Genomic DNA, 144179 nt, shown 5'->3' with positions numbered 1-144179 from the left:
GCCGTCTAGTATTTCTTTCATCTCCAGAAACCAGGACTGATTGGGCCATTGTGGCGCAATTAACAGAACTGATTCCATGTCCTCTTGGACTATGATGATAGCCGAATGAAGGAGGCACACCGGGCGAAATGCCAACACCATTTGTGAGCCAGCGCGTCCACACCCAGCGGGGCTTGAGACATGAATACCAAAGGGGACAGTGGGTGTTCTCCGCATAGGCGAATAGGTCGACTTCCACTTTGCAGAATATTTCCCAAGTCTCCATTCCCCGAAATTCAGATGGCCCGGGACATGTGTTGCACTCAATAAGATGAGATGATGTCTGCTTCATTGGTGGAGGTGTTGTGTCATGCTCATTAATTAGTCTGCCGTGGCGATTTATGTATGCCACTGCTGTTGTATTATCCGAACGAATCAGCACGTGGTGATTCACAATGTTGGAATGAAAAGCTCTCAAAGCAAGAAAGACAGCCAGTAGTTCTAGGCGATTGATGTGCCACACCCGTTTCGCACCTGTCCAGGTGCCAAAAGTCGGCCGTCCATCGCACACCACACCCCAACCTGTGTTGGATGCATCTGTGGTCACCACGTTTATTCTGAAAATTTGACCCAGCATAACACACTGTTGGTAGAAGGCTGCCGCTGTCCATGGTGCTAGAGAAGCCAGACAGCAGCAAGACACCGCAATGCGCATGCGCCCAAGGCACCATGCGCGATGTGGAACATGCCGCTTGAGTGGTGCGGAGCTCTTTGAACAGCTCTGGATCGGAGCCTTGCTCATTCATTTGTTGAAGAAGCTTAGCTTGAAAAACCTGGAGCACTGACATGTTGTGGAGTGCTGAACTAGCTTGGCCCACTGCTGTATTAGCACTTCCAGCCAGTGCAGACAGTCAATCGACATGGCTTGGAAGGGTGGGCAGGGCGGGATTTCCATCCCATGTCTGTATTATGGCAGAAGTGAGCTGCAACTGCCTGTTCTACAGGAGGAAGTTTTAAATAGCCTTCTTTATTGCTGTGGTCCACTTTATTGAGGATGGCAGCACCTCCGACCTGAATGTGCAAAGAGTAAGGTGCACACCAGGGGCGTCATGTATAAAACTTGGTGTAGATTTCATCCTAAAAGTGTGCATAAGCACAAAAGGCAGATTTTGCATATGCACAAATGTTTTCAGATTTATAAAACCATTTGTACGCCATAACCTGTGCAAGGTTCAATTTATAAACCTCAGTGATCTAAATATTGTGCGCAGGTGCACATGCTTTCAGTTCCACCCATCTCCTCCCTGAAATAATAATATATGGCGTTTTAGACACCCTTTTTAAATATTCATGATCTCATTGTATATTTATTGACCAGTCATTTTCAGATTTGTTGGGTTAGATAATGGAGGAACAAAAATGCAAAGCAAAAAAGAGGAACTTCTCCGACTGTGAGATGGAAGTACTGCTGTCCAAGGTGGAGGCATGAAAAAAAATATATCTATTTGGTGGGCTATCTGCGGGAATTTCCAATAAAATTAAAAACATATTGTGGGAGCAGGTAACAGCAGCAGTCAATGCTGCCACCTTGGTGTCCCCCATGGTCCAAGAAATGGAAAAAAAAAGTGGTCGGATTTGAAGGTTGTTGTAAAAAAAAAAAAAAAAAGAATCTCTGTGCATAGACACAGTGTTTGTATGACTGGTGGTGGTCAGGGAACCACTGACCTCTCTCCCTTTGACATGAGGGTGGCCGTGATCATAGTTGTGACTGAAATAAGTGTTCAAGGCTGATACAGACATGACTGGTGTTTTGAAAGATGGTAAGTTCTTGAATTTATTAATTGTGGAATGCTATTTGTCCATTCTAAATTTAGCTTTATTTAAAGCAGACTTTTAAATAAAGCACTGTCATTTTTGGTGACTCCTTTAGTATTGTAGTATTGACTTGGGCTGTAGATTGAGAGACTTAGACCAGTCGATACTTAAAAATAATAATTTTGCAAATTCATTTATTGATCACTGAAAAACGTTAAGCAAATAATTGTAATTTAAAATTACAGTCCACAAAAAAGGGGGTCCTTAAAACAACAAAGTGGTAAATATACGATATGTAGGATAGATAGATAGATAACCACCTCCTTACCAAACTAAACTGGTAAGGACCTTTACCAAACTAAACTGAATTTGGCATTTTTTCTGCCGTCAGGTATATCATTTCACCAATGTCATGTTATCGCAGGTGCAAATTAATCACAAAAAATTATGAAAATACCTAACATATTAATACACAATACAACAATTATTAATTTAAGGTTTATATTGTAAAGGATTTACACAAATGGTTAATTCTGGGATGCCTGGGAGTCCAGTATGTGGTCAAAGCAGGGAAGATGAAGACTGTGCATCCAATGCTCTCCTACTGTCATCCTGTGCTCCACCACTGCCATCCTGTGCACATCCACCGCCATCCTGTGCGCCCCACCGCTGCCATCCAATACACCGCCATCCTCTGTACCACCACCAAGTGCTGGCTCGTCAAGATGCGTACTGACAGAAGAAGTGATGCAGACCCAGAAGCACTTAAAACTTGTAAAAAAATAAAAGACTGAATTAATTCACTTACCGTTTCCTGTTACTTTCCACTTATTACATTAAACGCAGCTGTATTGCCCTAGCATTGTTGATTGCATTTGGAGGGCCAGGATCAGGATCCACATTGTAATCAGTGTCAGTGTTCAGTAATACAAGTAGCTCATGTTTTTGTGCGATGTTGTGCAGCACTGTGCAAGCCACCACAATACATTAAGAAAACCGGCAATTGCTGCAAATTACGATTTGATGTTGGCCTGTTCAGCTTGCGTGTAAGGAAAACAGACGTATTGGGGTGCCATCCTTACTATGGCATCGCATACATGTGACCCTGATTGGTCTGCCAACTCCCGCTGAAAAGTAGCCAAGTGGCCTAATGTTGTCAGTACTAGCAAAGGAACAGGTAGAGCATGATTTCTCTGTGAGGGTCTCTCCAATACTGGCTGTAATTCAGAACACAATTCCAAGAGTGTGGCCCTCGGGAATTCGAAATCAGCTCATGAGCCAGTCATCATCATGAGCCAAGAAATCTTCACGGTCCCTGACAACACGCACTATCCGCACATTGTCTTTGGCAAGGTGCTCTAATAGTGCTAGCGCATCCATTGTCACGATGTCCTAAAACACTACACACACCCCTTTTTATAGCCAATTAATTTAAATATGTAAATTAATACAAAGTGTTTGCACCTGGATGAATATGAAATATAAATTGATTGATTAACTACATGTCTGATTGAGACAATTTCATTACAAAGGTGGATCGAAATGAGTTTTGGATCATTCTGTTCAGTTTATTGCTTGGCCATTTGGTGTCGCTAATTCACACAGCAGTAAAAGAGAGTGTACGCACAGTGAAGAGTATCCGGATGGTGCGCACATACTGCAAGATGTTTTTTTTATTTGTATAAATCTTGATATGTTTGTGGAAAATTGCGTACACACTTTTCTATGCCTATTTTGTGTGTACGCAGTGTATATACATCAGGCCCCAGGTCTTCGTGAGCTCCGCATGGACCTCAGACCATGGTCTATTGATGACGGCCAGGACGCAAAAACCATTCATCCAGGCGAGACTTTTCTGGCTCTTCTGGAGGGGACCACTCAAGACCGAGCTCTTCAAGCACCCTCGCAAGGACGCGAAGAAGCTCCTTGTCTGTGGCATGTACACGCTCTCCGCCCTTGCTGGGGAAAGAGGGGCAACATCCTCTGTGAACCACTCGCCCAAAGCTGCGAGTGACACAGCATCATCCCCATCGTCAGAGCCGCCAAACGTAATGAGGCTGTGCACTCCAATAGAGGGTCGGAGCTCATCACGTTCATATTGCACAGGAAGACTGGAAGTTCGGGAGGCTTGCAGGGTTTGCGCCGGCACGAGATCTTCTCAGACTTCCAGCTCAACCTCACTGCCCCACCGCGCCTCCTCACGTGGTCCCTCGGGACTTAACACAGAAGAGGCGGGTGGGAGGGCATGAGAGGCTGGACCTTCCCTCAGAACGAGGTTGATCCTAGAGCACAATGTCCGTAGATTCATGCCCTCGCAGTGAGGGCAGTCTGTCTCCATGAGAGCTGCTCGTGAATGGGCGTGGCCCAGACAGCGACCACAGCTCTCATGCTCATCAGGTGGTGGGATGTGTCGTTCGCATAGAAAACACTTGCAGAAAGACATCTTTAGAAAGACGCGTATCACGCAAGTGGCTCTTTTAGTCAATATTGTATATATACATTGGTGGCCAAAAGTTTGGAATAATGTACCGATTTTGCATTCAACTGATCACAATGTACAGTCAGAACATTCATAATATGAAAAATTACTATTACAATTTAAAAAAAATGTTAAGAACTTCTTAAACTACTTCAAAGAGTTCTCATTAAAAAATCCTCCACGTGCAGCAATGACAGCTTTGCAGATCCTTGGCATTCTAGCTGTCAGTTTGTCTAGATACTCAGGTGACATTTCACCCCACGCTTCCTGTAGCACTTGCCATAGATGTGGCTGTCTTGTTGGGCACTTCTCACACACCTTACAGTCTACCTGATCCCACAAAAGCTCAATGGGGTTAAGATCCGTAACACTCTTTTCCAATTATCTGTTGTCCAGTGTCTGTGTTTCTTTGCCCACTCTAACCTTTTCTTTTTGTTTTTCTGTTTCAAAAGTGGCTTTTTCTTTGCAATTCTTCCCATAAGGCCTGCACCCCTGAGTCTTCTCTTTACTGTTGTACATGAAATGTGTTGAGCAGGTAAAATTCAATTAAGCTGTCAGCTGAGGACATGTGTGGCATCTATTTCTCAAGCTAAAGACTCTGATGTACTTATCCTCTTGTTTAATTGTACATCTGGCCTTCCACATCTCTTTCTGTCCTTGTTAGAACCAGTTGTCCTTTGTCTTTGAAGACTGTAGTGTACACCTTTGAAGTCTTCAGTTTTTTGGCAATTTCAAGCATTGTATAACATTCATTCATCAAAACAATGATTGACTGATGAGTTTCTAGAGAAAGCTGTTTCTTTTTTGCCATTTTTGAACTAATATTGACCTTAAGACATGCCAGTCTATTGCATACTATGGCAACTCAAAAACGAACACAAAGACAATGTTAAGCTTCATTTAATGAACCAAATAGCTTTCAGCTGTGTTTGATATAATGCCAAGTGATTTTCTAATACCAAATTAGCAAATTAGCATGATTATTCAAGGATAAGGTGTTGGAGTGATGGCTGCTGGAAATGGGGCCTGTCTAGATTTGATCAAAAATTACTTTTTTCAAGTAATGTCCTGACTATACTTTGTGATCAGTTAAATGCCAATTTCCTTCTGAAGCAGAAAAATCTGTACATTATTCCAAACTTTTGGCCGCCAGTGTGTGTACATACTGATATATATATATATATAAGAATACAGTAACTCCAGCTGGAGCGCTGTGGGAAGCAGGTAGAAGTCTCCGCTGAAGCACCGTGTTGATAAACGACAAGTGTCTGAAGCGAATAACCTGTTCACCGAGAGCTTCCTCAATGGCGATGTGGAGAGCTCTTCACCAGAACACAGAGGGGAGCGGAAATTTTCTCTGTGCAGGCGCTGAGCACCAGTAATGAGTCATCCTGTCCGCATCTCGCTAAGGAGTTCCGTCCACTGTAAGTGTATAATGAAGGCGAAGCAGAAAGGGTTTCAAGACAAAGTTTGCAGTATTGAAGATATAAAATTCTTAAGAAATGGTGACTGAGCACCTGCTTATATAGACCTAATGCACACCTAAGGGGCAGGGCTCTGACACCATTGCCAGTCAGAGGACTAGCATGATTATGTAAGGGTTTCAACAAGATCATGTAAGGACACTTCCCCATAGTGCTTACGGCAATTTCGAGTGAACTGAATCGATAGGGAACACAAGTTTCTTTACGATACAATCTTGTATCGATTTTCATAGCCACCAATTCGATGTTTGCTGATACCTCAAAGTCTGCCGCGATGCAATTTTGATTCAATTCGATTCAGAGGCCTGCGACCGATATTACGGTATTATGTGCCTATTTTACACAATCAATTACATTTATTATGTCACAAATGCAACCAAAATATAATTTAAATATTTTATTGAGCTCTATGAAAAGTGAAAATCCAGTATCCACATTGGGACATCCACAAAAAAACAAACAAAAAAAATAATATAAAAAATTTAGTCACAAACATGTGATGGTCGATGTTTGATGACAGCTCATTGACTTGTGGAATGAGGGAAACACTACAGTGACAATTTGTCATCTCTACATCATCAAGCAAGTCTTTCAATCCAAAATACTTACCCACGACAGGAGAATAAGTACTATCCTTGTCCAAAGTTGTATTGAAACATTTTGTTATAGTTTACTGTGTTAGTAAGGGTGTTTTCTCTTACCCTCGTCAGCGCTGTTCGGAATATTGTGGCTGTTTAGCTGTTTAACATGGTTGAATTTATCCTAGTGCTTTAAGCCACACACTGGCATCCTCGCACGCCCAGGACCAGAGCTGGGAGGGTTCAGACGAGTTGATGTTCCATGATGTACAATTATGACTTGGAATGAAATAACGATAGAAAACGTCATGGTTACTGGTGTAACCTCCGTTCCCTGATGGAGGGAACGAGACATTGGTGTCGATGTAGTGACACTAGGGGTCACTCTTGGGAGCCCGAGACACCTCTGGTCTTTGATAAAAGGCCATTGAAAATTGGCGAGTGGTAATAAAAGGAGCTGGTATGCAACCACTCATTCAGGTTTTATGCTGAGGAGCTGATACAAGGTCCGGCCATTTCAGCGGGTAGTTCAGAATTGTGGCAGGAGGGACACAACGTCTCGTTCCCTCCATCAGGAAATGGAGGTTACACCAGTAACCATGATGTTCCCTATCTGTCACTCACTCGATGTTGGTGTCGATGTAGTGACACTAGGGGTCCCTATACGAAATGCCACAAGGCTGAACTGTGTTACGTGGACTGGCGGTGTGTGGAGGGCAGACTTGCTGTGTGCCTTATAGCCAGCACACCAGGTCGACACGTAACCTCCCCCAACATAGTTGCAAGTCGACTACCCAAAGATAGAGACAGGCTTAACCCAGTCGTGGCCTCTTTTCCCCTTCTCTTTTTCCACTCCCTAAAAAAGAAGGGGGATTATCCGACTGGGCCACCAGGTCTAGTCAGGGGGTGTCCCTCCCAAGGGGAAGACACCGCGGAGGCCACACCTCGCCCAAAGAGAGGGGGGATATTTAAGTGGAAAAATATGTCACATGGTCTTTCCAACCATGTGGAGAGCCTTCAAGGTAGATCCTGCCCAATGGGGGAGGAGTTATTACAAACATGGAGACTGGGGCAGAGGGGCTTTGCCCAAGGAAGACGCAGTTTGCCAGCAGGGAAACGAACTAGCGGAAGATATAGATTACATGGGGTTAGCCTTACAGGGAACCACCACATGCGGAGCACCTACCCCAGAACAGGGCTCTTAGCGCGTGTACTGGGCCGGCAGTGAGTCTCTCTGAAAACTCGACTGCCACAGGGCTCGGAGGAAGTCAACCAGGGAACAAAGTTTGTGAACACTACTAGGAATTAATGGCGCATGTCTTCAGCTCCAAGGGAGGTGGAAGGCGCTATGTGCAAGCGATACACCCGGCCAGCTATCCCGGGCTTATCCGCTTGTGTTGCGTGCCACTACCTGGGACGAAACCGGTTCCACCCGGAGGTTGTAGAACCTTGCAAAGGTGTTGGGTGTTGCCCAGCCCACTGCTCTGCAAATGTCTGTTAGAGAGGCACCTCTGGCCAGGGCCCAAGAAGCCGCTACACCTCGGGTAGAATGGGCTGGTAGCCCTACCGGGGGTGGCACGTCCTAGGCGACATATGCCATAGTTATGGCATCAATGAGCCAGTGGGCAATCCTCTGCTTGGAGACAGCGTTCCTTTCCACTGTGCACCAAAGCAGACAAAGAGCTGCTCAGAGATTCTAAAGCTCTGCGTGCGATCCAAATAGATGTGTAAAGTGCGCACCAGACACAGCGATGACAGGGCTGGGTCTGCCTCCTCCTGGGGCAGCGCTTGCAGGTTCACCACCTGGTCCCTAAAGTGGTGGTGGGAACCTTGGGCACATAGCCTGGTCAGGGTCTCAGGATCATGTGAGAGTAACCTGGACCGAACTCCAGGCACGTTTCGCTGACAGAGAACGCTTGCAGGTCACCTACCCTCTTGATGGAAGTGAGCGCAGTCAGGAGGGCAGTCTTCAAGGAGAGTGCCTTAAGCTCGGCTGACTACAAAGGCTCAAAGGGGGCTCTCTATAGACCCTGAAGAACTACAGAGAGAGAATGAGGTGCGGTCTGGAGGGATTCAGCCTCCTGGCGTCTCTTAGGAACCTGATGATAAGGTCGTGCTTCCCTAAGGACTTACCGTTGACTGCGTCATGGTGTGCTGCTATGGCGACAATGTACACCTTCAAGGTGGAAGGGTACAGCCTCCCTTCCAACCTCTCCTGAAGGAAGGAAAGCACTGATCTGACTGCGCATCTCTGGGGGCTTCCCGACGGGAAGAACACCACTTAGCGAACAGACGCCACTTAAAAGGCATACAGGCACCTCATAGAGGGGGCCCTAGCCTGAGTGATTGTGTCTACCACCGCAGGTCTGTGCAAGCAGGCTCACCGGGTGGAAACGCATATTTGTGCATGGCAGGGGGCCAGCTGTGTGCCAGCGTGTCTATGCCGAGGGGGGGGCTCAGTCAGGGCGTACCAGAGCGGGCAGTGGGGAGGATTCTTGGGAGGCGAACAGGTGCACCTGTGCCTGTCGAATCGACTCCAAATCAGCTTGACCACCTGAGAGTAGAGTCTCCACTCTCCCCTGAGGGTAACCTGTCGTGAGTCTGGAGCCAGTGCTGAAGTGGCCTCATATGCATCAACCCGAGCGGGGTGGCCACCGCCGAGGATGCCATATGCCCCAGGAGCCTCTGAAAAAGTTTCAGTGGAACCGCTGTTTTCTGTTTGAACACCTTCAAACAGGCCAGCACCGATTGGGCGCGCTTGTTCGTAAGGTGCGCCGTCAAGGAGACTGAGTCCACCTCCAAACCAAGAAAAGAGATGCTCTGAACTGGGAGGAGCTTGCTCTTTTCCTAGTTGACCTGAAGCCCTAGTCGGCTGAGGTGTGAGAGCAACAGGTCCCTCTGTGCGCACAACATGTCTCGAGAATGAGCTACGATTAGCCAGTCGTCGAGATAGTTGAGAACGTGAATGCCCACCTCCTTTAACGGGGCAAGGGCAGCCTCTGCGACCTTTGTAAAGACGCGAGGAGGCAGGGACAGGCCGAAAGGGAGGACTTTGTACTGATACGCCTGACTCTCAGACACAAACCGCAGGAAGGGTCTGTGTCGAGGAAGGATTGAGACGTGGAAGTACGCATCCTTCGGGTCTACCGCCGCGAACCAATCTTGACGCTGGACGCTCGCCAGAATGCGTTTTTGCATCATCATCTTGAATGGGAGTCTATGTAAAGCCTAGTTCAGAACTCACAGGTCCAAGATTGGCCTCAACCCACACCCTTTTTTCGGCACGATGAAGTAGGTACTGAAAAACCCCTTCTTCATCTCGGCTGGAGGGACAGGTTCTATCGCGCCCTTCCGTAGGCGCGATATGCCCTACCTAGCGATCTCCACGCAAGGTAGCAGAGTTTTCGTCTTTCACCAAGGTGAAGTGGACACCGCTGAACCTGGGCGGATGCCCGGCGAAATGAATCGCGCAGCTGAGTCGGACGGTCCGGACCAGCCCTCGCGATGGATTGGAAAGCGCAAGCCATGCGTCCAAGTTCCGCGCAAGTTGGGGCCTCGCGGCGGGGCAGAGCTCGAGGTGCCACACCACGTCGTGGCTGTGCTGAGTCTAAGGACATCGAAGCACTTACCTGGCTCCTTGTGACCACCCCCGGAACAGCCTGGGACAGGGGAGGAAGAGGCCTGTCCTCGTGACCCGTGGAGACTGTCACATCGGGGGCAGATTTGTACCACAGCTGGGCGCTCAGGGGCGGGAGACCGCCGCTGGAGCACCAAATCTGCCAAATAGAGTGGTGGACTGTGGTCGTGATGATGGCCGTGCACACCGGATACGTGACCCAGGGAACAAGGAAACCTCTCTTGCTGAGCTCTTGAGTACTGCAGCCACTTGGGCATGCAGCGCAATTAAATGCAAAAGGTAACAAAAAGATGGAGATATGCTTACCAGATCCAGAGCAGCGGGTTTCGTTGTCCCTAGGTCACCCGTCTCAAGGGCGCTTTGAAGCCTTTCACGGGTTCTGGGCGGCTGCGAGACGGGTGGCGTCTGCTTCCTGCGGTGGGCTCCACGCCGGGGCCGGGCCGAAGGGGCAGGCTGCGGCGGAGCCGGTGCAGTCATCACAGAGGGACGCCCTTGGCGATGAGTAGATGGGGTGTGGGATCTTGAGCCCCGCCGGGGCAGGATATGCCGGCTAGCATCCATCTACTGCTCTACCATCGAAAACTGCTGGGCAAAGTCCTCGACGGTGTCACCGAATAGGCCCACTTGGGAAATGGGGGCAGCAAGGAATCGTGTCTTGTCGGCCTCACCAATCTCGATCAGGTTGAGCCCGGGTTGACGGAACTACCCGGGGCGGAACTACCCTTGTGAAGTTCCTTTAGCGCCTTGGCGGACTTGCAGGAGAGCCATGGCGTGCAGGGCGGAGATGGCTTGTCCAGCGGTACCGTAGGCCTTGGCCGTCAGAGATGATGTAAACCTACAGGCCTTGGACGGGGGCTTTGGGCACCCACGCCAGGTGGCGGCACTCTGCGGGCATGAGGTGCACCACGAGCCCGCCTTTATCCGAGCCAGGGGATTGCCGAGCAGTAGTTCCACTTGGCCGCCCCACCATCGAGGGTAGTGAGGGCGGGGAAGCTGAAAAGATCGGGACCGGGCAGTAAAAATTGCCTCCCGCGACCTTGTCAGCTCTTCATGCACTTCCAGGAAGAAAGGAACAGGGGCGGGGCTTTGAGCGGCGACTCATCAGGAAGCCCGAGCATGCTGGGAAATGGGAGGTCCGCGGGGGGATACCCGGCGGAGGCGGTCCCATTGGGGTCTCCAAATCGCCCCCAGTGCTAGCCGCGCTGGCCTCATACCCGTGGGTAAAAGGACCGAGGCGGGAGCCTCTGGGGTGGCTCGCTTTCTTACGAAGGCGAGCCGCGACTGCAACGTTGCCATGGGCGTATTCTCGCAATGAGAACATGACCATCCACAAACGCTGTCTCCGCGTGAGCAGTGCCCAGACACGAAAGACAGTGATCGTGACCGTCAGAAGGCGAGAGATAACGAGCGCAACCAGGAATAACACACAATCGGAAAAGCATCTTTAAAAAGACGCGTCTTTAAAAAGACGTTCCGTGTGTGCGCTCTTTTAGAGAAATATATACTCTTTTAGAGGGGAAAAATGCTCTTTCAGAAAATATACTCTCTAGTTTTCTGCCGAAGCGCCCAGGGGCATTCTCTGCAGTGCACCTGTGCAGAGGAGGGAGAAGCTGCTGAAATGCGGCGTCAGATCCAGCAGAGGTGAAGAAACAGTAGTATTCAGCTCAATGAGCATGACCGTTCGGCTCCGAAGAGAAAATCTGAATGAGTGGTTGCATACCAGCTCCTTTTATACCCGTATGTCTGGGGGAGTGGCATGCAAATACCACTCGCCAATTTTCATTGGCCTTTTATCAAAAACCAGAGGTGTCTCGGGCTCCCAAGAGTGACCCCTAGTGTCACTACATCGACACCAACGTCGAGTGAGTGACAGATAGGGAACAAAATCAATGTTTCTCCCCAGTACTTAACAGGCATACAAGATTTTGTGATAAAATAATTTTATATAAAGCTGACAACAGTGAAAATTGTCCAGACTAACATAAGCTGTGGATGTGAATGGTTAATAAATCTGTAACTAGCTGTAGTGTTATAAGAGACAGGTTCCTCTGTCTTACCTCGCTGCTTCAGTACGCAACCTTAGTGAAATGTGCCAAACAAAACATATAATCATTGACTCGTTCAGGAGCTTTGTTTAAGTAAGCCACTCATTCCTAATGGTGGAATTTTTTGGAAGTCTATGCAGAGATGAAGTTTTTCCACAACCACGAACACAACAATGTCTGGGCACGTACCTTAATGAGCCCAATGTAAAAACAGCAGCCAAGCAACAATGACAATAGAGTGCAACAGTATCCACCCAGTTTTTCAGCCTTCTTGGTTCTGGAAGTATTTTTCTATTCATTTAGTAAAAAAGTTCTAAACCATGAACCAAACTTCCATTTTTAGCAAAACTGCATTTTAAAAAATCGAACAAAAAGACAAAGGTACAAGACTGTGTACAATTAATGTTTATAATGAAGGCATGAACTACAATCCCATGAAGCACTGCAAATGAAAAAAAACGAATGAAAAAAAAAACAAAAACAAAAACAGCATATTGTATACTGTACAGTGTATGTTATTATTTGTATATTGTTGAGTGTAATTGTGTATAACAGATGTTTAAATTGTGTTGTGTTAATTTGATGTTTTAAGTTGTGTAATTATGTATAACAGATGTTTAAATTGTGTTGTGTTAATTTGATGTTTTAAGTTGAGTGTAATTATGTATAACAGATGTTTAAATTGTGTTGTGTTAATTTGATGTTTTAAGTCGAGTTTAATTATGTATAACAGATGTTTAAATTGCGTTGTGTTAATTTGATGTTATTGTAAATTGGTATATGTCTCATCACTGTCACGACTGCTATGTTGATCGGAACTGCACCCAAGAATTTCACACACCATTGCACTTGTGTATATGGCTGTGTGACAATAAAGTGATTTGATTTGATTTGATTTGAAATGACAAAATCGAATTAAAATCGAAGGGAAAATCCAAATCTATTAATTTCAAAGTTGTTAATTATCAATGTTGATTACAAATTACAAATTACTTATCTAAAAGTGTAATAAGATTACTTCACTGATTACTTAATGGGAAAATTAATCATAATACTAATTACTTTTACCTTTTAGTTACATTCTAAAACACTTTTCACATAAAAGATTTTGTTTTTCTCACAACAAATGTCAGTATTTCACTCATACACCAAACATACCCAAGGTCATAAAAGTAATGCATTGAAATGAAAATTCAGTAGCTGTAATCTGATTACAAGAATTTAAAATGTAATGTTACACTATTTGTAATTACTTTGTAATCAGATTAAACTCAACACTGTTGATATAAAAACTGTTGAAGAATAGAAAAATACATATTTTTCCCCCTTACATTTTCAGATATATGCAAATATATAAGCAGTTTTGTTTGCATCATGGGAGTGGATGGTCACTGCAGAGCTCTTTTGGCAAGCTTTGCTGCCGCGATTCTCTGATTGGTGGATCATTTCTCTTCAGGATCATGGAGAATGTAGTTCTTCACCAGGAATTCCACTATTAAATGTGATTTTTAACAAATGAAGCTGAAATAACACAGACTGAAGGCTTTAACAGAAGCATATACAATCAGTCGACAACCTCAGAGCTCATGACAGATCTGAATTTTAAAGGGGGCTTTAGGTCAGCATTTCCGTATATGTGTAGAAAAGATTGTAAATGTAAGTCACTGAAAATCTTTTGCAACACAAATCTCATATGCACCTGCGTACTTTCTAATATGGTGTGTCAAAATGGCTCACATCAGGTTACGTATCAATGAAATAAAAATGTATTGGTTTTTGTTTGTCTAATGACTGATCATCAGTTACATCAAACCATGCGTGGAAAGTCTTGATGCAGCATATTTAATTATTTTATTTGTTTTTGTGCTGAACAAAAGTTTTACAAACATCTATGGTATAACTCTATATTTGCCTGTAACATTAAGTGAACCTGATTTAATATGTCCATTGCTACAGTAGAACGTTTTCACCATTTATTTCTTGGTTGTGTGTGTTGTGTGCAGGGAAAAGCTCCAGTCTGACAACTCTTGGCATCTGAGGCGGCTCACAGAGCGGGTACCCAGCATGCTCTGGTGCAAGAGGAAAGACTGCAGAGACTGGAAAAGAGGAGTGCCTCAGTGATGGCATCATCATTACAGCAATAAAGACGCACTCATGTCCTCCATCAGGAATGAGCTAAAAGACTATATCGAGAGAGTGCTCATGTCTCACATTGGAAAAAACGTACCAAGCACCAGCTGGAGTTTTTATACTGCTCTAATTCAATGGGATTTTACACAAGATCTCAATTTATCGGCTCAGGATAACATAGACCAAACCATGTTTCTGTTATTCTAGCAATGTTAGTTTGAGCCCAACAATGTGTAGCTACTCACTTTAGCATGTCTGTGCATTCGATTTATTGTGTGTGAGTTTATTTTCTATAAAGTTGTGTTTACTTTAGAGTATCTTGGTCTTTATGTGCTGTGTTACCCAAAAAAGTAATCCACTAAAAATTACTAATTGTCTGAAATTGTAATCGGATTGCACCATTCATTATGTGATGGGAAAATGAAATACACTATATTGCCAAAAGTATTCGCTCACCCATCCAAATAATTGAATTCAGGTGCTCCAATCACTTCCATGGCCACAGGTGTATAAAATGAAGCACCTAGGCATGCAGACTGCTTCTACAAACATTTGTGAAAGAATGGGCCGCTCTCAGGAGCTCAGTGAATTCCAGCGTGGTACTGTGATAGGATGCCACCTGTGCAACAAGTCCAGTCGTGAAATTTCCTCGCTACTAAATATTCCACAGTCAACTCTCAGTGGTATTATAACAAAGTGGAAGCAATTGGGAATGACAACAACTCAGCCACGAAGTGGTAGGCCACGTAAAATGACAGAGCGGGGTCAGCGGATGCTGAGGCGCAGAGTGCGCAGAGGTCGCCAACTTTCTGCAGAGTCAATCGCTACAGACCTCCAAAGTTCATGTGGCCTTCAGATTAGCTCAAGAACAGTGCGTAGAGAGCTTCATGGAATGGGTTTCCATGGCCGAGCAGCTGCATCCAAGCCATACATCACCAAGTGCAATGCAAAGCGTCGGATGCAGTGGTGTAAAGCACGCCGCCACTGGACTCTAGAGCAGTGGAGACGCGTTCTCTGGAGTGACGAATCACACTTCTCCATCTGGCAATCTGATGGATGATTCTGGGTTTGGCGGTTGCCAGGAGAACGGTACTTGTCTGACTGCATTGTGCCAACTGTGAAGTTTGGTGGAGGGGGGATTATGGTGTGGGGTTGTTTTTCAGGAGCTGGGCTTGGCCCCTTAGTTCCAGTGAAAGGAACTCTGAATGCTTCAACATATCAAGAGATTTTGGACAATTCCATGCTCCCAACTTTGTGGGAACAGTTTGGGGATGGCCCCTTCCTGTTCCAACATGACTGCGCACCAGTGCACAAAGCAAGGTCCATAAAGACATGGATGAGCGAGTTTGGTGTGGAAGAACTTGACTGGCCTGCACAGAGTCCTGACCTCAACCCGATAGAGCACCTTTGGGATGAATTAGAGCGAAGACTGCGAGCCAGGCCTTCTCGTCCAAAATCAGTGTCTGACCTCACAAATGCGCTTCTGGAAGAATGGTCAAAAATTCCCATAAACACACTCCTAAACCTTGTGGAAAGCCTTCCCAGAAGAGTTGAAGCTGTTATAGCTGCAAAGGGTGGGCTGATGTCATATTAAACCCTATGGATTAATAATGGGATGTCACTTAAGTTCATATGTGTCTAAAGGCAGATGAGCGAATACTTTTGGCAATATAGTGTACATTACTAATAACTTAAACTTTTCTGTGAAGTGTTTTAGAAAATAAAATTAAAGGTATTGTTCTTCCACAACAAATTCAAAATGTTTTCCTCTTTGTTCATTGTCGCACACAGGTCAAACACTCAGCACCGCACGTTTCTCCCACGCAGTGACTCGTTAGTGACTCTTCGGCTGTCACAGAAATGAAAACGGACATAATGCATTTTTTAAATGTATTCTACGTAAAGAATATTATTTAAGAAATACATTATGCTGCCTCATGGGGGCTACCATGTTGAAATCACATGACCAGATGAATACTACTTAGTTTATCGCTTTAAGCTCCATATAATCAAACCCTTTTGCTCACAGGGGGAAAAAATCATCATAACTGACTGTGAATAGTACATTTACAAGGGTTATCTCATTTATCATGTCAAATGTTTTTATTTGCCTGACATCATCGTAGTGGATGTGATCAAGCTTCAACATGACTGATCTCAGCAAACACATGAAAAAATCCACAGTTGAAATTAAGTAACATGTAGAATTAAAATATTTAGCATATTTACTTTTTGACCTTTTATGATGTTTTGCGGGCTTTAGCGTAGCCATTTTCAGTTTGGCTGATCTAGATCAGGACTTTTAAAATGTGTTAATGCCAAGAACCCCCAAACATGGTGATCCTCTTGCTAAGAACCACCAAAGAGCAATTCAAGCTTGCAGTACATCTGTTTTGAGAAGCCACGTCAATAGGTGGCAGTGCACCTCAACAAACCTCAGCCATAAAATAAGAACCGCTCACTGAGGAGGAAGCACAACAGAATACAGGAATCTTGAGATGTGATTTTCAAAGTTTCCACTACTTTAAATTGACACAGCATCCTAAAAATGAGGTGTTTATGATGCTTAATACCAGTATGACACAGCAAACGCGTCCGTCTGAGGCACGCACATGTACATAAAGTGACAGTTAAAAATAGTGCAGACGGAACGCATGAATGCGTACTTTGAGAACTGGACACAATGACGAACTCGGTGCAAAACAGATTGCTGTCAACTGTTGGCTTGTTCAATGATATCAGAATAAATCAAACATTATATTGTGTTATTAAGCCACTTTTTTTGTATAGTCTATCAATGCTTTATTCATCTGGTACAATAACTGATTTCAAACTGAGTTTCAATTCATATTATATATTTATAATAGGCCTACATATTAAATAAATAAATATTTTAAATGGACTATTATGCATTATTTATATGAATTATCTTTATTTTGGGGCCTTTCTCTGCAAATAATTACATGCAATTAATTGTGATTCATTTGAGTAATTAATCGACATGTCACGTAATTAGTTCGATTGAAATTTTTAATCGATTGACAGCCCTAAACATAATGCATTACAAAAATTACTTAAAAAGGAATATTCCTACAATCAGAGCGATTCGCTTGAATTTAAAGGGGTCATGAACCGCCTTTTTTTATTTTGTACTGTTCTCTGAGGTCCACTTATAATGTTATCAAGATTTTTAAGTAATAGGCTATTTTCTGTCCTGTTTTGACCCCCCTCATCGTAACACACCATTTGAATTGGTGTGGTGGATTGTAGACTCAGAAGTAAATGCCCACTGGTATGATTGGCTAACAGTTTTGCATATTTAAAAATCCTAAATCCTTCATAGATGGACGCTGCTGCGATTTAGGTTAAAAACGCATAAATACTCAGTACATATCAAACAATCTGTAATAACAGACAAAGCAATAGTGACCACGTAATGAAAACAGTTACACTTGTGTGGTGCAACATTACTGTCGGATCCAATATAGTCGGGACAGCATCATCTTTTAGTTTCAATCTTTCTGAAAATCCTGCGTCGAATTGTGCCTTGTTTGTAAATGAATCCGAGGTAAAATAAAGTGAATAAAGGACCAAGTTCTTACTGACGTGGTCTGGAACTTCATTAAAAATAAAGTTCATCCATTCTTTCCTAATGTTGGGATCAGAAGGAAGGCAATGCAAAGACTGTGTTTTTCCACAACTTGGCAATGTACAGCGTCTTGTTGTCTTTGGAGCCATCTTTATCGTTTGGTTTCTGCGTAGACCTGCATTTGCCTCTCTCGTTATTTACCTACCACATGCATGAATCGATGGGCGGGTCTAAACAGGCAGTGATGTAGAAGCAGGCGTTGATCTTCTACTGCAGAGGCGGTGTTTAGCCACACTATTACGTAATAAAGTGTCACATTCCACATCCTGTCGTTTTGGCAGATTGGCTTCAATATAAGCGGTTTTTAGACTAACGAGAAAGTTTTGAGTTCTGAAACTTACAGGATGTTTTTATAGTACAATGACCTTTTATAAGTCAAAAGATCAAGGGAATTTTATTTCTCAGTTCATGACCCCTTTAAGTATACCACCTTCATGTTTTTGCGAGTTCCACTCAGGAGGGGGCAGTGATACTTTGTTAAAATACTGTATATTGTAGGTGAAAAATAGCTGAAACGAAATCAAATGCAATAAGAGAAAAAACTCACAAACAATGTCCATAGAAAAAGAAATCTTAAGGAACAGGTCTCAAGGAATATTTTTGGCCTCTTAATAAATACTTCTTAATATATTCTTTTCCAATGGACACTGTGTGCAAGTTTTTTTTTTTTTTTTATACCATAATATTTAATTAATCAATGATTTACTCGTCTACCCCAATGTAATGTATTTTAATTATCTGAATTATTATATTGCAATGTATATGGTGTCTTTTGTGTGCTTGTTCATTTTTATATGGACTCTTGTTTTGGTAGTCTTGTGTTTCCCTTGTTCCTGTTTCCTGTAATTACCTTGCCCAGGTGTGTCTAGTTTTTCATTAGCTTCTCGTGTATTTTAGGCTGCATTCCAGACAAAGTCAGGTGGGAATATCGACTATCCAAGTTGAAATTTCCCAGTTCCGACGTCAGTGCATTCCAATTCAGTCACACGTCACGACCACATGAACCCAAACCAAATTCAAAGCCTTCCAGAAGCTAGCTAGCTGGCTGTCCAGTAGCTATTTCACAAGCAAAATATGTGTTCGGTGGTCCCAGAGATTCCTGGTTTAGTGGTCCCATCTTTGGTGGTCCCAATTGTTCCACATTCAGTGGTTCCAGAGGTTCCTGTTCCTAGTGGTTCCAGCTTTGGTGGTCCCAGTGGTTCCAAATTTGGTAGTCCCAGAGGTTCCTGGTCCCAGTGATCCCAGTTTTGGTGGTCTCAAAGGGTTCTGGTCCTGGTGGTCCCAGCTTTAGTGGTTCCAGTGGTTCCTGGTTCAGTGATCCCATCTTCGGTGGTCCCTGTGGTTCCAGATTCAGAGTTTCCTGAACCTAGTTGTCCCAGCGTTGGTGGTCCCATAGCCCTTTTCCACCGACATGGTGCAGTTTCCTGGGCCAGTGCAAATTCTCGAACTGTTCCGCACATTTCCACCGCAGAAAAGGTTGTTCCGGGTTCGAAAACCTGGTTACGCACCGGCCCTAAAAGCTAGCTGGTCTCTACGCAGGAACCAATAATGTTTCGTCACCATGGTAAAGTTTTCCCAAACAACAACAGTAAATTATCAGACATCAGAAGCATTCAGTTAACATGACGAAACGAGTGCTCTATTTGCTATATGGTATTTACAAAGATCTGAGATAAACTAGAGAGAGGAAAAAAATACTCTACGAGAATGAAGATACAGCACGAAATAATGCACGCCACCTTCAATCGGACAATTGACCAAATCATAAACAAATTGAAAAACACTTAAGGGAGTACAGGGACCATAAAAAGGACATAAGCAAAAGCAACAGTGGATGGAGCAACAATGTTTTGGACTTAGACACCAACCAGCCTGCTAAGTAACTGGGGCATTGAATTCAGCCAGTAACACTCATGATAAACAGTAAATCACCAGTGACCTCTGCTGCTGATCTCAGTAAGTTGTTATGTTTGCCAACTGTGTTAGCATTTCTTACACTGTTGTCATCTTATTTTGTGCATTGTTTTGTTATGTAAGGGGATTTTTGACCAGCTACTTACTATGTTTGGAAGATCGCAGCTATCTGTTAAGTAAAACGGTGGGATTCTCAATCAGTAATAATATATGCTATGGCAAAAATCCAAATAAAACCATCTGCTACACCAATGTTAATAATGATTCCACTGTAACAGTTTACAGAACTTAGCAAGTTAAGCCATAGTTCATACAATATAATGTAATTACATTACATGTTGTCTTCAGCGTAGATGTAGTCTCTGACAGTCTTGATGAGCAATATAATAATGATGGATTGCATTAATCCGTATGTTTAAATATGTCCTCAAATACAAGATTAAAAGCTGTATACAAACACACTGTGACACGCCATGTTAGTTTATGTTTGAGGTAGTCATGTGAAACTACCACGTAGACAGTAACCTGTTACGTCACTGTTCGACTCTCAGGTTAGTGGAAAAGCATATATATATATATATATATATATATATATATATATATATATATATATATATATGTACAGTTGTGCTCAAAAGTTTGCATACCCTGGCAGAAGTTGTGAAATTTTGGCATTCATTTTGAAAATATGACTGATCATGCAAAAAAACTTTTATTTAAGGATAGTGATCATATGAAGCCATTTATTATCAAATAGTTGTTTGGCTCCTTTTTAAATCGTAATGGTAACAGAAATCACCCAAATGGCCCTGATCAAAAGTTTACGTACCCTTGAATGTTTGGCCTTGTTACAGACACACAAGGTGACACACACAGGTTTAAATGGAACTTAAAGGTTAATTTACCACACATGTGGCTTTTTAAATTGCAATTAGTGTCTGTGTATAAATAGTCAATGAGTTTGTTAGCTCTCACGTGGATGCACTGAGCAGGCTAGATACTGAGCCATGGGGAGCAGAAAAGAACTGTTAAAAGACCTGTGTAACAAGGTAATGGAACTTTTTAAAGATGGAAAAGGATATAAAAAGATATCCAAAGCCTTGAAAATGCCAGTCAGTACTGTTCAATAACTTATTAAGAAGTGGAAATTCAGGAATCTCTTGATATCAAGCCAAGGTCAGGTAGACCAAGAAAGATTTCAGCCACAACTGCCAGAAGAATTGTTCGGGATACAAAGAAAAACCCACAGGTACCCTCAGGAGAAATACAGGCTGTTCTGGAAAAAGATGGTGTGATTGTTTCAAGGAGCACAATACGACAATACTTGAACAAAAATGAGCTGCATGGTCGAGTTGCCAGAAAGAAGCCTTTACTGCGCCAATGCCACAAAAAAGCCCGATTACAATATGCCCGACAACACCTTGACACACCTCACAGCTTCTGGCACACTGTAATTTGGAGTGACGAGACCAAAATAGAGCTTTATGGTCACAACCATAAGCGCTATGTTAGGAGAAGGATCAACAAGGCCTATAGTAAAAAGAATACCATCCCTACTGTGAAGCATGGTGGTGGCTCACTGATGTTTTGGGGGTGTGTGAACTCTAAAGGCACGGGGAATCTTGTGAAAATTGATGGCAAGATGAATGCAGCATGTTATCAGAAAATACTGGCAGACAATTTGCATTCTTCTGCACAAAAGTTGCGCATGGGACGCTCTTGGACTTTCCAGCACGACAATGACCCTAAGCACAAGGCCAAGTTGACCCTCCAGTGGTTACAGCAGAAAAAGGTGAAGGTTCTGGAGTGGCCATCACAGTCTCCTGACCTTAAAATCATCGAGCCACTCTGGGGAGATCTCAAACTTGCGGTTCATGCAAGACGACCAAAGACTTTGCATGACCTGGAGGCATTTTGCCAAGACGAATGGGCAGCTATCCCACCTGCAAGAATTTGGGGCCTCATAGACAACTATTACAAAAGACTGCACGCTGTCATTGATGCTAAAGGGGGCAATACACAGTATTAAGAACTAAGGGTATGCAGACTTTTGAACAGGGGTCTTTTCATTTTTTTCTTTGTTGCCATGTTTTGTTTTATGATTGTGCCATTCTGTTATAACCTACAGTTGAATATGAATCCCATAAGAAATAAAAGAAATGTGTTTTGCCTGCTCACTCTTGTTTTCTTTAAAAATGGTACATACTGTATATTACCAATTCTCCAAGGGAATGCAAACTTCTGAGCACAACTGTATATACAGGTGCATCTCAATAAATTAGAATGTCATGGAAAAGTTCATTTATTTCAGTAATTCAACTCAAATTGTGAAACTCGTGTATTAAATAAACTCAATGCACACAGACTGAAGTAGTTTAAGTCTTTGGTTCTTTTAATTGTGATGATTTTGGCTCACATTTAACAAAAACCCACCAATTCACTATCTCAAAAAATTAGAATACATGATAAGACCAATAAAAAAAAACATTTTTAGTGAATTGTTGGCCTTCTGGAAAGTATGTTCATTTACTGTATATGTACTCAATACTTGGTAGGGGCTCCTTTTGCTTTAATTACTGCCTCAATTCGGCGTGGCATGGAGGTGATCAGTTTGTGGCACTGCTGAGGTGGTATGGAAGCCCAGGTTTCTTTGACAGTGGCCTTCAGCTCATCTGCATTTTTTGGTCTCTTGTTTCTCATTTTCCTCTTGACAATACCCCATAGATTCTCTATGGGGTTCAGGTCTGGTGAGTTTGCTGGCCAGTCAAGCACACCAACACCATGGTCATTTAACTAACTTTTGGTGCTTTTGGCAGTGTGGGCAGGTGCCAAATCCTGCTGGAAAATGAAATCAGCATCTTTAAAAAGCTGGTCAGCAGAAGGAAGCATGAAGTGCTCCAAAATTTCTTGGTAAACGGGTGCAGTGACTTTGGTTTTCAAAAAACACAATGGACTAACACCAGCAGATGACATTGCACCCCAAATCATCACAGACTATGGAAACTTAACACTGGACTTCAAGCAACTTGGGCTATGAGCTTCTCCACCCTTCCTCCAGACTCTAGGACCTTGGTTTCAAAATGAAATACAAAACTTGCTCTCATCTGAAAAGAGGACTTTGGAACACTGGGCAACAGTCCAGTTCTTCTTATTCTTAGCCCAGGTAAGACACCTCTGACGTTGTCTGTGGTTCAGGAGTGGCTTGACAAGAGGAATACGACAACTGTAGCCAAATTCCTTGACACGTCTGTGAGTGGTGGCTCTTGATGCCTTGACCCCAGCCTCAGTCCATTCCTTGTGAAAATCACCCAAATTCTTGAATCGATTTTGCTTGACAATCATAAGGCTGCGGTTCTCTCGGTTGGTTGTGCATCTTTTTCTTCAACACTTTTTCCTTCCACTCAACTTTCTGTTAACATGCTTGGATACAGCACTCTGTGAACAGCCAGCTTCTTTGGCAATTAATGTTTGTGGCTTACCCTCCTTGTGAAGGGTGTCAATGATTATCTTCTGGACAACTGTCAGATCAGCAGTCTTCCCCGTGATTGTGTAGCCTAGTGAACCAAACTGAGAGACCATTTTGAAGGCTCAGGAAACCTTTGCAGGTGTTTTGAGTTGATTGGCATGTCACCATATTCTAATTTTTTGAGATAGTGAATTGGTGGGTTTTTGTTAAATGTGAGCCAAAATCATCACAATTAAATGAACCAAAGACTTAAACTACTTCAGTCTGTGTGCATTGAATTTATTTAATACACGAGTTTCACAATTTGAGTTGAATTACTGAAATAAATGAACTTTTCCACGACATTCTAATTTATTGAGATGCACCTGTATATATATACATATATATATATATATATATATATATATATATATATATATACACTATATTGCCAAAAGTATTCGCTCATCTGCCTTTAGACGCATATGAACTTAAGTGACATCCCATTCTTAATCCATAGGGTTTAATATGACGTCGGCCCACCCTTTGCAGCTATAACAGCTTCAATTCTTCTGGGAAGGCTTTCCACAAGGTTTAGGAGTGTGTTTATGGGAATTTTTGACCATTCTTCCATAAGCGCATTTGTGAGGTCAGACACTGATGTTGGACGAGAAGGCCTGGCTCGCAGTCTTCGCTCTAATTCATCCCAAAGGTGCTCTATCGGGTTGAGGTCAGGACTCTGTGCAGGCCAGTCAAGTTCTTCCACATCAAACTCGCTCATCCATGTCTTTATGGACCTTGCTTTGTGCACTGGTGCGCAGTCATGTTGGAACAGGATGGGGCCATCCCCAAACTGTTCCCACAAAGTTGGAAGCATGGAATTGTCCAAAATCTCTTGGTATGCTGAAGAATTCAGAGTTCCTTTCACTGGAACTAAGGGGCCAAGCCCAGCTCCTGAAAAACAACCCCACACCATAATCCCCCCTCCACCAAACTTCACAGTTGGCACAATGCAGTCAGACAAGTACCGTTCTCCTGGCAACCGCCAAACCCAGACTCGTTCAACAGATTGCCAGATGGAGAAGCGTGATTCGTCACTCCAGAGAACGCGTCTCCACTGCTCTAGAGTCCAGTGGCGGCGTGCTTTACACCACTGCATCCGACGCTTTGCATTGCACTTGGTGATGTATGGCTTGGATGCAGCTGCTCGGCCATGGAAACCCATTCCATGAAGCTCTCTACACACTGTTCTTGAGCTAATCTGAAGGCCACATGAACTTTGGAGGTCTGTAGCGACTGACTCTGCAGAAAGTTTGCGACCTCTGCGCACTATGCGCCTCAGCATCCGCTGACCCCGCTCTGTCATTTTACGTGGCCTTGGAGTTGCTGTCATTCCCAATCGCTTCCACTTTGTTATAATACCACTGACAGTTGACTGTGTAATATTTAGTAGCGAGGAAATTTCATGACTGGACTTGTTGCACAGGTGGCATCCTATCACAGTACCACACTGGAATTCACTGAGCTCCTGAGAGCGGCCCATTCTTTCACAAATGTTTGTAGAAGCAGTCTGCATGCCTAGGTGCTTCATTTTATACACCTGTGGCCATGGAAGTGATTGGAACACCTGAATTCAATTATTTGGATGGGTGAGCGAATACTTTTGGCAATATAGTGTATGTATGTATGTGTATATATATACACTGAACAAAATTATAAACGCAACACTTTTGTTTTTGCCCCCATTTTTCTTGAGCTGAACTCAAAGATCTAAGACTTTTTCTATGTACACAAAAGGCCTATTTCTCTCAAATATTGTTCACAAATCTGTCTAAATCTGTGTTAGTGAGCACTTCTCCTTTGCCGAGATACTCCATCCACCTCACAGGTGTGGCATATCAAGATGCTGATTAGACAGCATGATTATTGCACAGGTGTGCCTTAGGCTGGCCACAATAAAAGGCCACTCTAAAATGTGCAGTTTTACTGTATTGGGGGGGTCCGGTGGGGGTCCGAAAACCAGTCAGTATCTGGTGTGACCACCATTTGCCTCACGCAGTGCAACACATCTCCTTTGCATAGAGTTGATCAGGTTGTTGATTGTGGCCTGTGGAATGTTGGTCCACTCCTCTTCAATGGCTGTGCGAAGTTGCTGGATATTGGCAGGAACTGGAACACGCTGTCATATACGCCGATCCAGAGCATCCCAAACATACTCAATGGGTGACATGTCCGGTGAGTATGCTGGCCATGCAAGAACTGGGATGTTTTCAGCTTCCAGGAATTGTGTACAGATCCTTGCAACATGGGGCCGTGCATTATCATGCTGCAACATGAGGTGATGGTCGTGGATGAATGGCACAACAATGGGCCTCAGGATCTCGTCACGGTATCTCTGTGCATTCAAAATGCCATCAATAAAATGCACCTGTGTTCGTTGTCCATAACATACGCCTGCCCATACCATAACCCCACCGCCACCATGGGCCACTCGATCCACAAAGTTGACATCAGCAAACCGCTCACCCACACGACGCCATACACGCTGTCTGCCATCTGCCCTGTACAGTGAAAACCGGGATTCATCCGTGAAGAGAACACCTCTCCAAAGTGCCAGACGCCATAGAATGTGAGCATTTGCCCACTCAAGTCGGTTACGACGACGAACTGCAGTCAGGTCACGACCCCGATGAGGATGACGAGCATGCAGAAGTGCTTCCCTGAGACGGTTTCTGACAGTTCGTGCAGAAATTCTTTGGTTATGCAGACCGATTGTTGCAGCAGCTGTCCGGGTGGCTGGTCTCAGACGATCTTGGAGGTGAAGATGCTGGATGTGGAGGTCCTGGGCTGGTGTGGTTACACGTGGTCTGCGGTTGTGAGGCCGGTTGGATGTACTGCCAAATTCTCTGAAACGCCTTTGGAGACGGCTTATGGTAGAGAAATGAACATTCAATTCACGGGCAACAGCTCTGGTGGACATTCCTGCAGTCAGCATGCCAATTGCACGCTCCCTCAAAACTTGCGACATCTGTGGCATTGTGCTGTGTGATAAAACTGCACATTTTAGAGTCGCATTTTATTGTGGCCAGCCTAAGGCACACCTGTGCAATAATCATGCTGTTGATATGCCACACCTGTGAGGTGGATGGAGTATCTCGGCAAAGGAGAAGTGCTCACTAACACAGATTTAGATTTGTGAACAATATTTGAGAGAAATAGGCCTTTTGTGTAGATAGAAAAAGTCTTAGATCTTTGAGTTCAGCTCATGGGGGCAAAAACAAAAGTGTTGCGTTTATAATTTTGTTCAGTGTAGATAGATAGATATATTGTCTATTGTGTATTCTATATATACTTTTTTCTTTTCAATATTTATTTTTTATTCAATTTTTATTATTTTTTAAAAGTCTTGTTGCTGTTTTTGTATTGTTGTGTACTGGAAACTCCTGTCACCAAGACAAATTCCTTGTATGTGTAAGCATACTTGGTAATAAAGCTCATTCTGATTCTGATTCTGATTCTTATGGGTTGGAATTTGTTTTATAGATAATTTTTTGCTGTGTAATTTGTACAGAAGCACTGGACTTGAGCAATCCAATGGCAAAGTTTTGTGCGGGGACACTCGTAGGCGTACATGGACTTTTTGAATTTAGAGGCATGGATGCTGGTTGGCTCTGTAGTGTGCAGGGTTAATGTGCACGTTTTCCTTTTTTCTGTTTGTTTGGTTCTGGGGATGTTCGGGATTTGATTGTTGCACCAATGTGGAATGTGGTCTTTATAATTTAATTTTTGACACACAATCTATTTTTTTTTCTCTTATGTCAAAATGTCAAATGTTAGTATGAGTGGATTGTCTCTCTCCATGTGGAATGTGAATGGGTTGGGGCACCCCATAAAAAGAAGGAAGGGTATTTCGTTTCTTAAATATAAGAAATATGATAAAGTGTTTCTTCAAGAAATGTATCTTTCCCCGCAGGAAGCTGAAAAATTTGTGGAGATATGGGGTGGAAATGTTTTCTTTAGTACTGGCACAAGTAAGAGCAGGGGAGTCATTACATTGATAAGTAAACATCTACAGTTCAAATGTCTCAAACAGATTAAAGATAAATGAGGAAGAGTCATTATTGTTTTAGCAGAAATTCAGGGGCAAAGGTTGATTTTGGCTAATATTTACATACCTAACGCTGATGATCAGGTCTTTTTTATTGATCTTGAAGGGATGCTGCAAGCCGCTGGCACCCCTCATGATATAATATTGGGAGGAGACTTTAATCTTTTGATGGACTCAGTACTTGATCACTGTGTAGCAAAAGTGTGTAAGCCCCCTAGAGCAACACTGACACTTCACAGAATGTGTAAAAATCTTAATCTTACAAATATTTGGAGACTTTTAAACCCATCTGGGAGGGACTATACATTCTTTCATCAGTCCATAAGATTTATTCTAGAATAGATTTTTTCTTTATATCTAAGTCCCTCATTTCATCTGTTGTGGATTGCTCAACTGGAAAAATTTTAGTCTCCGATCACGCCCTGGTGAGTTTAGAGATGTTACCACATACAGAGAAAAATAAATCACATAGTTGGCGCTTTAATGTATCCCTTTTGCAAAATCCTGTTAAAGGTTGAAATCAATGTTTATATGGAGACCAACTGGTCCTCAGTATCCTCTTTGGGTGTGGCTTGGGAGGCACGTATTGCCATTGTATTTTTTAGATCTTATGCTACAGAACTGGCTCCACTTTTGTTAGAAATTTATACAGAATCATTAAGAATGGAAAACTTCCACCAACCATGACAAAAGATCGGGTCGGTCTGATTCTTAAAAAAGACAAAGATCCAAGCAAGTGTAAGAGTTACCGTCCAATTTCCCTGATCCAGCTAGATTTTGGCTAACCGATTAAGTAAAGTTATGACATCTCTTACACATACAGATCAGGTGGGGTTTATTCGGGGCTGCAGTTCTTCTGACAACATTAGGCGTCTCATCAATATCATGTGGTCAGTGGCGAATGATCAGACTCCGGTCGCTGCTATCTCACTTGATGCTGAAAAGGCGTTTGATATGGTAGAATGGGTTTATCTTTTTACGGTTTCAGGAATACTTTTATTGGATGGATTAAGTTACTTTACATACATCCGGTAGCGGCGGTATAGACAAATGGATTAATTTCAGATTTTAATCTGAATAGGGGCACCCGACAGGGTTGCCCTCTTTCCCCATTATTGTTCTGTCTTGCCATGGAACCATTAGCAGCCGCGATAAGAAGGGAAGATGATTTTCCAGGTGTGGTGGCGGGAGGTATGGAACATAAGCTTTTGCTTTATGCAGATGATATTTTATTATTTGTCTCTGACCCAGCTAGATCTATGCCTTGCCTCCACAGAATTATTAATTCCTTTTCTAAGTTCTTGGGATACAGAGTCAATTGGTCTAAATCTGAAGCTTTGTCTCTGATGGCGTACGGCCCAGTAACAGCTTTCCAGCCGGGTACCTTCCAGTGGCCCAAACAGGGCATTAAGTATTTGGGCATTTTATTCCCAGCAAATTTGTCTGATTTAGCCAGGGTTAATTTTGATCCCTTAATAAAAAGGTTTTCGAGCGATGTAGGCAGGTGGGCTACTCCCGCCTTCAACTCAGAAATGTAATCCTGCGCTGTAAGAAATCTAATCAGGTCCTGCGGGAGTACTGCGGGAATGCAGACCTCTACCCCACACCCTTTTCTGGCATCTTACAGGATGCTTCAATTTCAACCGAGATGATGTTGTATTGCAAATAAAGCAGACGATGGCACCAGAGTTATTCCAGAATTGTCATTCACAATGCTTGTCTGTATTTCTAATCTTATGAAGGACCATTTCTGCCTAATATATATATATATATATATATATATATATATATATATATATATATATATATATATATATATATATATAAAATAATTATAAATAAATAAATAAATGTTAAAATCTGACATGAATGAGTATTTATACTTATATTTACACTGGCGACCAAAAGTTTGGAATAATGTTCAGATTTTGCTGTTTCGGAAGGAAATTTGTACTTTAATTCAGCAAAGCGGCATTCAACTGATCACAAAGTATAGTCAGGACATTACTGATGTAAAAAACAGCACCATCACTATTTGAAAAAATGTCATTTTCATTATCAAATCTAGACAGGCCCCATTTCCAGCAGCCATGCTAAATTGCTAATTTGGTACTAGAAAATCACTTGCCATTATATCAAAAAGAGTTGAAAGCTATTTGGTTCATTAAATGAAGCTTAACATTGTCTTTGTGTTTGTTTTTGAGTTGCCACAGTATCCAATAGACTGGCATGTCTTAAGGTCAATGTTAGTTCAAAAATGGCAAAAAAGAAACAGCTTTCTCTAGAAATTCATCAGTCAATCATGTTTTTTAGGAATGAAGGCTATATAATGCTTGAAATTGCCAAAAAACTGAAGATTTCATACAAAGGTGTACACTACAGTATTCAAAGACAAAGGACAACTGGCTCTAACAAGGACAGAAAGAGATGTGGAAGGCCAGATGTACAACTAAACAAGAGGATAAGTACATCAGAGTCTCTAGTTTAAGAAATAGACGCCTCACATGTCCTCAGCTGACAGCTTCATTGAATTCTACCCGCTCAACACCAGTTTCATGTACAACAGTAAAGAGAAGACTCAGGGGTGCAGGCCTTATGGGAAGAATTGCAAAGAAAAAGCCACTTTTGAAACAGAAAAACAAAAGAAAAGGCTGGAGTGGGCAAAGAAACACAGACATTGGACAACAGATAATTGGAAAAGAGTGTTATGGATCTTAACCCCATTGAGCTTTTGTGGGATCAGCTAGACTGTAAGGTGCGTGAAAAGTGCCCAACAAGACAGCCACATCTATGGCAAGTGCTACAGGAAGTGTGGGGAGAAATGTCACCTGAGTATCTGGACAAACTGACAGCTGGAATGTCAAGGATCTGCAAAGCTGTCATTGCTGCACGTGGACGATTTTTTTTTTATGAGAACTCTTTGAAGTAGTTTAAGAAGTTTTTTTTTAAATTGTAATAGTAATTTTTCACGTTATTAATGTCCTGACTATACATTGTGATCAGTTGAATGTCACTTTGGTGAATAAAAGTACCAATTTCTTTCCATAAGAGCAAAATCTGTACATTATTCCTAACATTTGGCTGCCAGTGTATGTATTATCGCTTTTATTTATTTCCATATTAATGCATTTCCACATGTATTTATTTCCTAATTTATTTTTTCTACATTTATTAATTTTTACATGTATTTATTTCTACATGTATTTATTTGTACATGTATATATTTCCCTATTTATTTATTTATTTCCACATTTTCACATTTACTGTATTTATTTAGACATTTCTGTGTCCGTATGGTAATGAGGGGCCGTGCTTTCCACATCAGGCACAGAAATCGAGCTCTGAGTGCTCCAGAGTGAGGTTTGGAGGCCACAGTGACATCTTGTGGTTGACAAAATGAAATGCACAGATGGATGTAGACATGAATTAAGAAATTGTAAAATGTACCTGTGAGTAGAGCAAGTCTAATAGGAAATGAATTGTCTGTATTGAATGAATGACTTTTACTGTAGGTGGGCAAAATGACCAAAATCTCATGTCACTTTATATCTCTGTAACTCTGTGCACCTAGAGTGACCATACCTGTACAGACTCTTAGAAATGCCGGCCGGGATTTCTAAAATGTCCAGAACTCTGCTGAAAATCTGAGAGGGTCCTCGTTGCAGACTGTAGTGCGATGACGTAGAGGATCTAATCCTCTGCGTAGTGGATTTTGGTGACGTAGTGGATGTTTTGTTTTTTTATGCATTACACTGAGTACATTATTACTTAGTATTAAAGTATTACACTGAGACATTTGTTTAATATAGCTTTGCTTTTAAAAATGGTCATTGCATGGATTTCGTAAATTACTTTTCCTTGTTTTTCCTCTTCACCCACAGAAAACAAATATATAAATTAAGCAATATACTCCTCACTATAATGTGCTCCTCATTTTAACATCTCCACTGTACAGAAATGCCATGGGGTGAATTATTGTATTTGTATATTAACATGTAGTGGTCAAACATACTTGGAAATATGCAAAAATGATGCGCTCAGCACAAGGAACAGAATGGAGCACATCTGTTACTCTGAGCACGAGATGGAGTTGTGGAGCACAGAACCACTCTAAATATATTGTAATAATGCTTATACACAATACAGACAGAACAGAGCAGTGTACATAGACTTTTAAGCAAACAGCTTGATTTATCTATTAGTTTAATTAAATTGTCGTAGCCCTTTGCGGTTAAATAATCGCATAATATCTTACCGCGATTTTATTTTAATTAATTGTGCAGCCCTAATATATAAGTGTGTGTTATATAATTATATACTGTATTAATGACCGTTAAGTACACTACAGTAATAAAACAAAACATTAAAATGTGAATACGCATGCGCATTAAAACATCCACTGCGTCATTAAAATCCAATACGCATGGGATTAGGTCCGCACACACACACACACATGCTCGCGCGTGTCTGAGCGGGCGCATTGCGCATCTTAAAATCAGCTGTGAGTAATGTTACACCATGTGAAATGTTAATTAATGTGATTCCCATGTAAATATATTGATGATCTTACCAATCATCACGCATATACATGATGATTTTATTGACCATATACCAAGAGCGGACTGGGAAGAAAATTGGGCCCGGGATTTTACATAGAAACTGGCCCTGGTGGGGGGGTTGCTGTCCTTTTCTGCATATCGCTGCCCCCTTCCGCATATCGCGGCACCGTTTTGTGGCGCGTTCTGCATAACGCGGTGGCCCATGCGGCCCCATTTCGCGGCCGGCCCACCGGGAAATGTCTCGGCTCTCCCAATGGCCAGTCCGCGCCTGCCGTATACAGACATAACTATCAAAGACAGTACACACCCGCTGTACATTACAGACGCAGCCCAAAGTGTCAGCTCTGTTGCGTTTTGGGCATTGAGCGGATTTCTTCCATGCTAGTATCGTAGAGTGGAGAGAGACACAGCTGGTAGATCGAAGGAGAGTAGTTTGGTTACAATTAGGTTAATGATGTGTTGATCTGGCCGTGATAATTCCGAATGAACGGCCATGTGTCTCTGTCTCTCTCTCCTCTCTTTTGCCCCCCTTGCTGAGCTGCCTTGTTTGACTTTTATATGAGCCCGGCCCGGTCCTGAATAAAGGCAAGCTGCTGCTATCGCCAACATCCGCGCGTTTGCATTAATTGATGCGGGACCATTTCACGTGAATGCGCTGCTTTTGTCATTGTCAAAGTGTCTGTTATCAGGTCTATTGAAGTTTCAGTTTCTGTTCAGACTGTCTGCCAAGATTTTCAGCAGAGTCCCGGACATTTTAGAAATCCCAGCCGGCATTTCTAAGAGTCTGTTCAGGTAGGGTCACTCTGGGTGCACAGAGTTACAGAGATATAAAATGACATGAGATTTTGGTCATTTTCCCCACCTACAGTAAAAGTCATTCATTCAATACAGACAATTCATTTCCTATTAGACTTGCTCTACTCACAAGTACATTTTACAATTTATTAATGCATGTCCACATCCATCTGTGCATTTCATTTTGTCAACCACAAGATGTCACTGTGGCCTCCAAACTTCACTCTGGAGCACTCCGAGCTCGATTTCTGTGCCTGATGTGGAAAGCACGGCCCCTCATTAACATACGGACACAGAAATGCAGAAATAAATAACTGTGAAAATAAAAAAATGTGGAAATAAATAAATATGGAAATATATACATGTACAAATAAATACATGTAGAAATTAATACATGTAAAAAAATTTTTTGAAAAAAATACATTAGGAAATAAATACACTTGGAAATACATTAATATGGAAATAAATAAATACAATAAAACATAAATAAGGAAATAAATGTGTAAGTACTCATTCATGTCAGATTTTAACATTATTTATTTATTTATATGTACACTTTCACATTTTTTAAAATTTCTTTAAATATGTATTTACGTTATGTATTTATTTATTTCTAATTTAGGCAGAAATGTTCCTCCATATAATCTGAGCTCTAACTTCTGGCAGACTTTCCCCATAAAAATTAACCTAAATATAAATATATATATATATATATATATATATATATATATATATATATATATATATATTTTTTTTTTTTTTAAGTGTACCTTAAACTGTGCTCATACCTACCATTTAAGAACAATTTGAACTGTGAAATTTACTAGAACGGCTGTGACTTAAGAGATGTATAAAAATCTATACTGTATATACTCTATGTTGTTAACACTGTGACATTTGTCAAATTGGATAAATCAAAACTACAGATCTTGTGCTATCCACTATAGTCATTATTTATGTTATGTTATGTTATGTTATGTTATGTTATGTTATGTTATGTTATATACATACTGTACATAAATATATTTATTATTGGCCTGGCTACAAAGTGCAAATCACTCTGTTGGTCAATGTGTTATAAATTTAAAACTTGGAAACAGATGTATGACCTTGTTTTCAATAGTTTTATAAATCAACACAGAAATACCCCATATTCCTCCTTTAAGACCAATTATCAGAGGACAGAATACGCCATCATTATAGATGAGTTAACACTAGCAAACTGTAAATCATGACTCATTTGGAACTGTCCATCAGTCAGACCTTTAATGAGACAGCCTGTGTCTGTTAATAAGGGTGAGAGATGGTGATGGAGTTACAGGATGCTGTGTGGGCAATTGCAAAAGATTCAGCAAAGATGGACTTCATAGATCTGCACAGTGCATAAACACAGCTATACTCAATTAAACATTGCACACACACACACACACACACACACACACACACACACACACACACACATTGGTGTGGCTATCCTTATGAGGACTCTCCAAAGACACAATGATTTTTATTCTGTACGAACTATAGATTCTATCCCCTAACCCTACCCCTAAACCTAACCCTCACAAAAAACTTTCTGCATTTTTACATTTTCAAAAAATCATTCAGTATGTTTTTTAAGCGATTTGAATTATGGGGACACTAGAAATGTCCTCTTAAACCACATTTATAGCATAATACCCTTGTAATTACCAGTTTGTAACCTAAAGAAATGTCCTCATAAACCACCCAAACCCGCCCACACACACACACACACACACACACACACACACACACACAGGCAATACTCCTATAACCAGCCATTTCACACACTTGTCTCCTGAGAGCGTCAGTAAACAAAGCTATGCTTTTAGCAGAACACAATTGGTGAGCCTCAATTAGCCAGAGACAAATATGACAAATTTAGAGCATCAATAGATTGATTCCTGGCAGCTCACTTTGTTTCCATAGAAGACTGTCTGGATAAATGTAATCACTCAAAACAACAGACAGACCGATGAATAGAGCATCACAATTTATTATAATAACAGGTGATGGGTCCTTATTCTGAGAGAAAGAGACCTTTTTCTTTTACTGGCATGAGCTTTTAAGATATAACAATGCAACAGAGAAATACTTTGCACAACTCTTAAACCTCATACTGCATTTTTCGAAAGTAGCAGCAAATTCATACTGCATCCATTGCAGCCAAATTTATTTTAAACTTCAGTTTATCAAATCTTCAGAAACTAATCCTTGATAACATATTCTCCAGTCATCTGTGTATATCTATACACTAAACATTTTTAAAGTTCTGAGAGTCTTCTATTCTATCTTGATATTACCATTACTGGCACATTTGTTTCTCTGATTGTTGTTTCCTGTCATTTGTTTTGATGCTTCAGTGGTAATGCAAGGTCAGGTTACACTTCACAATAATATTCCTTTTGTTAAGGGTTTATAAAGGGGTTCATTAATGACTTAATAATTTACAAATGCATTCTAGGGTAACTGTCATGCAATACTTGCAAATATAGTGAGCATTTTCACTTAAGTGTTAAAAATGCTTAATAAATACACTTATTCATACTTATTGATGTAAAAAACAAACAAACAAAAAAAAAAAAAAAAAATAACTGTGCTATTCTGAGTGCTGTCCCAACTTATCTAGTCCTAGTTACCTATTTTTATTTTAGTTAAAATGCTCACTATATGACAAAAGTCACCCTTCTTATGCATGTTGTTATAACCACATATCAATGATTTATAATGCATTTGTAAATGACTTATTATTCATTAATGAAACCCTTTATAAATCCTTAAATGGGAAACATTAATGTAAAGTGTTACTAAAATTCGGTGCATGTTTTATCTGTGGTGGGAGACCCCAAACAGATGTAAGGTAACACTTTTAATGGAGGACAGTTGAAAATTCTGTTTTTGCTTACAAACACACGTACCTCGGGTCTTTAGTGACCCGGGACCTCATTCAATTTTTGGAGTTTTGCCAACACCTCTTTAGTATTCCTCAACATTTCCTTTCTGAATAGTGTAACACGAACAACAAGATATAACTGCTTAATTCAGGGGCATTTCTGACGCGATTGTCGGGGGAGTGCACAGATGTGGTGATGTATTGGCGTGGCTACCCAAGTAGGTATAGCTGCAGGCCGGAGATCTCCAAACTGGGGCGTAATCTCCAAAATAGGGTGTGGTTTCTCTAGAAGGGGGTGGGGTTACTCCAAAAGGGGGTTGCGCCAGTTCCAAAAGGGGGCAACACCTCCACAGACAGTTAGGGTTAGGGAAATGGTTAGGTGAGGGGGATTCGGTCCCTATATCTTCAATGGCAGTTTGTAGCTCCTGCCCCTTTTTGGAGCTCTGTCTGCAGCTCTGCCCTTCTCCGGCTACCACGTAATTTGGCTTTCCCCAGCTGGTGGCACCCTAGGCGACCGCCTAGTTTGGCTATGCCTAGAAATGGCCCCGACTTAATTACCAAAAGTGTATAGGGCAATTAAAGACCTGAGATGTGTGATAGTGTTGCATTTTCTTTCTTTTTTTAGCACTTCCATTAAATCATATTTTGTTGACTATTTCATATTACAGTATATAAGTTTACTATCACAGGATACCTACTTCTTTGTTCATTAAAACACACATGATTACTATATTCATACAAATGACTACTAGATCATGTTGACTTTCTGTGCAACAATGGTGAATTATCAGTATCCCATATGCATGTACATATACATACTATACATCAGGGGTCGGGAACTTTTTTCACTGAGGAGCCAATTTTTTTAATTTTGGTTGATGCATTTTTTTCAAAAGAGCCATAGCATAAACTAATAATTTACTATTTTCAAAAAACAATGTTTTCCAATCAAATAAAATGTTTATTATGCCCATAGACTACTCCGAGACATCTTACAGGTCACCCGCCTGTTGTGGGTAGTTGAGCAAAATTTCGGTGATTGAATTCAGTTACATTTGACATTGCTATTTGATGAAGAAACAACATAGAAGTAAACTATAGCAGGTTTAACACGTCATTTGGTTGTACTACAGAAATGCTGTAAGTTGTGCATCTATAGACTCAAAATGTGCCTGATAAAATACATATGTGTAGCTTATATGTGTAATATGTAGTCTCAGTGTGTTTGACAGCCAGTTGTGTCTCATGAAGTTTCATCGTGAAAGTAATGAGTCCTGTTCTAGATTTGTTGCATCATCTCTTTGATACATGAAAATTAAACATAAAAATATTTCTGAATTTAATCTATTCTATTATTTTCCAATTGTTTCAACAATTTGACACTATCTGGGCATAATGTAGACTCCCCCCCCCAGTTTCCTGACCAGGGATCCCTCAAACCCTAAACAGACCCTGAGGGTTACAAACCCCACCCCAGACCATCCAGATATCTCATTCTGATGATGTGAGAGTTCTCCATTCGGAGAACGCCGCTGCCGTAACCACGGCAACCCTTCCACCCGGGCCAGTGTGACGTCACAGAGCCACACAGCGGCGCAGAATCGTGCTGGGTGACACCTGTGCCAACACACACACACACACACACACTCAGTGAGAGACAGAACCCGTGGTCAGTCAGATCATTGCTCCTCGCCATACTGTAGGTGATGTAGGAATTAAAGCATGAAACTAAGCCAAGAGGTGCAATCACGGAGCCCCGCCCCAAAATAACATCGTCATCATCATCATCATCATCATCATAGTCTGAAATAAATATCTGCAGGGCACGAGAGAGGACGCACGCGGACTACCAACCTGCACGCGCCGCGCCGTCGCGTTCGTCCATCACCTCTGGATGTAAGTCAGATTTTTCATTTGATAGATCAGTGAGTTTATAAATGTATTTATGTATTTTCAATGAACAGGTCGGAAACGTGTGTATATATATATATATATATATATATATATATATATATATATATATATATATATATATATATATATATATATCACACGAATGTATAATTATGTTATGTATTAAGTGTCCGCATAACGCGCATCAGAACTCACTCTTGACAGATTTAGTTTATGGAGGTTTACATCCATATATATTTCATCACAGAGCTCAGAGGTCATGAGAATGACAGGTCTGTTGCGTGTCAGACAGACGGTCATTATTCAGGTATGACAGCCGTACCCCCTTTAATAACCACATGATAAATCACAGCATCATTGGAAGTGACATTGCCATTTACTTCATGTCCACAACATGAAATGACAAATGTCAGAGAGAGCGAGAGAAACAATCAGAGCAGCATGACAAAGAGACATTTTTATTTATTTGTCATTATTACATATGCATGATTATTGTTAGGCACGTTGATCTGTTATTAACCATATTTCCAAATATTAGTATTAAACAAACTTTCCCATTACCCCTTTTTTAAGGGGTAGGGATATTATGACTGTATAATAATAATAATAATAATAATAATAATAATATATTATACTTATTATTATTATAAGTATTATTATCATTACTATTGTTATTATTATAATGTGAAATAAAATAAAAATAAAGGTGAACAATACAACAATTAGAGCTAATCATACTCAAAAACACCAGTTTGTATATATATGTGGTTTTATCTGACATAAAAAGTCACATACTTGTACATAAATGCAACATAAATTTCAAAATACTAAAAAACATGTCCATGTTCATACATGTAACATATATTTTCCTAAATACTAATGGAATTTGAAAATGTACATACAGTATATGCTCAAATCAGCCTGATCTTATGAACATAACGTGACTGCGGCAACATTTTTGGAAAACTAAATTATGTGCTGCTTTATGTGTTTCGCTGCAGTTACCCAGTGAAATGTCCAGCAGGGGGCACCAAAAGTGAGTGAAATGGTGTCGTAATCAAAAGGTTTTTAAGGTAAATATTTGATAAAAGTTACCTTCCTAACCTAAAAAAAAAACTGACCTTAACCTAACCAATAGTGTCCTAAAAGCAACTAAGAGTTGAACAAAACAGACATCATAACCTCAAACCAACACCTAAACCTAACCAAAAAATCAAAATGCGAAATGAAAAGAACCATTTCTGAAGCAACCAAGTGATTTCATGTCACTTTTTTGACACTTTCATTTCATGTGTCAGCGTAAGTGTTTGGTTGAGCTCAAACCGTGGTCTGTTGAGTTTAAAGTCCAACACTCTATCAGATGAGCTACCACACAAGCTAATCATATTGGAATAAGTGTGGTTGGTGGGTCTGTAGTACAAGTGTTAAAAAATGTATAGTTTTTTTAAACAATGCGTTATAGTAAAAGTGTTTTGATATCATAACATAGCAGTGTGTATTAGTGTGAAAAGTAAGTGTTTATAAAGTCATAATCAGTTGTTGTAGCCATGATTTTTGTGAAAGTGAATAAAACACACAGTTGTTGTAGCGCCTCTAGTGTTAATTTCACCAGGAAACTGCGACGAAACAGATTGTGGAACGTAGGAAGTCAGTTTGCAAATTCTTTTTATAGTAACGTTAATTCAATGAGACTAGGTTGGCTCAAATATATGAGCTATGCCTACATTTTTACTGGACTTTTTTAATGTAATTCTTTACACTTTGTTTGTTTTTTTAAACTGCCCTAACCCTAAATATCTCAATTACATCAATGCAACATATGAACATACTGGTTATTCACTATAATCTGTAGACTACATGACTTGAGCCATTCATTCATTCACTCTTTCATTCATCTCGCAGCATGATCATCGAGGAAGGAATAGTGCTGACATGATCTAGTGAGAGGAGTTGTTTGATTGTTTTAGCACTGGCAGTATACACTTGAAAGCAGATTATGAAAGTCTCATTCAGGCATCTTCAGGTGATCAAAAGCACTGTGATAATTTATTTGTTACAGGAAGAGCTCTTTGTTTGTAGTACAAAAATGATTGGGTCCATCTGCCCCTTTTTGTTTGTGAGAGATATGTAATTGTATCTCTTATTTTTGGTTTTATAAGATACATGATGTGAAACTGCTGTGCTGAGTATGAGAGGGGTGCAAATGTTCTTGTTTCACTGTGACCTTGAAAATGCAGACACAGCTCAGAGTAAGTGCTAGTCAGCAATAGCAGACACTTACAGATTCACACATGCACACACTGATTGCTTAAGAACTTAATACTTCATGTGTGCGTACCAGGTATACTAACCTGGCAGCATAGCTAGTGTTGGATTTGTAATTACCCGTGCACTCTTACCATGATAATTTTTTTCAGGCTAATATGAGGAAGCCTCTGCCGTGCTGAAGGTCATCTGGATTCCACTGATTTACTGGACAAATAGCATGCCTGGCATGCACTAAGCCCAACTGTAGCGTGAATATTGAAGCTGAGAAATCAGCCATGGCCCGCCTGAGCTCTCAGCGCCAATGGAGGAAACTTCGTCCTGCTCGGGTTCTCGGCCTCCTCATCAGTCTTGTAGCAATAAGTGCAGTGGCTTTCTCATGGCGCTCTTCTTCTCAGCGAGAGGGGCTACAGATCCACGTCCCACACAGGACATTACTGTCCACACACCTGGGTTACCGCGGTAATCTCTCGGAGGACACACCCGTGGCCATGCGCTCGTCTGTGGTGTCGAACGAGAGTCAGGGGGACTACCCGACTGACCTGTTTAGCCTGGAAGACCGTCGGAGGGGCGCTGTGGTAATGCACATGTTTGGCATGATATACATTTTCATTGCCCTCGCCATCGTGTGCGACGAGTTCTTCGTACCCGCGCTCACCGTCATCACAGAGAAACTCATGATCTCGGACGATGTGGCGGGTGCCACCTTTATGGCGGCCGGGGGCTCTGCTCCTGAGCTCTTCACCTCGGTCATTGGCGTGTTCATCTCCCACAGTAACGTGGGCATCGGAACCATCGTCGGCTCTGCCGTGTTCAACATCCTGTTCGTCATCGGAATGTGTGCCGTGTTCTCGAAGGAGATCCTAAACCTGACGTGGTGGCCTCTCTTCAGGGATGTCTCCTTCTACATCATTGACCTTATCATGCTCATAGTTTTCTTTCTGGATAACTACATCACATACTGGGAGAGTATTAGCCTGCTGCTATCCTACGCTGCCTATGTGGTATTTATGAAGTTCAATGGGAATGTAGAGACTCTCGTCAAGAGCATCACAAACAGAAACCAGGTGGTGGAAGTAGAGGCCCAACCAAAGGTGAGTTGACCACATCTCTTATTTCTTCTGACTGTCCAACCATCATAGACTCAATAGTTTCCAATTTGGCATGGGAAGTTGTTGAGGAGATGGACTGTATGATGTAGTAATTTGGTGTCTGGTGTAATTGTAGAGAGTAATTTTTGGACACGATTACAGCAGTAACAAAGAGGACATATCACAATGCTGCAACCAACATGCTTTCCAAACCCAAAGAGACAGGATAGTGTCAAGTTTGAGGACTTTTGGATCAAGCCAAAGACTGATTTCTTTTAAATTAAGCAGGGCTTTGTTTGCAGATAACAGTTTATCTCGGCAGTTAAGAGAGTTCTCTACATCCGAAGTTACAAACATTCTTTTCTTTATTATGTGCTTTACCAAAAACTGCACTCTAAACCGCACTCTGTTGCATCTGAGAAACATCAAACGTGAAACGAAAGCTCTTAAAGTGAAATGAAACAGCACTACTTGCTACCAATTATCAGCACAGCCCAATGAAGAGATCTGCATGAGCGCAGCGCAGGTGTGTTTAATTGCCGACCAGTCTCACTGCACAGCACAGATCATTGTAAACCATTGAACCATTGGGTCGTGGAACCTGTTTAAATTTGGCACTGAATTATTTGTGGTATCCCCTATGAAAACCCCAAATGGTATTTTACTATGGTATTTTAGCATAAGTATATTCCTACTAAATATTATTATATTATCAATATAGTTCTATTAAATATATTTGGGCAGTGAGGAAATATAGCTATGGCAATTTCAAATTTTATATGTTTTGTATTTATAGTTTCTATATGTGTTTAGGCTACTGTTTATGATAACAAATATGCCATAGTTTGTTTTATAGAAACCATATTCACATCTGACATAAACATCTAAAATTAGCAATTAAGTTCAAGTTTGCTATAAAGTTAAAATGAGCTTAACTTTTCAGATATGCTACTGTTATTAATATCATTAAATAACTCAAAATCATTGCTTTACTCTCAAATGTGCATGTCAGTGGGACAAAATATGCAGTAAATTTATGCAATACAAAATTAATATCACAATTTTTGTTAGTTTTTGTCCTTTATTTCTTATTTTATAGGCCCCAGACCCTAACCTATGACAACCCCTCGCACTTAAGTTATTAGCATAGAAACACAACCACCAGCATTACTTTTATTGTAGAAATCAAGTAATCAATCTTTTTTTAAAAAAAAAGCTCTGCCACAGTCAGTGTTTAATTATAATTGTTATAAATATCAATGATAATAACAACAACAACAGAAGAGAATAGAACAGGGATGGATTTTTTTGCAGGACAGCAGGATTTGGTTCTGTTGTGATAGGATGGGTCAGTATAAGCCAGTTGTATAGGCCAGTTGGCATGAAGGAGAGATCACCTCCTTCATGCCAGCTTCATGCCTCCTTCAATCACCTCCTTCATGTGTGAGTACATGAGGTTAACGAGTGGTCATATCTAAATAAACAATTCCGGACCAGAGTCGGTCCTCTAATGTTGCCAGGCAACAGGTACATGTTTTCTTTATGGGATACATGCAGGCACATGCATGAGTGTGAATATAGTTTTCCTGCAGTAAAGGTTTTGGTTGTTTTTGGAGGCATAAGCTGTTCATATGTGATGCAGTAGCCATGGACACAGCTGAAGTAATCCTGTAGGCTTTATGTACCGTAATCCATTTGTCTCTACTACTGCAAGGAGGCTTCCACTAACAATAATCATGATCTAATACTGCAGTTAAACCTCAAACCTAATCCCTAACTTCTGAAGCTTTCAATACATCTTTGAACATGTCTGGAGCACATTCACAACTGCATTTATCCTGGAAGTTCCTTAGAAATCATCTGTTGGACAACATAATCACGCATGAAGTCAGCATGTTGGTTATGAGAGTTCTGGTACCCTAGGATCGGCCACATCATGCACCATCTTCTATCAGACATTTTTGCACCGGCTCCAGCGTGTTTATCTTCCCCTGTGGTGGCAGCGCGGGAGACACGGGATCGGATCCTGCGTTGAAACCAGGAAGTAATCACATTCACATGGTCAGTAGGGCTGAAACGATTAGTCAACTTTACCGACAACGTCGACAATAAAAAATTGTCAACAAAAATTTTCGTTGTCGAATAGTCGTTTGATCTCATTTAACATAACATGAGATCACATTAAACTAATGATGACAAGCGAGAGCAGCACTGCAGCTCGTGCCTGACTGAGGAGAGGAAGAATTACACAGCTCACAGTCCAGATGCACTCTAAACTTTCACAGCTTCAGGTGATACAAAAATACAAAATAAGTAAATATAGAAGCTCTCTCGTTGTGGAATAAGCAGAGCCGGAGCATCTTTAAAAGAAAACACCCCGACGTTACAAACTCTGAAACTGGCATTTCTCTGTGCGGTCAACGCCTCTTCTATGAGTTACGCAAAGTGTCCTGATCTAAGGGGGAGAGATTGAAACTATACCCGACCGAGGCACACTCTGTCACGGGGACGCTCATCACTCACACAAGCTTAATGCATCTAGATTATAACGTGATGGCTCGTGACTTATTGAATCATAATATACTGTATGTCACTGTGCATTTCTTATCGTGAAGAAAATTGGCAATATGTAGCTTTATTAATAAAAGAGAGTTTGTTTTTTTGTGAGTTAAAGATGGATCGAAGTGAACAGAAAGGTGAGAGAGGGTAGTCTTCGCCACATTATACACCGCAACAAAATACGTTTTTGATTTGTTTTTGTTTTGGCTTGTTTTCCAATATAAATATCTAAAACTCCTTTAAAACAATGTAAATTTTCTTTAACAGCTATACTGCAGAAGAAAACATTGTTATCTGAGAATGTTGAATATAATATTAAAAATACAAATATTTTAAAATATCTCAAAATCCTTAACCCCCCCCCCCCCGAGAAGCAGCATATAAGATATTTAGACTTGCTTTTAGAGAATAGATCTTGAATATTAGTATATTTTGTCTTTACTGCACTCGTAGAAGTATAACCAAGTGAAAAAGTATACTTATATACAAAATACACTTATATTTAAGATACATTCTCTTAAAGCAAGTCTAAATATCTTATATGTTGCTTCTCAAGTAAATGTATCATTTTAAGGATTTTTAGACAATTTTAAATGGAAAACAAGACAAAAACTCTTGATAACAACAGGATTGTTTGCAGTTAATTTCTTTACTGGAATAAACTTAATAAAAATATTTTTTTTTTCCTTCTAATTCAGTGAATGTCATTTAGAGGTATTTTTAAAATATGATTTTGTCCTCTTTATTGTTAGTAAGCACGTTTAATACAACTTTTTAAGGCGGGGGACAAGCTGAATAATCGGTTAAGAGCTAATGATTAATCATTGCAATAATCGCAGAATAGTCAAATAATCATTAGATTAATAGATTATCAAAATAATCTTTAGTTGCAGCCCTAATGATCAGCGACGAGTGCGATTCGGAGATTACATTTTTCCCTCTAACGTTACATCTTTCACTGATGGTTAGGTTTGGAGGGTTCAGACAATAAACTATGCATTCCTCTTCATGTATTACAACCTGTACAGCTGAAAACAACTTGCTTTTGGCGCCCCTCTGTGGACAATTTACCTCGAAAATAGAGCCCAACAACACTTACTGCTTTGGCCACTGGGAGCAGTGTTTTGCATTTCAGTAGCAAGGACTGATTTCAGCTTAAGAAAAGTCAATTTAATAGTCTTGTGGGCGAGCAATATGCCATCTGTACAAAGACATAATCTGCAACTGCAAATGAACAGAGAATGACATCATTTAAAACAGTTTCCGCAGACCAATGCAGGAAGTAGCATTTATGTAAAAGACTCATTATTATTTTCAGCAAACAGATTGCTGGTAGAAGAACAAGTTTTTGCTTGTACAGTGCCTAGGATGTAACTAATCAATTTCATTTGAACACTCTGCACAAATTTATGCCATCTGCACCTTTAACCCTGAGCAACATCCACAGATTCAGCAAACTGGATTTTGAGATCAATGCAGCATTTATTGCAAGCAACATCCTGCTTGCAGATGACTCTAGAACATAACAGTGTGTCCAAATCCTCTGCATACACTGCTACCTTTGTGATGGCCTAAAATGTGAAGTTTGTGTGTTACTTAGTTACTAAAGCAGTCACTTTTTATTCAGAGTGGTTCATTGCCCCTAAGTCTGGACTTTGGTGACATTTGCAGTATAAACTGTTGTGTAGTAGTCTGCTGTCAAGTTTGCACCAGTGCAAGCTTCGCAGGCCTCAAGGCCACATCTAAAGGTCTGTGGCCAAAAAGAGGACGCTTCTGACCACCATTTGGAATGCTCTTTTGGATGTTACAGGCAAGCAAAGGCAAATAGATCACACGTCTACAACAAGTGTGGCTTTTAGGACAGAGCCTTAAAGTACAGTACCACCTTAAGGCATATTCACACCAAGCCCGAAAATTGGTTGGGAATGTTCATTGTAAACAAGCTTTTGAATAGAAACAATGGATTCCTATGGCACTATTCACACCGGGTCCAACAAATAGTCTGCCGATAATCCGAAGGTTTGGAGAGCAGTCCGTTTTTTTTTTTTTTTCTCGAACTACCAATGCCAACCAATGAGACAGGTGCTTTTAGCCATGTGTTCAGAACCACTGCAGCTACAAAATCCAGCGTTGGTGGTGCCAGTGCCCAAAAAAGTTACTTGGCAAACCAACATTAAACACCTAAAGAAGAACAACTAGAAACCAGCATTGAAGATGGATGTGAAGCTGCTCTTATCTTTCTGAGCACAATAAATTATTTGATAAACGCCACAGCTGTTAATATATGCAGAGAGGAAATGGCAAAGAATTGCAGAAAAAAAGGAATCGATGGTGAGCTTTTATTAAATGTATTTCATTTTAAGTAGTCTTGCAATTCTGAAATTTAATAGCAGGCTTTACTAACGTTTAATTAACGTTTGTGTGTTGTGCAGTGGTGTACTGTAAGACCTAGTGTACTGGAATAAAATGGCTTTTCTTTAAGCGTCACCTATTTTTCAGGAGTGAATTTTATTTTCACAGAGCCCCCCCCCAAAAATTATTGCCTTGGTCTTGGTGTGAATAGACCTTTCGCCTATCGTTATTATTAAATAATCACCTGATCTTGATGTCTTGATCTTAACGTGATTATTTGAGATTATTGTGCACTTCAAATTCCAGTCACATTTTAGTAAACAAATAATGGAATTTTAAATGAATATAGAAATGCCATGAACGGCGCATTATTGCGTCTCATTTTCCAGTGTTATTGCATACCACTTCTGAAGCGCTGTGATGTTTGTGTCAAACGTCATCGAAAATATAAGCAAAGATTTTGAAAGAACGCAAAGCATTTAGTTTTCACTTCAATTTAACGTTCGCGTGATGGCAAATATTCTTGGTCGTTGCGGATTCACACATGCAGTGTTAATGACATGCAGTGACAGAGGAGAAGCTCGCCTACTCTATTTCTGTGGAGACAATAGAATGAAGAAAATACATTTTCAGATACACAAAATCTCAAAAGGTCTTTATTCATGCAAAAAAGGGCTTGTGGGTTTTCTCGAAGAGCCTTAAAATAAAGTGTAAAAATGAAGATTTTTTTTTTTACTATTATAAAAAATATGTAATATAATCTAAAATAATATAATAAAATATAGAATAAATTATAGAATAATATAATATAATTATATATATATTATATAAAAATAACACGGAAAAAATTATAATCATGTTGCCTATGTATAATCATGAATTATAATTATGACTATTATATGGAATAGTCCTACCATTGGAGTAATTCAAGCTTATAATACATCCTGTTTTCAGTAGGGGGCAGTAAGCAAAACTCCAGCTGTATGGGCAACATGCAGCTGTACAGACAACAAACCAAATGACAGCACAAGATGAGGATGAATTCTTGCATTAAAACACAGCTGGCTGGAGCACAATTCCGAATGTAGGGATCTCGAAACTTGTTTTTCTAAGTTTCAAACTACAGTTAACTTGACACAGTGACCTAAAAACGTGTTTATGACGCTATGCAATGAAGGTGAGAAAATTCATAAGCTTCTGTCTGATGCAGGTGAATATTGACACTTCCTTAGAAACGCCCTCATAACGAATCTATCTTGGACAGATTGACTAATTAAATTGCAAAAATGGATTGCTATGGGCTGTAGGCCAATAATAGGCTTATGTTCAATAAAATAGAAAATAATTATTTAATGCCTTCCAAAGCCACTTTTTTATGTTGTTTTAAAGGGATAATTCACCCAAAAATTTTCTCGTCATTTACTCACCCTCGTGCCATCCCAGATGTGTATGACTTTCCTTCATCTACTGAACACAAAAAAAATTTTTTTAGAAGAATATTTCAACTCTGTAGGTCCATACAATGCAAGTGAATGGGTGCCAAAGTTTTGAAGCTCCAAAATCCACATAAGAGCAAAAGTAAAAGTACTCCAGCCGACTCTGGTGGTTAAATCCAACAGTTCTTGAGTCAACAGTACACTGAACTGAGAATCGCCTCTTTCTGAGGTGTCCGACATACTGAGAACCGATGAGATGATGATACTGTTCATGCGTGTGATTAAGGGGCGAAATGTCTGTTTCTGGTGTATTTTGCTTAACAGCAGAAAGTATAACAAATAAATCATACTGGAAATATGTTTATGACTTGACTGTGTTACCATTTATCAATGTATCCAGTCAACAGTACACTGATCCCGGGACAGCAGCTCTCAAATCAACAGTACAATGAGTCGTACGCAGCAGCTCTCGAGTCAACAGTACATTGAGTCGTATGCAGCAGTTTGCGAGTCACCTGTACACTGAACTGAGAATCGCCTCTTTCGGACATAATACTGAAAACTGCTGATCAGTGAGCTGCTGATGAGCATGTGTGAACCGAGGACTTGAATGAGGGGGCGAAATGTTTCAGTCGGGAGATGTAAATGAATTTGACTATTTATTTATTTATTTATTTATTTTTTAATCCCCTTTTTCTCCCAATTTGGAATGCCCAATTCCCACTACTTAGTAGGTCCTAGTGGTGGCGCGGTTACTCACCTCAATCCGGGTGGTGGAGGACAAGTCTCAGTTGCCTCCACTTCTGAGATAGTCAATCCACACATCTTATCACATGGCTTGATGTGCATGACACCGCGGAGACTCACAGCATGTGGAGGCTCATGCTACTCTCCGCGATCCACGCACAAATTACCATGCACCCCACTAAGAGCGAGAACCCCTAATCGCGACCATGAGGAGGTTACCCCATTTGACTCTACCCTCCCTAGCAACTGGGCTGTTTAGGAGACCTGGCTGGAGTCTCTCAGCATGCCCTGGATTCGAACTTGCGACTCCAGGGGTGTTAGTCAGCGTCAATGCTCGCTGAGCTACCCAGGCCCCTAATGAATTTGACTATTGAGTATTGTGCATGTAGATTATATTTGAAGTTGTTATGAGCTGGATCATGGTTTCTGGATAAAAGGGTGAGTTGATTAAGACTAGTTTAATCACTTTATATGCTGTAGAAATGTAGAACATTGCGTTTGTATATCAGTGTCAGTATTGGGTGCTTTAGGTGCAAAATTTTAATGTAGGATGTATTGCAAGATCACTGTATGAAACACTGACAATAAACACCATTATTTTTTATAACTTAATTAAATAAAATGTAATAATCAGCAATATGCCATTACATATGGCTTTATTTAATGTGTTTGAGCATGTATTCTAGGAAGCTGGGGTAAAAAGGACTGGTGAATTGCGATTCAACCGTTCATTGAAACAAACCGTCCGAAAGAACCGGTGCGTGGAAAAGAATCGTACTTCTCATCACTAGTGGGTGAGAAACAGATCAATATTTAAGTCCTTTTTCCTTCACATTCACTTTCTTCTTCTTCTGTTTTTGATGATTCACATTATTCTTGCATATCGCCCCCAACTGGGCAGGAAATTGTAGGGCTTTACTGGTTGTTTAGATCAGTGTTACTATCAGAAATAATTGGTAATTATTTCTTTAGTTATTAATTAATATTTAAATTAATTAATTGAATCTAACTCATTAAAACCTCATATGGGGCTCCAGTAAATGTAGTGCGCTACGTTTGGTTATTAGCAATAATTAATAATTATCAAAGATAATTATTAATTATTAAAATCAATAGAACATTGATGAGAATCAATGTTAGCTTTTTTTAATCCTTTAAATCAACAATTATCAAAGATAATCACTAATCATTAACATTGATGAAACATTAATTAAAATTAACACTAGCTTACTGATCATTCAAATTCAACAATCATCAAAGATAATTATCAATTATTAAAAATCAATAGAATATTAATAAGGATTAACATTGACGGGGCACCACCCTGGAATCAGGGACTAATAACCAGATAGTATAACAGTCTCAATATTAGATTGTTTTCTTAGGAAAATCGACATCCGAAGAATATCGATTTTCAGAAAAAAAAAAAAACAATGAATGAAGGCTTGAATCCGAGCACTGACATCCCATCAGCATGACACAGGTGTATGCAAAACAAACCAAAACACTTCTCTTTGAAATTTAACAAAGTTTATTTATGCAGTAATATCAATTAACAATTAATACAGTGCAGTCAATAAACTTACGACTTACAACTACAAACTAAACAGTGATATGATTAGATATGGAAATCAAAATAATCCTATAACACATAAGGTGTGTGTGTGTGTGTGTGAAAGGAGGGACACGCACAAAATGGCGGACGTGACTCTCGTGGAGAGTATGTCACGCGAGACTTCCGGCCAGAGAATATGGCCGCGAATGTGGGTGGAGAGAAAACAGTCAATGGCGTCTACCAGTTACCACGTGTATCCGCTTGTGTGATAGCTTAGGGACAATGCTGAGCTTTATCACGAAGCTATCTATTAGCTAAAAATGTGTGCAAGAATGTTTTTGAGGGGTTGCATGTGTGTGTGTGTGGTTAGTACCAGAGAGAGAGAGAATTAAGTGACGGCCCCAAAGCCGGTTTCACGATCGTGGGAGAGAAAGCAGCTGTTAGTTTATCACTCAGAGACGCGGTGGACGGCTCGTAAACCGTCCCGCGGTCTTTGATTCTTTAATGGATAAACTCAGTGTGCCGGTCTCACCCGCGATGGCGGAAATGCACAACAGTCCAATGTGGTTGGACTACAATACAGCAAATCTCATTTGTGATAATTAAATACCTTGAGTATTAGAAATGAGCGGACATGGCAGTCCGTAAACTGTACAAGCAATAATGTTGATACACAAGAATAACACACTATAATATTCTATCTCTGCCCAGACGTAAACCTCTTAGTTGAATCGCATGAGGACACAGGTAGAATGTGTGTTCATCCGTCCTTTAATTCCGACTCGGTTCCTCGAGGCTTGGGTGATGATGGGAGGCCGTTTCCTCGCTCTGTCAGCAGGCGGTACGGCTGCTGATTCTCGGCGTGCTGGCGGAGAAATCAGCGACGTCGACTTGAAGATGGAAGAGAAATCTTTTCTCTCTTCACTTCTGCAGGCAAACGGATGAAGATGCGGATTGCTCGGCGGTCTCCTTCGGATCCGTTAGAGTGTTCGGTGGAACACAGAGTAATCTCAACTCGTCCAGCGAGATGGAGATTGTATGGTCACATTTTCAACTGTGGCCATTGTGCGCATCCCTCCTTACACACACACACACACACACACACACACACACACACACACACACACCTTATGTGTTATAGGATTAATAAGCTAGTGTTAATTTTAATTAATATTTCATTAATGTTAACCATTAACGATTATCTTTGATAATTGTTGATTTAAAGGATTAAAAAAAAGCTAACATTGATTCTCATCAATGTTCTATTGATTTTAAAAATTAATAATTATCTTTGATAATTATTAATTATTGCTAATAACCAAACGTAGCGCACTACATTTACTGGAGCCCCATATGAGGTTTTAATGAGTTAGATTCAATTAATTAATTTAAATATTAATTAATAACTAAATAAATAATTTCTGATAGTAACACTGATCTAAACAATCCTACAAAAGAGAATTTATGATAAAAAAAATCACTTAAATATTGATCTTTTTCTCATCCACACCTATCATATCATGTCTGACTACATGGATTTAACCACTGGAGTCATATGGATTACCTATATTCTCCCATTATGTGGATTTTGGAGCTTTGAACTATCCCTTTAACAATTCTTGACCCCTCTGCCACAACAAATTAAATACATTTTCATTTTATAAAATTAAATTTTTATAATATATATTATATAAATCATTAAATATTCAATCATTGTTATTACAGGAGCTTTCTCAACAAATATTTATAGATACGATTAATTGCGATTAATCTGATGAATGAATTGGCATATCATGTAATTAATATAATTGAAAGCCCTAAATATAATATAATATATTATTCAAGTTGGCTGGGTTACGAAAACAACAGTGTAAATGTAAAATGGATGAAAACTAAAGTTGACCAAATAGAGAGAAATGTTTTAAGTATTTGGAAATATTTTGATATTTAAAATATTGTTTTTAATGTCATTTTAACACCACAAGTTTTTAAAGCCTTAAATGAAATCATATATCCCTATTTTATTATATAATTCCAAGTTAAATATGAATAAATGATTTCTTAAGGTGTATGAAGCACACATACACCTTAAGAAATATGACAATTTGTAATTTATTTCTAAAATATACAATTAATCATCATAATCACAATTATTTGTTTTGCTATTAATCACCAATCAACCGCAAATGAAGATTTATAATCATGCACATCCAATTTAGACTTTGTCCAGATGAAAGTTTCAGGGTGTACCAGCATGGAATAGAGCCGATCTGGAGTAGTTTTCATCCCTCATTCATTTCTTAATTCAGGATTCTGAAAAGAATTCCTAGGCTGCCATTTTTGTAAGCGATGTGGATTAATTGAATCTTGCAGCATTGAGCTCAGAGATGACTGTATTGCAGCAGTGGGTGATTGTGGATCCATTGTTCATTGCGTCATTCTGTTCACAAGGGATTAAACGATGTCAAGTGTCAGTGAAGCCCTGGTGGGTTAAGCTGAACAAATTGTGTCCTGTTAAAAGAAAGAAAAATAAAATAATTCAAAATACTAGAGGCTTCTCACAGTATTAAGAACCTCTGCCTGGATCTGCTGATGTGATTCAGGTGCGTAATGAAGCTTTACATCCAATGGGCAGGAGTCCACTGCTGACCAAGGTTATTATCATTAACAAAAACAATTACCTAAAATGAAATCTAGCAGTGAAAAAATATTTTTGTTACCTAAAATAAAAATAAGAGTGGGAAGAAAAAAAAAAAAAAGGAAACTAAACTGAAACTAATTACTGTAGAATCATGGAGAAAATGACTGAAAATGAGAAAAAAGAACCAGCGACCCAAACACCTCTGCTCTTTTGAAAAAAGGCCAATGAGAATTGGCGAGTGGAATTTGCATGCCACTCCCCCGGACATACGGGTATAAAAGGAGCTGGTATGCAACCACTCATTCAGATTTTCTCTTCAGAGCTGAGCGGTTGTATTCAGTGCGCTGAATTCAATTCCCTCCAAAGACGCACCTCAAAACTGCTGGATTTACGGCGGCTTCTCCCCCTCTGCACCTGTGGAGTGCAGAGAACGCCCCTGGGCGCTTCGGCAGAGCGAAAATAAGAGAGTATATTCTAAAAGAGTATATTTTCATTCACAAAAAGAGCGGCACACACGGAACATCTTTTTAAAGATGGCTTTCCTTTTGTGAGTTATTCCTGGTTGTGGTCATTATCTCTCCGCTTCTGACGGCCACGATCGCTGTCTTACGTGTCTGGGCACTGCCCACACGGAGACATAGTTCGTGGATGAGTCATGCCCTCATTGTGAGAACATGACCATGGCAACGTTGCGGTCGCGGCTTGCTTTCATAAGAAAGCAAGACACCCCAGGGGCTCCCCGCACCGGTCCTTCTACCTACTGGTTTGAGGCCACGTCGGTTAGCACTGGGGGGCGATTTGGGGACATCAATGGGATTCCCCCACGGTCATCAAATTCCCCAGCACGTTCGCTAGCCCCGATCGGACTCTCACACGAGAACGCCGGCTTGTCTCAGCGCGAGTTCAACTTTTTTGGAGCTCTGGAAGACGATGAGTTATCGAGCACAGCATCGGAGAGCGGCCTCATCCAGTCTGAAGCAGAGGCTTCGGCTGGGCCTCCTCCTTCAGGAACGGTCGCCCAGTCTCACGGCGACGCGGAAATGACCGACATGCTTTCCCGGGTGGCCGCGAGTGTCAGGCGCCTGCCCAGGTTCAGTGGCGTCCACTTCACCTCGGTGAAGGGCGAGAACGGTGCTACCTTGCGTGCGGAGATCGCTACCCTTCTGTGCAAGGGTGCGATAGAGCCTGTCCCTCCAGCCGAGTTGAATAAAGGGTTCTACAGCACAGCCGGCGGGTTGTGACCAATCCTGGACCTGTGAGTACTGAACCGGGCTTTGCACAGACTCCCGTCCAAGATGCTGATGCAAAAACACACAATAACGGTGCCTGGCATCAAGATTGGTTCGCGGCGGTAGACCAGAAGGATGCATACTGCCACGTCTTGGTCTTACCTCGACACAGACCCTTCCTGCGGTTTGCCTTCGAAGGCCAGGCATACCAGTACAAGGTCCTCCCCTTTGGCCTGTCCTTGTCCCCTCGCATCTTCACGAAGGTCGCAGAGGCAGCCCTTGCCCCGCGATGGGAAGTGGGCATCCGCATCCTCAACTATCTTGACGACTGGCTAATCCTAGCTCACTCTCGAGAGTTGCTGTGCGTACACAGGGACCTCGTGCTCCGGCACCTCAGCTGACTGGGGCTTCAGGTCAACTGGGAAAAGAGCAAGCTCTCCCCTGTTCAGAGCATCTCTTTTCTCAGTTTGGAGTTGGGCTCAGTCTCGAAGACAGCGCGCCTCACAAACGAGAGTGCGCAGTCTGTGCTGAACTGTCCGAAGGCATTCAGATGGAGGACAGCGGTTCCACTGAAACTTTTCAGAGGCTCCTGGGGCATATGGCATCCTCAGCGGCGGCCACACCGCTCGGGTTGATGCATATGAGACCGCTTCAGCACTGGCTTCAGACTCGAGTCCCGAGATGGGCATGGCGCCGCGGGACACATCGCGTGACCATCACGCCGATATTTCACCGCCTCTTCAGCCCTTGGTCCGACCTTGCATTTCTACGGGCAGGGGTTCCCCTAGAGCAGGTCTCCAGGCATGTCAGGGTTACAACAGACGCCTGCAAGACCGGCTGGGGCGCCGGCTCCTGGACTGGCCCGCGGCTGAGGCGCGCCGTCAATGAGACTGAGTCCAACTCCAAACCAAGAAAAGAGATGCTCTGAACCGAGAGGAGCTTGCTCTTTTCCCAGTTGACCAGAAGCCCTAGTCGGCTGAGGTGTGACAGCACCAGGTCCCTGTGTGCACACAGCATATCCCGAGAGCACTGTAGGCTTTGGTCCACGATCCCACGATCTTGTCAGCTCCTCATGCACTTCCGGGAAGAAAGGGATTGGAGCGGGGCGTGGCTGCTTTGAGCGGTGCCACGAGCCCAGGAACCAATCATTGAGCTGCGAGGGTTCAGGGGAGAGCGGAGGGTTCCACTCTAGCCCGATGCTCTCAGCTGCCCGGGAAAGCATGTCTGTCATTTCCGCATCAGCCTGTAACTGGGCAACCGCACCCGAGGGGGGGAGCCCAGCTGACGCTTCTGCATCTGACTGGATGAGCCTGCTCTCCGGTGCTGCGCTCGAGAGCTCATCAGCTTCGCAGGCTCCGAACAAGAGGTCGAACTCGCTGTGAGACGAGCCGACTGACTCATCCGGAAGCCCGATCGGGGCAGACGAGCGTGCTGGGGAATGGGAGGTCCGTGGGGGGATACCCGGCAGAGTTGGTCCCATTGGGGTCCCCAAATCGCCCCCAGTGCTAGCTGCGCTGGCCTCATACCCGTAGGTAGAAGGACCGAGGCGGGGAGCCTCTGGGGTGCCATGGTCATGTTCTTGCAGTGAGTACATGATCCATCCACAAATGCTGTCTCCACGTGGGTCACGCCCAGACACGAAAGACAGCGATCGTGACCGTCAGAAGTTGAGAGGTAACGACCGCAACCAGGAATAACACACAATCGGAAAGGCATCTTTAAAAGATGCGTCTTTAAAAAGACGTTCCGTGTGTGGCTTTACAGTTGAGCTCAGTCACTCAAGTCCAGTTCATGACTGCAGCAGCAGGAATTGCTCAAAACAAACACATTCTTTCATAATGCAATGTCTTCATTTTACACCAAGACAAGCGGATATTTCAAGATTAGAATTGCAGCTCCAGTTTAAGAAAACTTGTTGCAGTGAGTTTTGGCGATTGCGATAACGTGGGTTTTTCTGTGTTGTGGTGATTGTCATTTTCAGGGTGATTCTGTAACTATGGGCTCTTATGACCTCAGTTTATAAGTATACATTTTTATATCAGAGCTGAAATATATCAGCGCCTACTGTATAAATCCATGTACACATCCGAGTTAAGTGTAAATTACATGCGTGCGTGACTACTGAAGTTAATCTCTGCGCATGCACACTGCACAGCAACTTTGCCTTTATGCCGTATTTTTCTCATGGACAACAGAGAACAAGCTCTAAATTTAAATAAGCCTAACATGCTTCCAAATACAGAGATAAGGTGCAGTTTACCCTTACTGTACTGAACGAATGATCTGAATTATTTCTACACTGAGAGTACTGTAACTACACTGAACTAAGAGTCCATACAGGACTTTAAAACGCTGTGAAATAGCGATGGTAGCCATTTATAAAGCATGATCTTGCTTTGTTTTATTCAGCATTATATATTGGGGGTTTTTCACTGTAATAATTGCTAGAAACTGGTTTCCAAACTTCTCTTCTAATTGATAGGTTTGTCCAAACCTAACAATCGTCCTTAAAGTGATAGTTCAGCTATAAATTAATGCTCTGTCATCGTTTACCACCTTCAGAATGTTAGGCAGAATGTTAGAGACAGACAGTCTTAGTCACCATTCACTGACATCCTCTTAATTGTGTTGCATTGAAGAAAGTCAGTCAGGTTTGGAACAGCATGAGGGTGAATGATGAAATAATTTCCAATAATAATAATAATTAAATAATAATAATTATTAATAATAATATTAATAAATAAAAGTTAAATGTATATTATGTAATGGAATATTGGGAAGTAAACGGCCATTATGTTACAAATGAAAGTAACTAGTTACTCACTACTTGAGTATTCTTTTAAAATGATACTTTTTTACTCTTACTCAAGTAATTATTGACATCATTACTTTTTCTTCCACTTGAGTAAATATTTTTTTCAAGTAATTGTACTTTTACCTGAGTACAGTTTTTGGCAACTCTACCCACCTGTGATGTTAACAAATGGAACCTTTTTGTAAAGTGTTACCATTTTTTTTTATAGCATTTATTAATCTTGGTTAATGATAATTATTAAATCTACAATTGTTCTTTCTATTTTATTTTAGTTCATAATGCATATATGTTTACATGTACCATATGTTAACATAATTTTTAATGTTAAAAATGTACTGTTATATTTTGGAATTAACATTAACCAAGAGCTATAAGTGTTGTTCATTGTTAGTTTCTAATAACTAATGTATTAACTAATGTTAACAAATGCAACCTTATTGTAAATTGTAACAGATATTTTGTGGTGTTATAACATATGAAAACTAAAAGAGTAAATAAAAACTAAAAAAAATACATTTTCAATGAATAAAAATGAAATAAAATCAATTTACACACCATTAAAACTCATTAAAATGAAACTAAAATTGAAAAACAAAACAAAACTAAATAAAAATAAAAACGAATGAAATTATAAAAACTTTAATAATGCTGCTGCTGACGCGGTTCATAAAAAACACAAAGTTACATTTACTTCAGCTCGAATTGCTCCGATGGTAGAAAAATACATAATTTTATTACAAAATGACGTATGGGTCATGGCGCATGATTAATTGTGTTAATTTTTTGGCAATTTTGCATTTATTTTTTTATAATTAATTATGCTAAATTTAAGCATTAAATCAACAGCCCTATATTTATCCAATAAAATAAGACATGATGGGGGCATGAAAATGTACTGCATAGTAAGAATTACATGGCAACTGTCAGGCTTTTTAAAATCTTGTTAGTATCATTAATAGTTCAAGGACTCTCAATGATTTATCAATAGAGCGCAAGAGTGCACGTCCACGTTTTTCCTTGTTTCCGTTAGTATTCTTCCCATTCATTTTTCCTATAGGCATAAAAAACTTAATTAAAGAGAGACATGAACCAAACCAAGCAACTCTCAATTGCAGCATTATAAACTTTGATTAGTTGAAAATCAGACAAAAAGAATAATGTACGTGACAATGTACTTAACATCTTTCATAAAGGAATGAACTACAAACCCATGAAGCATTGCAAATGACGAAATTAAAATAAAACAATGGAAAATTGAAAAAACAAACAAACATTGATTTAAAGTTGTTGATTAAAAGTATAGAAACAATATTCTTTAAGCTTATTGCAAACCATGCAGAAATTTACAAATATATACATAGTTTGAGGGTTTAACGAGACAGGCTCGATTGCTTCAAAGTGCATTAAATGAGTGGGCGGTCGCTGTAGAGCTCTTTTGGTGCGCTTTGTTTACCGTTGTTCTCCGATTGGTGGATCCTTCGCTTTAGGATTATGGGTAATGTAGTTCTTTTAAAAACTAAGTTGAAATTAGTTGGAGTTAAACTCTGAGCTCCATTATGCCTTTAAAACTTAAAAGTTAGCGTTAAAAATGCCATGAAGAAACTGGCCTTTGTTAGGGATATTACAAAAGACTAACAGGATGCACAGTTATATTGAGGTCACAATTAAACGAAAGCCGTGAAAGGATTTTAAATTCATCCTTATGTTCATTTTTGTAATATTGTGAAAAAATACAAAAACTCATATGATGTCCATCTTAAAAAAACAAAAAACTGAGATTAATATTTAACCCAGTTTATCAGTACATATACAATGGGGACATGCAGTCAGTGTATGTCTTTTTTATCTACAGTAGTTACTCTTATGAGTAGTTACTCAATGGTTCATAAATATGGCTGTTGGGTATGTCACATCTTCTAATTCTTTTTTGTAGTGAGAGAAAGCTATGCTTTTTGGCAGAATGTATCATCTGAATAACTCAATGGGATCTTTTTAAGGTAGAGAGAGTGAGCAAGAGAGCTAGAATGAATGACAGTGTGTTACGTGAGTTTGTTTAGAGGTGAAATGCGATCATATGCAGGTTATTTAGAGTCTCCTCTTCTCCTATTCTGGTTCAGGTGAAGGATCTTTCTCAGTGAAATGTGTTACTGACACGCCGATTATCCCCAAGGATTTAGTCTTACACAGTGACAAGAGATAGAAATTTGTTTGGGGGGTATGCAAGCTCTGAAAGCTGTGCGGTAAAGCTTTAAATAAATCAGGATTTATCTCAAGTACATAAATAAAATATAGACAGGGATTGGATTGAAGAATACTAGTATGGTTCCCGATCATTCCCCATGTTTTTACCAGTACCTGCAGAGAAACGATAAATATGCTTTAGACTATGTTATGCTCTACTGAACATAAAAATACACAGCAGAAACATATATTGGATAAACAGTCTAGTTTTAAATAGATTTAACTATGATTCGTGATACTTTTCAGTATTAAAGAAAACATCCATATATTTATACTCTCAACTTTGTTCACCATCTTGGATGAATTTTGTCACTGTGTGAAATTGCCTTCTCTGTGAAACGTACATGTGATGCTGCCTTACAGTTTGTCCAAAATGATGGATCTTGACATGTCTCCCTACTGTATGGAACAGTCTTCAATTTGAGAACATGCCTATGATGCGTTAAAATGCTGCATAGGTAGCTGTCTAGATTTCAGAACAGAACTTGTGTGCATGTCTTGTCTGAATGCATATCCTGTAAACTGGAATTCGTGTTTGCACATTTTGATGTAGCTGCTGAGATGAATGAATAAGAGATAATGATGTTCCACTTCCTGAAGCTCAAGCAGTGGTGTATTCATCAGTAATCCTCACATATACTCAGAAACACACTCCTAGATTAATCTGCTTCACAATCACACACTCTCATTTCAGCTGGAACCCTTAAACAGAGATCTGCATTTGCAGTCTCTAAGCCTTGTTTTAAAGTCACATACAGGTGCATCTCAATAAATTAGAATGTCGTGGAAAAGTTCATTTATTTCAGTAATTCAACTCAAATTGTGAAACTCGTGTATTAAATAAATTCAATGCACACAGACTGAAGTAGTTTAAGTCTTTGGTTCTTTTAATTGTGATGATTTTGGATCACATTTAACAAAAACCCACCAATTCACTATCTCAAAAAATTAGAATATGGTGACGTGCCAATCAGCTAATCAACTCAAAATACCTACAAAGGTTTCCTGAGCCTTCAAAATGGTCTCTCAGTTTGGTTCACTAGGCTACACAATCATGGGGAAGACTGCTGATCTGACAGTTGTCCAGAAGACAATCACTGACACCCTTCACAAGGAGGGTAAGCCACAAACATTCATTGCCAAAGAAGCTGGCTGTTCACAGAGTGCTGTATCCAAGCATGTTAACAGAAAGTTGAGTGGAAGGAAAAAGTGTGGAAGAAAAAGATGCTCAACCAACCAAGAGAACCGCAGCCTTATGATTGTCAAGCAAAATCGATTCAAGAATTTGGGTGAACTTCACAAGGAATGGACTGAGGCTGGGGTCAAGGCATCAAGAGCCACCACACACAGACATGTCAAGGAATTTGGCTACAGTTGTCGTATTCCTCTTGTTAAGCCAATCCTGAACCACAGACAACGTCAGAGGCGTCTTACCTGGGCTAAGGAGAAGAAGAACTGGACTGTTGCCCAGTGGTCCAAAGTCCTCTTTTCAGATGAGAGCAAGTTTTGTATTTCATTTGGAAACCAAGGTCCTAGAGTCTGGAGGAAGGGTGGAGAAGCTCATAGCCCAAGTTGCTTGAAGTCCAGTGTTAAGTTTCCACAGTCTGTGATGATTTGGGGTGCAATGTCATCTGCTGGTGTTGGTCCATTGTGTTTTTTGAAAACCAAAGTCACTGCACCCGTTTACCAAGAAATTTTGGAGCACTTCATGCTTCCTTCTGCTGACCAGCTTTTTAAAGATGCTGATTTCATTTTCCAGCAGGATTTGGCACCTGCCCACACTGCCAAAAGCACCAACAGTTGGTTAAATGACCATGGTGTTGGTGTGCTTGACTGGCCAGCAAACTCACCAGACCTGAACCCCATAGAGAATCTATGGGGTATTGTCAAGAGGAAAATGAGAAACAAGAGACCAAAAAATGCAGATGAGCTGAAGGCCACTGTCAAAGAAACCTGGGCTTCCATACCACCTCAGCAGTGCCACAAACTGATCACCTCCATGCCATGCCGAATTGAGGCAGTAATTAAAGCAAAAGGAGCCCCTACCAAGTATTGAGTACATATACAGTAAATGAACATACTTTCCAGAAGGCCAACAATTCACTAAAAATGTTTTTTTTATTGGTCTTATGATGTATTCTAATTTTTTGAGATAGTGAATTGGTGGGTTTTTGTTAAATGTGAGCCAAAATCATCACAATTAAAAGAACCAAAGACTTAAACTACTTCAGTCTGTGTGCATTGAATTTATTTAATACACGAGTTTCACAATTTGAGTTGAATTACTGAAATAAATGAACTTTTCCACGACATTCTAATTTATTGAGATGCACCTGTACCTACTCTTCCATAAACGTGCTGTATGCGTTCTTTTTAGCTTGTCCCACAAAACCTCCATTCTGGGAACATAAGTTTATGGTTATAAAAATAGAACCTAAAGAGAATGTTCCTAGAATGTAAGGAATTAGTACCCCGAAAATGAACAAAACGGGAACCATTCACTCACATTAAGGGAACGTTCTGCGTTTAATGGGCCTCTGGGAATCGAACCCATGACCTTGGCGTTCCTTGCCCAAGTTGAGCTTTATTGCTAACCTCCTAAAAAAAACTGCTTTGAAATGTGATGTTCTGCCGGGGAATGGTATGATGTTTTTGCTGGGGATTTAGTGGTTGTTTTTTAATCCCTCTAATCTCCTTATTAACCACTTACAGCTGATGACTTTGATCTTCCTCAACTCATTTATGACAGAGGACGTGTGACACCGGGGTCCATGTGGGTGGGCAAACAGGTTTCATTTAGACTTCACTTAGCTAAAATATTCAAATGCCTGTTTTAGTACCAGCTAATTGTAATCAACAGAATCCTGATTTCAATCAGGGGAGTAGATTCCAGGGGGAATGGGGGGAGGTAACCCCCCACCCCCCCAATAATCAAAACAAGCAGGTACAAGTACCGCCAGTGGGAACAGGCTTATTGTCATATAGAAGAGACAGAAATGAACAATTGTGTTGTCACTTTCAATGTAAACATCATGAGGGTTCAACATCAAACTCACCAGTGATACTCTTAAAAACAACTATATACAATAAGAAATCATTGGTCTATGATTTCTTTACCCTCCTAAGGGTTTCGTTTAGGTTAAAGCTGAAGTGTGTGATTTCTGTGATGCTAAAATACTTTGTTCTAACCCAGTTTATTGCACAGAGACAACTATAATTAATTTCTTGGTTGATTTCCCCCAAATTTGGAATTCCTTAATTTAGACATTGTTTAACTGCTTGCACTGAGGACATAGGGAGCGGCAGTAGCATATATGTGTGAAGTTGTTATGACTAGCATATACATTGCATGCTGAATTGCTGAAAGTTGTTCTAGAATGATCAACAAATCATCACCTTCTCTGCAATGTCATTCAGACAATTGAGAATAAAATGTAGTATACTTCAGTTAAAGAGCCTTATAGCTTAAACCAGGACATAATTACATATTTCAGTCAATTGTAAGGACTAGGGCTGCACGATCTTGAGGAAAAATGCGATATGCAATACGATATTGCTACGATGACATGTGTCCTCACAGACTGGCCCCTCCCTCCTCTTCATCACACTCCTCCATGACGTCATCTTTGGTGGACAGCAGCGGTTCCTCCGGCTCTAGGCAGACGGCCGCGGCTGCTCCCCTGGCGGATGGCAGCGGCAAGGACTCTGCAACAGCGCATCCCTCCTCCCTCCCCGGATTCAGCACCAATGTAACGGGGTAAGGGATGGGCAAGGAGGAGGCGGGAACTGGCTAAACAGTCAACGTAAAGTTTAATGATAAAACTCAATATAAACGCAGACACAAATGCAACGTGGCCGCGTGCATCTCTCTCTCTCTCAAACTGGCACCTCTGGCTCGTCTTTATCCCCCTCCCGACTGATTAGCCCGATCTAGGGTCGGCCGTGTGTCCTCACGGCCCGGTTCCGTCCTCCTCCTCATCACAAATACATTCAAAGAATAGTAACATCAATACAGTTAAAAATGGCCATAAAATAAAATACAACAACATAAAATAAAAACAGAAAAGAGCAGATGCCATGTTTATACGTCACACTTTTCAGTCCTGCTGCTGTGCCCAGGTGTAGCCTATGTACTTTTCCTGCCTGCAATTCACTTTTATATAGTTGCTTTACAGAGAACATTGAACTTTTGTGTACAATATTTATAATGTATGTCCAAATAAATGTTTATTTGTAGTTCTTTTTGTATGGTACATTTTATTGTGTGGCTGCTTAGACGTCGTTATTTTCGACACAAGAACAATAAATTCAATCTATCAACAGGATCAGTTGTTCAGTCAACACTAAAATATTTCATCTAGGTTATAGTATTGAGATATGGAGATAATGTATGTAAACTAACAATTATAAGGCTAGATTGAGCTTACAACACAGTCATCTCGCACAAAATAATTGTATTTTATCCGAAAAATGTCAGCATGACAGTATCATTCTATCACTGAGTCCTGCAATCTAGACCTCTGGACCTCCCCTGTATCTGCAGTAAGTACATAATCTTGTTACAACAAACTCTTCAGGTTCTGACTAGACTCAATATATGCTTTAAAATAAACTTAATTATCTACAGTTCTCAAAACATGTCCAACTTTTCAGTTGTGAAGGCACTAATAGGCTACATAGCTTTTCAGGTCAGTCTGCTCAGGTTCTTCCATCGATGGATACAGACTCAACAAAATAATTAAAATGCTTCTATTTGCGATATTTGGCCACCCTTCTCAAACCCATAATAATTAACAGATAGGCGGAGAAGAACAATATCGCCTAGCCATAATTCTGTGATCAGTTGTTCTCATGTTTCTGTCATTTTTAATGCTGCTTTAGTACATAACATAACGATTGTTTACGCTTAACCGGACGTTCTGCCCACATCACCCGCAAAGCATCATGGGACATCTTGTGGATAAAGAAGGCTATTAGTTATAATCTGACCAAAACATGATGTTGCATTCGGTTGCACTACGCTGCTACTTGCTGGAAAAAAGTAGTTAGCTTTGGAAAAGCTACACTGTTTTAAACAGCTGAGCTGCTGTCAAGCTACTGAAAAATGTAGTTAAGTTAATAGCGTCGCTACTTGTAGCTACTCCCCAACACTGGTCACTTTGGATAAAAGTGTTTGCTAAATAAATACATGTAAATGTAAAAAGGTCATAAAGCCTTTTGTCCTAATGGTTTAATCTATGTCTTGAACAAGAAACAGACCAAAATTCTTCAAACCAATATTTCTATTTAAATATTCTATATAAAAAGTGTGATTCAGCGGTTTCAAGATGGCACGAGTATGGCAGCCATGTTGTGTGCTCAGACTCAACATTGCTCCGCATCCATGAAAGCCTAGACGTAAAAGTGGAATAAGTATCGGCGTCCTTGTCAGACTAAGACAGCGCACCAACTGACCCACACTCCCCAGCATTCTACTGGCTAATGTTCAGTCTCTGGACAATAAGCTCTGTGAACTAATCTCTTTTCAATGAGAGTTGAGGGACTGCTTCATTATCTGCCTCACAGAAACTTAGATGTCTGCGGAGGTTTCAGACATTGAGCACATGGGGTTCTCCATGCACCGAGCAGACAGAGTGAAAGACCTCTCAGAGAAAAGCAGAGGAGGGGGTATATGTTTTATGAACTCTTGGTGCGATCAAGACCTTTTTCTCCCCTGATCTAAAATACCTCATGCTACTGTGCTGACCATTCTGGCTACTGAGGGAATTCACAGTGGTCATTATTACTACTGTGTACATTCCCCCTCATGTCGACAGACCAGATACTCAGGGAACCATACGGGTGTATAAGCATGCAGGAAAGAGCACACCCTGAGGCCATGTTCATTGTTGCCAAAGCCAACCTCAGGACAATAACAGTGAAGTTATTTTAACAACACTCAGGGGGACCTGGCTTTAGACCATGGTTCTCTCCCTTCCAGTAAACTCCAAGGTAAACACCACCGCCTCTCTTCCGAATGAGCATAAAACTTTCTACGCTCAATTTGAGGTGAACAACACCTGCCTCATGGAGAGCGCTCCCGTGGTGATGCTGCAGAGGTTAGTACACTATGCCTCTGTTGTAGATGTTAACCTGAACCTTCAAATGGGTGAACATGCGCAAGGCCACTGGTCAAGACGGCATTCCGGACCGTGTCTTCAGAGCTTGTGCAGACCAGATAGCTGGTGTTTTCACTGACATTTTCAAACTCTCTCTTTCCCTGTCTGTAGTCCCCACATTTTTCGAAATGTCCACTATTGTTACTGTACCGAAGCAACCTAAAGTCAATTGCTTAAATGACTGGCGCCCTGTTACTTTGACCCCTTATAATCAGTAAATGCTTTGGGAGACTAAACAGAGACTACATCTGCTCTGTACTGCACGTCTCACTAGATCCACTCCAGTTTGCTTACCATGACAACTGCTCCACTGATTATGCCATTGCATTCACACTACAAATGCTCTTTCCCACCTGGATAAAATGAACACATACTGGTGAATGCTTTTTATAGACTACAGCTCAACATTCAACACCATAGTGCCTTCCAAGCTTGACTGGAAGCTCTGGGCCTTAACAACTTTCTGTGCAGCTGGATCCTGGACTTCGTGTCAGGCAAACATCAGGTGGTGAACTTGAGCAACATCTCCTCACAACTTACCCTGAACACTTGCTTCACCTGGCTGTGTTCTCAGCCATCAATGGATCACAAGTGGAATGGGTCAGCAGCTTCAAGTTACTTTTGGTTCACATTACGGAGGACCTCACATGGACCACCTAGACAGAGGCTGTAGTGAAGAAGGTACACCAGCGCATCTTCTATATCAATTGCTAAAGAGGTTTGGGATGAGTCTCAACATCCACTGATCATTCTACACCTGCACAATGGAGAGGATCCTGACTGGCTGCAGCCCCGCCTGCTACGGAAACAGCACTGCCCTCAACTGAAATGCCTTGCAGAGGGTGGTTAGAACGGCACATTTTATCATTGGAGGTGAGCTTCCCTCCATCCAGGACATCTGTACCAGTCAGTGTGTGAGGAAAGCTCAGAGGAAAATCAGCTCCAGACTTCAAAGCCATGAGCTGCTGTCTCTGCTGCTAACAGGCAGATTGCTCCGCAGCATCAGATCCTGAATTCAGTGTAATAACACTGTCACTGAACTCTCAGCATCACACTTTAACAGCCATATACTGGACTCTTTCCCGACAACACAACTATATTATTCTTCTAGTATTTTTAGATCACCCACAACATGCACATTATGGTGACTGTGCCTGCAGTCACTCCTCAGAACTGATTACACATTACACACTAGGGTTGGGCGATCTTCTCCATAGTCAGATCTTCCTATCGTCAGCCTGTGAGATTGCCAATATTGATTTGATTTGAACTTAATTTTTTATATATTTTAACTAAAAATTCAAATGAAACTGGAAAACATTAAGTGCAGTTAAAATGTGTTGTTCAACTTTTTGAAAGATGGCTTTACAACAGTTGTGAAGGGCAACATCTCTTTGGCAAAGAACCTACTTCATCTGTGCATTCTCTACCGGTCGGGTATTTCATTTTCCGGGAAAGTACATCATGTGTGTGAATACATTTGTTTTGTTCCCAAAATCCAATTACATCGGCACCTTACTCAGTAGTAACCACCTTTCCATTTTCAGTCAGGCAAATATCTGTCTAAACATGCAGGCGGAAAATTATTACACAAATGAAGACATAAAAACAATTATAAATGTAATAATTATATTGATGATATTAATCACTGAAATATAAATCATGGTTCGAGGTGAACATGATTTGTATTATTTTATGTTTTAATCACAGATGTATAGGCTGCAGAGTTGCATTCACAATGAACTAATCTGAGGAAATAAAGTGAACTGAACTCAAAGCACCTGCTGAGCTGAGATGTCTGAGGTCATTTGCAGCACTCATAGACGATACTGTTCTTGCAAAAACAATTCAGAAAACAGAAACAAAGAAAGAGTGAGAACCTTTTACATGCACGTGTTCCACGAGACTGCACGCCTCCGTACAAACAGCGTGTCATACATGCGCATAGACGGATTTTATGTCATCTGTTCTTAATAATATAATAACATTTGTTTCTTCAAGCACGTGTCTGTGTGCCGCGAGGCAAATTAATTGTAATATTAATTTGATAATAATAATAATAATAATAATAATAATAATTTAATACATTAATGGGAAAATGAGCCAAATATTGTCTTGACATCGTCAAAGGCATCAGCTATTGGCGATCATTCTGACCATCGTCGATCCCCGAGATCATTGTCTGTCGGCACAACCCTATTACACACAATACACATTCATAGCTCTTTATCTATACTGTGTATATTAGCATTTAGCACACTGCCTTGTTCAACACACAGAACTAAGTACTTGCACATTGCAACTCCTGTTGTTAAACTTGCACATCTGAGCCTGTATATTGTTTTTTACTTTTTTGTATATCATATTGTAATAAAGTTCACGAGATGGGCAAGGAGGAAGCTGAGACCAGCTTGACAAACACGTAAGACACTTTAATGTAACACTTTTCAGTGGACATTAAACACTATAACACAGCTGCTTTTCAGCAGCTCCAACACACATTGCTCTCGGCATTACACTAACAACACTGACACGCAGACAGACAGCTTTGTATGTCTCTCTCTCTTGTCTGCCACTGTCTCCTCTCCTCAAATACTCCCACCACCCCTCACTGGAACGTGAGACCCGTGTGGCACACAGGTGGAACTCATTCATTACTCATCTTCCCGGCCTCGCTCTGCCCAGACACCGCTTGGCCCTGCCCTGCTCGCCACACATATATTATGTATATGTTGTGTGTATTTTATATAGGTTTTTTTTTTTTTTTTTTTTTTTTAGATACATGTATATAGTCTTCCAATATTAATATACTGCAATGTGTGTACCACTCACCAAGTTTTTCACTCATCATTACACTTGTGTACAATTGTATAACATGGACCAATGGCATTGAGGTGTTTAACAGCCGGCACATAGATTTCCTGAACGTTTTCCCTAGCAAGCTGTTTTGAACCACTGCAATGAACTCTAAAAACAACTTATTTGGACACAATGGATAAATTCACAGGATATGCTCATGCCTTCAATCACCACCATACCACTGGATCTTTCCCTGTAGGATCACCAAGAATTGCACTACGGGACACTTTATTTATTATTATTTATCTTTTTTAATGAAAAAAAAGAAAAAAAAAAGAAAATTGAAATAACATGAACTGATGGCTTCTTCAGGGACTAAGTGGTTTAGAATCACCCCTAGAATGTTAAAAAAATAACGCTTCCTGTCCATATGAGAGCAGTGAAAGCTTGACCCTGTAGCCACAGACCACACAAAGACCCTCAATCCACCATTGCTTCTGCCCTGTGTGTGTGTGTGTGTGTGTGTGTGTGTGTGTGTGTGCTCACTGTTGTCTTTTGACCTAATTACCACGCCTCCAGATCATTGTGCTGATATCAGTGCTCATCATCATGATAAGAGTGTCTGAATAGTAGATGTAAATGTAAGACATGCATATTAATATCTCTCTTAAATAAACATAGATTACTGCAACAGACGTTTTATGGAAGAAACAAATTATTTTTGGCAAAATGGTTTATTTTATGCAACAAAGTAGCTCTCCCTAAGATGGAAATGAATTATTTTCCAGTGTATCACAAAAAGAACATGTAGAAGAATGTTTCTGAGAATTATAACTGTTCATAGTTACCATGTATGTCGATTTTCATAAAACAAGTCAAAATAAAAAAATTAAAAACACCAAAAGTGCACCATAAAAGTAACGTGAACATACTGTAGCCCATTGTGTGAGGACGATAAGTTATTAACTGATAATCTTGCCTTGTGTTTAAAATTGCATCGTGTTCGCACCCAGAATAATAATAAAAAAAATGGTCCATTAAATGAAATCTCGTTATCAATGAATACATCCCTCATTCTATGAATGGAATCCACAAGAGATCAGTAAAAGAAGCTGTAGTAACTTCTTGATTATGATAAGAAGTAAGATATACTGTATGCACTAGATATTGTGTAATTTGTCATGTTTACCGTTCTGCATTCTGCTAATGCTAATGGCTAATGCCGTACGCAGCCATAATCACTTGACATGTTCTTGGAAAACCTTTCCTCAAACTCGGAGATTTAAAGTTATCATCCTCCCCAAGAGAACAATATCAGACTTGTAGCTTTAGCTCCATTGTGTTTCAGTGCATCAACAAGGTCAGTGTCGTACATTATTTTAAATATAAAAAAGCTGAAAATACATTTCTGATCACTTAACAATGAATTTAAGCTTTTGTCCTTGTATAAACTAAAATTAACATAATTACAGAATACTCACTGCCCTGCTTTTAGAAACAAAATGAACACAATAGTGATAATACATGGTATCAAAAGATATGATGATGGAATCATGACAACCCCAGTCGGTAGTGGTAGACTAACATAAAGTGATTCAATTGAAACCCTGTTCATAACAGATGTAAAAGTGTTTATTTTGTGGCTATTGTTAAAAGCAAACAATGGCACGCAAAGACCCAAATCTTTTTCCTAGTAGTAGCAGCAAACTACTCATGAGAACGAGATGTGACGTGTTCATCTCCAGCCTGTTGAAATAGTATGGTAGCAGCGGCATCTAACAGTTTACAGCAGCAAGTTCACAGTCACCGCTGCAATCGTGGCGGTAAAAAGGCCATTTTGGACTGGTAATATTTGTATATGCAAGCTGGAGCTTATTAGAAAAGTGACTTAGCCTGTTTCTCACACAACGTTATAACTTAAGGCTTCAGAATACATGGAGTGTAGCAAACAAGTCATATGGTCTACTTTTATGATGTTTTTATGGTGCTTTTTGGTGTATGACATGATTTTTTGATTCTTCAAAAATGCCAACTTTTGCATTCCACTGAAACATTACAACATTCTGGTTTGGTACTGGAGTAAATGATGACAGCATTTTTATTTTTTTAGTTAAATATCCCTTTAATACTCAACAAAGTGAATAAAAACAAAGCAGGCAACTACGAAATTTCAATGTGCCAGTACTAACCACACTATCATCTTCTGCTGTCAGGTGGTGTGCATGCTCATGTAATTACATGTGTGTATGCATGTAAGGAGATCCCTTATGTCTATATTTGATTCCGAGTGGCAAGGACACGATGAGGACTGAAGGTGAGGAGCAACGAGAGAGAGAGATAGAGAAATCTGAGGCTCAATCTATCTATGATATTTAAAAAGAGGGAATTAGCTAATGTAGATGGCAGAACAGTCAGGAAGGGACTTTCGTTACCGAAGCATCATATCATGTGTGTATGGTGCAGTCGCGAGTTGGATATAACCTGGAGATACACAAGCAGCTGTCATGCCGGCTGTTAGTCAGTCAGTTAAGGTGTTGAGGTAATAAATATGACAGTGATTAGTTACTAGTGACTAGTGATTCAAATTTGAATTTAAGGAAGTAGAAGTATGCAATTTGGGACACATTTTTAATCAATAGATTAAAATGTCGATGTCAGTATGAGTTCAAATTTAGGTGAGGTCACCAATAGGCAAAAATCAAGATTACAGTGAGGTGCTTACAATGAAAGTGAATGGGGCCAGTTTTTGGAGGGTTTAAAGGCAGAAATGTGAAGATTATAATTTTATAAACGCACTTTCATTTATTCTTCTGTTAAAGCTTGTGGATTATTTGAGCTGTAAAGTTGTTTAAATTGTCATTTTTGGGTTTAGGCTTTGTTGACAGTACATTGTCATGGCAACGAAGTGGTAAAATTGGCTATAACTTTACACAGAAAAGGTTAGTAAGTGATTTTATCACACACAAATCATGTTTACACAAATATTGATTATGTCTTATGGCTATACCTTTGAAACAGTGAGTATTTTAACATTCAAAAATTGGCCCCATTCACTTCCATTTAAAGTGCCTCAATGTAAACCTTTTTTTTTTTTTTTTTTTTTTTTTTTAATAAAAGGAGGAACGAAGCAAAATTACTTTTTGCAGTAATCAACATTATGCCACAAATGCTGTCGATTGAGCTTAACTTGTATTGAACCTGGAACATTCCTTTAATTGCAATTCCTTTTATTCAAAATGTCAATTCCAATTCCAATTCAGAATCCTGATCGATTCAATTCAAATTCTAGCTCATGAAATGAAAAGCGGAAAATATTCAGTTGTGAATTTTGCTCGACCCTGTTTTGAGTACAATTTTGTTATCTCTGAATAAATCTGCAAGTGGTTGTACATACACAGTGGTTGTAGTGTTAGAGTTACTGTGCAGATTCAAGAAGGTCTGATTGCAATCAGCCACTATGATGAGGCTTGTGAAAAGCTAATTATCATAATGACTGCATTTAATCAATAAATGCTCATTCAGCAGCCTGTGCTCATAATCACAACCACCACCAATTATGCTTTGTTGGCTCTCATACCATCTCATAAACCCTCTTGACTTGTTTCAATTAATCAGCCATACATAATTTATAATTATCCTTTTATATAATTACTATTTCATTGTTTAAGACTATAATATTATTCTAAAATGTTCAACAAAAAAATAAAAAGACTGGTCATGTACATGTAGCAACTACAGTATAGTAAAAATACATAGGTGGGGGCACATTTAAGAACTGTAATAAGCTTAATCTTAAATCTGTAATGCCTCCAGTTAGTTGTCTAACCCATTCATGTTATCAGCCTTGATCACGTCTTCAAATGTGTTAAGCTGTTGCTCTGAGCTGCTTAGAGGAAATGAAACTAAGCTGTCCATTTATTTGAAATCCCAGAGCACTGCTGCACTAATCACTTAATTAATGGGCCTTTCATTTACAGGTATTCCACTTGCCATTTACAACTTGTGCTGAAATGAAGATACATCAGCAATCTTTGATTTCATGTTTGTTGATTGCAGAGGCACACAATACACATTCCCTTCTAATGCCTTATGTTTATGGAGTGCATTTTTTCCCCACGCAGAACACAAAAGGGTTTGGGCCGTCCTGTAATCCCCTGTAGTTGATGAGCGAGGCTGCTTTTGTCATTAGTTCGGCTTGCAGAAAATTGGGTCACTAATTAGCAAGAGGATAAAGCTGCAGAATGCATTCCTTTATTTATTCTTATAAAGTTTCATTTGGAATACGAGAAAGATGCTAAAAGAGAAAGCTGTGGATGCAAATAGTTTTAGAATGTGGTAAATAGTGCAAATAGAAGCATGAAAATGGATGCTGTTTTTATGGACTCACAGTGCACGTTTGTCCTGCATTATCTCAAACCCACCCTTGCGGTGGCGAGTAAAATATGTGTGCTGAGACGTGAGGTACAGATTGATTTTCTCCTTTTAAAATGGCCTTCCAGCGCCTCTATCTTGTACCTAATTTAGCCCCCAGTGCTAATTTTAGAGTATCCTCCATCATAAATGAGGCTGCCATAGTTCTGCTTCACTACTAGAACATCAAAACAGTCTGTTATGACCAGTACAGGTGAAGAACTTTCAGCTTAATAGTGCTGTATGTCTGCAGATCTTGGATCTGTAATACAGTGTCAACAAGACAGACTATTGACTGCATGAAGTCTGGTCCACTTTGCAGCAAATTCTAGCTAAGAACCGCCCACTTCGAGAGGAGGTTGTCTGACTGATGTGTAAAACAGCCAATAACCATTCGCCTTTGGCGTTTTGCAATGACGTTTTCCATTGAAACTGCTCAATGAGGATTTAAAGACACTTTTATGTATGCAGGTGTAGTATAAATACATTTCTGGGCATACTACTTTGACCTGTATGTTCTTGGACCTGTGATGTACTAACAAAAACCATAAAAACAATTTACTCTGGTGTTGTTAAACAAGTACAATTTAACCATGAGGAACAACTTTCTTTGTACCAAAAGCACTTACCCTGTACTGACTCACAGTTCTCCACAATTTTTTATTTTCAACTTTTCGGATCTGGCAGCTCCTCTTCCACTGGCTGCACATTTCACAATGTTCATCAGGGTGTTGTTCACTTATTACACCATGTAAACCGTGCTCTACAGTTGTCCTAAGTAATTTAATGTCAGTTGATGTGTTGTTTATATGTACTGTCTGTATGGAGTCTGATGTCTGGTCTTGTCTCACATCACTGTACTGTTGTCTCTCCCTCTTTCTCTGTGTTCTGTTCATCTCTTGACTATAAAGTTGAGCCCTGGAGGAGTGGAAGATGACAGCAAACTGTCGGTAAGTGTTGTTTGTGTACAGTATAAATGGCCATTGGTCTGTTTATTTGTATTTGTGTTGGGTTATAAAGCATGATACCTTGTGGATTGTTGAAAATCAAACCTTTTGACCCCTGACCTCACTAATAGGAAATATGATCATGAGAGACATACAAGTTTAGCTTAAAATAAGTGGGCAGATTGACAGACATATGGTTATGAAGAGAGCCTATGTACATATCCTTATGCCATTAGTAGATGCCACAAATTGGCCCAGTTGCTAGGGTGGGTAGAGTCACATGGGTAACCTCCTCATGGTCACCATAATGTGGTTCTCGCTCTCGGTGGGGCGCGTGGTGAGTTGTGCATGGATGCTGCGGTGAATATATAGAGAATAGCGTGAAGCCTCCACGCACGCTACTTCTCTGTGATAACGCGCTCAACAAGCCACGTGATAAGATGCGTGGATTGACGGTCTCAGACGCGGAGGCAGCTGAGATTCGTCCTCCGCCATCCGGATTGAGGCGAGTCACTAAGCCACCACGAGGACTTAGAGCGCATTGGGAATTGGGCATTCCAAATTGGGGAGAAAAAAAAATTACTGGATTTAAAATGAAGATGCCAAGATAGAAACGTACGTTTATAAGCAGAATGTTGAATAAAACGAGCATGCACTAACATATCTTTTAAATTTAAATTTCTTCTAAATTCTGCTATAACCTTAAAGGGTCTCAAAGCTTCGTGTCTGTCCTGTGGCTGCTGAAAATGGGTCTTAACAACAGAATTCAATTTCCCAACCATTGGTGAAAATAAACAAATCAATGTAATCAAAGATGTTCCCTTATTAATATCCTTTGGGACAGTCGTATAATTTCTGTCTATGACAGTTTGCTCCCAGTCAGCCATATAAATATTCGCATAAGCTGGGGCAAATTTCTTTCCCATAGCTGTGCCATGTATTTGTAAATAGTGTTTAGAATTAATTACAAAATCATTTCTGCTTAGACCCATTTCCAGCAGTGATCTCATCACATCTTCCTGGATCTGGATATTTCAAAAATATGTTCTTTACTGCCTTGAGTCCTAAGGCTGTATCAATGTTTGAATAGAGGCTATCAATATAAGTAGAAAACAAAAACTTATTTTCAGTATCTACAATATTTCTAAGTCTCTACAAAATGATATATATCCTTTATGTAACTGGGATGCATCTGTGATAGAGGATTTAAAAATAATCTATATACTCTGCCACCCGACATGACTCTGAGACACACGATACTATGGGTCGACCACACAGAACTTCAAAGGGAACAGTCCATGTTGTTGTATCCTTATGTAGTTTTGGTAAGAGATAAAACTGACGTGCACGTGGATTATCTGGGCCCAGTGGCGAATTCTCAGGGCCAGCAAAGCCTTCTCTGCTGGCCTAACATGTCAAATAAATCTATATTTTTCATCCTTTCATTTTCAACCATCTTTTTGCCTATGTATTTTTAATCGATTTCCACTCTTAATTAATCTACAAACAAACAGAGAAAAACTCAAATTTATCCATTCAGAATTTATTACTTGATGCTTACAAGTGAAGTGTGACAACTGTTTCACAAATCACATGCCCAAAGCAGCGCATGAGTTTGAGCTCCACCCCCTCAGGCCTTCAGAATTTCCACAGAATCCCTCAACAGTGCAAATGAATGCACATCTAAAGTCAGATTCATCAGCCAATCAGATTGACTTATTTGTTCTTGGTGAGTGTGATCTTTAGGATATTTCCCGGTCGAGGACTTCTAGCTGGCCTTGAATGACACAATTATGCTTTAAGTGACATAATTTGAAAGCGTAGAGCGTGAGATCTTGCTGATGAGTCCACTGTCATTACTGCCGCTATCGCCATTGAGAAAGAGATCCGTATGGATTTAAAAACATGAGATGTTCTGCATGACCGTGCGATTGCTTCATTTAATAAACAGGAAAGGAGGACTGATTTTCTGAAGTATATTGGTAAGTGCTTTTTGCATTGTTATAGCAACATCAGGAGTTTTCTAAGTGTAAATTAGGCTGCTTGAGCATTCAGAGTCGGATCAAGTTTTGAAAAGTAGTGCTGCATTCCATTCAACTCGGAAAGTCGGATTTTCCAACTTCCTACTAGGAAAAGTGCAATGGAATGCATCTTGAAGTCAGAATTACAACTTGTAGGCTCATGCAGAAATTCTCAACTCCGATTTCGTCGAGATGCAGGGGCATGATGTCACACAAACATGTCGACACTCAGGGAGATATACAAAGTAAGTGATAAACATTCACTTTATTAAGTAATATCGATAAATGAGTTTGTTTCCACATTACATGATATTAAAGCTTGTTTAACAAACGCCTGCAGGAACAGGTTTATAAAACATTATAATCTCTTTTGATAATCATACACCTGAAGCACAAATGCTAACGCTGCAGCATTGTGTATCAGTTGGGTTGCTAGGAGACATCTCTAAAGAGAGTCCATCCCCTGCTAAGCTAACGGGAGCGTTGCAGTTCCGAATATCGGGGAATGGAATGCATTTATGGTCGGATATATCAAGTAGGAATATCCCATATCCAACTTGAATGGAATGCAGCATAACCGTGTACCCTGACGAAACGAAAGTTATTGCAAGCAACATTTAAATCGCAAATATTATTAGATAGATTTTTCCAGGTATTTTAGACCTCCTTGGTAGATTCATATGAAAAATTATGATTTTTGAATGTCTGTTCGGGAGACGTTCATTTCACAAAACAGTTATGCTGCAGTTAAAATTAGGCTTGCTTGAGCATTAAGTGTCATTTCAAGTTCTGGCTTTCGTGCGTGGACGTGTTTTTAAAATATCAATTGGCATTATTAGTTTGCTGTGACATAATGTATGATGCCCAAAAGCACAGGGTGTCTTATTCATTGTGAAACTGTGTTTTCTTAATGGCATGAATCACACTGAAGGCCAAGACTTTTAATGCACGGCCCGCCACTGTCTGGGCCTATAAGATACCTCAATTGCTTTTTATTAATATATTGTTTCTCATAAAGTACATTTAATACTTGTCTTATGTGTTTTTGGGTCTCTTCCTATAATTAATTTGAAAGAGGCATTTAATGTTTATATAAAAAGAGGCATATAAGATACATTGCTTAATTGACAATTTGCTTCTAAAAGATATTGCTACTATCCATAATCACTATGGCTGAACCTTTGTCCGCTGGTTTTATAACAATATTCTGGTTTGATTTTAAACATTTTGAGGCCCTGTGTTTTCATCGTTAAGTTATCCATAGCATCCTGATTATTGAAATGTCTAAAAAGAAAATGTCTATCTCTTTGAATAATTTTCTTAATAAAAAAAATTGTCTCTTGTGGTACCCACATATATTTTTCAATAAAAGGGACTTTAGTTTTCTATGATATTAGTATAAGTTCCCTCTGAGTTCTGCATAGTCAACCCTTTTGGGCATAGGGACAAATGTAAGACCCTTCTACAAAAGTTGATCTTGGTCTCCAGAAAGAATAAAACACTTTGACAAATTTAAAATACTTCCAACATGTGGGGTAGTAGATGCACACTTCTTCTCCCCTATGCATTTAACTGAAACAGCAAATGCTCCAAAATTTGCATTGCTGTTTCCTTTGATCAATGTACAGCCTGGAACAGTATGAAAGAGCAGTTGATTAATATCTGTTAAAGAGTTACATTTATTCATTATGTATTTATTGATTTATGATTTTTTGGCACCCTGTTAACTGATCAGAGAAATTGAAAATGGGCACAAACAGCTGTGCATAGATAGATAGATAGATAGATAGATAGATAGATAGATAGATAGATAGATGAATGGATGGATGGATCCTGTAGATAGATAGATTTATTAGATTGACTGATTGATTGATTGATTGATTGGATAGATAGATAGATAGATAGATAGATAGCTAGATAGATAGATAGATAGATGGATGGAAAAGGCAGATGGATGGATGTACTGAATGACTGACTGACTGACTGTTTGGTTGGTTGGATGGATGGATGGATGGATCCTGTAGATCGATAGATGGATGGATGGACATACACATTGAATCAGCAGCCGATTGTCCTGATAGCATTGTTGTGTTGCCATGACATCATTAACCCCTGACCCTTAATGAGACCCTGTCTGTGTCTGAAACTGCCCCCTATTCACTATATAATGCACTATTTCGGGTGTCCGCCATTTTGTAGGAGTGTCTGAATTCTGAGAGAGCCACTCATTCCCTTCTTTTGTTCACTCATTCTTAACCACGATGCACTCTAATTTCGAGTGTACATTTGACAGTTAATTGCCCATAATCCACCGCAGGGCAGACGTATGAGCTGGGAGAGGGAGCGTGTGCAGGATAGAGAGAGCGAGTGAGACAGTTTACTGCTTCATTCACTCCTGCAATGTTTTATTTCATGCTGAATATTTTAAATTACTTTTTGACAAATCATTACTTCATTAAAAGAGTTCTGCTGTTTTGAGTGACTTGTTTCTCCTCCTATCACAGGCTAAGCCCCGAATGCAGAGAGGAGGGAGCTCCGCCTCCTTACACAACAGCTTGATGAGAAACAGTATCTTTCAGCTGATGATCCATACACTTGACCCTTTAAGTGAAGGTAACACCCACACACTGACACACTATCGAAAGGACATACTACATACATATATATATATTATTTTGCATAAAGAAAATAATGCTATTTTTGCAATGTGACATTTTTCAAGTACATGTCCAATATTTCAAGTACATGTCCAATATACACAGATGCACACATAAATATATATATGCACAACTGTACCCTTTCTGTAGCTCAGCTGGTAGAACAGGGTGCTATGTAATGCTGAGATCAGGGGTTCGATTCCTGGGAATGCATGAACTGATAAAATGTATAGATTAAATGCTCTATATACTGCTTTGTATAAAAGCATCTGCTAACATACAGTATATATTTATACAATTTCACATTTTAATGATAGGAGGCCTATTATATATATATATATATTTTTTTTATTTTTATTTTTTTTGGGTGGGGGGGGTGCTTAACTGTCATGAAAATATAAATGATTCTATAAATAAATGGGCTTCATTTTCTTTATGCAAATTATAATGTAATTTTATTTTTCTAAATCTGTTCAGGTGTATAAATTGCATAATCTTCCAAGGGACTGTGAATAATGCAATTATTTTCAAGGCATATTATCTGAAAACAAGTCTGTCTTAAAAAAATATGTTTCTGAAGTAAATTAATATTGTTTAAAGAATTAAGGTACTTTACTATGAAATAATTTTAAGCAGTAGCGTCTATCTTTTACACTTGCAATATTTACTGTACGGTCTCTACACTCTATTAGTATCTTTGTCTTCCATTATTGTTTTCCTTTAAAATCATCTAAACATTCTTAAAACAAGATAAATGTATTGACAAGCAAAATGGCATAAGACAATTTGTTTTGTTTGCTTATAGAAATTAACCAAATTTATTGAGGTTTATGCTTAGAAAGAGAAAAAATCTATTTGCTAATGGGGTAAGAAAAATAAACTTATTTCAAAGAAAAAATACGTCTATTTTTCTTACCCCTTTGGCAGATTTATTTTTTTCTTGTTTATTTAGAAATGTAATACATTTTGTCAGATTTTTCTGATAACAAGACTTAATATCTTGTCATTTTGCTTGTCAAATAAATATATATTGTTTTAACAATATTTAGACATTTGTACATGAAAACAAGATGAAAATACTAATTAAGAATTTTTCTTTTTCTTTTTTCTTTTCTTTTTTTGCAGGGTATCTCCTGTTTTCCAATTTTGTTATAATTTTTTTGTAGTGTTAAATATGGTAGTATCATGTGTTTGGATAACAAGGTTATAATAAAGGTTATGCATAGTAAAATAAAGCAAGAAGTCTTGAGAGGCCCTGAGTTACAAGGCACGATGCGTAGCGGGGTGAAAATCAATATAACGCATGGACTTGAGTGGTTGCTTTTATAAAACCAATTTTTATTAAGCATTTTAATGTATTTTTAATAATAATCTGAATAACCAATTCTTCCACCTAGTTACACTGGTGGCCAAAAGTTTGTAATTATGTACAGATTTTGCTGTTTCAGAAGGAAATTGGTACTTTAATTCACCAAAGTGGCATTCAACTGATCAAAAAGTATAGTCAGGACATTACTGATGTAAAAAACAGCATCATCACAATTTAAAAAAAAAGAAAATTGTTATTCCCTTTTCTCCCAATCTGGAATGCCCAATTCCCACTACTTAGTAGGTCCTCGTGGTGGCGTGGTTACTCACCTCAATCCAGGTAGCGGAGGACAAGTCTCAGTTGCCTCCACTTCTGAGACCGTCAATCTGTGCATCTTAACACGTGGCTCGCTGTGCATGACACCGCGGAGACTCCCAGCACATGGAGGCTCACGCTACTCTTCGTGATCCACGCACAACTTACCACGCGCCCCACTGAGAGCGAGAACCCCTAATCACGACCACGAGGAGGTTACCCCATGTGACTCTACCCACCCTAGCAACCAGGCCAATTTGGTTGCTTAGGAGACCTGGCTGGAGTCACTCAGCATGCCCTGGATTCAAACTCTCGACTCCAGGGGTCTTAGTCAGCGTCAATACTCGCTGAGCTACCCAGACCCCAACGCACCATCACTATTTGAAAAAAGTAATTTTTGATCAAATCTAGACAGGCCCCATTTCCAGCAGCCATCACTCCAACACCTTATCCTTGAGTAATCATGCTAAATTGCTAATTTGGTACTAGAAAATCACTTGCCATTATATCAAACACAGTTAAAAGCTATTTGGTTTGTTAAAAGAAGCTTAACATTGTCTTTGTGTTTGTTTTTGAGTTGCCACTGTATGCAATAGACTGGCATGTCTTAAGGTCAATATTAGGTCAAAAATGGCAAAAAAGAAACAGCTTTCTCTAGAAACTCATCAGTCATCATTGTTTTGAGGAATGAAGGCTATATAATGCTTGAAATTGCCAAAAAACTGAAGATTTCATACAAATGTGTACACTACAGTCTTCAAAGACAAAGGACAACTGGCTCTAACAAGGACAGAAAGAGATGTGGAAGACCAGATGTACAACTAAACAAGAGGATAAGTACATCAGAGTCTCTAGTTTGAGAAATAGACGCCTCACATGTCCTCAGCTGACAGCTTCATTGAATTCTACCCACTCAACACCAGTTTCATGTACAACAGTAAAGAGAAGACTCAGGGGCACAGGCCTTATGGGAAGAATTGTAAAGAAAAGGCCACTTTTGAAACAGAAAATCAAAAAGAAAAGGTTAAAGTGGGCAAAGAAACACAGACATTTGACAACAGATAATTGGAAAAGAGTGTTATGGATCTTAACCCCATTGAGCTTTTGTGGGATCAGCTAGACTGTAAGGTGCGTGAGAAGTGCCCGACAAGACCGCCACATCTATGGCAAGTGCTACAGGAAGTGTGGGGTGAAATGTCACCTGAGTATCTGGACAAACTGACAGCTAGAATGTCAAGGATCTGCATAGCTGTCATTGCTGCATGTGGAGGACTTTTTGATGAGAACTCTCTGAAGTAGTTTAAGAAGTTCAGAACATTTTTTATACATTGTGATCAGTTGAATGCCACTTTGGTGAATAAAAGTACCAATTTCTTTCCATAAGAGCAAAATCTGTACATTATTCTAAACTTTAGGCTGCCAGTGTATATACTGTAGTTCATTTTTCTAACTGTAGGCTATTAAAACCTGGCACATTAATACAGAATGTTCTATGCCATGTGTGCGTTTATATTCAGTTGCGCAGTTGTGTTGAACGGGGCTCAGCCAATCAGAATTCAGAGTCAGAACAGTTTTATAAATCTGAACACTTGTGCATTCACAAAATCTGTCTGTTGTGGTGAGCACAAGGTCAAGTTTAATACATGAGGACCCTGGATATGTTTTCCTGAGATTAACCCATTTAGGGTGCAAAATAGGGTGGGACCAATACGTTTTTAAAAGTGGCTAAACTGCACATCTGTTTATTTATTTATTTATTCAGAATATGTTTCCATTTCAAATCATTTCCCTTTTTATCTGATCCATAAATTACCAGTATTAATGTTCAAAATTTAAAGACGTGTTCCTCCATCTGTTTCCCTGCAGTTAGAGCTGCTAAAGCCAAGCGCACACTACAAGACTGAAACACACTTAAATATTTTGTGTTTACTGTTGTGTTGGTGCACACACTTCACGACTGATCGCAGACTGTGTGCTTCAATGACAAGACCGCACTACAAGACCGGCGGCAATGAGAACATGCTGCAACTTTCAGTCGCCAGATTTTTTCCATTGTGACATTATTTTCAGGACACTTAAGCACACTTCATCCCCCAATTCTCATTACCATAACATGTCCGTACATTTTACTTCTACTATTTAAAAGGTTGTCCACATTGCCGAATGCCAGTCCACGTGGCCTGACCACGCCACCCTCATTTTCTCGACCCACGGACGCGGTCATCGTCTATGTGTGTCGTCGTTGCATGCACGGGGTATTGACTAAAAAGAGTAGGCCTATTACAAAACAGTCATACGTTGAACGTGTCCGTATTCACTCAGGGTCAATTTAGTATATTCAGGAAAGCAATGTGGTTGACCGGGTGAAATTATACTCTTCACCTTTAATAAAACCTTTAATTAATATTCCAGCAAAATAACAATGTCAGTTGTGTTAGGTCAGTACATAGCAATGCAGATTTATGAGGGGATGAATTGCGGCTACTGAAAACGTGGTTTATTTGCATGCGCTGTTTAAGCACCCAATTCAGTAAAGGAATTATTCAAATCAGGTTCTGGCACAACCATGCCCAAAATATTGCTGCCCATCTGGCACCAACAAATATGCCACGGTCCAAATCACTGAGATCAAAATTTTTTTTCCTATTCTGATGGTTGATGTGAACATTAGCTGAAGCTCATGACCCGTATCTGCATGATTTTATGCACTGCACTGTTGCCACACAATTAGCTGATTAGATAATCGCATGGAAGATTGTTGGTGCCAGACGGACTGGTTAGAGTATTTCCGTAACTGCTGATCTCCTGGGATTTTTACACACAACAGTCTCTTGAATTTACTCCGAATGGTGCCAAAAACAAAAAAACATCCAGTGAGCGGCAGTTCTGTGGAATGAAATGCCTTGTTGATGAGAGAGGTCAACAGAGACTGGCCAGACTGGTTCGAACTGACAAAGTCTATGGTAACTCAGATAACCGCTCTGTACAATTGTGGTGAGAAGAATATCATCTCAGAATGCTATTCTGAGATGCGGGTTGGCGCTGTTTTGGCAGCACGAGGGGGACCTACACAATATTAGGCAGGTGCTTTTAATGTTGTTGCTATATAATAGTAGCATACTATTTGTATGTAGCCTATTCATGTATTAATAATGTACTAACAATAATTTATAAATTATTAATTAACTATAAACTAATGCTTTACAAATACTTTATACCATGTGGTTATTATAAAGTGTTACCAAAAGTGGATATCTTTGCTTTGAAAAGAATGACAATGACTTGAATTAAATACTCACGGTGCAGTGCTACTTCAGTACATTTAGTACCTGGTTAAACTGGATTGTGGATGGTTAGTGAGTTTTGTTGAAATGCGGCACTCAAAACTGGCACAAATGTTTAGTGAATTCGCCCCACAATTCATAGGTTTTAACAATAAAACACTTAATTCGATTTTACACTCTGCACACATGTTTTTGGGGATTTTAACAATAGTGGCACATCTCATCTTTCTATTCACGTCATGGCTTTGCACTAGAGCTAAACCGTATTTTCCTGCTTATGTTCTTTATCATCTCTCTGTCTTTTTCTCTGTCTCTCTCTCTCTCTGTCTTTCTGTCTACTGTATCCTCAGAATTTGCTGACTCTGGTAAGTTATTCTCTAAATCTCATTGTCATCACAGTCATAGCTGAACCCCCCCACTCCCCCACCCCTGTTCCCCCTGCCCCGCCACATCACCCACCCTTTACTCCCCCAACACACATACACCAAAAATTGAGCCTTGTGTCCTGCTCACCTGTCTGTTGCAATGTTTATTGTTATTTCCTCTCAGTATTCAGTAATGGATACTGGATTCTGTTTCTTTTGCTAAAGTTTCCATATGTGTTTTATCACTTTTTATTCAGTGTTTTATTCGCTACTGCCCCACCCCATTTAACCCATCTAACTCCCTAACACAGCACAAGATCTGTTTTAAATTGTTCATAAAACCCCAGCAATAGATAACTAGATAAAGCTATATTTTGGGACAAAAGCTTCAATTAAACCATTATAGAGTGCAACAATGACCAGCCACTTTTTTTCAACAACAATGGTTTCGGATTCATTTTCTCCATAGACATTACAAAATATTCTTCGATAAAGAGTTAGAAGCCTTAAAACAAAACCAATCAATTTTGAAATGAACAACAATGTTAAAACAATTTCAACATTTTATCATCATTTTCATTGCTTAACAGGAGGTCACTGTTGAGCTCTTGTGTCACAATTCCCATTCCTGATTGGTGGATCTTGCTTAAGGATTATGGATTGTGTTGTATTTCACTGGGAATTTGGCTATAACAGTTTATATATATATATATATATATATATATATATATATATATATATATATATATAGTATATATATGTGTGTGTGTGTGTGTGTGTGTGTGTGTGTGTTGTGCTGCATTCTGAATAAGTTGAGAACATGATTAAAGGTTGTTTTTCACCTAGCAAAGTTTCAGTGCTTGATAAATGGTAAGACAGTGTTTTTCCCTTTTGCTCTGGTGTGCATATTTACAGTACGTCCTATTATTAGACAATGCCATTTGATTTTTAACCATTTAAAAATCAAAGCACCCCGAAGAGGCTATTTAACCACAGCAGTGTAAATCCACGCACAGGACAATACTTGCATTCGCTGCCATGCGGAAATGTGAACTTGCCCGGGCACAGCGCATACACAGGCAGTAACAGTTTGATTATTTTTGTTTGAATTTAATGTGAGATTTTATCATTTGAAGATGTATGCATTATGCTACTTAGGCACACAGCTCACTGTGCACTTTATTTGCTGCTATTTTGAGTTGTGTTTGAGGAAATACCATCGCAACAAACGTTATATATTCCCGTGTTCCTACTCCCGAAGAAAAAACGATTAACCGTTCGTGAAACCTCGCAGTTAATCGAATGTTAAAAATGGTAACCGTGCACATCCCTAATATTGACTGAAAGCCATTTTATTTATTTTGTAACCAATGCTTTACTCATCTGCCACAATAATGCAAGATATTTCAATCTGAATATCTGATTTATTATTATTTATTAAAGGCCCTACATATTATATTTTAATGATTTGAATTATTGTGGATTGTTTATATTGAATAACCTTTATTTGGGGGCCTTTCTCAAGAAATATATATATATATATGCAATAAAATTGTGACTATTTCTATTACATTTTTTGGCATGTTAAATAATTAATTTGATTTTTTTTTTTTTTTTTTTTATCAATTTACAGCCCAATTTTATTTTTTTTTTATTTATTTATTTTTGACAAATTTGAGTTAAAATGACCTAAATTAATGAATGAAATGACATGAAACATTTTTTTTTTTTTATGAAAATAAAACAAAAAAACGTTTAAAAATGAACACTGCTTTAAAGTGTGAACAGTTTGTAGCTTGGCAACTACATTTTCGAAGTAGCTTTGCTTACACCGCAGTGCACACTTTGAGTGTGATGTGAGCTGAGAGTGAATCAGCAGAAACTGACTGTGACACACACTCACACATGCACAATCAACACTCCCGCATGGATTGATTAATTGAAAGTTAATTTATTGATGTCAAACACATGATTAATGAATGCTGCCTGGTTTTCCACATGTGCACGCAGTTCATCCTTCTCATTTCACACAGACACACTCGCAAATCACACACTACTACAGCTCTCAATAACCTTTCAGCTTATCAGAGACATTTCAGTCATAATGTGCAGTGGTTTGGTCTGTCTGTGTGTGTGTGTGTGTGTGTGTGTGTGTGTTTGTTTGTATTTTTCGACTGTGTTTGACCTCTGAGCGGCAGTTTGTATTGATTATTGTGCTCAACCTCACACCAGACCAACAATTTGTCTATTTGTGGAGCTAGCTGCCCACTCACACACACATTCATAAATACACCAGCATCTGTCATACATTCCTTCCCATTGATTGCTTACGAACATGCACAGACATTCACACATGCCAGTAACCATCTGATAGGTTAGTGTGTGCAACCTTTATTATGTAACACGATCACACATATATGCACACTCACTCTTACACACCCTTTTCTGGCTGAATCAATGTTAAAAGCTGTATGCCGCTGGGATGCAACAGCTGCAGAGGTCATTCTGCAAGGTCTCTGGTTTGATCACTTAACACGGACATGAGATGTGTCTATAACATCTGTGAGGCCCATACAGTATCATATAAGGTCTCATTATATAATGGGGTTCTAAAGTCTGAGACTACAATGAAAATTGGGGATTTAAAATCCCATTTAAACCTGATAATCTTAAGGATGTAGAAAACACGTAAAACATGAGCAGTTATAATGGCATGAATAAGTAAAATTTAAGATCCCGCACTATTTCTATGTCACTTATCGAACGTAAGCAAATGTGTGACATTGGCCACATCAACTCCTTGCTTCCACTGAAGCACACAAGATATCCACTGGAACATTCTCGAATCATGGAATAACATTGATTTGGATTGCGGTACTTGAGGCCAAAATTGAGTACTCAAACTTGTTTGGCAGCTCACTTAGTCAAAGTGAGAGTCATTGTATGTATCTTAGCAGTTTTGAGGTGAAATTAACCCTAGAGGCCCTACAACAACAATGACTTTTATTTACATCAAACAAAAAACAAAAAACAAGTAAAATGTTAGATTATGACTTTTTTCGACTTATATGAAAGAAAATGATCTAAAATCACTTTTACTATAGCGCATGACTTGTAAGGCGATACATTTTAACGTTTTTATTACATAATCAACTACATTTTATATCAAGTGAGAGAGTGTTGCACTTGCGATGCAAAGGACCAGGATACGAGTTGTGAAGAGCACATGTCAAGATGTGAGCGGAAAGTGTCATAGAAGCACCACAAAATGACATGGTTGCATCAGCAATTGTGGTTTTCATCTCAGATTTGCTTATCGGTTAGGTTTAGGTTTAAGGTTTAGGGTAGGGAGGTCGATACTGGAGTTTTAAAACTCGATAGAGCATCAACCTTAAAAACCTCATCTGTTCAGAAGAAAACACTGCGCCTCACAGTGGACCTTTCACCTCGGAACTGCTGTGAAACGTATAATGAACCACATAATGTCTTTTTTTTTAAAACATCGCCAGTGTCACATAACTTCCATGAGGTCAGGCTACATGTTACGCCATAACTTGTGCGCTACTGTATATCGTAATTTAATTAGTTGCTAGCTCCAGGACTACTGTAAGGGCCGAAACATACTCTACGCAAGTACGTGAACGCAGACGCATCTTGCAGTGCACATTCTGAAATGTGTCAGACTGCAGTTCTTAACACAATGCAACTACGCGTTGCATTCTTAATGGTGCTGCAAGGGGTCAATGTTGCATGATTAGTGTGAACTGTTCACATGAACTACTGTCATGGCTGAGCAACAGTTTGAAGAGAATACTGCTGAGCATGTAAGTTAAAGTCAACATTTTAATAGCAACTTACCAGAATAATAACACATCCAGTTTAATGGTGCAGACATTTGAAGGTAACTCTTTTGCCACCTTGATTACTAAGGTTTGTTCCCATCACAGTAACGCAAGAATGCATATTAAGCATGTTCAACCAGACCGCACGATGGCAGTGCAGCGGCTAAGCGCTCGCAACTGCATTTACGTACTTGCGTAGAGTTTGTTTGGCCTGAGTAGTGCTGTTTTGTACTTTTTTCAACTTGAAGACTCCTGGTTACTATCTACTTCTTTTGTATGGAAAGAGCAGCTGGAAATTGGAAATGGAAAGAAGAAAGTCATACGGGTTTGGAATGACATGAGGGATGTGCTTTTCCTTCTCTGTAAAATGGGAAATATACCTGTAAATAATACCTGTATAAAGTGTAAGGCCTATTTGTACTTTTTTTTCCCCCTTTTGTTTTCATTTTTCATTTTTTGTGCACTTATGCTCGTGAGATCGGCTTAGGGAGAGATTTGTTTGGCCTTATAACATCACCATTCAGACCGGCATTCATACGCCTATGTGCTTGTGTTTTTGTGTGTGTGCTGTTGTGCGCTTGTATACATGTTCTAGCGTGCATTGCCTTACCCTTATCTCTGTGTGTGATATTGTAGAGCTGGGGACTTATGGCAAGCTAAAATATTATCAGTCAATGACCGAGGAAGGTAAGAACCTTTCAGTCAAATCTCATCTTTCACCCTTCTGTCTCACCTCTCCACCCATGATGCCAACTGTGTGTGTGTGTCTGTGTGTGTGTGCAACGTGGTCTCATTAGTATTCATAGATATTCACATGCAAAGTGTGGTTCTGGCACCCATACATTTTCATACGTTAGGATAGGCACTGATATGTACAAAGTTAAAGTATTGAAGTTTGAACTATTTCAGAAATGTGCAAATGTTATGAATATGTTGAGGCACGAAGCATATTGAATTCTTGTAATTTACAGGTTGATTTTACTGTGTTTAATATAAATAATAATGATAAATCATATATTTATTAAATATGTTTAACACCATCACATACTAAGTGCAAAAGTGCAAAATTGCACATGATGGCTCCCATCTGGATTTAATTTATACATCATTTTAAATTTTATCTTAAAAGGTCTCTCACAGGCATCTCTCTCCATCATTTACTAATAAATATAAGATCGGCCAGTCTTCAGAGGAAGATGTGTACATTTCTGAAGTTAAAGGGTTTACATTTTAGATGCTGTCAGTTCATTGATATTGTCTATCCAAACGTAATAAAATGTACATTCTTTTCATACCAACAAGATCATAATGGTGTGTGTGCGTTTTTAATTTTATAACATCTCTGCCAGATTTCACTAACATAAGTGCAAATCGTTGTCTCCATCCTTAATTTAGTATCATTTTCAATTTCCATGAGTATTTATGACTTTTTTATTCTCCAGTTTTTATTGTGAGTTTGTTATTGGTTTGTTTAATTAAACCATTTACATTTTGTTTTATTTATTTTTTTTGAAAACATTTTTATTGCATGAGAGTATAGTTGAACTTCTTTGACCTTTGCTAAGCCCTTAAAAAAATTACTTACCAGTCCGACCCTAACACATCTCCGCCATATATCAGACAAGATTTTAAGCTTTTCTAATGTAATATAATATTGTAAAACATTGTTACCAGTTTACTTGTAATAGTAACAGAAGGTACCTGCAGAATCCCTTACCTCGATCTTTAAATAAAAAAAAAAGTTCATGCTTTTTGAATGTTTGAAGTGAGGTGAAGTGGGTTTACAAAATTGTGCGAATGTGTTAGATCAGGTTTGATTTAATTGCCAAGCAACAGTGATATAAATGAAGACAGCCCATTCATATGAAGTTGGCAACATATTGGCTAGCAACTGTATTTATGTAATTACCGGTTGCTGTTTGTGAAATTCCCTGTTAATGCTCTTTTCGTGCATACACCCACAGTTTGAACATATATACCCATGGATCGTGTACTCTCATCCATTCCCAATTGCGTGTTGCACGGAAATTGCACTTAGATTTAGCGTAAATTGGAGAAGGCATAGTGCACAACCTTGCGCCTTTCGCGGGCATGAAATAGGGGCCTTGGAGTAAAATGTTTAGAGTCATAAAAAGCAATAACCAGTATTAAAATTTGTGGAATTGTTGGGTGAATGTACACAAATGCGGCTGTGTTTGCCTATAAGACTGCTGCCGTTTCCCAGGCATTAATCATCACTCTCTGTGACTGCTCAAAAATCCATGGCAGTCAGATAATGTGCCTGGCTGCATTCGCACACATACACATGCACCCAAATAGATGGTAACAAATGTACGTCACAGTACTGAGGCGAGGAAGAGTGACTCATTCTATAACTAGAGTTATGTAATACCAGCAGCACAGAGATAATACAATAATAACAGTCTCTCCCACTCTCTCACTCTCTCTCTCTCGTCTCATTAATGAAATAATGTCAGTTCTTAGACATCTGGTTATGGCTGAATTGCTGAAGTCTCTTTGAAGAACCGGAACATCCAAGGCAACAGAATGACAATTCACTGTGTGTGTGTGAGAGAGACACCTACTGAGAGGATTCTAATTTGAGTTCCTTCCTCCATATTAAACAGACTTTGATGTTGTAATACTATGACTCAGTATAGGGTCAATAGAAATGTATATGAGTAAAAATGTTATTAATTCATTTAAGAGAACCCCGACAATATCCTGCCTAGAGTAGACCAACAATACTCTGCCTCTGTATTGTGAGACCCAACACTATCCTGCCTAGATGAAATAAAATTATCTGTCTCTATTTATAGAAACTCAACAATATCCTGTCTAGAGTAACCAAACAATAATTTGCCTCTATTTTGAGAAAACATTCAACACCTGTCTCTATTAATAGAAACCCAGCTGTACCTTGCCTCTATTTAGAGTAACCCAATACTATCCTGTCTGTTTAGAGTGACCTGACAATGCTCTGTCTGTATTTTGAGAAACCCAACAGTAGCCTGTCTCTATTTAGATTAACCCCAAAATACCCTAACTCTTTTTTACAGAAACACATCCCTATATTGCATCTATTTAGAGAAACCCAAAACTATCCTGTCTAGAGTAACTCAATAACACTCTGCCTCTATTTTGAGAAACCCAACAATACACGGCCTTAATTAACCCAACAATGAAAAGCCTTTGCTTAGATAAACCAACACTATCCTGTTTAGAGTAACTCCACAACACTCTGCCTTTGTTTTGAGAAACCCAACAATACCTTGTCTTGAGTAAACCCGACAATCAGTACATTTACATGTGTAGTTTTAATCGAGCAATAGCAGGGTTTGGCATAGTCAAGCTAATGTCTTCATCTGTCTGTCCAAGCTTACATGGCACAATGCGTAATTAAATATATCAGGGTGCACGTCACCTCTGAACACTTCCAGCAATCACATTTGTTGTCTAATAATGAAAATGTACTTCGTATAGAAAGTACTTATTACCAGAATATCAAACTGTGGTGGTGGTGGCATGGTCGAGTGCTGGCTTGTGAATGGAGAGCGAGATCGGAAGATGAGAACGGTGAGGATCATCACCTGTCAATGATTGTCTCTAACAGCTGTTTGTCATTGCAGTGAGAGTTGGAGATTGTTTTAAGTGCGAGCCTGACCCCAGTGGAGAGAGAGAGACACACACGAAGCAGAGTCCTCTGTGTACACCATGACATGCTGAAAAGCGAATTTGTGTTAAAAAATAAATACCCTTTTGAGTTTAATCTTACCGTCTCCTACTTCCTCCTTGCAGAGAGTTAAAGAATTTGACACAGTGGTGCAGAAACCCGGGATTTAAGGAGGAAGAAAGCCGCCATGGAAGTCTCACTTCTGGAGAGAGTGTTCAAGACCCTTGCCAGCATCCAGCAGTCACAGCATCAGGCCCTCCTTGAGCTGCACGCAGAGCAGGAGCAGTGGTTCATCGCACTCCTCCAGGCCCAAGTGGCGGACCGGCAGGTGCTCCGGAGCTTGCTACCCCAGGAGGGGGCTGCTGCTGCAACCACGGACCCCACAACCACCCCGCCCCAGGTGCTGCTCTTCAAGATGTGTCCCCAAGACGATCCGGAGGCCTTACTGGAGCTCTATGAGTGAATGATGTAGGCATGTGGTTGGTCAAACACCCAGTGGGCGGTCCGCTTGATTCCACTACTGTCCGGGGGGCCAAACTCGTGGCGCAGCAGTTGCCAGTGGAGAACCTTCTGGTGTATGCAAACTTAAGGAAAGCCATCCTGCAACGGATTGGCCAGACCCCAGAGCAACAGCGCCAATGCTTCTACACTCTGACCCTTGGTTGCCCTGCAGCTCCGGGACACCTGCCAGAGGTGGTTGCTGGCTGAGCAACGCAACGTCAGGACTGTGATCGATCTGGTGGTACTGGAGCAGTTTATTTCTCGACTTCCGAGAAGGACGGTGGAGTGGGTCCAGTGCCATCGCCCAGCGTCGCACCATATGGCCATCCAGCTGGCAGAAGACCATATGGCGGCGTATTCGGGAGCCGGTGAGCCCTGGGATCCTTTCTCTCTCTCTCTCTCCTGTCTCCCCTCCATTGATTCCCTCCCCTTCCTCCCGTCCTGTTCCTCCTCCCCAGAAACGGGGAGTTCCCCCTCCCAAACCAGCTCCCCAGCTTTGAGGACTGCATAACCCAGCAGTTTCCCCTATTCCTCTCCGCTCTCACTCTCAGGTTGTTGAATCCGCCGCCGTGGGTGGGAAGTCTGTGCCTGTTTGATGGAGCTGTGGGGAGGCCAGGCATTTCCAGGACCAGTGCCCGGTGATGGAGGTGGGAACATTGGTCCGGGTCCCCAATGCACTGCAGGCCGCCCCCAATCAAGCTAGAATGTACTGCATACCTGTGATTATTAAGGGGGGTACATATCAAGCCTTGGTGGATTCAGGTTGTAATCAAACCTCCATTCACCAAAGCTTGATTCAGTCTGAGGCTTTGGATAAAAGCCAGTGGGTGAAGGTGTGCATGTATATCCACAGTTCCCTATCTGTCACTTAATCAACATTGTGTCGATGTAGTGACACTAGGGGTCACTCTTGGGAGCCCCAAACACCTCTGCTTTTTGAAAAAAGGCAATGGGAATTGGCGAGTGGAATTTGCATGTCACTCCCCCAGAAATACGGGTATAAAAGGAGCTGGTATGCAACCACTCATTCAGATTTTCTCTTCAGAGCCGAGCGGTTGTGTTCAGTGAGCTGAATTACTCTGCCGATCCATTCACCTCGAAAAGCTGTTGGATTTACAGCGCATTACAGCGGCCTCTCCCCCTCTTGCATTGGTGAAGTGTAGAGAACACCCCTGGGCGCTTCAGCAGCTAAAAGAGTATACTCTTCCTACTAAAAGAGTATATTTTCCCTTCTTAAAAGAGGCATTAACAGAGAGCGTCTTTTTAAAGATGCCTCTCTGTTTGTGTGTATTTCCTGGTTGCGGTCATTACCTCTCCGCTTCCGATGGCCACGATCGCAGTCTTATGTGCTTGGGCACTGACAGTGTTCGTGGACGGGTCAGGTTCTCACTGCAAGAGCGTGACCATGGCAACATTGCAGTCGCGGTTTTTCCTTTGTTAGATGGAAAGACCACCCCAGCGGCTCTCACATTACTCTCACGTGATCCTACTGGCCCACCCAGACATGGTTCTCAGACCTCACACTACTCACAACAGCCCCCCCAGCCCACCCCCCCCCGGCAATTCCGGGGCACCATTTGGCACACTTGACCAGACCTCTGGAATCTCCACGTCTGGCCCTTGGACAGGATGCGGAAGACCTAAGTGGCACGATCATTCAGGCTAGGGCTCCCTCTACGAGGCGCCTGTATGCCTTGAAGTGGCATCTGTTCACTAAATGGTGTTCTTCCCAACGCGAAGACCCCCAGAGATGTGCAGTCGGATCGGTGCTTTCCTTCCTGCAGGAGAGGCTGGAGGGGCAGCTGTCCCCCTCCACCTTGAAGGTGTATGTAGCTGCCATTTCGGCGCATCACGAGGCAGTGGATGGTTTGTATTTGGGGGAGCACGACTTGATCATCAGGTTCCCGAGAGGCGCTAGGAGGTTGAATCCTTCCAGACCATGCCTCATGCCCTCGTGGGACCTCTCTGTAGTCCTTCGGGGTCTATGGGGTGCTCCCTTTGAGCCCCTGGAGTCAGTTGAGCTTAAGGCACTCTCTTTGAAGACTGCCCTTCTGACTGCACTCACTTCCATCAAGAGGGTAGGGGACCTGCAGGCATTCTCTGTCAGCGAATCGTGCCTGGAGTTCGGTCCAGGTTACTCTCACATGATCCTGAGACCCCGACCTTGCTATGTGCCTAAGGTTCCCATGACCCTGTTTAGGGATCAGGTGGTGAACCTGCAAGTGCTGCCCCAAGAGGAGGCAGACCCAGCTTTGGCGTTGCTGTGTCCGTTGCATGCTTTATGCATTTATTTGGATCACATGCAGAGCTTTAGAAGCTCCGAGCAGCTCTTTGTCTGTTTTGGTGGACAGCGGAAAGGAAGCGCTGTCACCAAACAGAGGATCGCCCACTGAGTCGTTGACGCCATCGTGATGGCATATCACGCCCAGGACGTGCCGCCCCCCGTGGGGTTATGAGCCCACTCTACTAGGAGTGTAGCGGCCTCCTGGGCCCTGACCAGTGGCGCCTCTTTGGCAGACATCTGCAGAGCAGTGGGCTGGGCAACACCCAACACCTTTGCGAGGTTCTATAATCTCCGTGTTGAGCCGGTTTCGTCCCATGTGTTGTCAGGTCCGAACAGGTAAGTTCAGGGACAGTTCGCCGGGTGTACCGCTTGCGCATAGCTCCTTTCCCCTCCCATGAGGTTAAGACGTGCGCTTTTGACTCCCAGTCGTGTTCACAAGATGTGATCCCTGGATGGCTTTCCTCCTTAGCCCTGTGGCAGATGAGTTTGTGGAGAAACTCGCTGCCAGCCCAGTACGTGTGCTAATTAGGCCCTGTACTGAGATAGGTGCTGCACATGTGGTGGTTCCCCATAGGTGACCCCATGTGATGTATGCCCCCAGTCACCATGTTTGTAGAAACTCCTCCCCCCTCGGGTAGGACCTACCATGGGACTTCTCCACATGACATACTTCCGACAAGACTCGGTAAGACCATGTGACGTATTTCCACTCAAAATACCCCCCCTTTCTCTGGGCGGGGTGTGGTCTCTGCAGTGTCTTCCCCTTGGGAGTGACACTCCCCCCTGACATAGACATTTATGGCCCCCAGTCGGTTAACAACTTCCACTCTTTTTGGGGAGAAAAAAGAGGAAAAGAGGCCACGGTTGGGCTAGCCTGTCCCTATTTGTTGGACAGTCACCTTGTTCCCAAAGGACCGTTCGACGCTCATAAGAGCGTTGGGGGAGGTTACGTGATGGCCTTGTGCGCTGGCTACGAGGCACACAGCGGTCTGCCCATCTCGCACCACCAGTCCACGTAACACAGTTCAGCTAGTTGTGGCATTTTGTATAGGGACCCCTAGTGTCACTACGTTGACACAACGTCGAGTGAGTGACAGATAGGGAATGTCCTGGTTACTTTCGTAACCTCTGTTCCCTGATGGAGGGAATGAGATGTTGTGTCCCTCTTGCCACAACACTGAACTACCTGCTGAAATGGCTGGGACCTTGTCTCGGCTCCTCAGCACAAAACCTGAATGAGTGGTTACATACCAGCTCATTTTATACCCGCATGCAAATTCCACTCGCCAATTCCCATTGGCCTTTTTTCAAAAAGCAGAGGTGTTTGGGGCTCCCAAGAGTGACCCCTAGTGTCACTACATCAACACAACGTCTTGTTTCATCCATCAGGGAATAGAGGTTATGAAAGTAACCAGGACGTTATCCTGAAGAGATGTCAATATTCAATTTCAGTGACAAAAACATAGTGTTGAGGCTGCGGTTAATTCCCGCCTCACCCATCCTCTTGGGAATGAATTGGCCAGCATTTCTTGGCCAGTTCTCCCCATTTGAATTATCGCATGCTCATGGGAGGAGGGACTTTTGAACAGCAAAAACTAAATTCAATATGTTCTTGACCTGAGAGCAAATCTCCACACACTGGGGCAATTAGCACTGGAGAATTTTCTCCAGGCTCAAGAACGTCAAAGCCAGTTGTATAATAGGGTTACTTGGCTATGGAAATTTACACCAGGAGATGAAGTCCTTGTATTGATCCCCACATTGAGCTCTAAATTACTCGCCAAGTGGCGAGGACCCTTTGAGGTCACACGGTGAGTTTGGGAAATCAATTATGAGGTGAAACGAACGGATAGAGATGGAGCACATCAGATTTACCACCTCAACCTCCTAAAACTGTGGAGAGAGGCGGTCCCCGTGACTTTGGCGATGGTGGTTCCGGAGAGGGAGGAGCTCGGACCGGAGGTTAACTTAAAAGCCACCTATAGTCACCCCGGTCACCTGTGGAGATCAACTCTGACCAACACAGAGGTTGCCAGGTTGCAAGGAGAATTCTCAGACGTGTTCTCACCTCTTCCCAGTCGTACGAATTTCATAGAGCATCTTATCAAAACAACCCCTGGGGTAGTGGTACGTAGTTGTCCCTACCGATTACCCGAACACAAAAAAAAAAGTTGTTCGGGAAGAATTAAAGGCCATGCTAGATATGGGGGTAATAGAGTAATCCCACAGTGACTGCCCGGTGGTGCTGATTCTGAAGAGCGACGGTTAGGTCCGTTTCTGTGTGGATTATAAAAAAAAGTCAATGCGGCTTCTAAATTTAATGCATACCCAATGCCTCGGATTGATGAACTGCTTGATCAGTTAGGCGTGGCTCACTTTTATTCGACACTGGATTTGACAAAGGGATATTGGCAGATCCCCTTAACTCCCGTCTCCCATGAAATAATTTGTGAAAATTTTACAGATTTATCGTGAAACGGCTTGAGGTTAAACACAATAACCACAGACGAGGACTATAGGGCTATTTTTCTCTTAGAAATACAATATGTACTGTGCATTATCAATGGGTGCATTAAAAAGATGGAAAATGTTGCTTTCAGAGGACATATACGGAGTTAGGGTGAAAATAAAGTGCATTTCAAACTGTTCTGAGACCAGTGCAGACAGACAGCACACTGGAGGTTAAATCATTCACTAAATAGGGAGAATGGCAGCAAGGAAGCATCCTATAGCTTTCCTATGCAGCTAAGTGCATACATTCAAAACTTCCATTCAAAAGTTCAGTTTGTGGCTGCAGATGATGTTTGCACCACTCAACATGGTTGGTCGACATGGGACAATGGTAATCAGTACGTAGATTCAGAATGTATAATGGTAAATTTTATTTTACCATGGTTGGCAGTGATTGGCCGATACTGGCCATTACTTTGAATCAGAATTAATTATGCTAATTTCTGAGTCACGTGACGCCATGCGAGGATCGGACTTGTGAACGGAATCAGTGTATTACTCCCTACTAATTCAGAGTCTGGGGGACGGAGCTTCAACTTCTCTCAAGAGATTATGGGAGAAAGATTTAAACTTGGTATTGGAAGAGGGAGTGTGGGCTAGGATTCTAAAAAATTTCAAGTCTACATCTAGAGATGCAAGGGTGTGCCTTATGCAATTTAAGATTTTACATCGATTCTATTGGACCCGCTCTAGATTGTATAGGCTTGGTCTTAAAGACACACCCACCTGCTGGTGATGCCAATCAGAAGATGGGGACACCTCCCATGTTTTTTGGTGGTGTGTTAAGATCCTAGAAATTTGGTTGAGGGTTCAGAGTTTTATGTGTGACGTATTGGGCACTCAAATGTAATTTTGCCCCAGACTCTGTATTTTAGGCGATGGGGCGGTCATTAATATAGGGGATAAATACATAAAAAATTGGGTGCTAGCCAGTGTTATGGTTGGTAGACAGGTCATTCTTAGGGGATGGAAGTCGGCTGGAGCGCCCTCATTTCAAGAGTGGTACACAGAGATGGGCAGGGTAGCGGCATTTGAAGAAATGTCATATAGAAGGCTAGGCAACCTGGAGTTATTTAATAAAAAATGGGGCAGCTAATTAGCCTTTTTAGAAGGCTCTTAGGGAGGGGCATCGGAGAGAGATTTATAGTTTTAAATGTGTGTGATTATTATATATATATATATATATATATATATATATATATATATATATATATATATATATATATATATATTATTTTTTTTATTTTTTGTTTTTTTTTGTTTTTTGTGTGTGTATACACAGGCTTTGACCACAGGGATATTTGTTGAGGGTCAGGGTGGAGTTTGGGATTGGGAGGGGGAAAGGGAAATAATGGGGTTCAAAGAGGATAATGGTTGACTCTGTGCATGTATATTTTGCTTTATGTGTTATGTTTGAGAATCAACCAATAAAAATGTTAATCTGAAAAAATTATGCTCATTTTTGATTGGTAAAATGCTTCAGAGCTGGCTATCACTTGTTTGTTTGACAGTGCAAAGAGAGAACATTGAGATTTTGTTGCCTAAGTTAGAAAAAAAAAAACCATTGTAACATGGCAGTAAAATCAAGTCAAACAATTTTTATTTGTATAGTTTTTGTGCTTTTCCCAATACACATTGTTCCAAAGCAGCTTTACAGAAAATCAGCTGTGATGTCTTTAACGTCTCAAAAACATGAATAACCAACACTCATGTAACAAACAATTTGATAAAAAAAAAAAAAGACTTTCTATAGCTTGGTATTATTTAAAATTTCACAACTTACTCCTGCTGTCCCTATATGAAGAAACTATTTGCTCTTCAAAAAAAAAAAAAAAAAAAAAAAAAAAAATTGCATGTTTATATTAGGGGCTACTAGTTACAAATCAAAAAGTGAAATGGACAGATTAACATAATGCCGACAGGGTATAAGAACATTAAAACATTGCTCTTTACACTGGAAAGAGTCAAGTATGACACGTTCATGAGACCGATAGTCAGAATACAATGACACTAGCTTGTAAGGTAGTGGACACTGAAGAATCAACCTTCCTTTGCCATGAGAATCTGGGAAGAGAGGAAAGAGACATCCAAGATGTAAAACCTGGCAAAGGTGTTAGGGAAACCCAGCCTGCAGCCATACAGATGTTCTCCAAGGACACGCCCTTAGCCCAAGCCCAGGAGGAGGCAATGCTCCTGATAGAGAGCCTTAACACCCATTGGACATTGCCTGACTTGCGAATCACCCACTGAGAAAGTCTGTCCTTTGGCAGCTGACCAAACATTTTGAACGGCCTCCAAAGCATATAAAGTGCTGACCTGTCAGCCTGAATTGACTTGTACGGTAAACATGCATGCATAGTGCCCTCGTGTGCCTACCTCGTGCAGCCCGTTGGGAGCCACAGAAGGAGTATAGTGGGAGGAGAAAGGAGCGACTTCAGCTTTCAGAACGAAAGTGAGCCGAGAGCAAAGAAAACAGCACTCGTGTCCAGAGGGATAAAGTATATCACACATTTTTAAATGTGCTTGTGGAAATATTTGCTAAATATCATCTTTATAAAGACATTTTTAAGCAAAAAGCTCATTTTGTGTCTTTTCACTGAAACACACATAGAACAACACAATGCACTAGATAAAACATGGACGTGTTACACGTGTGTTCCAGTGTAAAGACATGCTGTTTGTCAGAGCACAAGCAGCGTGGTAGAAATAATCCACCTACTGTTAAGGTGTGCAGTTTTAACAACGAAGTGAATCAGGTTTCCAGAGCTAAGAGATGAATTCAGAACCCTGTCAAAAGTAACCGACTTGAAAGGGAACCCAGCAATACCCTGTCTAGAGTAAACCTAACTTGTTGTTACTCAACAATGACATACCTGTTTGGAGAAACCAAACAATATCCTATTTAGAGTTAATTCAACTTTTGAGAAACCCAACAATACCCCGCCTAGAGTAATTCAGCAAACCCTGCCAAGAGTAACCCAACAATGCCATGCCTCTGCTTAGAGAAACCCAACAATATCTCGTCTAGAGTAACCCAGCAGTACTCTGCCAAGAGTAACCCAATGATGCCATGCCTCTTTTTAGAGAAACTCTGACCATTTTTTGTCTAGAGTAATCCAACAATGCCAGGGTTCTTTTCAGGATAACCCAACAATACATTGCCTCAATTTAGAGAAACCCAACAATATTCTGCCTCGTTTTTCAGTAACTCAACAGTGTGCCCCTTAGAGTTACCCAGCAATATAGATTGTAGCAGTACAACGGTAATGCCTAGGCTATAATTATCAGATTATAGAGTTTAGATTAAAACCATGTTTAAAACAAAAGTTTCTAGATTGCTGGCAATTATGTAGTTTTCAGCATAACTTGACCTCAGAGATACTGCTTACATTACAAACTAGGATTTCTTTACCACATACCCAGAAGACATACAAACCAACATTGTCAAACCAACCTTGACCTTATCCAAAGCTGCTTTATGCCCCAAACCCATTCTGGCATGTTATATGATGTGTAGGTCATGTTAAATATATGTGCATGTCAATTGGGGTCACTGTGCTGACTTAAGTACATTTAACCAGCCACACTTATGTTCATAATTTGGAGCTTAAATACAAGCTCAAGCACATGCATTCTCTCTCACACATACAAACAGACAGATACAAAAACTAAATGCAGTGAGACGTCATTATCTGCTCTGCTGCTACTGTCTGTGTTTTTATTCCGACATTGATGGATCCCAACAAGGTTGTGCAACTATATCGATAATTGCTTCAATGGTCTGGTACTGTTCTAGCCATCCTGAGTTATAGAGTTCCCCTCTAATCTCCTGAACTAGCTGCAGGCAACTACGCTAATGTGCAGATGGTTTTAAGGTCACATCAAAGGTTACATGGTATTTTGTGTATTGAGTGTTCGGAAAACCTATTTGAAATTATTTTTGCAATTCTGTTTGGCCGGTAGTGGTGTAGAAATTATACATTTCACCTTTAAGTAATAAGGTATGTGAGACTGTGCTATATTGTGAATGTAGTCATGGCTAAATGGTGTTTAGGCATGATGCAATATATTCACAATATAGCATGGTGCCCTATTGCTTTTATATTACAGTTACTTAAAAATAAAAACATTAAGCAGTGTATTGACCAAATACCATCCAGAACAGGAACTATCAATATTATAAGATGTTTATGAAACATATTTTTGTGATTGGAATGTTTTCAGTAATTAGTAAATGTACTTCCACACAAATTTCAAGCAGTGTTGTTGTGGTTATAGAACTTTTAGTAATGCATTAATCAGTGCCCTCAATGGAAAACAGTGCTGACTCCCAGTAGGTCCTTTCAAACATAAACTAACTACCATGTTTCCAACCAAGGCTTTCAAATGAAAAAATAAATACTTTATTTTACTGTAATAGACTCTCAAAATGGCAAAATATAGATGAGTGTGACAAACATTCTGTAGACAGTTACAGCTGAAATATACAGGCAGTTTTCAATGAGTGTATGAAATTTCTTCCAAACCAAGGCATCACTCCTTTTGGCTTGTTTTTCAGGAAAGTTCCGTGAGAAGGCCTCAATCCTACACAAAATTGCCAAAAAGAAATGCCAAGTGGAGGATTCAAATGGAGTTGCTGGTAAGTGTTGGAAAACTTGTTTTACCGGGTAAGCTAAAATAGGCGTACACCTAAAACTTGGCAACATTGAATTTAACAGGTTGTTAACAGGTTTCAAGTCAGTAACATTATTTAATCTGACTGAAAAGGCTTGACTACATTTGGTTTAAGGTTAGGCCAGAGTTTAAGGTTAGGCTGGTTAGCATGAGCAGTTAGCCCCAGATGAAAGAGACCGTAACTGCACCATGAAATGTAATTTGCAAGTGGCATATATTTCATTATAGTTCAAAAATTTTGTTGTTAATGTTGTTGATGTCACAGTTCAGGATAGTCGCTAGTGAAAGGCTTAATGCTGTACAAATTGTTGTGCTGTGATCAGCCGGTCAGGACGCAATTTTTCTGCACCTTTGGAGTCATTAGTCACATGACATTTACAGCTCAAGTGACTGGCTCAAAAATTGTGTTCGGAACTGAGTGCCCATGAGATGGCAGTGTGCAGGTCAAGTAATTCCAGGACTGAAAGCGCTAGGCAAGAAACTGCTATTGATATAATAACCGATAGCTACCTCCAGGTTTATTAGAGCTCCCTGTCATACACCATGGTATTGGCATGGTACCCTAAGGTATTTCAGAGAATACCATAGTATAACCACCCTTACAAAAACTTGAGAGTTCACTGCAAATTTGCCGCAAACTTGCGGCAAATTTGCCACAGATCATTTTCACGTGCAAATGAGCTTTGCGGCAAACTTAGTTTGCTAGAGGTTTACCACTACTGGTGAAGAGATGCAAACTTCTGTCAAACATTTGCGGCAAAACACAAGCTCATTTGCATGTGAAAATAACAAGCGGCAAATTTGCGGCATGTTTAGATTTTTTGTAAGGGCACTGGAACAAAACAAAACAAAAAAACACTACCATGATAATCTTTGGGGTAGTGGAGCAATATTGGGCATAATGTGTTGTGAAAAGCGCTATACAAATAAATATGTCTTGAATTGACTTAATGATAAAAAGAGAAAGATGGAGAGATGTAAGCATTCAAAAGGGTTAAAGATGCTTTGAAAATAGATTGTGATTGTGCGGACAGAGATTACATAAAAGAAAACTGCACTCAACAGCCCTGCTTTTGATGCTAATATGCTAATATTGAGCTGTTAGCATAATTTCCCACTTGAAATGAAAGTCCACTGTCTTTAACACACTGAGAAAAAGAGACGGAAATCATATTACGTGATGAAGTCATTTTTTTTTTTTTTTTTACTGTGGAACAATTTTGAAGAATGTTCTTCTCTTTCCATACAACAACAGATTATAGCGACCACAATTGTCAAGCTTCAAAATTGAAAAAAAATATAAAGAAAAATAAAAACATAAAAGCACCATAAAAATAGCCAAAATGATTTGCACACTCTTTTTTTTCTAATCTTCTAAAATCATAGGATAGCTTTGTGTGAGGAACAGGCTGAAATGTTCTAATTTTTTCTCTGAAAATCTGGCCCTCAGCTGTAGCTTGAGAAGAGCTCTCAAATAAAATTTGGCACCTATTGACAGATGTGGTGACTACAAATGTTCATTGTATTGAACTGAATTGAACTTTCACAGAATTTTATTTTTGGGTGAACTTTAAGGATATTTTGATTGGCCCTTTGTTTAAAAAAAAAAAAAAAAAAAAAAAAAACGAATTAAAAACACATGCGGGCCTGGGTAGCTCAGCAAGTAAATGTTCGAATCCAGTGTGTGCTGAGTGACTCCAGTCAGGCTTCCTAAGCAACCAATTGGCCCGGTTGCTAGGGTGGGTAGAGTCACGTTGGGCTAACCTCCTCGTGGTTGCTATAATGTGGTTCTCTCTCTCGGTGGGACGCGTGGTGAGTTGTGCGTGGATGCCGTGGAGAATAGCGTGAAGCCTCCACATGCGCTATGTCTCCGCGGTAAAGCGCTCAACAAGCCACATGATAAGTTGCGGAGATTGACGGTCTCAGACATGGAGGCAACTGAGATTCGTCCTCCGCCACCCAGATTGAGGCGAGTCACTACGCCACCACGAGAACTTAGAGCGCATTGGGAATTGGGCATTCCAAATTGGTGAGAAAAGGGGAGAAAAATAAAGAAAGAATTAAAAACACATTGCACTTCTTTTTGTGTGGGTGTAGATAAAAATCTGCCAAACAGCTCATGTGTGGATGTGGACATGACCCCACCCATGAACGGCACCGCTGGACAAGATGGTGATACAGTGAGTCATTGATACCAAAAATACACACACAAAAACAGTTGGACGTAGAAGGAAAATTTGAATCATTAAATTATTAATGATTATAAAGAAAAACAAAACCGGTAAGATAATGTTCAGTAGGAACACACAGTTCTCCTCTGAACGTAATAATGCATTACTGTCAATCACTTTTCCTGATGTGAATGTAAGGGTCTGCAGTTTCTTGTGTCTATATTTGGAATATATATTATATTATATATTAGGGCTGGGATTAGGGCATTTGCTGCTTGCCAGGTACAAACCCAGGCACCTTTGTACAAGTTTAATGTACATATTTATATAATTAAATAAATTATGACTAACCAATTTCTTGCAAGTTCTTTGAGACAAAGAATAAAGTAAATGATTTTTTTAATGTTGTAATGTATCATGTTCAATAATTTAATCATGATTAACTGCTATTAATCACAGAAAACTGTGCAATTAATTAGTTACATTTTTTAATTAATTCACAGGCCTAATATATACAGTATATATAAAATCGAATTGTTCTGCAAAGAAAAAGAATAATAATTTTAGGATTGTAATAATGTTGAGTGGTGTGACCATTAAGTAAAAGGTATGAAATGTTGGTATTGCATGTTGTTTACAGTGTCTTTGATTGACGTTTGTCAAATATTAATACGATTTTAAAACAAAATAGTTTCAGTGCTTAATTTTTAAGCAATAATAATTTAAATGAATATTCCAAACTACTTATGCCAACATTTCTTTTTTCAAGAATTTCAGCTATTTATTATTTATTTCATTATTCCTTCATTATTTTCTCCTGACAGTTATGCCACTTGTCTTAGACATTTTTTTTTATTTTTTTTTTTATTTTAAGCCCAAGAAAAAAAACTAATTATTAAATTGGCTTTAAACTCAGAAATTGAAAACATATACATCATAGTAGAGGTTAAGTAATTATTTAAGTAATAGCTTTGTGTGAATTGCATTTTTAATGTATTTTTGAATACCTTAATGAGTGTCAAGTCATGGATCCATGCACAGTTGAAGCCATGATAACATTATAATAATAATTATATAATAAGTTCATTTTTAAACAAATGATTTTCTGTTGAAAATGAAGTAGCAAACTGGTCATTTACCCATTTTACTGTCAGTCCAGCAATCAAGCAATCTATGAGCACTGATGTGGCAACCGGCCACATTAAACTACACATATATAATACATATTGTACATGTAAGTCTTTATATCTGTATATGCTTATGAGCTTCTTTGAAGCATTTAATATAAATTGCTCAATTTATATAAACAGATTGGCTTGGGCCCTAATGAATTTTGTCATACAAATGTTTCACTACTGTAAAGTAACTTTTCTGATCGAGGTTCTTCATCTAGTGAACTGATTATGAATTTTGTTTATGTCACTGATCTTCATAATTAGTTATTATCAGTTACATCAGTTACTTGTAGTTGTTTCAGCCCTACACACACACACACACACACACACACACACACACACCACTGTACACTCAAAACTCCTCACACTGTGATATTCAGCACTCTAAAACAGAAGAGAATGCTGACTTTGGAAAGTAAAGGCCAAGTCACGGCAGGTTAAACCTCACGCCTGTGAAAAACATTTCACCGTCTCCCTCCCTGCTGTACTGTTTCTGCCTGTTTTACACACTCACAGTCAGCATATCATGCATGTAGCATTATCATCCTCTGCCCCCTGTTGGTATGGCAACGTGCCAGAGGAACAGACGGCACAGCGTGCATGCAGACTGAGAGAGTGCCCTCTCAATGTCACCGTGACAACCAGACCACAAGAGGCCCATCACTCAAAAACTATGTGGACACACACACACATGATAGACCAGTTTTAGGGCACAAACATAATATTGGCTTTAGTTTAGTACCGCCATTATCGTATACCATTATCGGGGTCGGGGGTTAAGGGCCACTCAGAAAATGGTAGTAGTTGTAACCACTGTGAAAACAGATCATGATACTTGTTTGCAGACTTTAAGATTTTACTACAATAAAAAGCTACAACACCGTAACTACGGCAACACTGAAACTGAAATAGCGGTAACACTTTAGTTTAGGGATCAGAAATTAGACAGTAATTAATGACTAAAATTGGACTTGTAAGGGACTAGTTACGAACTTGTTTGGAATTATAAGGTATTTGTTAGGCCCTTCTTTGTTAATTTCTTACCCTTGCCTAATAGCCTCTTTACATTTGTTTTTTTTTTTTTCCTAACAATTAACTTATTAGGTAAAAACAAAAGATACCAATAGCTAGTGAGGTGCAAAATACATCCTTTATAGGTTCTTATTACACTAAGTGAATGTGTGACTTGTAAGTTTAAATAAATATAGAAGACAGAGACTTATGATGCTTAGTGAAAAAGCAACAAAAACATCCTCTTTACACTAAGGGCACATAGTGTTAGATGCTATTTGCACCCCTAATTAAATACTACTATACAGGGGCATCGCTGAGAGTCCCACAAACACCTACACCATCCCCTACCCCTAAACCTAATCCTAACCTTACCTGTTTGTTGAAATACTATATGCATTCAATATGTATTTCATACTTATAAGCCGCGCATTCACACAGAGTACTGAGAACCTATATGGGATGTATTTTGCATCATACTAGTTATTGATTTGTTTTGTTTTTAGCTAAGAAATTCATTGTAATGACAAAAGCAAATATAAAGGGGCTATAAAGCAAGAATAAGAAATCAATAAAGTATTAATAAATACTTTATAATGTCAAACAAGTACATAACTAGTTACTTGCAAGTGTAATTATTAGTGATTAGTAATTATATGAATTATTTCTGATCCCTAAACTGAAGTTTTAACAAAATAGCTATTTATTTATTTATTTTATTATTATTAATCATTTTTTTTTATTAATCATAATTAAAGATACCAGATTTTAGTCATGACTCAATTTTGCCAAAATGTGTAGTTAATGCATTTTGCTATTATAGGGCAGTTTAGTCTGAGAAGACAGCGTATTTAATTTGATGCGATTGAAAACAAGGTTGTGAGGGGTATAAATACAGTCCAATCAATATTCCGTACTGTTCTCTGCCTCAGTATAAATAGAGCGCAACAGTGTCCGCCCACTTTTTCGGCCGTCTTGGTTCTGGATGTATTTTCCCCATTTATTTCTTTCCTTGGGATTTCATAAAACCCTTCATAAAAGAGTTCAAAACCATGAACCAAACCAACCAGCTCCAAGGTGAATCACAACATCACAAACATTGATTTAAAGAAAAAACTGAGAAACTCAGACAATGTAGTGTAGTGTACTTACCTTATTTCATGAGGGAATAAACTGCAATCCCATAAGGCATTGCAAAAGAAATAATCGGATAAAAAAATATTGACTTAAAGTTGTTGATTATAAGTATAGAAACAATACATTTTAAATTTATTGCAAAATATTCCGATATTTGCAAATATATTCGTTTGAGAGTGTAGTGAAAACGTCTTGATTGCGTCATTGACAGTACTTCATGCCAGTTGGCGGTCACTGCAGAGCTCATTTGATGTGCATTCATCACCGCGATTCTCTAATTGGTGGATCTCTTTCTTCAAGATCATGGGAAGTGTAGTCTTCACCAGGAATTTTGCTAATAAACATGATTTTTTTTTTTAAATGAAGGAGAAATAATGGATGAAATGATGGCTTCAGCTGAAGCATATATCAATGATTAACTGTCTCGGAGCTCACGGTGGGTCTGTCTTGAAAGGTTTATAAATTAGCGTTAATAATCAATTTGTCTAGAGAAAAAATGTATGCGATTTTTACTGCCAAAACCAGACTGTGACGCTCTATTGTTCAGCTGATGAAACATTGAAAGTATACTTTTCCACAAATTTTCAGGGGACAAAACAAAAAACTAAACAAAAAACAAAACATAAGATAAGATAACATAATCAACGTAGAATCGATGTCTCTCGCGGCATTGAAACAGCGTTGATCTCCGACGTAGATTCCGCATCTTTTTGCTCATCAAAGTCACGTTGAATCTACGTCGTTCACGCCACTGAAAACAAACATAATATTGGTCTAATTGGTTTGCTTACCTCACGTTGAAATGACGTTGGGTGAAACTTCAACATATTATCAACATATTTTCTACTTTTGTTTTTAAAATCTCAAATATTTAAACATGAATAAATCAGCCTATACTGTATATGTACTCTTTATTAAACACACAGCACATTCAGATTTATACAAAATTTTATTTATACAAAATGTACATTTACAAATACAAAATTCTTTGGAGTTAACTTTTTCTACAGTATATAAATCTTAATACTTAACAGCCAATTATAGAAAAACTGCCTTCACACAGTTGCATTCACAAATGGATGTATAATAACAAATGACAGGCTAATTTAAAGGTAGTGTCAATTTGACTGATTTTAAATGTAAGTTCATCCATAAAATTAAAATGCTGTCATCATACACACACACATATGTTTTTCTGAACCTTGGACATTTTTATTCTGTGAAACACAAAAGGAGATAAGACAGAACATTTGGGATTGCATCTTTCTTTTCTATTTAAGTGAGTGGTTGACTGAAATTCAATGTTGCAATATATTCTTTTGTGTTTCACAAAAGAAAAACATACAGGTTTGAAACATACAGAGCCCCTTAAGAGGACAGAGAGGATTTCAGGTCTCAAAAACACGTCGAGACACCAGCGTTCTGTTTCATTCGTTGCGCTGCGTCTAGACTTTTTGTAGCGCAGGTGTCACAAAAATTTAACGTTCTGAACCAGATCAGGTTGCAAAGAGGTGACTGTTACGATGCTCAACATTATTCCAGATTGTTCTGCACCAAGTGAAGTTTCAGCACTTGATAAACGGCAACGTTTTTTTCCCCTTCTGCTCTAGTGTGCTGAGGGGCTGCCGTGCCTTGTGTGTTTACTGTTACTGTTATGAATGTTGCCTACAATGCTTACAAAAAATACAGCCTTTTGCAATATGTTGAACAATACACTGCAGCGTCAGAATATAAGCTCCAGGTGAAAGTAAAGTAAATAAGACAGGAATATAATACTATTGTATACAACAAATCCTCAAAGTAATAATAATAATACTGTATGTTATAATGACAAACTGGATAACTATAAATAATTGTTAGGTTATAATATTAATAAATACCAACTCAATTCCAAAATGTTAGTGGGTCAAGTAGTAGGTTTTGCACACCCTGTTCACAAAAAAAAAAAAAAAAAGAAAAAGAAAAAAAAAAGTGTTTTGTACAAATATGTGTAGGTAAATATTACTTTTTTATCTGTGGAAAAACGGGAAAACATGCATTAATTACATTTAACTAGATTTTTATTTCTTTAAACATTTTGAATGTATGTATGGCTTATAGGACAAATGTAAAATTATGATTTAAAATCTATTTTATGCAATTTTTTAAGCAAACATTTTCAAAATGGGGCCCCAGGTTGGTCGGTTGATTGGGGCCTCAGAAATCATAACACCTCACATGAGACACGCGGAAGAGCAGCGCTGTTTACAACTGAGTAGGAGGAACACTGTACAGAAGCCTCGTTGGTTTTGGTTTAGATCTGTATTTATCTGTTTGTTTACTCACAATGTGTGCTTATCCTGGATGTCTCAATCGAGAGAAAAATGTGAGATTACAGCCATAACATGCCAACGTGAATTTGTCACACGAGAGACGTGTACACAGTGCTGTTTTCATTTTTAGGAGAACTTTCCCTTTTAGTTAAGCAAACCCTTAGTGTCAATATACTTACAATTATATCTAAAGGTTTTCTTGAAGGCTTAGTTCACCCCCAAAAAAATTTTATTCTCTCATCATTTACTCACCCTCATGTCATCCCAGATGTGTATGACTTTCCTTTATCTGCAGAACACAAAGGAAGGTTTTTACAAGAATATCTCAGCTCTGTAGGTCCATACAATGCAATTGAATGGTGACCAAAACTTTGAAGCTCCGAAAAACAATCCAATCAGTTTTGGGTGAGAACAGACCAAAATATAACTCCTTTTTCATTATAAATCATCACATTAGCAGCCTCCTTGGCGAACATGATTTCAAGTTTGATTACACTTCCTAGCACCATCTAGCACTCTGTGCATGTGTCAGGTAATAGGAAGTGTAATCGAGCTAGAAATCATTATTGTGCCTAGAGATGCACAGTGAAAAAGGAGTCTATTCTTACCCAAAACCGACTGGATCATTTTAGAAGACATTGATTAAACTACTGGAGTCGAATTGATTACATTTATGCTGCTTTTGTCTGCTTTTTAGAGCTTCAAAGGTCTGGCCACCATTCACTTGCATTGTATGGACCTACAGGGCTGAGATATTCTTCTGAAAAAAATTGTTTGCGTTCTGTAAAAAGAAAGAAAGTCATACACATCAGGGATGGAATGAGGGTGAGAATTTTCATTTTGTGGTGAAATATCCCTTTAACTTAAGGGATTCTCTTCAACTGGACCAAGTTTAAGTTATATTTGCATACATCTAATTTTGAAAAGAACTTGCAAGTAGACAGCCATCCATATAAAAGCAGAAAAAAAGTCTTGTGTGGTGTAGGTAGGACTGGAATAGACATCTGTAAGTTCCCTATCTGTCACTCATTCGACGTTGTGTCGATGTAGTGACACTAGGGATCACTCTTGGGAGCCCCAAACACCTCTGATCTTTGAGAAAAGGCCAATGGGAATTGGCGAGTGGAATTTTCATGCCACTCCCCCGGACATACGGGTATAAAAGGAGCTGGCTCGCAACACTCATTCAGATTTTCTCTTCAGAGCCGAGCGGTTGTATTTCAGCGAGCTGAATTCCTCCGCCAATCCATTCACCTCTACAAAAGCTGTTGGATTTATGGCGCATTACAGCGGCTTCTCCCCCTCGCGCACCGGTGGAGTGCAGAGAACACCCCTGGGTGCTTCGACAGTCTAAAAGAGTATATATTCTTGCAATAAAAGAGTATATTTTCCCTACTAAAAGAGTGGCACTGACGGAGAGCATTTTTTAAAGATGCCTCTCCGTCTGTGTTTATTTCCTGGTTGCGGTCGTTACCTCTCCACTCTCACGATCGCTGTCTTACGTGCTTGGGCACTGCCCACGCAAAGACCGTGGACGGGTCATGTTCTCACTGCGAGAGCATGACCATGGCAACGTTGCGGTCGCGGCTTTCCTTCGTTAGAGGGTAAGCCACCCCAGCGGCTCCCCGCCTCGGTCCTTCTACCTATGGGTTTGAGGCCACAACGGTTAGCACTGGGGGCGATTTGGGGACCCCAGTGGGAGCCGCTCCGCCGGGTAACCACCCACAGACCTCCTATTCCTCAGTACGCTCGTTCACCCCGCTGGGATGAGACCGCCGGCTCGTCTCAGGGCGAGTTTGTAATCTCATTCGGCACTCGCAAAGTGGATGAGCTCTTGATCGCAGCATCGGAGAGCGGGCTGGTCCAGTCTGATGGCGAGGACTCGACTGGGCTCCCACCTTCAGGTGTGGTCGCCCAGTCACAGGCCGACGAGGAGCTGGCGGCCATGCTTGCCCGGGTGGCTGCGAGCGTCGGGCTGGAGTGGAACCCTCCACTCCCCCCTGAACCCTTGTGGCTTGACGATTGGTTCCTGGGCTCTGAGCGCTGCTCACGGCCACGCCCCACCCCGGTCCCTTTCTTCCTGGAGGTGCATGAGGAGCTCATGTGGTGGGCACCTTTCACTGCCCGGACCCGGTTTCTGAGCTCCACTGCTCTTACTACCCTTGACGGTTGGGCTGCCAGGGTGTATATATGCCCCAGGTGGATAATGCAGGTGCGGTGCACCTGTGCCCCCAAAATGGCGCCACTTGGCGGAACCACCCGAGACTCCTGTCCAGCGACCTGGCCCAGGCGTAGAGCCACCCACAGGAAGCAGATGCCCCTGTCTCACGGCCCGCCGCCAAGAACCCGAGGAAAGCTTCTAGCCGCCCCTGAGACGAGCGACCCAGGCACGTGGAGACCTGCTGCAGGCCTAGAGATGGTAAGCAGACCACTCCATCCCCCAGTGGAGGGCTGGGAGGAGAATCCTTTGTTGCCTTTTCTTTGATGCCCGAAAGGTTGCGGTACCCACATGTTCAGAAAAGGAGCGGTTTCCTCATTTCGTGGGTCACACAGCTGGTGTTTACAGCCATCGTTATTGCGATCGCCGGACACTGCACATTTATGGCAGGCACGACGCTTCGGAGGTGCCCCCCCCACCTTGAGGGTGTACATGGCTGCCATGGTGGTGCACCACAATGCAGTTGACAGTAAGTATTTAGGGAAGCATGACCTGATCATCAGGTTCCTTAAAGGCGTGAGGCGGTTGAATCCTCCCAGACCGCACCTCATTATTTCATGGGATCTCTCTGTGGTCCTGTAGGGAGCACCGGTTGAGCCCTGGAGTCAGTTGAGCTAAATGTGGTCTCTTTAAAGACTGCTTTCCTGACTGCACTCATGTCAATCACAGGGTAGGGGACCTGCAGGCATTCTCTGTCAGCAACATGTGCCTGGAGTTTGGTCCGGAATACTCTCACGTGGTCCTGAGACCCCGACCGGGCTATGTGCCCAAGGTTCCCACAACCCTGTTTAGGGATCAGGTGGTGAACCTGCAAGCACTGCCCCAGGAGGAGGCAGCCTTGTCGTTGCTGTGTCTGGTGCGTGCTTTATGCATCTATGTGGATCACACTCAGAGCTTTAGATGCTCACCCCCCCCCCCCTTGGGGGCTACGAGCACACTCTACCAGGAGTGTGGTGGCCTCCTGGACCCTGACCATTGGTGCCTCTTTAGCAGACATCTGCAGAACAACGGGCTGGACAACACCCAACACATTCGCGAGGTTCCTCAATCTCTGGGTTGAGCCGGTTCATCCCGTGTGTTGTCAGGTACGAACAGGTAAGTTGCTGGGACAACTGGCCAGGTGTACCGCATGCACATAGCGCCTTTCCCCTCCTGGAGGGGGAGACATGTGCTTTTACCCCCCAGCCGTGTTCACGAGACCGTGGACCCTGGATGTCCTTCCTCCTTAGCCCTGTGGCAGGCGAGTTCGCAGAGAAACTCGATGCCGGCCCAATACATGTGCTAGTAGGCCCTATGCTGGGGTAGGTGCTCCACATGCGCTGGTTGCCGGTCTGTAACCCCGTGTGATGTATCTTCCCCATTGGTAAACCTGTGTCTTCCTTGGGCAGAGTCCCCTCTGCCCCGGTCGCCATGTTTGTAGAGCTCCATCCCCTCTGGGTAGGACCTACCACGGGGACTTCTCCACATGCAACACTGCCAACAAGCTCGGAAAGACCACTTGACGTATTTCCACACAATTACCTCCCCTTCGGGTAGGGTGTGGTCTCCGCGTTATCTTCCTCTTGGGAAGGGACACCTCCCCAACGTGGACACTTAATGGCCCCCAGCTGTACAAGATTTCAAATCTTATCTGGTCACAGGAGTATTCCCAATACTATAACAACTCTTATGATGCCTTTAAAACCCTACAAAGGTTTTTGTATCCTGGGCGATAAAGCATTTGAGAGGCTGAAGCAAGGTGCAGTGAGTAAGTTGGCCACATTTCTGTGAAAATTATTGAAAATAGAGTCCCTGCAAATACTGAGGTCATGTGACTTTGTATTAAAACTCTGGCATCAATTCACAATCTTAATTTAAAGTAACATGGCAGCATTGTGAGAAATCCACTGACCTCATGGCAAATGTTCCTACATTTTGCATGTTGTTTTCATGAAAATATGATTTCTTTTTTTAATATATGGGCTTTTTTTTTTTTTTTTTTTTTTTTTTTTACAACATCTTAGTCATCTTCAGTGTTGTGTTCTTTGAAACAGTTTTCAACAATTTTATCATGACTGTTCTCTGCCACAGTCTGTCAGGAGCCGAGGCGCTTTGTTCCCACCTTCACAAGTGTGCTGTCCTTATAATTATTCTGCTCCTGCAGGATGCCTTCCCCTGACACACACACACACGCATACTCCACCTGAAGGTGACATTAAAACATCTCAAAATAATCTGAGCTCAACAAGCAGCTATTTTTACCTGAGAAAGGCCACATCCATGCAGGAGCAGGAGGAGGAAAAGTTGAAATATCACAGAGACAGTCATCAGAAATTCAGCTCTGTGGCTGTTTACCAGACATTTCATTGTCCCTTCTTCTGCCAGCACAGCGCTGTGAGATTACACTTTAAATGAAGAAAGCCGAATACCGTTCACTGTTGAGTAAATTACATTTAACAGGAAACTTTTGGGAATATTCTTGAATGGAATTAGGATATAACTAAAAAAAAAAAAACAGTTCACCCAAATAGGAAAGTTTTGTCGTCATTGTCCTCAAACCTGAATGGCTTTCTTGCTTTGTGAGACCTTTTTGTTCTTGGATCACTTTGAATTGCCATTAATCTGCTATTTCCCTCTTATGTTAAGGGGTATTTAATGGTTAGTATTAGATTTGGAGATATATTTCTAGGGAATGTTTTTTCTCGGACCAACAAAAGATGTTTATCCAGGAACATGTTTTACTTACCGGCAGAAAGGGCCAAATACAAGTAGTTATAATTGTAAATGTATTGTCACTAAGGGTTTTCTTAACTTAAGGGGTTTCTTGCAACTAGGCCTAGCACTGCTGGTCACCAGCATATGTTGCGTTTTGGATGCTGGTCACCAGCCAACCCAGTCTCCTGAGAAGTCTTAATAATAGCATGAGATGACCAATCTAGTCTCACAGAATGAACATTACTAATACAAAAGTTTTGCAAACTGACTTTTACGTGCCATGTTCTACATTTCGCTGCAGTTTTCTGGTGAAAATAACACTAGAGGCGCTACAACAACTGTGCATTTATTCACTTTCACACAAATCACAACTACAACGGCTGATTATGACTTATAAACACATATTTTTTGCTCTGATACTCACACACCACTTGTTATCATATTTATACACTTTAACGCATCATTTGACAAACTATATTTTTTTTAATGTATTTTTTACTGATCCACCTACATTTACACACTTAATACAATGTGATCAGCTTGCGCAGTAGCTCAACACATAGTGTTAAACGCAGAACTCGGAAGACTGCGGTTCAAGCCCAGCCATGCACGTAAGTTGACCCGTGAGAGAAAAGGGTCATAGAAGCGACACAAAATGCCGTGGTTGCTTCAGAAAATGTGCTTTCGATATCGCGCTTAACCTCTCATTTGCTTGTTAGGATTAGGTTAAAATTTAGGTTAGGGAGGAACGTTTTACTCATTACACTTCACATCTAACATTCACCTTTAAAACTGTGTCTGAATATGACACCATTTCACTGGCTTTTGGCGCCCCCCGCTGGACATTTCACTGGGAAGATGCAGCAAAATTTGTGATGAGGCATGTAATTTTGTTTTGCAAAAATGCTGTCATAGTAACATAATTTTTATGAGATCAGTAATAATGAGATCAGCAAAACCATTATAAATCGTTTGAGTTGGCTCGAGAAAAAAATCACACAACTTTTACTCTCATACAGAAAAACAAAGGAACCGACAAATAATGGGCCTTAATCACTAATAATTACGTGGATTTTTCATACATATACGCGCAGGTAAATTTGTCACAAAAAATTCCCACCTGATTCACAGGTTCGTACACACATGAATTTGTTCATCCTCGTTCTTATTTAATGAATCCGGACTATTCTAAATGAAAGAGCGTGTGCCCGAAGTTAGTCATTTGAATAAATCACGCCAAACCTATTTCATATTTCTAATATGCTTGCCTAAAACCTAACTTTATATAAGTCCTTTATGCAAACCTTATATAAGATGCATATGTAAAGTTGCTGAGAAGGACTTTTCAGAGACGTGTATTTCACCTTATGAGGTGAGGGGAAGTCATTTTAAACAATGATATGTTGTTGTTTTTTTGCTATGGTATACTTAAATACACCTTGCATAGGCATTTTCTTCAGAGAAAGACCAAGCAGATGAGAAGACCACCTTGACACCACTATCCAATTGAAATTTTGCTTTCTCTCCTATGACTGACAAATGAAAAAAATAATAAATGTGTTATTTCTTGGCAAGTAATTGGTGTTTGGAAAAATACATAAATTTAGAGTCTTCAACATAACATAGACACTATATAACAGTGCAGTACAATATTACAATTTACAATGATTTTATTGTATATACCGTGTACTGTAGATGTTGGATGAACTGATGGCGAGAAGCGATGCTTGAGCAGGAGGATTTATCTGTGCCTCATCATCCACTATCAGGCTGTGCGTGTGGTCAAAACGGCAGTGCTCGATGTGGGAAGATATCCATGGCGGTTCTCCCCCTTTGGCTGATCATTTCACGAATAGGACACCTTATAAGGGTTAGAATCACTGCCTGTACTGTAACACGAATTGAGCACTTCGAGCACTGCCATATGGGAAGGAAATTTCCAGTGCCATTGCAATGTTGACAAAACGTTTCCGTGCTGTATAGGAACATTCTACCAGCTGCATCTACGCACATCCAATGGTTGCTCTATCATTAAGCGCACACATCCAGAAACAGAACCCAGCTCGAGCTATAGCGCATATCATCTTTGTTACCTTGAAATAAAACTTTGTAATAAGAAAACTGTGTTTAGTCCATGTTTAAAAGGACAATGGGAGTATGTGATTTTTGCATACATGTAATTTCAGTTGTTCCAAAAACAATTCATAATTTAGATTAATTTAATTTTCTTTTTTGGTGCAAAAAATTATTGATGAATCATAATTTGTTCATGAAAACATTTGCAGATTTCACGCACAAACACGTGTGAATGCGTGGTTAGTTTTCGAGGACCAATGTAATAACAGTTTTTCCTAACAGAACCTAAACCGCAAACCTAAACCTAACCATGAAGTCAAAACCCTTCATAAACCTAAACCATGATTTTAAAAGGAAAAGAACTTATGTGTAGCAACAGAGGTGGGTAGTAATGCACTACATTTACTCTGTTACAATTTCTTGAGTAAATGTTTTGAATTTTCTTTTACTTTTAGACTAGGTTTAAAAGTACAGGGGTACTGGCAACTATCGCAGCTACTTCGGGCTGATTAACTGTATAAATCCATGTAAATATCCAAGTTAAGTGTAAATGCCTTTTGCTCTGCCGAACATGTAATTGACAACTGGAGCGTAAACAGACAGGATTTCTGTGCATGGTGTCCTACACAGGCTGCGTACTCTGCATTTAGGGAGTGGCGGTACTGTGTACAGAACTAATGATCTAAATTCTTTCGACACTGAAAAATTTAACTACACTGAACTAAGAACTAAAAGCTATGAAATAGTGAAGGTAGGCATTAATAAAACATGATCTTGCTTTGGTTTATATTTCAGCATTATATATAATGTCCCTGTGGGACATTGTTAATGTTTTCACCATAATAATTACTAGAAATGTTTCCAAACCACTCTTCTTATTGTCAAATTCATCCAGATCTTACAAGAGCCCTTAAAGGGATAGTTCACTCAAAAATGAAAATTGTCTCATCATTTACTCACCCTCATGCCACCCCAGATATGTACAACTTTCTTTCATCTGCTGAACACAAATTAAGATTTTTAGAAGAATTTCTCAGCTCTTTTGGTCCATACAATGCAAGTGAACGGGTGCCAACATTTTAAAGCTAAAAAAAAATCACTAAGTCAGCATAAAAGTAATCCATAGGTTCCAGTGGATTCAGTATCTTCAGAAGCGATGTGATAGGTGTGGGTGAGAAAGTGATAGCTCAGCCATAATTTAATATTCTGTCTCATTTCCCTACCCTCATGTTGTTCCAAACCCGTGTGACCTTCTGTATTCTGTGGAACCCAAAAGATGTTAGACAGAATATTAGGGACTGACAGTCTCAGTCACTCAGTCAGATAAATGTGTATTATGTAATGGAATATTGGGTAGATAATGTCCATTTTTTCATTTGTGAAAGTAACGAGTTACTCACTACTTGATTCCTCTTTTAATTGGATACTTTCTTACTCTTACTCAAGTCATTATTTATGTTAGCACTTTTACTTCTGCTTGAGTAATCTTTTTTTTTTTTTTTAAGTAATTGTACTTTTACTTGAGTACAGTTTTTGGCTACTCTAACCACCTCTGTGTAGCATGGAAGAATAGGTAAAGACCGAAATCTCCAAAATGGTTGATCAAGATTACGATCAAGGAACATATTTCAAATCAGCAGAAAAATGGTATCATAAATTGTGATTTACCTCAGATTATGCTAAAAAACAAAATTTCCCCAGCTTGTATAGCTAATGCGCACACGCGTTTTCGAGGTGACTGACAGGTGATGTCTGTATCTAAAAGGTGATTGTCTCTTTTACCTATAAGGCAGGACTTCCTTTCTACATCCATTGACCACTGGGCATTCGAATTTCTACCATTCATTTTAATAGAAGTGACCCATCTCTGCCAAATAGTCTCTGGAGAAGCATGTTCCAGGTTATTAGCATACATCAGTCATTTGTATTGCTTAAATATCGAATGAGTAATTAAATTTGTTCACTGATGTTTCCTTTCTTAAAATACAGGCTAGCTAAAATGTGATGCCTCTAGTTTGACGATTTTAAATTCTTTTTGTTGATTGGTTGTTTTAAAGGAACTTTTTGTACAAGCTAAGTCATACTATATCTTATGATTTCACCATTTTCGTACGAATTATCACAAGTTGCCGTGAGACTATGCTGTCACCAGCATGGTGTGCCCACCAGGCTTCTTAACTAGCTTAACTTGGAAATTGTTGTAGGTCAGCTAGCCTCATTGTAAAGAACATGTTGGTCAAACAACAACATGTCAGTGCTGGTCTTCCAGTTAGACCAGCACCAAACCAGCCTGGACCACCAGGGAAATTCCGTCTGCAACAGGTTTTTGGCTAAATCGATAAGTCACTGTTAGTTCTCTGTTAGTTGACGAGAGCTGTTGGCATTTCCATTTCCAGGTTTGTCACGCGTCATCCACCAATCTTAGCGAACACCATCTTCCTCTATGAATCAGCCGAGCAGGAACCTCTTAAACCCATCACCATAGTAACCACTCCACAGCCCTTAAAGCAGAAAACACACACATTTTGATGGCTTGCTATTATGCTAATTGTGAACTACACTTAAACACTACATAGTTAGCATGGCCAGTACTGTTTCAGACCTGCCTTACTCTCTCCCTGTGGAGAAGTAAGAGAGGATGAAAGAGAATACTGGAGACTGAAGGAGCTTCCCGATATGCTTTCGCTCCGTCTCAGTGACTTCTATCACGGCGGTTACAGTGAAGCAGCTGACAGCATGTCTCAGAGGAGCTCCGCTATGCTCACTGTAATGTTGCAGATGCAGAAAACCACACACGCAAAGAACCAGGTAATAATCTGTTGTTATCATAGGGTGTTCAGAGGGTAGTTGAGTTTATAGCTGCCTTTAAATGTGGCATGTTCTGACAAGACTGTCTCTGTCTTCTAGGACTTACACAACCTTTAATTGGAGATACAACAGTGTTTTGTGTGTGTGTGTGTGTGAGTGTTGCTGTTTCATAGCTCAGGAGACTTAATGGAGCTCCTCTCAGTTATGGTACATTCCAGTATAAACATTGATGTTTCTGCTAAAATACTATCTGAGTAGAGAAGATTAGAGAATATAGCTATAAAATTAAAGGTGAACTGTGCTTTTATTTTTTTTTATTTTTATTTTTTTGTAATGATAAAACTTCTTTAACTGCAAGTAAGCCATTCGAAAGTTGATTTCCTTGAAAAGTGTAAACCCTGCAGCACTATCAAAATATTGCTCTGTTTGTTTTAGCATACTGACAGGTCCGACACTCAACCAATGACATTTGGTGGAATAAATGATGCATAAATTACACTGTTCTCCCTTTTATTAGGGTTAGGAACCGAGAACTGGTTCATTAAATATATTTTTTTTATTCCAGAACCGTACGATTTTCATTTTGGCTCTTTTAACAGTTCTTGATCATGCATTTTTCTGCCACACTATGCAGCGGTGGCTTTGCCTCTGCCAGCTGATTTCTTTGAATATACAGCACAAAATGCACAGTGCTGCCAGTGTAGTCTAATTCCCAAACTAATTAATCTTATGTGCCAGTTCGTTTGAATCTTCAGTGCGAAAAATATTTCACAACCAGTGTAGTTCAATTTCAAAGAAATTACTCTTATGAGCTAGCTATTTTTAATATACAGCGCAAAACATAGGCTGTGTCCCAAATAACACACTATACACTATGCAATTACAAAATATACTATGCATTTAACCGTGTAGTGTATGAATTTTCAAAGTGTAGTATCATCCCAAATGGAACACTTAAAGTTTTTTTACTACACGGAAGCATTCGCCGTTTAACAGCTGACGGAAGTGACGTTTCAAGTGCACGTGATGTGTTGCCGCTAGCTACACCTCAGTTCAACACTTGTATCTCAAACAACGTACATATTCACATAGTGTGATGTGATGGTAAAGCATTCAACAAACTTATGCAAGGTGCTGTCTTCACAGAAGTTTCACGAGCTGCTACATTCTTCATTATTTACAACTGTTTTGCCAGGCCAGCAACACAGCCAGGTAACTCCGCCCCTTCCGCTATGTATGGGAAGCTGCGAGCTCTGAGTGCACGAAGTGCCCAACATTCCACACTCTGTTTTTTTTAGTAAATCACTTAAATCATTTAATGACTTTTATTATTATTATTATTATTATTATTATTATTATTATTTGACAATGTGTAGTTAAAGGAGCAATATGTAACATTGACATCAAGCATTTAAAATGGGTACTGAAGTCCAAATTCAAAATATCGGAGAGAGTTGTCTTCCCCGCCCCCTCCTACCCAGACTTGAAGCTCACGCAGGTTGCCAGGTTGAGGACACGCAACAGGAAAGAGCAAACTGACAGTGGCAAGCAAGGAGCCTTACACTGTAAGTTTGTCAGCTGATGTATACGTTTGCAATGTTTTTAATGTTTGAAAATTATAAACCAGCTCATGTGGACTTTTTATAACTCTATCAATGTTAGCTAGATGTATTGCTGCTTCCTTGGCTGCAGCGTGCTGTGTTTGCCAGCTAACCTGTTTCAGATCTGGCAACCCGGGGTGTTGAAATACTATTGGGAAATGGGCAGTGGGCGGGATCACACAGGCCAAACCTCAAACAGAAATTCTGGCCCGGAACGGACATTTCAAAGTAGAATATACTGGCTGTAGCATTGTTTTCGGAGAAGCCAGTATTTCAACTTAGCATGTTTCCTAAATCTCTCATAACATATTATGATAATTTTATGCTTTAGTACAGTAAATTTATTACATATTGCTCCTTTAAACGCAGACCTATGCATTACGATTTTTTTTTTTTTTTTTGCAATCTGTGAAATTTTATTTAAAAGAAATAATTAAATATGCAAGCACTGTTTTTACTTATTTAATATATAGTTTGGTTTATGCCTCTAAAAATCTTTGAAAAGTAATTGAGAAAACCTTTTGTGAGAGTTGTATTAAATTTATCTCTGATTTGTTATAGCTCATCTGTTGAAATCTGAAATGATCTCGTCATTTTCAGCAGACTGTTAAGGGTAGTAAATGCAATAAATATATTTTCGATAACTTTTTCCTCAAAAGTAAGAATCATAACGAGTAATTGGAATCAGATCCAGGATCATAAAATTCCTCATGATTCTCTCCCTGCTTTTTATTGGGGTCTTGGAATAATTTGAGTTCATAATGAAATCTTTGATTTTTGATTGCAGACTTTTGTATTTTCACAAATCTCTGCTCTGATTGAGATGTTGTTGAGGTCTCTTCTAAAAATCTAGAGAAGATGCTTGTGAGATTACCAGGGTCTTTTTCTTAAGAGAGCAGAAAACAATGAGAAGCAGGAGACTTAAACAAATATGTCCAACAATTGAGTTACTAGAAGGCTGAAAATGACTTTCTTTCTCTCTGAGCAGGGTGAAGAAGATGATGAGGAAGATCAGCCTCTTAGCCTCTCATGGCCAGAGACAGGCCGCAAACGTTGCACGTATCTCTTGATCCTGCCCATAGTCCTCCCTCTGTGGATTACTCTGCCTGATGTCAGGAAGCCTGTGAGTACCTGTAGAGTACTGTTTTAAGAATGCCTACCTATTGCGCTGGGAAATTGATGTAACTTTGTGACACTTCCTGTTCCTTCCACTTTAGAGTTCCAAGAAGTTTTTTCCTATTACATTCCTGGGGGCAATTTGCTGGATTGCTGGCTTCTCCTACCTGATGGTTTGGTGGGCTCACCAGGTACTGCCATATCTAAAATGCATAGCACAGGAAACCAGTTACAACTAATAAACATCAGGGCAGTCTAGAAATGTGATTCTTGACCATGTGGACTTGGTTTGCCATTTGTTGAAAATGTTTTATTCCTGTTCTGGTTTCATCAGTTGTCTGCTGGTGAACGCTCCACAAAATGTAAAGACCCCATGAAATGGTTAGACAAACACAATTTTCTTATTTCCTCTTGAAACAGGAAGTTGGGAAAGGAATTATCAAAGGGCTTGACCCTAAAAATGAGTCATTCATATTTTGGTCCATTTTCCTGGAAGAGACAGTGTGTCTAGTGAACTGGCAGTAGTCATTGACATTGGGCCGAATGGGCACCTGAGGTCAAATCTTTTTGTGCCAAGTTGCATTTTTCATCAATCCGAATGTTTTGTGCTCATTTTGCCGCAGGTTGGAGAGACTATCGGCATCACAGAGGAGATCATGGGGCTGACGATTCTTGCAGCTGGAACCTCCATCCCTGACCTCATCACCAGTGTCATTGTGGCTCGTAAGGGTCTGGGGGACATGGCAGTGTCTAGCTCAGTGGGCTCCAACATATTTGACATAACTGTGGGGTAAGAACGCTTCGCCACCTTAATCATCATCATTATCATCATCAATAGCAACAGCACAAAACAAACTTAATACTGTAAATGATGCTTTAAAAAATAGCATACAAGCTCTGTACCACAATCTGGTGAGCCTACACCTAGTCTTCACAGCATTTTAAGGCACCACAGGTGCACACCTGATGCAATAATACATTCAGGCTGTTATTATATGTTTTGGCCAAACTTTTTAAGGATCTGGAAACCCTAAAACACAACTTTTGAGATGTTAACAGATATGTATGTGTTGCACATAATGTAAAAAGTTAATTTTTAGATTTTGTGAACCATTTCATTATTCTGGTTTAAAGAACCAAAGTTGTTAATGTGAATGTGACGTATTACCTCCCAGTCTAAATTGCGAGTGGCAGGGAAAGACATAAATACATTTCCCCTTCTGTCGCTCACTCAACGTTGTGTCGATGTAGTGTCAGTAGGGGTCGCTCTTGGGAGCCCCAAACACATCTAATCTTTGAGAAAAGGCCAATGGGAATTGGCGAGTGGAATTTGCATGCCACTACCCCGGACATACGGGTATAAAAGGAGCTGGCTCACAACCACTCTTTCAGATTTTTCTTCGGAGCCGAGCGGTTGTGTGTCAGCGAGCTGAATTCCACTGCCGGTCCATTCACCTCAGAAAGAAGCATATGCTGTTGGATATACGCTGCATTTCAGCGGCTTTCTCTCCTTCTGCACGCTTAGTGCAGACTACGCCCCTGGGCGCTTCGACAGCTCTACTGAGAGAGTATATATTTCTGCAAAGAGTATATTTTCTTCTATTAGAGCAACACATTGATGTGAACGTCTTTTTAAAGATGTGTCTTTTTAAAGATGCCTTTCCATCTTTGTGTGATTCCTGAATGCGGTCGTTATCTCTCCGCCTCCGATGGCCACGGGCGCTGCCTCACGTGTCTGGGCCACGCTCACACTGAGGCAGCATTCGTGGATGGTTCGCGTTCTCATTGCAAGAACATGACCATGGCAACGATGCGGTCGCAGCTTTCCTTCCTCCGAGGGAAAGCCACTCCAGCTGCCCCCCGCGCTGCACCTTCTACCTATGGGTACGAGGCTGGCCCGGCTGGCACTGGAGGCAATTTGGGGATTTCAATGGGCGCGGTCTCGCCGGGTAATTCCCCGCAGACCTCCCGTTCCCTAGCATGCTCGTCTGCCCCAGTCAAGTTCCGAGATGAGATCATGGCCTCACGGCCAGCGTAACATCTCTTTCGGGGCTCGCGAGCCAGATGAGCCCTTGATCGCTGCGTCGGAGAGCGCACTGGCATTGTTGGACGGCGAGGACTTGACTGGGCTGACACCTTCGGGTCTGCCCGCCCAGTCTGAGGCCGACGCATAGCTGACCGCCATGCTTACCCAGGCGGCCGCGAGTGTCGGGTTGGACTGGAACCCTCCACCCTCCTCTGAGCCCTCATGGCTAGATGACTGGTCCCCCCCCCCCCCCCTCGGTCCCCTTCTTCCCGGAAGTGCACGACGAGCTGACGAGGGCGTGGAGGGCACCTTTTTCTGCCCGAAAAGGTTCAAATTGGTCCAGGAGCACCACCTGTGACTGAATCTGGTCGAGATGAGGGACGCCGACAAGGCTCGCTTTCTCAATGCTCCCAGATCGGCCTATTCAGCGACACCGCCGAGGACTTTGCCCAGCAGTTCTCGGCGGTGAAGAAGCAGATTGAGGCGATACAGCACATCTTGCCCCGGCGCGGCTCAAGATCCCATACCCTGTCTGCTCGCCGAGGGCGTCCCCCAGCGGCGGCGAAAGCCCAGGCGGTTCCGCCACAGCCCGAGCCCAGTTCTCGGCCCCAGCATAGAGCCCCCCACAGGAAGCTGACGCCCCCCACCTCACGACCGGGCGCAAGGACCCGGAAGGCTCCTAAGTGCCCCCTGAGACGGACGACTCAGGGAACATACTGAGCATCTACGATTTGGACGTCGCTAACGTGCCCAACCGCACCACACCCACGGCCAGGTGGTTGTGACGAGCTACGAGGATGGTCAAAAAGTCCCTCCTCCCCCGTCGCCGACACCCCCGACGCCGGGTACATGGAGCAAGGTAAGTTCGAGGGCCCCTCAGCACAGCCACGAGTTCGAGATGAAGCAAGGCTCCTCGACGTGGCGTCCCCTGCTCCCCCCCGCCGCGAGGCCCCACCCACAGGTACGTTAGATGCAATTGTCCACTTAGTGCTTCTTGCCCGGAGCTTGGACGAGTGGTTAGCGCTTTCCAACCCGTCACAATGGCTGGCCAGGACCATCCGACTCGGCTACGTGATTCAGTTCGCTAGGCGCCTTCCCCGGTTCAGCGCCGTCCGCTTCACCTCGGTGCAGGGCCAGAAGCGCATTTTTGCGTGCATCCGGCATCAAGATTGGTTCATGGCGGTAGACCTGGAGGATGCGTACTTCCACGTCTCGGTTTTACCTCATCACAGACCCTTCCTACGGTTTGCTTTCGATGGCCGGGCATATCAGTACAAGGTCCTCCCATTCGGCCTGTCCCCTCACATCTTCACGAAGGACGCAGAGGCAGCTCTTGCCCCGTTAAGGGAAGTTACGTCACTTCCCCCCCTCTGGGATGTGGGGAACTACATGACGTCTTGTGGGGCATTGGGGGAGGTTACGTGTGGACTGATGCACCTGCTGTTATGCACGCAGCAGCTTGCTTGCACCTGCATCGGCAGTTCACATAACACGGTCCAGCTGTTGTGGCGTTTTTCTATAGGGACCCCTAGTGTCACTACATCAACCCAACTTCGAGTAAGTGATAGAAGGTGAACGTCTCGTTTACTGTTGTAACCTCCGTTCCCTGATGGAGGGAACAAGATGTTGTGTCCCTCTTGCCACAACGCTGTACTATCTACTGAAATGGCCGGGACCTTGTCTCGGCTCCTCAGCACAAAACCTGAATGAGTGGTTGCGAGCCAGCTCCTTTTATACCTGTATGTCCGGGGGAGTGGCATGCAAATTTCACTCGCTAATTCTCATTGGCCTTTTCTCAAAGATTAGAGGTGTTTGGGGCTCCCAAGAGCAACCCCTAGTGTCACTACATTGACACAACATCTCGTTGGGAACGGAGGTTACAACAGTAACCGAGACGAATAGTATAAGAGCACATCTCTACATTATTCAATGATTTCCATCCAAATGCTGCGGTGCCTGATACGTGACAGTGCGAATGAGCAGAGAATTCAAGAACATTTCAAACACACCCATGGAGCAGACCACGGCCCATAACCTGACCAGAGTGGTCCAACAGTTCAGCTAAAGCCCAAGATATGCTTGGGTAAGATGCGAACGCTAGGCTTCTGCATACAGGACGCATGACGCAAATCTCGTCATCAGCAGAGTGCTCGAGCACTGAATGCGTGTTCACCAATTTTCTAACCGAGTGTACTCTGAACGAGCAATGTGTGCATGCTCCTGGATATATTTGCACTACTTAGTCATGCACAAGGTGGCATCACTCATAGTTGAGCCGTTGCTGTCAAGTAGAAGTGCTAGAAGAAGATGTAATCACCGGTAAACAACAGGAGACAAAGGTGGAAATGTTGTAGCAGTTGTAGGGCACATGCGCCAACCAAATTTAAACTAGTGCCGTTTAGGCACACATATTCGATTGCGTTTTTTCTAAATTAAATATATTTTTGCAAATAATAGCTTTGAGACAGCAGTATGCCTAATCATAGACACAGTGTTAAAATGGCTTATTGGTAATAACAAGGCGATGGAAACCAAAATTAAAAGAAGAATGGACAGAAAAGTAGACTACATGTATACCTTTGTTCTCTGTTTTAAGTGTTAAACTGGTCTTAATTGTACAGAGTCTGTAAAGCTTGTATAAAATGATAAAGTTATTGTCAATGATATGGATTTAGAATATCTTTTCAATGTTTTTCCTTAGTTTTCTTAATTAGAACAATAGCCCTAAAATAGGGATGTCAAAAAAAAAGTTTGGCATTTCACTACCAAGTTGATACAAAAATTCAAAAGATTTAATGCTAGCAGTTTTTTTGCTGTGCCAGTAATACAGAGTACTGACTCTGTTTTGTGCTCGTGCATTGTACTGTAAGCGCTTAGGACTGGGTAAAAATATTGATTTTCCAATGCATCACATTCTTCATTTGAACGATCTCGATATCGAATCTTAAATCCCCAAATCAATCTTTTACTCTGTCTACTACAATGACAGAAAATTGTTTGCATTTGCAACCAAATTCTGTGCTATGCTACTTAAAATGTCTTTGATTAGCCACTGGCTGGTAGATGTACAGATTTCATTCACCAATGATTGTGTAGTATAGTGGTGAAGTATTCAGCAGCGAGATCCTTTCACTGCATGTTGAGAGTAAAAGTTTAGACTCATTCTGTGTCCAAAGATGAGATCCACACAATCCATTTATCAATGAATAATCTCTTTTAAAATCGTTTCTGTTCTTTACAGTCAGTTGCTGATCAAAAATGACAAAAATGGAACATTTAAATCTCATCACACATAGCACGGATAAAGCCATCAAGTCCTCTCTCGATCATTGCAGAAATGCCGGTTTTCTTAAGAGACAGTAGAATTTTTTAGCATGTGTTCAACAAATCAATGCTTGTAAATAGTACAAATTATGCATGTAAACAGTAAACGCATAACTAAATATAACATATGCAATATAATATAATATTTATTGATGAAATACATGGATTTATTCATTTTTAAATAGCTCAAATGTGACCAAAATGATGAAAAACTAATGACAAATAAATATTAAAAATGTATGTTTTCGTAATGTAACTATTTGGAAGGTCCCCTGTATAAAAAAGCATTAGCTGGGAGAGCATTTCTTACATATGTAAGCAAAATGGACATTACACCTGAAATATACCCATGTAAATCGATATCGAATTGAAACGAATCAAAATCTGAATAAAATCTAATCGAGAGCTCATGAATCGGAATCGGAATCGAATCCAATCTAGAAATCTGTATCTCATGCTCTGCTTTCTTTGTCCACTCCTGTCTTGGTGTGATATTAATGAACATACAGTCTGTTTATAACGCTGGTCATTTCAGACAATGTAAACAAGCTGGGATAAAGTTGGATACTGTTTTTTGTTACTAGCTCAATGATGTTCATCCAAGATGGAGTGCAGAGAATGTGTACATATGTTTCATTTAATATTGAAAAGTATAGGTATAAAACGGTTATCGTAATAACTAAAAATGAACTGTTTTCAAATCACATTGGTGCTGAAAAAAAAAAAAAAACAGCTTAAGCCATTCTAAGGGGGTTTCCTGATCTTAACTGGTTTAACTGGTCTCCCAGCCTTACCAAGCTGGTGATCTTTTAGCCTGGCCAGCTGATAGATGTCCAAAACCCCTCTAAAACCTTCAAAACTGTGCTGCCTGGGCCTGGGTATTGATGCTGACTACCACCCCTGGAGTCATGAGTTTGAATCCAGGGCGTGCTGAGTGACTCCAGCCAGGTCTCCTAAGGCCCAGTTGCTAGGGAGGGTAGAGTCACATAAGATAACCTCATTGTGGTCGTAATTAGTGGTTCTCGCGTGGTAAGTTGTGCGTGGATCGCGGAGAGTAGCATGAGCCTCCACGTGCTGTGAGTCTCCGCGGTGTCATGCACAGTGAGCCACGTGATAAGATGTGTGGATTGACAGTCTCAGAAGCGGAGGCAACTGAGACTTGTCCTCTGCCACCCGGATTGAGGTGAGTAACCGTGCCACCACGAGGACCTACTAAGTAGTGGGAACTGGACATTCCAAATTGGGAGAAAAGGAGATAAAAATAAATAAATAAATAAATAAATAAAAACTGTGCTGCCTAACTAACTTGGCCAGACTGGGAGACCATAGACTGGTTTAAGCTGTTTTTCTGGTAGGTTTGTGAGTTTTCATTTCTGCATGCTGCCTGTGTAGGCAGTAGCCTGGAGCAGCTTACTGTTTTGGTACAATTTTAGTACAGAGCTTTGTATATCTATGATGTGTTTGTTTCTCAGGTTACCGTTTCCATGGCTGATGTACTCTTTTGTAAACAGTATGAGTCCAGTACGGGTGAGCAGTAATGGTCTGTTCTGTGCCATTGTGCTACTCTTCCTCATGCTTCTCTTCGTCATCATCTCAATCGCCGCCTGTAAGTGGAAATTGAGCAAACTGCTGGGCTTCATCATGTTCCTGCTCTATATCGTCTTCCTGGTGGTCAGCGTCCTTTTGGAGGATAAGGTCATCGTCTGCCCTGTCTCTATCTAATGTCCTGTTTCACTCACACTCCTCCGTGAAGCTAAAACCACTTCATACAAGTATGTACCTGCTGACTTTACCCCACCTCTGTACATCTAATTTGCCTGACACAGTTTTTTATGACCTCGCTCCAAGTGCACTCGACAAGGAGTTCCTGGCCTCCATCCCATCTAAACTACACTTCTCTAAATCAGCAAGAACTTCTGAAAGATCCATTTCTTACTTTAACACAACCCATTTCTTCGAATGCATGCATAGCGTGTGTTGATGGGGTTTTACATGCTATAAAATACTGCAAAAATCATTTTCATAATTTGTATTTTTGTGTTGTTTTCCAGGAAAATATTGAAATGTCCTAGATCAGTTTACTTTAAAAGCAAAACTGTGTAAGGTAATAAGACTTGTTTTCACATAATATGTGTAATATGTTTATTTTCTTATGCCATGTTTTTTTTTTTTTTTTTTAGGTTTTAACCATAAACCTGAAAACATTTTGATAGATGGGTCATTCTCATGAAACTTGTGAAGGGAGTACTACTGTGATGTAAAAAAACACTTTACTGTACAATTTATATATATATATATATATATATATATATTTTTTTTTTAATTTATTTATTTATTTCAAATTACGGTAATAAGAATATCATAATGGCCCTAAAAATAGGCTTTATTTTCTTTATGTCAAATATTATTTATTATTTGTTTCTTTTGATTTTGGGGTAAAATACTTTCGTGAGAATCACCTAGAATCACCATTTCAAAAAATGCCAATGGTGTAAGAAATATAAAGATACATTCTTTAAAAACAAGTCTTAATATCCACATGATTTTGCTTGTCAAGTAAGTTCATCTTATTTTAAGGATGTTCAGGTATTTTTACTGGAAAACGAGGCCAAAAATACTGTTTGAGAAAATTATATTTTGCAGTGAGATGTTCTTAAACTAGGACTGTAACGGTACACCAAACTGAAACTGTTTGATAGTTGATCCTATTGAAATATTGGAATATAAACTGGGTGAGAATCACCAACATATATGGTAAAGCCTTAGATTTTTATAAATTATTTTTCATTATTGTTAATTATTTATTTTATTATATATATATATATTTTTTTTTTTTTTTTAACCAAATCAAACAACATGCAAGTTTTGTATTGCTCAATGGTTTGAATACCAAATGTTCTTTAGCTGGCTTGTCCCTCATTATTGTTTTAACACTCATAGGGAATCACGTCATGTCCAAGTATATAGAATTACATTCATTCTTATTTCTAAGTACAGTAAATTTTGCATGTTTAATTTTTAACATTTGTATTGTGACCAGTTATAGGACAAACAAAGCAAATACCAATTTAATTAATGTTCCCTTTGTTAGGGTTTATAAAGGGGTTCATAAATGACTAATAATTTATTTACAGCTGCATTATAAATCATTGATATGTGGTTATAACAACAAAAATAGGGCGACTTTCTTGCAATACTTGCCAAACAGTGAGCATTTTAATTTGCATGTTATAAATGCTTAACAAATACACTTATTCATACTTATAAATCATGAATTACGATATTTTATGTTTTCGATTAGTATGTTACAAAGCAGCTAACACAGATTATTATAGTGAGATTAAAAGGAAGGATTATGTTGGTTTTTTTGTTTTGTTTTATGTTTGTTTTTTGCTGTTGGCTTCGTGTTTGTATTCATTAGTGTAATGTCTTGACTCACTTGTGCTGTCACTTTCCTTGTTATGTTGATGTCAAAAGAATGGTGCTACTCCAAGTGCTGTCCTAACTTAACTAGTCCTTGGCAAAAACACTTTTCAGGTCTTCATTCTCAGCATGTATCGTATAATAAAGCTTTATTACCATTAAACCATACAGAACTTTGTACATAGGTTTCTAATGTTGGCAACTCCTTATTACATTCTTTATAATGTATGTGCCCACTTTACATTAATTTACTTTAAGTTTAATAGTGTTGAATAAATGTTATTAAGCATTTATAACATGTGAGGTAAAATAGCTCAGTATGTGGCAAGTATTGCATGACAGTTGCTTTTTTATGCATGTTGTTATAACTGCATATTAATGATTTATAATAGATTTGTAAATGACAGTATTTTTTAAACATCTTTTTGTCTTTACGAGTTCATCTTAAATGGTCCTGCAAACAAATTATTGCTTAAAAGTACAAATATTCCATTTAGTATCTCAATTAATATGAGGGGGCCTATTTTAAGAGTGCTACATCTTATACATCATAGTGGGTGGGCGTGGCCGTAAAGTTTTTGGATTTTCGTGCAAGCATGCCAAGTCTTTATTGGGTTGGTGAAATAGCACACGCAAAGCGTGAATGGGTTTGGTCAAGTGCAATTTAATTTTAAAGTTCTTCTCTGGTTAATGCACTGTCTGCATCCTATTATATGTTGAATTCCTTGTCAAGCAATGTCGATATAAATGAAGATATCCCATTCATTGGAATTTGGTAGTGTAAGTGGGCTGTATGCAATGCATTAGAAGAATAGAAATATGGACCATTTGTGTCTTACGTTCTTTTGCGCATAAACCACATCCTTGTTGAATGTCAGGGATATTTCTATGACAGTGATGCGCTCCTTGTATATGTATAGAAAATGTGGTGCTCGTCAGGACTAATTGAATGTAGGCTGCATTAAATTATAGAGAATATAAGTATAATTAATCATGTTGATCTACTGACACAAATCTTGGCTTGCATTAACAGTGACTGTCAGGGACATCATTTGATGTTGCAATGTATTTTCAGATTTTGGACATGGACTTTGTTACCACCTGCTGCTGGAATCTCAGAATTTCTAATGTAGGAACTGAGTTTAGACTTTGCGTGGAGAATAGACATGGTTCTCAGATGTCTTAGAGCAATGACCTATTTCTCAAGACAATAGCAAATTGCGCTTTGCACCACTTAATTAACATCCAATACACCCACAGTTTGCATGCTTACCCCCACATATAGTGCACTTGCGTTGGCATGAAAATTGCACTCAGAATTTGCATTCTCACAAAAATGGGATAAGACACAGTGCATGCAAATTATAAAATAATTTGTAAAATACTGTTTAAAATAGTTTTAGATGGAGTGTAGCATGTCAGACAAAGTACATGTCAACTTTTGTAGTTTTATTCACTTGAGTTTATACACACATTGAAGCACCAAGCCCTCAAGCTTTTCTGGTCGGTTTTTGAAAGAAATTTAATGTACCCTATGAACTTTATTTTTTTAGTTTTGTGAACCGTTACATTCCTAGCTTAAAAATTATGAGCAACAAAGACAATATTTGGTTGCTGATGTATTATAGATGCATTGTGAGGATCCTGTTATACGTTGAATGTTGTTAAAACAGAACTCCTCCAGCTCTCATCACCTATGGATGGTTGTGACGTCCCCAAGTAACATCTCAGTGTTTTATTCTACTACTTAATATTTCATGAAGTCTCATCTGCTTGCTTTCAAGGGCACTGGTGAAATAATATTTGTCAGACTCTTCGATTTGGACCAGCTTCAGTTCTCGATGAACATTTTCTTTAGCGTCTGTATGGATTTAGGATGCCATAATGGAATGTTTCTCTAAAGCAAACACTGATTCTTTAGGATATTTATTTATGCATTTAAATATTTATGTTTTGTTCTTTACATTTTTTGCTTGTGTGTCAAGAAGCCAAGTAACAGACAAAAACTGTATATGGAGTTGGACATATTGTTCAACCCAGTGTCACCACCCTCTGACACAAGTTGAAATATTGTGTTCACTTAATAGTGGAGGGGTTTGTATAGGTAGTTAAACTGCAGTATTGATTGTAAAAAACAAAATACACCAATACCTTTAATAACTCTGTTCTACTTGCTGCCTCATATGCACTGGAAGATTAACAAAAATAAATCACTGCATGTTGCTTCCATAAGCATACAAAAATAAAAACCTTACTATTTACTAATTTTATAGAAACAAAATTATGTGAGATAATATTATAAGTGGGAGGGACATATGTAGAAACTTAGAATATGTAGTTGAGTATTAAAATGGAGCATTTAGACATATTTTTGCCACTCCAATCTGCTTTGACTTTCCTAAATAGTTGGCAACGCACACTGATGTATATGGACTGGAAATCAGCCCAGTGGTAGAAATGCACTAGACACTTAAAGTAGGAAAACAGATCAAATACATGCATGACAATGTGTAGCCTACGTAATTCAAGATAACATGTGACCATTGCTTTATAGTAAGGCTCAAAGATAAAACATTTGCATAATTACTTGCAAAGCAAATAGTCATTTGGAAAGAGTGTTATTGTACTAGCACTGTCTGAAGTTATTCTAGATATGTAAAATCACAAGCATTTATGAATAGTGCAATCCATGTTCCAACTAAGGGTGCTTTAGGACTTTATCTTTGTAATCTGTACAGACATACATTCAATGCATTAACTAATATAAACACAAAACTTGCAATTACGAATATTCACTAATAATGTAACAACAGACTAGCATTAAACGTTCAAATTGTGATCTTATTTGTGGAGGTAGACCATTTGTTTTGGTTTATTTAACTCATTGTTCTCTGTATATTTTAAAGAAGAGATCTGGGTGTGATACAGACTGAGTGTCCCATTAGAAAATGCAAGTTATTCACCATCATTGCCTGTCACAGACCTCAATATAAACAATGCTGTTTGTTTATTGCAAGCCCTTTCGACATTTAATCATGTGCAGGATTTATATCCTTTAATTTATATAGATATCTATAATTATAAAATATAATTATATATATATATATATAATTATAAATATCTATAATTCTGTCTCACTAGTAATCTTGACATCAGCAATGGAATTAATACCAGTGAAGATGCTAGTTCTTCTTAATTAGGTTTGCACTTGTAAAAATTAATTTAATTCTTGATATAAAAGTTTTTGGTAATTGCAGAAATACACATTTTTTATATTAAAAATGTAATTAGAATTTGTAAAAAAAAACAAACAAACAAAAAAAAAAACATCAGCTTTGATGTCTGTAACTGCATTTTCATTTGGAGAATTTCACAATGATCTGTCATTCACTCCTGTTCAAAATGCAATTACAGATATCTATAATGAATTTCTTACTCTTAAAAATTCAAAATACACAACAAGTAAAAATATTTATTTTTTATTTTATTTAAATACAGATTACAGATTTATTGAAAATTAGCATTTTTACTAGATGTAATTCAATTTTTTATATCAGGAATGGACAATTTCACTGGAAGCAATGCAATTATTGATATAAAAATATATATATAATTGTTACAATTAAAAATTACATAGCTGATATGTGTATTTCTAACTAGCAAGAAATTAATTCTGTAATTGCACTTAGAAACAGGAGCGATTAACAGATCATTGCCAAAATTCAGTTACAGCTATCAATAATTGTGGTTTTTACTAGTTGAGATTCCATTTTTTAAAATCAAGAATGGGTATTTCCACAAGTAATAACATCATTTTTTAAAGCAAGAATCAACATTTTAACTAGTGCAAATGAAGTTATTGATATCAAGAATTAGCACTTTCTCTACTAATAATTGCAATTAAGAAATAGCATTTTAACAAGTGAAAAGTGTGTGTGCATTTGATTAAATGTTAATTCGGCTTGCCATAGTCAGTTTTCTCTGCACAATTACCTTAGCAAATGCTGCCCTCTAGTGGGTAATTGTAGTTTTATTTCCCCTGCTTTGAATTATTCAAATATACAGTACCTGACCTGAGCAATATACAGTGGCCTCAAAAAGTATTTGGACATATTAGTCACACTTAAAATGTATGAATTGAAAAGTGTTAATATACAAAATGTCAAACCAATTGGCATTTGCAACCAGATGATGCTAGAGCTTTTTCTTTTTCATTTTTTTTCTCAGGAACTCATTTTAACGGATGTTTAAGTGTATGGGCATGTTTCACTTATATACCAAGGTCTGTTCTTTTATCTAATCTTTGTGAAAAGGTAACTTCTGAAATGCTTGAATTTCCATGGGTCTTTGGAAGAGCATAAGAGCTCATCTGAGTGTTTGTTAAATAGATAATTAAGAGATACTGAGCTGAACTGTTATGAGTTACGACAGACTTTTATAATAATAAGTTATACTAAAAATGTAATTGCTACTGATGTAAGCAATGTAGCTATTTTTAGACCTTTGAAAATGAACTCAAATTTATGTATCACTAGTAGCTTGCAATCTTGTTCCTCCATAATATTTATTTAAATTCCTCTTTGGTATCTGCTCATTTATGTTGTTTGTTTGTTTATTGTTTGTTGTTTTCACCTCAAGAACCTGAACCTTATTACATTCTGTCTTATTTTTAAATAGGTTTTCTCCATTTTCAGATTTCACCCAAAACTCATCTGGACTGGAATTGTGTCACAACAGCTTTTTTTAATCATCTTTTATTCTATAACCTGGAAGAAAACGCTCATTCTGTTTATTTCCGAGTTTAAAGATGGCCCCTCTGTAGGTCCACTGTCTCTGTCTCCACTGTTTTTTGTTTTGTTTTTGTTTTTTAGAGCATAAAACTGCACTTTTGTACTGAATCACATGAGATAATAACCACACCCGGTTAGACACAGCATGTTAACATTCACTCCATCACTCAATATTTAACGTTACATTTCCCTAGTGACCATGTGAGTCATGTACTGTACAATGTACATATAATGTATACAGGTACTAATACAATCAGAGTATAGAGAACATGTTTATGTAAATGCAAAGTATGTAATACAAGAAATAAAGGCAAATATGAGGACAGCTTTTCATGGTGAATGATGTTTTTCATGAAATTATCAATGCAAAGATACCACAGAACTCTCTCTCTCTCTCTCTCTCTCTCTCTCTCTCTCTCTCTCTCTCTCTCTCTCTCTCTCTCTCTCTCTCTTTCTGTTCTTCATTCTGCAAATATTCAACATACATTCAAAAAAGTGTGTGGTAACTTATGGTTATATTTACTTCACTTTTCATGATTAGTTAACAGTCAACAGTCACTGTTACATGAGGTTATTAGAAAGACCATTATAAGACGAGACATTGCAATAAAGTGCAAATTCTGATGCAGACAAAGTGTCTAGTTTTTATACCAATTCATGACCCAAGGGTTGATTTAAAAAAAAAAAAAAAAAAAAAAAATATATATATATATATATATATATATATATATATATATATATATATACACTATATTGCCAAAAGTATTCGCTCATCTGCCTTTAGACGCATATGAACTTAAGTGACATCCCATTCTTAATCCATAGGGTTTAATATGACGTCGGCCCACCCTTTGCAGCTATAACAGCTTCAACTCTTCTGGGAAGGCTTTCCACAAGGTTTAGGAGTGTGTTTATGGGAATATTTGACCGTTCTTCCAGAAGCGCATTTGTGAGGTCAGACACTGATGTTGGACAAGAAGGCCTGGCTCGCAGTCTTCGCTCTAATTCATCCCAAAGGTGCTCTATCGGGTTGAGGTCAGGACTCTGTGCAGGCCAGTCAAGTTCTTCCACACCAAACTCGTTCATCCATGTCTTTATGGACCTTGCTTTGTGCACTGGTGCGCAGTCATGTTGGAACAGGAAATGACCATCTCCAAACTGTTCCCACAAAGTTGGGAGCATGGAATTGTCCAAAATCTCTTGGTATGCTGAAGCATACAGAGTTCCTTTCACTGGAACTAAGGGGCCAAGCCCAGCTCCTGAAAAACAACCCCACACCATAATCCCCCCTCCACCAAACTTCACAGTTGGCACAATGCAGTCAGACAAGTACCTGTTCTCCTGGCAACCGCCAAACCCAGACTCGTCCATCAGATTGCCAGATGGAGAAGCGTGATTCGTCACTCCAGAGAACGCGTCTCCACTGCTCTAGAGTCCAGTGGCGGCGTGCTTTACACCACTGCATCCGACGCTTTGCATTGCACTTGGTGATGTATGGCTTGGATGCAGCTGCTCGGCCATGGAAACCCATTCCATGAAGCTCTCTACGCACTGTTCTTGAGCTAATCTGAAGGCCACATGAACTTTGGAGGTCTGTAGCGATTGACTCTGCAGAAAGTTGGCGACCTCTGCGCACTACGCGCCACAGCATCCGCTGACCCCGCTCTGTCATTTTACATGGCCTACCACTTCGTGGCTGAGTTGCTGTCATTCCCAATCGCTTCCACTTTGTTATAATACCAACTGACAGTTGACTGTGGAATATTTAGTAGCGAGGAAATTTCACGACTGGACTTGTTGCACAGGTGGCATCCTATCACAGTACCACGCTGGAATTCACTGAGCTCCTGAGAGCGGCCCATTCTTTCACAAATGTTTGTAGAAGCAGTCTGCATGCCTAGGTGCTTCATTTTATACACCTGTGGCCATGAAAGTGATTGGAACACCTGAATTAAATTATTTGGATGGGTGAGCGAATACTTATGGCAATATAGTGTATATATGTATATATATATATATATATATATATATATATATATATATATATATATTAAAACAAACAGATTTCAATTTTCTTCTTTTTGTTATATAAAGGTTTCATTAAAACTGAATTGGAAACCTTTTATCAGGCCTTCATCATTTATTTTTGGTACTTTTCAAATGCCTCTCATGTACAGATTTTACTGCTTTAGCCTTTCCCCAGACCCAGACTTTCAATATTAAACTATGAAAATCACTTACAATATTCAAATTATTGTGTCATTTTTAAATCTGATCATTGAAACAATGAATGAAATAAGTATAAACCATTTCAATATTTATTGTATGACAATGATTTCTATCAGTTTTGATTTCTATCAATGATTTCTATCAACAACTCTCCCATAGTTGTGGTGTCATTTCCACCACACCAAACTATTTTGTCCCTAATATTTTATTTTCTCCAAAAGTTAGTGTACTTGTTTACTACACAAAAGTGTCAGTGAAGAGCATGCTTGAGATTTACATTTACATTTAGTCTTTTACCAGACACTTGATGAAATATGAGAAATCAAGTTAAATACAGTTTGTGCGCAGAATATCTGTATTAGGTGTAATTTCCAATCAAGCTGTAATTTTGCCAAATTATGTAAAAACTGTGAATTATTATTCAGTTGTGTGTATTTAGGATACATAAATTGTTAGCAATGAAATTAGTCTTAGAAAGAAAAAGGAGGTGAACATTTTATTTCAAAGAATATTTAAAATATAATTTCCATCAGTCATTTTCACCACACCAAACAATTTTGTCCCTATTATAGTTTTATTTTTTCTCCAGACGTTAGTGTACTTCTTACCCGGACAAATGTGTCAGTGAAGAGAATGCTTGAGATGAAACATGAGACAAGTGATGTTTGAAGAAAACAAAGAAAAATCAAGGTAAACACCACTTGTGCGCAAAATATTTGTATTGGGCCTCATTTCCAATCAAATGTAATTTTGCCACGTTTCATAAAAAGTGTTTAATTATTATTCAGATGTGTGTATTGAGGATACATAAAATGTTAGCAATTAAAATAGCCTTAGACAAAATGTTTAAAATGTCATTTCCATCAGTGCCAATGACACTGACAATGAGAGAATTTATATGACTTTCAGAAAAGAAAAAAATAAATAAAAAGATATTGACACATCCCCTGTGATCCATGTACATACCCTGTTGAACATTGTTAGTTGACAAATAATAATAATAACAATATATATTCTGTAAATGAAATGTGACATTTGTTTTTAAACAAGACTTTACTGTATAGAAATCCACAGTGCTAAATGTGTCAGAATGTAAAGAAACTTATATTTACTTATGCACCTTGTTAAAAACCTGTGCATTCTGTCCACACTAAAATTCCAATATTATCCCATTTGTTGCAATACCAGTTGGGTAAACAAGTGGAATATAAAAACCTATCTATATTCAGTCAGGAGTTGACTATATAATATAGGTTGATTTTAACCAAAAGGTTGAACTGTTTTCAGGACAAGGGTGTTGTCCATAAATATCAGGTCGTGGCAAGTTCTTATATACATTTTAATTGTCTAATATGTCATAAAAGTATATATTTTGTTAACTAAAATATTTGTTCGCCAGAAACAATGGTTTTATATATTGTTTTATGTTACTGTACGTTTTCTATGTTTGTTGTTTCACAAATTATTCTTATTTAAGACATTTCAAACTGGACTAAATGTCCTTGTGTGTCTTGACTATTGATAATCTCATACTGATGTTAATGTTACTGCATTGCTAAAACCACAAGACTGCTTTTTCTCACATCTTCTGCACTCAAACGCAAAGAAAAAAAAAACCCATCTGACTAAATAAAGAGGCGTGAGAGTCTTTTCAGACTTTGGCTTCTCGTCTTTTTCTCTGTGGCATTATACTTCCTCTCTTTTCTGACTTTCTCCAAATCTCTAAATAAAGTCTGTTGACATGTAGAGTTTTCAAGATTATTTCTGAATCTATCTTCTTTGCATGGGCTTAATTCTTACATTTCTTCAAACATTTATACATTTAAAACTCTTTAGATTTGACTTGCCTTTATGGAGACCATGGAACTTGGAACAATTTCTTTAATGCTCTGTAAGTATATTTTATGTTCTTTTGTCTACTGAGATAAATATTTGCTTCTGTTATTTTTATTGATATTTATTCAAAGCAACTTGCAAATGCAGAATGCTATAATAACATCAATTTATCTTGTTCTCTTAACCTATTACAGGATCACATTATAGATTAAGTCAAAGCTTATTTGTGAAATGTGCAAAAACTCACAGGTGACTAGTGAAAACGCTTTTTGTTTTTACTTTTTTTTTTTTTGCTTCAAACTGTTCTGAGACCAGTGCAGACAGACAGAACAATGGAGGTTATGTTATTCAGTTAGGGAGAATTGGGGAGTAAGGGAGCAAACTATAGCTTTGCAGCCAAGTGCATTCACTCCTAAAATCCAACCAAAAGTTCAGTTTAAAGCAGCAGATGATGTTTGCACTGCTCATCATATTTGGCAGATATGGGACAATGAGTACATAACATAAAAGTAAAATAAAGTCAAATCACTGTTATTTGAATAGTTTTTAATTGTACTTTCCCCAATACACATTGCTGCCACGTACTACTTATATTTTTCACTCAATTATGTCATAAATACGACATCTTTTCTCGTAATAGCGAGATATTATATCATAAAAACAACATATTTTCTCATAATAATGAGATATTATATCATAAAACTGACATCTTTTCTCATAATAACGAGATATTATATCATAAAAATGACATTTTCTCATAATAGAGAGATATGTCATATAAACAACATCGTTTCTCATAATAATGAGATATTAGTCATAAAACGACATCTTTTCTCATAAAAACTAAATTATGACACTTAACAACCGACAGTTCCTACAGTAATTTAATACTTTGTGCACTTGTTGGTAGTTGCAGCTCTGCTCTATAGCCTATATAAATAACAGCAAATGAATTCAACATATAACCATGGCACAGTTATTTGAAATCAATAATCTTTATTTTCTTCTCTGTTTAAACCAGTGTGGAGAGGCCTGAAAGACATTACTAACTACAAGACACCATCCCCAACACTGTAGAGAATCAACAACTGGCTAATGACCTGAATGTGTTTTACTGTAGATTTGAAAAGCCCAGTCTCACACCCCACACCCACACTGACTTTCACTTCACACAAACACCAATACCTCCTGCAACCCCCCTCCTCCCCACTCCTGCTACTGAAACTGCACTTAAGATCTGTGAAGAGGATGTGTGCCAAGGCTTCCAGAAACAAAAGACAAGGAAAGCACAGGGCCCAGATGGTGTTTCACCCACTTGTCTAAAATCCTGTGCTGACCAGCTGGCCCCCATCTTCACACAGATCTTCAACAGATGACTGGAGCAGTGTGAGGTTCCAAGCTGCTCCAAACACTCCACCATCATCCCTGTCCCAAACAAACCCAAAATCACAGGACTTAATGACTACAGACCATCACTCTAACATCTGTGATCATAAAGTCATTTGAGAGACTGGTGTTGGCCCACTTGAAGGACAACACTGGACCCTTTCTGGAACCCCTTCAATTTGCTTAATCGAGCAAACAGGTCTGTGGATAATGCAGTCAACATGGGATTGTTTCATATTATGCAACATCTGGACAGACCAGGGACATATGCAAGAATTCTTTTTGTGGACTTCAGTTCGGCTTTCAACACCATCATCCCAGCTATTCTCTGGACTAAATTAAACCAACTCTCTGTCCCCACCTCTATCTGTCAGTGGATCACCAGCTTTCTGACAGATAGGCAGCAGCTTGTGAGACTGGGGAAATCCACTTCCAGCACCTGTACAATCAGCACTGGTGCCCCCGAGGGATGTGTACACTCCCCACTACTCTTCTCTGTGATGACCCAGTGACCCCTCTATCAAGCTCCTGAAGTTTGCAGACGACACTACTGTCATCAGTCTCAACCAGATGACGATGAGTCTGCATACAGAAGGGAGGTTGAACAGCTGGCTGTCTGGTGCAGTCAAAACAACCTTGAGCTGAACACGCTCAAAACACTGGAGATGAAAGTGGACTTTAGGAGGAACACCCCAACATTGACCCCGCTCACCATTCTGAACAGCACTGTGGCAGCAGTGTAGTCATTCAGGTTCCTGGGCTCTACCATCTCACAGGACCTGAAGTGGGAGACCCACAATGACATTGACATTTTGAAAAAGGCCCAGCAGAGGTTCTACTTCCTTCACCAGTTGAGGAAGTTCAACCTGCCACAGGTGCAGCTGATACAGTTCTACTCAGCGGTCACTGAGTCTGTCCACTGCACTTCAATAACTGTCTGGTTTGGTTCAGCTCCGAAATCGTACATCAGAAGACTACAAAGGACAGTTTGGACTGCTGAACAGATTATTGGTTGCCCCCTGCCCTCCCTTCAAGAGCTGTACACTTCCAGAGTGAGGAAAAGGACTGGAAAAATCACTCTTGACCCCATTCTCCCAGCACAATCCCTCTTCAAACTGTTGCCCTCTGGCCGGTGCTACAGAGCACTGAGCACCAGAACAGCCAGGCACAGGAACAGTTTTTTTCCCTCAGGCCATCCTCCTAATGAACAGTAAAACTGCCCCCAAATACTTTCCTTTGGTCAGTACAACCATGTGCAATATTCAGTTCATCCATTCCTACTTACATCCATATCTCATTGATATTCTTTAACATATCCTACCTCTTCTTCAATACATTACCTGTACATAACTGTATATAAAATATTCTAACAACATTATTGTGCTATTTTATGTCACTATATGTACAGTTGCAATCAAACTTATTCAACCCCCCAAGACAGTAAGGATTTACAAATGTAAGCTTATCTGATGACCCATAATGTTTAAAGATTGCATCTATATCAGTTGAGTGAAATATTCAAGGTCATAATGTGAATATATAACCTAATATTTCTAAATAGCAGGATTTTTCTTATTTATTTTTTAAATACAGCCATGTCATAATTATTCAACCCCTATTGCATGTAACTGTGTCTTAAATATTTAAGGCTACACAAGTAATTGTTTTAAAACAAAATTAAGCCATCACTCTACAATGGCACTTATTTAAGTTTTAAAATGTAAGTTTAGTATCATAAGCAAAAATGTATTTCTATGCAAAAAATGCAATTAAAAATAAGCTTTCACAAAAGCTAATAGAGGAGATTATTTCATTACACAAGAAAAAGGGTTCGTACAGTTGTTTCAAAGTTAAATTCAAGGACTTTCAAGGACTTTTCAAGCACATTTTTATTTGTTTTTAAGGACTATGCTTGAGATGTCATTAAAACAAATTCTTTAATTGTTAATTTTAAATAAAAATATGTTATACACTCAGTTGATTTATTTTTATAAAACACCACTTATTACAAATGAGCATCTTTAACTACATATTCTCAGTAACAATTCCTGGTTCATTCATGATGAAACTGATGTGTTATTGTAGTGTTCTCCCTTAAAACGCACTTCGCTTTCCAACAAAAGTGAATAACTGTGTCCGTAAACAGTAGTCTATATGACTCATGTGCTGTGTTCCATGTTTCTAAAGTCACACAACAGATTTATGTGAGGAACTGACCGAAACTGCAAATGGGTCATTCTCAAAAAATTTTGACTTTCCATCTTACAAAATATTGAAATTTTCCATTTAGTTCAGTTTTTGCCTATAAACGCTGAAGGTAAACATTTTGTAACATGATGACATTAATTTGTATTCATAAAGGACTACTTGGCTGTTGTTCTTTTATTATTTAATTTTGTTTAACAAACGAAGCACATTAACACTAAGTTAACACTGACAAGGGTTCAATGGGGTACAACACCAAATATTTTTATGTGAAAATATTAGATAAAATGTGAATTAATAACTTGTTAACATGCTGGGAAAAATCCCTATATGCATATTTAAGCAGCCTCTGAACTTTAACAGTAAAAATTATTTTCCACTATTTTTTGTATTAAAAAAAATAAATAAAAAAAAAAAAAGGGTTTTAAATTGATAACAGCAATGCCATGAAATCAAGGGACAAACATTCTTTTTAAATTATATAAATTATTAATAATACGTTTCTTATGCTTTTTTGCACACTTGTTCGGCCTTGCACTAATTTTACTTATTAAAAATAAGTACAAAATAAATGCACAAATAACTTTAAATGTCACAGAAGTGGTGTATCAGATGAAGGGCACAAGATTTTTTTCAGGCAATGAACAATTTCAAATATATTTTCTAAAAAATTTGCAAAACAGAGTCAAGCCATTTCATATCATTAAAGGTTAGGTTACAAAATTATTTATATTATAGAAGAAATTATATATATATATATATATATATATATATATATATATATATATATATATATATATACATTCGCTATTTGAAAGATTTTTCGTAACTAAAAAAGTCAAGGGACATGACTTTCTCAACATTTTGATATTGACCCAAACTGAATCTTCCATTGATCTGCATTCAAATCATTCAAAACGTTTTATATCTCATCTAATTTTTCAATCTGGAGAGTAATTTTTAATTAAAACTGATAGTTGCGAGAATTCATACTTGTTAAATCCGCCACAGCAGTATCTATATATATATATATATATATATATATATATATATATATATATATATATATATATATATATATATATATATATATATTAAATCCTCCTGTAACAATTGATTGTGATTGGCCCATTCTGAACAGCGCTGCCAAAATTAACAGGTGCCACGTGACAGCCGTCTATGCGCTTCAGCAGTGGTCTAGTGGTCTGTCGTCGTGTTTTTATGAAAATAAATAAATACATTTCGTTTATTAAATGATTTAAGCAATGTATTTTAAGATTTTCTATAATTCAAGAACTTTTTAAGCACCTCTTGGAAAAATTTACTATTTTCAAGGGTTTTTCAGGACTTACATTTGAAAAAGCCAAATTCAAGTACTTCAAACACCTTGTACGAACCCTGAAGAAAAGACCATGGTTAAAAGTACATTTCCAAGGCACTTCAATTTCCAATAGACAAAGTTGGCAGCACAATACATACATTTTTTAAAATATGGTACAACAGCAATCTTCTTGGATGTGGAAGAAAGCAAAACTTCACCAAGGGAAATGTTGACTTGAATATTCAAGAAGAATTTGGAAAGACCTGTGGAGTCCTGGAAGAAGTTTTTATAGACGTATGACACTAAACTGAAAATGAGCTTTTGACCCATGGATCAGCAGTATGTCTGGAGTAAGAAAGGCAAGGTGATGACAAGAACGACATCATCCCCACAGTCAAGCATGGAGGTGGGTCAGTCCAGTTATGGGGGTGTTTTGCGGCTGCAGGAAACGGCTATCCTGACTATGTGACTGACACCATGGATTCTTTCAGGTATCAGGCCATTTTGGCAAAAATGTGATGCCTTCAGTGTGTAAATTGAAGCTTAGTGATCACTGGACTTTCCAGCAAGACAATAACACCAAGGATACGTACAAGTTGTCCAAAATCTGGTTCAGGGATAGGTCGTGGAATGTCCTAGAATGGCCCTTTCAGTCCATCATTAAAATCCTATTGTAAACCATCGTTGGGATTTCAAGGATGCAGTGGCAGCACAGAAACCAAAGAATATCAATGAGCTGGAAGTTTTGCTCATGAGAAATGTATAAAGATTCCAAAGAGAGGTGTCTGAAGTCTGAGAACACTTACCTGAAACATTTATTTAATGTTATTAAGGGTAAAGGATGCTCCACAAATGATTGACTTTGGGGGCTGAATATTTTTGACATGACATTTGTGGAGAGAATTACTTATTTTTTATTTTAAAATTTGGGTAAACTGAACTTTTTACCCCCTCAAAATCACTCAAATGTGTATTAAAAACTTACTTTGTTTACTGAGGTTTTAGCTGATGTGCTTTAATTCACATCACAAGAATGTATTGCATTGTCAGGAGGGTTGAATAATTGTGACTGCAACTGTATATATGTTTAAATGTATATGTATGTATGTATTGCATTCTCATGCACTGGAAGCTTCTGTCACCCTGACAAAATCTTTGTGTGTGTAAGCATACTTGGCAATAAAACTAATTCTG

General features: G+C 39.8%; 1 protein-coding gene across 3 annotated transcripts; it reads left to right on the top strand.

The window, feature by feature from the left end:
- The first annotated feature begins 37284 nt into the window (after positions 1–37284).
- LOC127441617 (sodium/potassium/calcium exchanger 2-like) lies at positions 37285–128642 on the top strand. Of its 3 annotated transcripts, XM_051699219.1 has the most exons (12): positions 37285–37427; positions 39863–40804; positions 72655–72693; positions 77216–77324; positions 82627–82641; positions 87120–87170; positions 100011–100091; positions 102224–102306; positions 120318–120452; positions 120547–120636; positions 121069–121235; positions 127268–128642. In XM_051699219.1, the coding sequence occupies exons 2-12, from the start codon at positions 39989–39991 to the stop codon at positions 127515–127517; spliced, it is 1836 nt and encodes a 611-aa protein (XP_051555179.1). In that variant the 5' UTR covers positions 37285–37427; positions 39863–39988; the 3' UTR covers positions 127518–128642. The 3 variants fall into 3 exon arrangements, with proteins under 3 accessions (XP_051555179.1, XP_051555189.1, XP_051555199.1); XM_051699229.1 differs by lacking the exon at positions 72655–72693; XM_051699239.1 differs by lacking the exon at positions 87120–87170.
- Positions 128643–144179: the final 15537 nt, after the last annotated feature.

This window comes from Myxocyprinus asiaticus, chromosome 1 (genome assembly GCF_019703515.2).
Source record: "Myxocyprinus asiaticus isolate MX2 ecotype Aquarium Trade chromosome 1, UBuf_Myxa_2, whole genome shotgun sequence".
NCBI classification, from domain to species: domain Eukaryota; kingdom Metazoa; phylum Chordata; class Actinopteri; order Cypriniformes; family Catostomidae; genus Myxocyprinus; species Myxocyprinus asiaticus.
The sequence above is the reverse complement of the archived record's forward strand: the minus strand, read 5'-3'. Positions and strand labels throughout refer to the sequence as shown.

Bases quoted from the DNA above. Each gene is read 5' to 3' on its own strand.
- LOC127441617 (XM_051699219.1), top strand. From the start codon at position 39,989: ATGGCCCGCCTGAGCTCTCAGCGCCAATGGAGGAAACTTCGTCCTGCT. The intron at 120,453-120,546 runs GTGAGTACCTGT...CTTCCACTTTAG, and splicing joins TGCCTGATGTCAGGAAGCCT to AGTTCCAAGAAGTTTTTTCC. The intron at 121,236-127,267 runs GTAAGAACGCTT...TTTGTTTCTCAG, and splicing joins ATATTTGACATAACTGTGGG to GTTACCGTTTCCATGGCTGA.